The sequence below is a fragment of the Rhinolophus sinicus genome, linkage group LG03, assembly GCF_036562045.2.
Source record: "Rhinolophus sinicus isolate RSC01 linkage group LG03, ASM3656204v1, whole genome shotgun sequence".
Classification (NCBI taxonomy): Eukaryota; Metazoa; Chordata; class Mammalia; order Chiroptera; family Rhinolophidae; genus Rhinolophus; species Rhinolophus sinicus.
In genome coordinates this window covers 192887247-193008513 of record NC_133753.1, presented here as the reverse complement: position 1 = coordinate 193008513, position 121267 = coordinate 192887247, and the positions used below count along the sequence as shown (strand labels likewise).

General features: G+C 46.4%; 1 protein-coding gene and 1 long non-coding RNA gene across 5 annotated transcripts; one reads left to right on the top strand and one right to left on the bottom strand.

Annotated features, from left to right (window-relative positions):
* Positions 1-48981: 48981 nt before the first annotated feature.
* On the top strand, positions 48982-116961 carry ANKRD33B (ankyrin repeat domain 33B). Of its 3 annotated transcripts, none has more exons than XM_074329075.1 (5): positions 48982-49534; positions 49638-50720; positions 89144-89273; positions 102432-102572; positions 110328-116961. In XM_074329075.1, exons 2-5 carry the CDS (start codon positions 50355-50357, stop codon positions 111164-111166), a joined length of 1476 nt encoding a protein of 491 aa, XP_074185176.1. In that variant the 5' UTR covers positions 48982-49534; positions 49638-50354; the 3' UTR covers positions 111167-116961. The 3 variants fall into 3 exon arrangements, with proteins under 3 accessions (XP_074185176.1, XP_074185175.1, XP_019601587.2); XM_074329074.1 differs by having other exon boundaries at positions 48982-49538; XM_019746028.2 differs by having other exon boundaries at positions 48982-49542.
* LOC141570733 (uncharacterized) lies at positions 102524-110331 on the bottom strand. Of its 2 annotated transcripts, none has more exons than XR_012495180.1 (3): positions 109732-110331; positions 107596-107844; positions 102524-105024 (listed from the first exon to the last, which is right to left on the bottom strand). It is a non-coding gene; the product is annotated as an uncharacterized LOC141570733 (long non-coding RNA). The 2 variants fall into 2 exon arrangements; XR_012495181.1 differs by lacking the exon at positions 102524-105024 and adding an exon at positions 105758-105861.
* Positions 116962-121267: the final 4306 nt, after the last annotated feature.

Genomic DNA, 121267 nt, shown 5'->3' with positions numbered 1-121267 from the left:
ACATGACTAATTCGGGTCCAATCACTGTGGCCAGGGGCACAGAGTACTTTACATAGATGACCACCATGTGACCTGGGTCATGTAGTGGGTGGAGGGAGGGAGGTGAGCATGCTGTGATTGGCAGCCCCCTCCCACTGGGAGAACACCTTTGCCAGAGAAAAGGAAAGAGATGCTGGTAGATAAACAACAGATGTTCAGGGTAAGTAGAGCCCAAATCAGATTTGTTTTAGAGATTACTGGGCAGGCTGCCACGGAGAGGCTGGGCCTGCTGCTCTGAGAGCCTGAATGTGGGTACTCAGTCAGGACAAATGTCACTCAATTTTGTTAAACACATGCTTACCTGTCCCTGCCCCCCTCCCCCCCCCCATAAGAATAACAACCCAAGCCAAGTTTTAGAATGTTATTTGAAATTCAAAAAAGATTAGGTGTCAGGAAGAGAAATAGAGCAAATGAGTGAGCACTGCTTTGCTTCTAAACCACACACCCCTTCCCAGGGGGCCATTCGGCCTACCCTCTCCAACTAGGAGAGAAAAGACCGGAACTTGAATGGAGCAAGCAGTTGTACTGGTGAGAAAGGAACAATCCTAGACCAGTGCTTCTCTTACTGTAACGTGCCCAGGAGTCCGCTGGGGATCCTGTTACAATGCAGGTTCTGATTCAGGCGTTCTGGAGCAGGGCCTGAGATTCTGCTTTCCCATCAAGCTCCCAGGTGGTGGTCCCCACACCCCGCTTTGAACCACGAGGACTTAGAGTATAGAGTCATGGGGACTGGATGAGAGTTGGATGAAGCTGAGAGCTGGCTGTCATGGAAGCCAAGATGGTCAGCTCGTGGTTCAGCTCCGACAGGTGGAGCTGGCAGTGCTGGAGCCAGGCAGATGGAAGGACTTCCTCTGGGCCCGCACTGGTCTGAGTTCTCTGGGCCACTTGGACCCCCTCCGGGACACACGGAGAACTTGTGGTGAGCCAGCAGGGAAGGGTGATCGCTCTCTCTTGGATTAGAGCCTCAGTGAGTCGTCCCCGGGGCTGCCTTTGGGGGATGAGAAGGGGAGGAGCTAAGCAGCTCCAGCTGCTGCCTATGGGCTCTTCCTGGCAACAAGGATGGGTGGCCCAGTCCTGCTGCAGGAGGGTGAGTAATGACCCCCAGAGGTATCAGGTTTTAATCCCTGACACCTGCAAATGTGACTATAGACGGCAAACTCTTTGCAGATGCAAGTAAGGATCTGAAATGGGGAGATTAGCTGGGATTATCCAGGTGGGCCCGAAATGCAATCACGTGTGTCCTTATAAGAGGGAAGCAGGGAAATTTGACTCAGAGGAGAAGGTGATGTGATTGTGAAGGCAGAGATCAGTGTGGGTGCCATAAGCCAAGGAGGGCAGGCGGCCACCCAAAGCTGGAGGAGGCAAAGAACATGTCCTCCCCCAGAGCCTCTGAAGGGACTGCGGCCCTCTGACACCTCATTTCCGATTTCTGGCCTCCAGAAAGGTGAGACTATATTTCTGTCGTTTGAAGCCCCCAGTCTGTGGTGCTTTGTTATTGTGGCCCCAGGAAATGAATGCAGGTAGTGTTGGCCCTTTCCTTGGCTGGCCCTCCGCCACCTGCCATAGCCAGCACCCAGGTGGGGGAGGTGACCCTCTCTTCCTCCTTGGCACCCACAACAGCCACCTGTCCTGTGTTTGAAAATGGGTGAGCACCGTTAGTGAGCCAGTGAGGGTGGGAGTTAGAGGACCTGCCTTTCGACACAACCCCCTTGCCCTTCAAAGGAGGTACCTGAGACGCTCCAGGCTTTTCCCAGTGCTGCTGTCCCTGCTCAAAGCCAAGTTGGGACTTTGCAGGGAACTGCGAGTGGAACCAGGTGACAAGCTATATGAAGAAACCAGGAATGTCACCCCATGGCCACATTTTGCATTTGTCTCCTGAAATGGAACTGAAATTGGTCATCCACCTCAATCATCTGACTTAATTCGGAGTAACTTGACCACTTCCAAAAATCAGCACCAAACTGCCCTTTAAAAGGTCTGCCTTTAAAAGTGAAGGGCTGCCCTTTAAAAGGCATTGACTAAGTCATCACATTCCTCTGGCGGCTCCTCCCGTCTGGGCCACCCCCTCTGACTAGTCGTCTCATCCTGCACCTCTTTGTGGTCCAAGAATGAGAGGAAATGGCCCTTCCCTTTGGTTAACGCCTTTCTCACTACTAGGCTGAAACGTGCCCGTCCTGAGGGAGGGAAGGGAAGCATACACTGTTTTCCTGGGCTGAACTAACTTCCTGATGATTTTTCCAACAGGAATGATCCCAAACTTCCCACTGTGTTTCTGGAGTCACCACACCAGCAGGCTTCCAGCTGATGGAGCTTTGTGACCAAAGAACAGGTGAAAAAGGCACCTTACTTGTGTCTTGTTTTTGTATCTTCCTCATCCTTGTTTCTGCTCTTCTTCCATTTTTGGCTTTTTGTTTGGTTTTGTGCCTGAAGTCAGTGCAATAGGAGAGGGAAATGTCATCCATTGCCTGAAAATCATCATTGTCAGAGAAATAAATGCTCCTTACTGAGACCATCAAAGGATGTGAAGAGATTTGAACGGCAGTCAGGGACGAGTCTCTAGAACTTGTGCTGTGGGCTGCTGGGCCCTGCAGCTGGGCCCTGCCCTTGTCTTCTGTTCCTCGTTTCCTTATTGACAAATAAAGGCTTTGGGTTGGAGCAGAGCCTCTCAGCCTTGAACGTGCACTTGACTCGCCTGGGCCTCGTTGAAATGCAGTTTCTGATTTGTATGTAGGTCCTGGGCAGGTCTAACCAGCTCCCAGGTGATGGCATCCAAGCTGGGCTCGGAATCTTGCCCGATACACAGTCTCAGGACCATCCCAACCTCCCGTTTCAGGTCTGCGTTTTCACTAGACCCCGGGCCGCCGGAATGCACATTAGAATGTGGGACAGGGCACTAGGTCGCAGAGGGAGGGGCCTGCTGCACGTCGCCTCACTGGGGAGTTTTAAAGTGGTCATGCCTGCCCCCCGCCCCCAGGGGCCTAATGTAATCGGTGGGGTGTGGCTTGGGCATCAGGAATTGTCCCAGCTCCCAAGTGATTGTAAAGGGCAGCGCAGTTTGGGCCACTGGAAGGTCCACTTGGAAGGTCCTTAGACTGCAACCCATGATGCCATCGATTTTTGGGGGGTGATTCTGCCTCGCTGAAACAAGCCGTGAAAAGCACTGACTGATGCAGAAACATCTATGGAGTGGTACTTCTGAATTGTCCCAGCTCTCTCAAAATGGGACCTGGTTTACACCAAATAAAGGGCCAGTTTTCACAGCGTCATGAAATACACATGCACTGTCCCCAGATGCTCTGTCTATAGTTCCCTTAAGCCTCCAGGGGTCCAGTGGTCTCTGCTCTAGTGGGAGAGGGTCTCATGTCATCCATTTACACGAGAGTGAAAATTTAAGCCGGTGGGTTACCCTTCTCAGGGTGGGGGGGTTGCCACATTTTATTGTCCCTAATTGTAGAATTAAACAGGGCAGAGTAGGAAGCAAGTAGGCTCTGAATCCCGCCAAACTGGATTTACAGCTTGGATAATGACAACTTACATGGCCCGCAGAATGTCACATGGACCCGAGGGGACACTCAGTGTCCTCACGGCTTATGCCAACCTCTGGCTTTGGGGAAGATCGACCCAGTGGACAGTAGGCCCTTTAACAGAGAGCCCCAGGACAGTCAGGTGCCCATGTGGGAAGGCCCTGAAATGGCCTGGTTGAGCACCTGTGCTTATGCGGTACATACAGGCAGTGGTCCTCCAGGGAGCCCGGCAACACTCAGTTAGGGTGCAGAAGGAAGGTATTAGAACTTCCCCTCATCAGGGTTTAAACAAGCTCCAGGCTTTCCCACCACTCCCTGCCCGACACTTCCTCCCACAGTGTTCAAAAGAGGGAGGCTGCTCCATATGGACCAACTCAGAGGAACGCAAGGCATGTCGGTGGGGAATGGAGGTTCAGAGCAGTGTGTGTGGGGGTGGCCCCTGAGTAAGAGGCAGAGCGAGTCCTTTCCAGGCTGCCCATGAAGCTGGGGGCGGCAGGGGCTTGGAAACAAGGCATGGGGTGGGCAAGACACAGAGGTAGGCAGGTGGGTATAGGTTATTCTTGACTGACTGCCCAGTCTGGGAGACACCCCCACCGGAGGGTTGCCAGACGAAATGCAGGATGTCAAGTTAAATTTGAATTCCAGATCATCAATTATGTTCCAGATGAACCATGAATTTTTGGTATAAGTACATCCAAAATACTGTATGGGACATACGCAAAAAATTTTCGTTGTTGATCTGAAATTCACACTTAACGGGTGTGTTTCTGGCTGCTAAATCTGATACCTCTACCCACTGGGCATTCCCCCTGCACACAGGCCTCCTCAGCCAGGCTGCCCAGGCCCAGGGCATGCACACATGGAAAGAGGGAAGAATCTGTGTCTGGAGGAGCAGCTAGTGTCCGGGTGAGTCTCTGGGGCTCTGGCTTCCTGGCTGTGTCGGGTCTGCTCACAAAGGTCGCTGGGGCTGGGAACCAGAGAGACTGTTTAGTTGAATCCTGGGAGGTACTCCTGTTTCCTTTCCAATTTTCCCAATTTCTGTACAGTGGGAAACATCACATAATACTGAAAAAAATGTGCCAGGATCTTGTGCAAACGATCTGCTTTCTAACCTCAGAACACGTTATGTCATCCATGTCATGGTGACAATACAGGGGTCCAATCCCTTATCCACAATTCTGAAATCCCAAACACTCTAAAGTGACTTTTTTTTTTTTTTTTTTTTTTTTGGTGAGATTGGAGACAAAACTCATAATTAGAGGTAAAAGTGATCTAAACTGGCATGGCGCTATTTCCACACTTTTATTCCCAGTGGTGTAAGTAGTAACACTGTTTACTGCGGGGCACTGTCTGACTCTGTGGCTGGTAAGTGATATTCAGGATATGCCCCTAAGGCCCCCCCAAACTCAAATGTCGAAACAACCAAAGCACATTGGATAAGGAATTGCACAATTGTAACAGCAGAGTCACCGAGCTCTTAAAGTGTGAGAACCATTGTGCTAAAAGCTTTCTAAGTCTTATCTTGTTTAATCCTCACAGTCTATGAAATGGACACTTTTATTTTCATTTTTGGTAATTTTTTAAAATTGATGTATAACATCCCCACAGAAAAGCACGGGCCTCTGGTGCACAGCTAGAATTGTTACAGAGTGAGCGCATGCCTGTAGCCACCACTCAGCCCCACGCAGCACCTGCACCCAGAGCCCTCCTGACGCCCCACCCCAAAGGTGACTGCTCTCCTTCCATCACCAAAGACTCATTTGGCCTAGTTTAAAGAAATGCTGTTATCTATTGATCAGTTATTATGTACCTGGAGCTCTATTTACACTATTTCTTGCATCGACTCTCAGAGTGAGAACTGCAGGGTCGAGAACACTTTTGACCTCTTCCCTTGTCGGTTCTTTGGCTGGTCTAATAATTTAATTGACATTAAGACAGATTAACAGGAGAAAAACACATCTAATTTTGTACATATGGGAGCGCCCAAGGTAGGTTCCAAGAAGTAAGCAAGGCAGACCGCTTTTATACTTTTTAGAAAAAGAAACAATTATTTGTGAAGATTTGACAAAACAAAGGGGTTTGGGTTTAGGGAAATAACAAAGAAGTAACAAAGTTTGCTCATGCAACCTGCAGCCTTGACTCGCCTGTCTCTGGCAACAAGGATGCCTTCTACCCTTATTTTTCCAGGGGGACAAAGGACAGTAAGAGTCCTTGCACCAGCTGTTTCTCAAATAACTTTAATTCAAAATAATCAATATGCCAAAATGGCATATTTTGGGGCGGCGTATTCTGCTCCCCCTCAGTATTCTTACAATTTCATTTTACAAGTGGAAAGAAACCAGACTTTAATGATGTTATAGAACTGACCCTAAATCTTGGTGCTAGTAATTAATAGAGATGAGGTATGCTTATTGAACGTTCCATTGAGCATAATATACATACAAAAAAGCACATGTATAGTAAATTCAGCTAAATGAATGTTCGCAAATTGACCACATGCTCACAACCAGCGGCCACGCGGAGAATCAGAACATCATCAGCAACAGATAAACCATTCCCCCAATCCCATGTGTCCCCCAGCACCCCACCCCCAAGGGTAACCACTGTCCTGACACCTGACACCTGATACCTTTGCTGGGTTTCCAACTGTATGTAAATGGAATGAAACAGTAGATTCTCTCTGGTGTCTGACTTTTGCACTCTACACTGGGTCCACCTGTATTGTTAGCGAGGCTGGAGTTCACCCCATTTTACTGCTGAGAAGAGTTCCACTGCTTGGGAACCCACAGTGTGTTCTCCCATTCTCCTGTTGGCGGGCATGGGGGGTGTTTTCAGGTTCTGACGATCACCATGAATGCTGCGATCTAGGCTCGGGTACCGGTGTTTGGGTGAGCGTGCCCCCTCTCTCCGCTCACTGTCTGTCTTGGAGTGGATTCAGGATCACAGACTGCATCTCTTTAGCTCTTTAGAAACTTTCAGTTTTCTGAAGTGGTTGTACCAATGGATAGTTTTATACCCAATTTTACTGTTACGTATATTACACCTACTTCCAACAGACCCAATGTATTAAGGTGCAGGTTTTATGGAGGTGAATTGTGTTCCCCTCTACCCCAGGTCACATGTTGGAATCCTAACCGCCCCCCCATCCTATACTTCAAAATGTGACCTTATTAATATCATTGCAGATGTCATTAGTTAAGATGAGGTCATACAGGAATAGAGTGGCCCAACTACAATGTGACTGGGGTCCTTATAAAAAGGGGAAAGTTGTCATAGACACACATGCAGGCAGAATGCCATGTAAAGATGGGAGCAATGCGTCTATAAACCAAGAAATGCCAACGATGGCTAGTGGGCCACCAGAAGCCAGAAGAGAGGCCAGGAACAGAGTCTCCCTCATGACCCGTAGGCAGGAGGAATCAATCCTGCCGTGCGGACACCTTGACCTTGAACTTCTAGCCTGAAGGGCTGGGAGACAGTTACTTTCTGTTCTTTAAGCCACTCTGTTTATGGTGCTTTGTTATGGCAGCCCTAGCAAACTAGCATATGGAGTGATTATTCTCTTTGCAAGAGCTGCCTGTTTGGTAAAGGACGCTCATCATAGCATTTCTTGAGGTTGTCTGATTAGCCATTGTGCTGACAATATGTTTTGCCGTTTAGACTTTGATTCAGGGAGCCATCGAATGCGTGATGTGTGGTACTTCTGAATGCTTGGAATGAAGGTAAAAACTGGCTAGGATGAGAATGAAAAGCCAGCTGGTTCTGATTCTGGTTAACAAGCCTCGATACATGCATGGCCCGGGCGGATGAGTGGGTTCTAGAAGCAGCCCCAGCGAGGAAGAGCAGGGAGTGTGTCCGCACTTCCCTGGAGTTCATCCACCAGTCCAGTCCGCATTGCCCGTCACCACACGGCACAGACCACTGCAGAGGACAGCCACGTCATCTCCGAGGGCAGTAAGGCCTTGGCTGGTAGCCTGAAGACCCATAATTTTCCATGGCGCAGAGCTTGCCTGCTCTGGAGGTCTCCAGGCAACACAACCCCAAGGGGATTTCTCTGGAAGGTTGAGAGGAGGAGGAGTCTGTGCACACATCCTCCAGCTGGAAATATAAACTATAAGAATGGCGCAGAACTGGGCTAAAAATAGTACAATTTCTTAAAATTGCGCCAGGCTTTGATTACAGAGTATCTTAGTTTCCTGTGGCTGCTGTAACAAAGTACTACAAACTGGGGGGAAGAGGGGGGCCTAAAACAACAGGTACTTCTTCTGGCACAGTTCTGGAGGCGACATGTCCCAAACCAAGGTGTCGGCAAAGCCACACTCCCTCTGAAGGCTCCCAGAAACATCCTCCCTTCCCGTCTTATTTCTGGTGGCCGCCCACAATCCTTGATGTACTCTGATTTAACCAGCATCTCGCCTGTGCTTTCATGTGGCCTGTGCTCTGTGTGTCTGTGTCTCCGTGTCCAAATTTCTCTCTTTTCATAAGGGCACCAGTCACATGTCTTGCCAAGGTGTGCAATCAAAACCATCTTAAAGCCACCAGTCTGTATAGAAGGATGTGAAAGTAACGATGTAAACACACCATGGACGTGATCACGACGATGGTCTAGGTTTCAGAAAGGCTTCATGGGTCACGGCTGGAGAGATGGTGTGATGATGAGGACGCTGGCCTGGGTTTGAATCGTGGCCCAACCACATACGCCCTGGGACGTGCTTGAGAAGCTCATTTCCCTGAGCTTCCATGTTCTCATCTGTAAAATGTGCTAAAGAACTGCCTTGAGGAGAAGGAGGAAGATGAGACAGCTACTCACATTCATTGAGCGCTTCCCATCCCAGGCCTTGCTCTGAGCATCTGTGCGTGTATTTCCTCAGTGCTTCTCTACAAGATCTCTCTGATTCAGGACTAGTGTCACTGGGTTTATTTCTACAGACAAGGAAACTGAGGCACAGAGAGGCCAAGTATCCCGCCCAAGTGACTTACATCTATGTAAATGCCGATACAGTGCTTGGCACACAGTACTGAACTTTAATTTCCTTGCCATTAATTTTCTCTCAAATGCTTCAAAGGATCCTTAAATATGGGCAGATAGACAAGCTGCTGGAAGAAGGTGTGAGATGCTGGTTAGCAAACTGCCAGAGAGCCGCAATAAGAGGGTACCTGAAGGTGTGAGTTAGATCCCCCCCAGGGAGCAACCTTGAGACAAAGGCTGAGGGTCTCTGCTGCTTGTTGGAGAAGCCTGATTTTTAAACAACAGAGGAACAGATAGGAGAATTGGGATAGTAGCCGCTGCTGAGTCCTGTGGCCCTTTGTGGAGGACTCGGCAGCAGCTACTAGAAGAAAATATATGACAGCTATGGCTGTTAATAAACCGGTTTATAAAGCTTAGAGACTAAGCCATTTCCCAGGCCCCAAGCCCCTGGAATCAACACTGCCTCTAAAAAAGCTCGTGTTCCAACGCACCTTCGGAGGGTCCCCACCTCCCCCCGCCCCAGCTCCTCCAGGACAGACTGCAGCCCCCACAGGGGACAGCAGAGTTGGGCTGTCTCCGAGGGCATGAGATGAATAATTAGACCAAACTGCAAGAAGCAATTACGTCTTTGTTTCTCAAAATTATAAACAGAGAGCAAAGAGAGTTGCATCACAGTGTCCCAGGGGCACCCGGACATTTGCTCTGAAAGCAACAGCTGGGCTGTATTTTGAATTCAAGTGGGACCTTGGAAATGTTTCATCAGCAATTACTGGGGGCGGTCAGGAAGAAATCTCTCGGAGGGAGATGCTTCTGCTCAAAGAGGTCCCTCCTTGCCCGTTCCAACACTGGCTTCTTCGTCCAAACAGTTTTTCTGTATCATTTAATTATGTAAGGGACTTTATGCCATAGCTTCGTACAGTGGTTTTTTTTTAATAGAACCCATGACTTTGTTTGGCTTTATCAGCAAAACTCAGTAATTCACCTTGTCCAGTGCCTGGCACATACTGGGCATGAAGTGAATGTGGGAAAAAAGTGATAACTATAATAATGCACATAATTATATAAAAATAATACTAAAGTCAAAGCTACCTTGTTGGAGCACATTCCCCTGCCTCCCGTCTGCCCTGGGAGCAAGTGGGTTTGCCTATATTGAGATGGCTGCCACCCCAGTAACCAGGAAACAGCATCACTGCAAAGAGTACACTCTGGACATCAGGGCAGGTGGAGGCGGAGAGAGAACAGGGAGCCCCCCCACCCCCACCCCCCCAGCCTGCAACCTAGGGAAGAAGAGCAGAGGTGCTGGATCCTAACCCAGGTCCCTCCCACTTCCCCAACAGAGCAGAGATTTGTTCCCCAGCCCTGGGGAGCCCAGGTGCCCTCCAGCTACAGCAGGACTGCAGGCTCCAGAGATGGGGGCGCAGGGTCCCCAGAATGTGGACACTAGTGGATACACTCCTCTCTGGGGTGCAGGTCAGAGGGACTCATGCTGGGCTGAGGTCATAGGAAAATAAGCTCTCTCTGTGTGCTGGCTGGGGGACACCCCTGTCCTGGCTGTGACTGTCTCCTCAGCCTCATCTACCCTCCGATGGGAGTTTGTATATCCTTCGCCACTTCCTGTACTGTTGTCAATTTACATATTATAGTACAATGCTCAAACACAGTAAATCAACCCTGGTACAAGACTAAGCTACAGACTTATTCGAGTTTCATCCGTTTTGTTCCCCCCTGTGCAGTAGAGTGTTAACTCAGGAGGCTTGGAGGTGTTCAAGTCCTGCATATTCCAGATAGTCCAGAGAAAGAACTGGCCCTTGACCAGGATAGAAGGGTGTTTATTCCCCCCGACCCACCCCTTGCACACACACCAAATCTCCCTATGAGCTAGAATCCCCACTTCGCTAGGCCCCTCTTGGAAGTCCAGCCCCAATCTCTATCCTCACTGCTCAGGTGGGCCGTCAAATCCTGGATGAAACCTTCCTGGTAGCCACGTGGTAAAGAAGTCCTCATTCTTCCGGTTCACAGGCGGCCTTGTGCCTGTGACTGTTACTCTTCCCATTGCTTGTCTGACTCTCCCCAGGCAGGCGGGGAGATTGCTGGAGCAGGGCTGTGGTGGGAAATGGCTGTTTGTCCACTGAGGACAATATCCACCTTCTGAAAAATGCATCTTCTTTCCATCAAAACAACACGGTGCCAATGGGAGTTGCCATGGTTTCCACCCACATGACTACCACTAATTGGTCTGAGTTGGGCACATGACCCCAATTGGGCCAATCAGAACTCCTCCCTTAGATTTCTGAGGTTGGGAGAGAGCAGCAAATATCAGTTACCCTCTGGTGATGAGTCCCCGAGGGTCATTGCTGGTGGAAGATCCTGGCCTGGGGTAGGAGAGAGTGAACGCAGGCAGAGGCTGAGGAAAACCCTAGAGAGAGTCTCAGCTTGGTCCCAAGTGCCTTGGAGGCCAAGTTATGACCCTATGGTCTTCCTGGGTGACATAAGCCTTCCCTCAGGGTTCTTTTACATTTAGCCAAAAACACTTACAAATGTAAAGACCGTATTTCATCTTCTCTGCATGTCCAACTGGTGGCAAAAGGCCAGGCACACATTACATCTCACATGATTATTGAGTGAATGAAATAGAAAACTTCCAAGTGATAAATCAGCAACATCACAGTTTTTCTGAGGGCCATTCTTGCCTTTATATTCCCATACATGGAACTTGGTAGACCAAAGCCCAATCATCATTTCTTCCTTGTGGGCCATTTCAAACAGGTTGAATGACATTCATTTTAACAGGCACCTTCAAGAGACTGTCTAGGTGATTTGCAGAAATGGTCTGCGGGCCTAATGAAATCAGACAGCCAGTGTTTTCCACCCTGAACTCGGGGATTAAAGAGGAAAAGCCGGTGTAAGCAGGGCATGGGGTTCGCACAGCTGTGGAGACGGGCGGTAAGCAGATTGCACGGCTCAGCACAGCCCGAGTCCAGGAAAGTCAGCAAGGACACAACCCCAGAAGGCAAAAAAGGGGAAAAAAATGAAGTCCAGATTTTATTTCCCAAACTCATCTCAATTTTATTTCCCAGCTCGTCTTAAAAACGAGAAATAATTTAAGACAGAATAAATTGCTTGCACAAAGGTATTCCTACTCCATGGCTGTGACCACACGAGGGGTAGAAACAAGCAACTGGTGTACATTTTGGCAAAATGAGAAGCTCTTGTTTGTTCATTTAAAACAAAAGTTGTTTTCCTTCTGATTATAAAACATATAAGTCCATTTATGGAAAATTTGGAAAATATGGAAAAATAAAAAGTACCCAGGACTAGGGTGTGTGAGGAGGGTTAAGGCGGGAAGTGGGTGGGTGGTGAGACATGGCTCACTCTCCGCCCTGTGAGGGCTGTGTCCACGGGCCTGGCAGGGCCTGGCACGGCTCACTCTCAGCCCTGTGAGGGCTGTGTCCATGGGCCTGGCAGGGCCTGGCATGGCTCACTCTCAGCCCTGTGAGGGCTGTGTCCATGGGCCTGGCAGGATGGTCAGGGGGCTCCTGGGGAAGAGACACTCACACAAAAGCCCAGTCCTTAAAACTTCTGTTGTTGGAGCATTGGGGAAACCTCCATAAGTCTGTAGAGCAAGGCTCAGCAAGGCACTCGTCGTGGGAGGGGTTCCGCTTCAGGGGGTGGAGAGTGGCCCAGTGGGACCGCACCATGTATTCGTGGGAGTCAAGGCTACACTCATGGTGGCAGTGGCCTCAGAGGAGAGACGTGGAGGGGTTGTTGTTCTAGGTTACCACTCAGCTTTGGCACATTGAGGTTCTGGCCTCTGCTCCAGCAGCAACAGGCCTTGGGGTCCCAGAAGGCAGTGTCTGCCCCAAGCGTTGTTCTAAGGGGGCCCCAGGGGCAGTGGCTTGGGTGATGCCCTCCTGTTAGGCACACAGCCCTTTGTTAGAAGCCCCACAGCACCCTGTACTTCTCCCTCACGGCAATGACAATTCAAATGCGCAATTAATTGTGACATTCGCTGTTCAGTACCTGTCTCAGCAGTAGGGTGACCAGTTGTCTAAGTAGGGTGACCGACCTGTCTAATCTGTCTAGGATTTCTTCAGTTTTAGTACTGAAAATACTGCATCCCAGAAACCTCTCTGTGCCGGGCAAACGAAGACAGGTGGTCACCCCACTTAGCGGACAGATGGAAATCTCCATGAGCAGGACCCCAGCATCTGTAATCAGCTATCTCGCCTGTCCCTACTCACACAGGGTGCCTTGCACAGATATGCGTCCAATAAATACTTGCTGAACAATAATTATTATTATTGTTACTGGAAATGCTCTGTAAACATTTGCTGAAGAAATGACTCCCTGCCAGGAAATGAATTGTTTTCAATTTTATAATGTATCATAATACCAATAAATGGGACACACTGGATTTGCAGACTACTCCAAAAAGGAATAGATTTTCGTGCAAGCAGAAAGTGCTGAGTAGGGTAAGTTTAGCAGAGAAAAAAAATCATCAAATGGCATCGAGAGGTTTGCGGCTCATTTCTTGGATCAGTCTTAAGTGGGGATTATGGATTTCCAGATCCTCTCAGCTATGAGGGGCGAGCAGAAAAGACAGATGTTGGACAAACGTGACAATTCGTAGGAGTAAGAACTTACATGGCATGTCACTTAGCACAGCAATCTCACAAACATTCCCTTGGATGGGACACATAAAACTAGGCTTGGAGAAGTGACATGATTTTCTTAAAGACACACACAAAGTAGAGATTTGAAACCAGGCCACCTGTGTGCTTTTCTTGCATTATTCTTCCATTTTACACTGACCAGGTCACAGCAATGAAGCCCAATGGTTAGTAAATGGTTTCCTGAGGCTGTCTAAGCTCCAAGCCCTCTAGGTGCATCTACAACTGTGGGGGGATTACCACTTAAACAACGTTAAAATATGTGGAAAGTCTAGTTGCTTGCTCCTTGCATGTCGGTCATGGAGTCATGACCGACCCTTGGGAAGGTGGCTCTCGGAAGCTTTGTCATGTCAGCGATTGATGATTTGGTGTGTACACCTGGTCCATTAATGGCTCATGCCCTACTAGCTTGTCAGGATGGCTTTGCACAAATGGCAAGACTGCTGGTGTGCACCCGGTTTTATTGTTGGGGTCCTGCGTTTTGGTTGCCGTGGCTGACTGATAGCAGGATGTGTCTATACGACCAACTTCCCATCAACACCTTGGACCCTGAGACTTGCATGGGTTTCCCTGGGCAGTGGCCTTCCACACATCACCCAGTACTCTGCCCGAGGAAAAGCACGTATGCATGGGCTCAGTAAGGCCTGGCAGGGGAGCCTATGCTGGGCTTCTCTGGATCCCGCCCACATGGATCTTTTCCTGCTGCCTTTGCTCTGTATCCTTTTCTGTAATAAGTCTTATCCCTGAGTACAACTCACTATGGCATCTTGTCACTCTAGCAAATCACCCTCTAATGCTTAAGAGGAAACATCAAAGCTCAGTTCTTTAGGCTGCTGGCTGCAGCCCAGCCCCGAGATCCAGGCCATCCACACTGGCCCAGCCTAACCCCTTCCAGGTTGGAATGAGGACTGTGAGAAACAAGGGTTAGAATAGTTACAGGCAAGCCAGGAGCTCCAGTTATAGACCCTTTTGGAGAGGGTTTCCTCTTCAGCTCTCAGCCCCAGGGTCCACCCACCTGGAAAATGTGGCAGGGAAGCAGAAGGGGTAAGGAGAGTGAGGGTCCCTGGGGGGCAAAGTTCAGGGCTGACTGCCTTTTGGAATTTCTGGAATTTGTAAACACAGGTTAATTTACATAACTGAAGTCAAAGCCACAGGGTTTCCCTGGACCCCTGTTACTTCTTACTGACTCAGCTGGGCAAGCACTTTGGGTCAAAGCATCCTTCAGCCCTGTAACCCCCTCTATGTGTGCATAGCTGTGTTTCACAGTCCAGAGGCACATTGTATATCCATTCTCTCGTTCTATCTGTCTATCTGTCTATCTATCTATCTATCTATCTATCTATCTATCTATCTATCTATCCATCCTCTAACTGTCTTTAAAACTTTTACATGTATAAACTGAAGAGGCAAATTGAAAATACATTCTCTTTTCATCTATCGTTAAGATTTTGTACGTATAAACAATGAGCGATTTTTATGTGTAAACTGAGGAGCACAAGCATACACACAAATACAAATTAAAGAATTAAAAAGTAAGATAACTGAACAATTACACATATACTTGCTATTCAGAGCAAGTTTCAGCATTTGTTTTGCATAAAAAATGAATGTCTTATCCAGAATAGCCAAAACAATCTTGAAAAAGAAGATCAAAGTAGCAGGACTCACACTTTCTTATTTCAAAATGTACCATAAAAAATAGTAATCAAGACAGTGTGGTACTTGCATAGGATAAAAAAATAGATCAATAGAATAGAATTGAGGGTCCAGAAATAAACCCACGTGTCTGTGATCAACTGATTTTCAACAAGAGTGCCAAGAACATTCAATGGGAGAAAGCATGTCTTTTTAACAAATGGTGTTGGAACAAATGGATAGTCATATGTAAAGGAATAAATTTTGACCCTTACCTAACAGCTACACAAAAAATAAATTAGAACAGATCGAAGATTTATGTGTAAGAGCTAAAACTAAAGCTGCAATGAACATTGGAGCACACGTGTCTTTATGGACAAATGTTTTCAGATTTTTTGGGTAGATACCCAGGAGAGGGATTGCTGGGTCATATGGGAATTCTATTCATAATTTTTTGAGGAACCTCCATACTATTTTCCATAGTGGCTGTATCAGTTTACATTCCCACCAACAGTGTATGAGGGTTCCTTTTTCTCCACAGCCTCTCCAACACTTGTTACTTACTATTTGTCTTGTTGATGATAGCCATTCTGACTGGTGTGAGGTAATATCTCATTGTGGTTTTTATTTGCATTTCTCTGATGATTAGTGATGTTGAGTATTTTTCATATGTCTATTGGCCATTTGTATGTCCTCTTTGGAGAAATGTCTCTTCAGGTCCTCTGCCCATTTTTAAATTGAATTGTTTGTTTTTTGTTGTTGAGTTGTATGTGTTCCTTGTATATTTTGGATATTAGCCCCTTATTGGAGGCGTTGTTTGCAGAAATCTTCTCCCTTTCGGTTGGTTGCCTCTTTATTTTGTTGATGGTTTCTTTTGCTGTGCAGAAGTTTTTTAGTTTGATATAATCCCATTCATTTATTTTAGCTTTTACTTCCCTTGCTTTTGAGATCAAATTCATAAAATTCTCTTTGAACCCAAGGTCTGTAAGTTTAGTACCTATGTTTTCTTCTATGCAGTTAGTTTATTGTTTCAGGTCTTATGTTTAGGTCTTTGATCTATTTAGAGTTAATTTTGGTACATGGTAACAGACAGCAGTCTAGTTTCATTCTTTTGCATATGGCTTTCCAATTCTCCCAGCAATCATTGAAGAGGATTTCTTTTCTCCATTGTATGTTTTTGGCTCCTTTATCAAAAATTATCTGTCCGTGTTTATGTGGGTTTATTTCTGGGTTTTCAATTCTATTCCTTTAATCTGTGTGTCTGTTTTTCTGCCAATACCATGCTGTTTTGATTATTGTAGCCCTGTAGTACAAGCTGAAGTCAGGGAGTGTGATACCTCCAGCATTGTTTTTTTTTTCTTAGGATTGCTTTGGCTATTGGGGGTCTTTTGTGGTTCTGTATAAATCTGATGATTTTTGTTCTATTTTTTTAAACTGGTTACCAGAGGGTAAGGGGGGAGGGGGAGTGGTAGATGAGGGTAAACGGGGTCAAATATATGGTGATGGAAGGAGAACTGACTCTGGGTAGTGAACACACAATGTGATGTATAGATAATGTATTGTAGAATTATGCACTTGAAACCTATGTAAGTTTGCTAACCATTGTAACCCCAATACATTTTAATTAAAAAAATAAAGAGGTAAAACTGTAAAACGATTAGAAGAAAACATATGGGAAACCTTCATGATATCGAATTTGGCAGTGGTTTCTTGGATATGACACCAGAAGCACAAACAACCAAGGGAAAGAAAATAGATCAATGGCACTTCATCACAATGACGAAGGACATCATTAGGAAAGTGAAATAAAACAACCCACAGAATTGGGGGAAATATTTGCAAACCACATAACTGAGAGGAGTCGTCTATCCAGAATATACAAAAAACTCTTACAACTTAACAAGACAAGCAACCCAAGCTAAAAATGGGCAAAGGACTTGCATAGACATTGTCCCAAAGGTGATAGACAAGTGGCCAATAAGCACATGAAAAGATGTGACTTAAACTTAAGTCAACATTATCAACAAATGGGATAAAACTGACATCAAGTTTGCCATTATTTAAAAATAAAACTTAAATTAGCGTATTTTAATATAAAAGTAAGTTAAAATCTTTTAATACAAATGAAATGTTTACATCACAAAGGTAGAAAAACAAAAGCATTTTAGGGGAAGAGGGTGGAAGGAAGGTGATACAGGTAAAAAGGGTCAATTGCATGGTGATGGATGGAAGGTAGGCTTTGGATGGTGAGGGTATTGTATTGTATGCAGATATTGAATTTTAATGTGGCACACTTGAAACTTATATCATGTTATAAACCAGTGTTGCCTCAGTTAAAAAATAAAACCAAAATAGTCTAGGGAACAAATCAGCTGCAGCCCCTAAGAGGCAGTACTGCCTCTGGTTGCCAGTCAGCCCTGCCAGGTGGCTGCGAATGGAGCCGACACCCCTTTGGCAGGGACACCCACTGACAGTCCCTGAGGCCCGGAGCCTGCCCTGGAGGGTAGAGCATCATTTCCGGGAAGAGGAGGAGGAAGAGGAGAAAATCACTTCTGGGACTAAGTGAGCTTCTAGAAGAACCTGAGATGCCAGAAGCTCCGTCCTTATGGCCACAGTATCAGAAGGCAGCTGTGACCCTTCCCGTTGCCAGGCCAGCCAGGGCACCAAGAGTACTCCTTCCTGCCCCAGTGACCAGGGCACATTATCTCAAGCCACCGTGCATAAATTGAGCACCCACTGTGTGTAGGAGACTGTGGGGGCGAGGAGGCCACCAGGGGAGGGGTCTGTGTGTGTGTGTGTGTGTGTGCGCGCGTGTGCGTGTGTGTGTGTGTGTGTGTGTGTGTGAGGTGGGGTGTGGGAACTGTCAGAGCTTTGCAGCAATGCTATGGGTTATTACTAAAATGTGGGCGGCATGCAACCTTACTCCCCTGAGGAGGCCATGTAATGGTAATTTCCATTTGAAAACATGGGATGATGGTTACCACTTCATACATGCTTACTCTGTGCCAAAGGACAGCTGAAATATTTCACCCACATTAACTCCTAACCCTCACAACAATCCCAGGGACAAGTATCTCTTTTGTCCTCTCCTGTTTTACAGATTAGATGTTAAATGACTTGCCCAAAGCCACGTGGCCAGTGAGAGCTGCAACCAAGACCCGAGGCTCTTGGTCAATGCTGAGGTGGCCTCCCAGCATTTGAACACACACCTCACTCTTGGATCTTTGCCTGGAACTTAAGTCGAGTCACCTGTAGGCACAACTCTAAGGAAGCACTGAGGGTGTTCTTATCGCACTGGGAGATGAGCCAACAGTTTTGTGACAACATGGCGTGTTCGTACACAGGAGTTATGTCCCATCCCTGCCTGTGCCGTGGGCTTCTCTTGTCACAGTTTATTGCTCAGTTAGGAATAAATTCCTTAAACTTGGCATTTGTGAGTTTCACACCAAATTGGAAAAAAAGACTTGTTTAGCCAGTTAGCGTTTTAGGAATATCTGAAATATTTAAACGTACTAGCTCAAGCTTTTGTGGCTTCCCATTTGAAAAAGGGTGTCGCCAAACGTATTTGAGCATCACTTGGGAGGACATATTGTTCTGCCCAGGACGAGGGAAAGGAAGTTAGAGGGGGTTCTCCTTCTGGAGGGTCATTTAAAGGCAAGTGGTCCTTTCGGAAATGCTCCAACCCTTTTTCCTGAGTTATCATAAACAGTTATAGCCACACGATGAGCCTGCGTCTTGGCGCTTCTGCTGCCAGCCACCACGAAGGCGCACAGTAGCTAAACAAGTTGCATGTGCACGTCTTTCCCAGCACAAACAGCTCCTTTTCCTTGGTCACTCGGCACGTTACAACCTGGATGCCCACACTCTTTAGAAAGAGGATGTTGTGTCCAGGAGCCGGTGAAAGCATCACTCGCCTACTTGACTTCTGGAGACGGAAGGTAGGCTAGCCCCCTGGTGAGAAAGGTCTTCATCTAAGTTGAATATGCGTTGGTGAAAAACGCCAATGCTGCCCGGCCCCAAACCAATTCAAGCAGACTCCACGCGTGCAGACCCGGAAACCATGTTCTCAACAAGCTTCCCAAGCAATGGGCGGAGAATGGGTTTGAGTCAGAAATGCACAAAGCTGACGAAAGACAGTGGCATTTGTGTCTCCTGTCATCCAACGACCAGGAAAGGCTCCAAGACAACACCAAAAAGAGGCCACTGTCAGGAGCAGCTGGGTCTTCTCCGATGAGGACCCACTTTTGACCCGAGTAGTCCACCAGAAAATGCTCATATGCAACCCAGCACTGATCGTTTCTCATTCACAGGGACAATGAGATTATAGAAGTGGGAAGTTCATACCTTGGGACCTGACGGTGAACTCTGATGGGGACAAAGAAGTTTCTGAAGGAGGAAGGCCTGGGCTAGGCAGGTGTGTGGTAGGTTGTGTTTTCCAAAGATGGCCACAGGGCCCCCTCTCACCCCTCATGCTTTTCTGCAATGTGACCTTGTCACTCCCCTGTCAAGAAGCGGCATCCTTTTCTCCATCCCCTGGAAACTGGGCTGCCTGTGGTTCCCTTGTGACTAATAGGATGTGGCAGAAATGGTGCCACATGACTTCAGAGGCTAGATCACAACACATCTGAAGCATCTGCCTGGTTCCTTTGGCATATTTCCTCTCAAGATGCTGCTGCTTGGATCCCAGCGAGAAGCACAAGCTACATGCAGGTGCTCCCTACACAGTCTAGCTAAACCGGCTTTCAAGCCACCGCAGCCCAGGTGCTGAGACCAGAGAAGCCTCCAGATGACCCCAGCCCCAAGCCATTCATGTCTTCCCAGCTGAGGCTGCAAACCTTCCTCAGTCTGCGTTGCCCAAACCTCTGAGCAACAGAATGCCTGGGCGTGATAAATGGTTCTTGTCTGATGCCATCATGGCAGGGATGGTTGTTACGCAGCATGGATGACTGGAACAGCAAAGCATATCCAGTGTCATGGTGTTTGTTAGGTGATGGAGGAGGCCTGGCAATGAGGACCCTTGGCAAGGTAAGGCCCTCCAGGCTCTGGTGAAGAGACCAGGCTCTAGAGCTATGTGGGTTCGAATCCAGTCTCTACCACTTATCACCTCTGTGAGCTCAGGAAAGTTGCTTAACCTCTCTGTGCCTCTCAGTTCTTCATCTGTATCATGGAGACAATGTTAGTACCCACATAAGTGGGTTGTTATGAGGATTAAATGTGCTAATATACGAACAGCACTTGGCTTCCTGAAGCACTCCGTAGTGTTTGCAATCATTTCCAATCTGCACAGTCCTCCACCTAGATCTGATCACGGAGGGTTTAGTTCTGCTCTAGAGGACACTTATCCTTAGAAAGCAGTCCTGTTTCTTTGTCTCAGAGCCTCCAGGGGGAAGACAGATAGGTTAACTGTCTCTCGTTGTTTATATGTTAGGAACGTGGGGCATAAAGAAAGACGCTGTATTCAAATACGAGGAGTTGGAGGGCTCCTAAGAAGAAGCAGGCTGGACTTGAGAATACAGCGAGCAGGACAGAGGCAGGTGAGACAGTTGGAGAGGAAGAGAGCCTGGCCTGGACCAGTGGTTGGTGGTGTTTTTGTGGTGTGTGTATGTGGGGGTAGGAGGGTGGGGGTAACCCCAGGACAAGGTGGGAGGTTCCTGTGGGGAAGTAAGCAGGTTTAGACAATGAAGGGCTGTGTAGAAGCCACTACACAGGTGTTAGGGACGCACCCTGACGTTTATGTGTAAAGGATTTGGAGCAAGGCTGTGGCAGGGATCGTGTTTAAAAGTCTGTCTAGAACGGGTCTCTGGCAGCGGGGTGGAGGGGACACAGAAAGGGCACAGAATGAAGCGGAGGCAGGACAAGTGAGGTGGTTCCCAAGACCTAGCGTGGTGACTTCCAGGTCTTCTGGCCACGCTAGGAGAACCCTTTCCATGTCTTCTTAGACAGAGGGATGGAACCCAGTTCTCTATACATGAATAGACACGGACACGTGACTCAGTTCCCAGGTTAATTTTTCTCTTGGCCTCTCTCTGCCAGGGTGAGGGAGCCGGCTTCACATTTCCTGGTTACACAATAATACCTGTCCCCTGTCACCAGAGTCCCTTTAACACCTGCTCATGGCTGACTGCACTGGACGTCAAGCAAGTGTTATTCAGGCATGTGAACTGCCGGCCCAGGGGGCTGTTATAATAGTTTTAAAGACCTTGAAATTCCTTTGGTGAAAGTGCCACTTATGATAAATTCCTATCCAGCTGCAAATCTGTGTGTACTATCTGTCTTTGTTCAAGGCAATAGTTTGATGGTCTTCCCACAAAGGGTCCCGGCTGTACTCTCAGGCTCAGCCAAAAAAAAAAGATGTATGTTAGAATCACTTTGGTTCCCAAATGGTTAAGTGTCATTTTGCCAGGAGCTGGTAGATAGTGGGTACTTCGTAGATGTTTGTGGGATGAGAGTTAATGAATAATTGAGTAAGAGGCACTGGCAGTTATGAGGACCAATTAAGATCTCTCTAATTTGACTCCCAGCCTAGAGCAGCTGTGACTTCCATGCGAGGCGTATGCTTGTCCAGTACCCAGATTTCACAAAAAGGAGGAAACAGACCACAACAAGGGACAGAGGCATGCTACCTGCCCCCTTAGCAACTGGACCTGCTGCCCTCACCATCATTATGGCAGGCCCCCACGTGTGGGCCAGGGGCTTCAAAAATCTCAGAATGTGTGGAGTAACAAGAAACTTGTGCTCCTGGGAAAAATCAGCAAGAGTGTGGCAGACGTGGCGTCTTGGGGGACACTACCATGGTTGACCTGATCTGGTCATTGGCCCCATGTGCTGGCAGCTCCTGACACCAAGTGGGCCATCGTGCTCAGCCCCAGTGCTTGCACAGTGAAGCCTCTTGGCTCATCATTTTCCACCTCTGCATCTGGACCCAGCCTGCTGACCAGGCATGCACTTCTTTCAGGTTTCATTTGGGAATTCTTTTGAGCCTCAAGTCATCGATTCACCCTCTGAATGCCTCACCTGTGGGCACGTGGGCCTCCCCTGCAGGGCCAGCTGCGGGCAGAACTCCAGTCTCCTCCAGTCAGGACAAGCATTCTGGTTATGCAACAATTCTTCACAGCCTGCAGGACACCTAGGTCCCCGAAAGGAGTCACCTTGTAAAGCGAGTTGCATATTTCAGCGTCCCTAGCACTTTGAAATGCTTTCAAACCTTGTGGCAAATTGTTTTGAATATATTCCCATTAAAAAAAAAATCATAAAAAAACTTTTCAACTCTGGGGGTTGATTTGAATTCTAGAAAAAGCTGAGTCATTCAGAGCTGAGTCTGGGGAGCAAGATGAATGATCAAATTTGGATAAGTAAGGCATTTCTAGGTGAAAAATGAGGGCTTCCTTTAAAGCAATCAAACTGGTTTTCATATATGATTCTTGGCCTGAATTTTGTAAGTACCACATCGATGTGTCAGGCAAAGACAGCTGTATTGTTTAAAGTCTTCTTGCCAAGACAGCCATTATAACCTTCATTTACATGGGCAAAGCTAGGCATGTTCTCTTTTTCGTATTTTTTTAAAGCAAGTACTGGTTTAAAAAAAATATGAATATGCCAGAATGACCACGGTACTGTCCCCCAAAAGACATCAGACTATTTTGTAAAGATGTCCTGGATTTATAAGGTGATAGATATTGTGTGTGTGTGGGCTGACCATTTCCCACTTTCACGAAGACACCAATTTAGGCTCTTTACCAGCCTCTCTCCTAAATGGCTATACTCGGGTCACTCTGAGTTTCTATGGCAGACCCACCTAACATCCATCCCTTCCCTCTGCCTTATTAGCAGAAAACCACCATTTGACCCAGTTAAATATGTTCTCCTTGCTGCTGGAGGCCACTGAATGAATGCAGAAATCACCAGAGTTCTGCAAAATCTGTAGCTTTCCTGATAAAAAGCACAGATGTGGACACAGCCTCCTTTTCTCCCTCTTCTTGCTGTCTTGAAGGTATATATGATGTCTGGAGCTTCAGCAGCCCTTCTGAAACCAAGAAGAAACAAGACTGAGGATGAAGAGCCAGCCTGACAAGGACGAGATGAGCCTGCACCCCTGATAGAATCATCCAGCAGTGGAAGCAAGGCCAGAGATCTCAGCCTTCTGGGCTTTGCAGCACACAGGAACCACAAGACTGTTTGCTGTGGCAGCCAGGTTCTCTGCTCCTAGCAGCTACACAGCGCAGCCTATGAGGTCAGATAATTACGTTTACGAACTCATCCTAGAAAAAGTGCTACATCCCTCATTGCTGAATATCACTATGGTCACCTTCGAAGTACTCCCCTTGGGAAGCTATGCACTGATGTTAGTGCCTAGTCCACACTTCAAAGCAATTTTGGAACTCTTTTTCTGGAATGGCCATCAGAGCTGTCGTCGTATTACCCTTGATGTCCTGGATGTCATCCAAATGTCTTCCTTTATTTTTGGGTAAAAATTCCTTTATCTTTGGGTAAAAAAAAGAAGTCATTGGGGGCCAGATCAGGTGAGTAGGGAGGGTGTTCCAATACAGTTATTTGTTCACTGGCTAAAAACTCCCTCACAGACAGTGCTGTGTGAGCTGGTGCATTGTCGTGATGCAAGAGCCATGAATTGTTGGTGAAAAGTTTCAGGTCGCCTAAGTTTTTCATGCACCCTTTGCAGCACTTCCAAATAGTAAACTGGGTTAACTGTTTGTTCAGTTGGTATAAATTCATAATGAACAATCCCTCTGATACCAAAAAAAGTTAGCAACATCATTGCAACAAGTTCACGAACTTAATTGTCAGACCTCATAACACACAGGCCATTCCTTTGCTCAGTAAACACATGGCAAGCACAGCCATGCAGCAGGAAGGTAGGCAGGAAGGGTAGAGAGAACCATGGATGGAACTTTGAGGCTAGTATTTCTTGTCTTGAGAGAATTCTGGACTCAATAGTTGTACAATGTAATTTTTAGTTTCTTATGTAAAATGCACTAAAACAATTGCATATTAATAGCTTAAATTTGCTTGGGAGGCCATAATCTTCTCATGGGTAGTAGGGAGGGGGGGGCTCAGATGCTTGTTAAGACCCCCACTCCGCAGAAAGGTGAAAAGAATCTGGTGTTTAGCCGGTGCCTGCTCTGTGCCCACGCTGTACAAGAGACTCCACCTACACTTCATTTAACTCCACACCCACCTTGATCAGGATTCTATCTTCTCTCTTTTATACATTTTGAACACGAATCTCAGAGAGGTTGAGTAATTTTCTCAGAGACGCACAGCTGGTAGAGCAGCTCTCTCACACAGCCCCAATCCCATACCTCCTGCATGACTAGACTTGAGTCACAATTTTTTTTTTTTTTTTTTTTGCGTCACAATTTCTTGATGGAAATTTATCAAAGAAGAGCCCAGTCCCACTGTTGGAAGCATATGATTTCCTTTTGGGGGAGCAAGGGGCAACATTCATAACTTTAGAGGCTCCTGGATTTCTCCTTTGATGTATTAGCTTAAGGAAATTGCTGTGTTGCTCTCTGGAATATTTCAGGAGACTATGAATTAGGAATGGTTGAAAGAGGCATTAATAGATGTGAAATTTTCATCATGATAAAACTAATGCTGTGTTGATAAGAAACAGACTGAAGGGCCCATCTGTTTAATTCTCTCTCCTTGAGAAACTACAGCAGAAATACGATTAAGTCACATTAGGACAGTTCCACCACAGTCTTTCTTATGGTAAATGTGTGGAAAGATCCCTGAAGGTCAGAGTCTCGGATGCTGCATATAAATATCCATGACTCTACATCTTTCCAGTTAGCTTTATTTCTATATATATATAAAAAAAGATACTGAAAGCTGTCCTGTGGCTAAGTGAATGGATCTAGGTTGTCTGCAGGACAGTTGGTGAACAGATGAGAGTGGAGCAAGTTTCAACTGGCATCTTCTTACATTGTTATCTCAAATGGCACACCCCAGAAGCAGCAGCAGAAGCAACAAGACGAGATCACGCCATGATAAGGGGTGAATTGTATATCCCAAATTCATATGTTGAAGTCCTAACCCCCAGTACCTAACCCCCAGAAAATGACCTTATTTGGAACTAGGGTTATTGTAAATGTCATCCATTCAGAAGAGGTCCTATGGGAGTAGGGTGGGGCCCTCACCCAATAAGACAGGTGTCCTTACAAAAGGGAAATTTGCACCGAGGCGCAGACTGGGAGAATGTAATGTGAAGATGAAGACAGAGTTTGGGGTGGAGTGTCCACATGCCGAGGAACATCAGACACAGCCAGGAAAGCCCCAGAAGCTAGGGGAGAATGTGAAGAGATTCTCCCTCACCTCCCTCATGAGGAAACAGCCCTTTGGGGAGTGTTTTTTGTTTCTTCACAAACCTTCCAATTTGTATGGAAAATGAATCCTTTCTAACCAACGTGGCAGGGCACCCTGATCCGAGGTGATCCTCTCAACTCACTGCACAAAAGAGGAAGAAAAGAAGCCCGAACCGGAGAAGTGAGAGGCTGACTCAGCACGTCTTAACCTGGGACAGGGGCAGGGGCCCAGGCGGGTGGTGCCCACGGCCCCAGGGCCATCCTTCCAGGCCTCGCCTTTCTCCCTCCCACTGGCCTCTCTGAGGCTCAGTCGCAGAATCGCTGAGCTCTCTCCGACACCCCAAACTCTTTCCTTCCACTCTCTGCTTGTCAGCGATGATTGGAGCGTTGACATGAAGTCGTAACCCAGCAGCTTAACCGTCACTTCAGAATGAGACTGGTGGAAGATTAAGGGTTGCTAATTTGGAAGCAGGGACTGGCGTTCTATAAAAAGCGGAGGCTTTGGGATCTGTTTAGTTTTTCAAGAGTAAGCCATTTTAGAAACTCTTCCTACACAAAATGATGAAGTCAGTGGAATTTGTCTGTTTTGCTCACTCATTTCTTCTCTTGTGCATCCTCTTTTCCCGCTTTCTCTCCCACCCCTTCCTCCAGATGCCCCTGCCCTGAGCTCGGGTACAGAGGAGACAGCCAAGTCACTACCAGGCCCTTTGAAATGGGGTCAACGCCTTTAAGGAGATTGCCCATCCTTGCAGGAGTCTAGAGACCGAGAGAAGGAGGTGGGAGGAAAGGACCCACCAGCTGTCGGGGGTGAGGTGCCCAGGGCTCCTGCCGTGAGGGGTAGATGGTGACAAGAGGGGCATGTGACTGTCCCAAGAGCCCATGTGAGTCCCAACGTCCCTGCCAGGAGTGTCTGCATTTCAGAAAAGCGCTCCAGGGAGAAGGTCCTGGGGGATGAACTACTCTTGCTGGAATCTGAGCCCAGGTGGAAAACCTGTGAGTCGGGAGGCCTTCCTGGGACCCCTCAGATTACGCTACGGAGGCCTGTGGAAATCAGGACGTGTACGGAATCTGTGCCCTTCTCCATGCTGGGGTAAGGGAGGCCGGCAGGCATGACAGCCCGGCCTTAACTTTGCCTGCAACCAAAATCTGAAGAAGAGGCAGCTGCATATTGCAAACACTGTGGAAGCTGGTTAGGAAAAGGAACTTTACTGACTTGCGTATGTTTATTCACTAGAGAGCAAGTTAGCAAGCGAGGCAACTTGGAAAAGCAGCTGTGTGAACACACAAGCGTGTCTGCACACACACCACCCCGAAGAGAAAATATCTGTCCTTCTCAGCCCCAAAGTGAGCAAGTGACGTAGAATCCAGAGCCTGGAGTGAACCAATTTCAGCTCCTCTCTGGTGGCAGAAAATATGTAAACTCATTTTTCTTTGCTTCTTATTTTTGAGATTCACCCGGAACTTGTTTTTCTGCCCCATCATAAGCCAATTAACGCATAAACCAAACCATGCCCCCGTGAAACTCGGCCACTGCAGAGGCCTCTGCTTTCTCGGTGCTAAATTCCAGGATGTTCTGCCTGTAGCTATGGAGAGAAAACTTGAAATTATGAAAAGCCGTCAGGGCAGGAGGAAACGAAGACCGAGGAGGAGGGAAACCGAGGCACAGAATTGCCAACAGATCTTGGAGGGTTAGTGGTCAGCATTGGAACTAGAAGCAGGGACTCCTGGCCTGGGGGGGGGGCTCTTTGCTCACAGACCTCAGTGCAGGCCCCGCCCAGTGACTTGAGGCCACTCCCTCCTCTCTGACACAGGCCTGGAAATGTCCTCATCACAGGATGGGGACAGGAGGCCACAGAAACAGATCAGGGACCAAGCACAGTGTTGGACTCTGGGAAAAGGCACCACCCTGGGACAATCCACCCTTTGCCTCTGATGTCTTGTTTTTCTAAGTCAGTTCATTGAAGTACAATTTAGGCATTCTTTATATAGTATAATAGAATTTATAGAATTATATGATAGTATAATATAGTACTGTACGTAGTATAATAATTATATAGTGTAATTGATAAATATGTAATATATATATAGCATAATAATTATATCGTGTAATGTAATTCGTAGCATTATATAATTCATGTCATGCAGTGGTCCATGATTTTTGACAAACGTGTACAATGATGGAATCACCATCATAATCAAGATACAGAGCAGCTCCATCACTTCTCAACCTCCCTGCTAGTCACGCCCACCCCAGTCCCTCCAACCTCGGCCCTGTTTGCTGCCCCATCCCCAAGGCCTTGGGAATCTGGAAGCAAAGTTCCCCCTGCTGGTGCAGGCACTGAGTGGCTGAGTTGTTGGGCCGCTGGCCTGGGCCTTTCTCAATGAGCCTGTGCTCCCTTACTGTTTTTTTTTCAAGTTTGAATATATTATTTATACACAAACCAGATTTTATTTTAATTTTACTTTCCAGGCTTTAAGGGAAGCAAAATTAGACATAATATTTGAAAATGTACCTCTTAGCTTTTCTCATTTTCAATTGGGGGAGTTGCCATGTTTGACAATTTGCCATAACCTGGTGATGGCCTTATATAGTTGTTCAATTATTCTGGCTTACTAAAATGTGTTTTGCAGGACCTCCTTGTGACTGGTATTGTTAAAACAAAACCAAAACCAAAACAACTGAAGTCCACTTCCAAATTTAGACCAGGTCACACCAAGCAAAATTCCTGAACTTTCTATTGTGTTTCCACCCCGGACCTGACGACCACGACCACATGAATACATCTATCACGGTAAAGGTCACTGTTACTGAACTGGTCCCGCTTCCCGGAGAAAACCCCCTCAGCCACGCGGCAGATGCCGGATGTCGGGAAGGGAGGAGGGCTGCATTACTGCTAATTAAAGAGTCCACATGTCACATCAGCAAGGCACACTCATCCCCGCTGATGCTTCTCTCCGTGTCCTTTTTAAGCAAACCCTTATGTAACGCAGCTTGCTCTGCGTCCCGCCCTGCTCCCAGCTTTTCTCAGTTCACTCAAGAGTCCCCATCAGAGGAGCGTGGGGACAGTTCACCCGGGGCTCCAAGAGTGACAGAGGGAAGCAAACAGCCCCTGGGATTCTGAGTTTGCTGGGTCTCACACAGCGGTCCCAGAGGGCAAGCTTTTAGTCCAGTGAAAGTCTCATCCTGGACCCCCAACCCCCACTCCTGCTGCCCCCAGGCCTGGGAGGGGGCTGCGGCTGTGGGATGAAGCCAAGTCCATGCCCTCACGGGGGGCTCACTTCGAGCCATCCTGGGGGCACAGCGTGGGCGGCGGGGGTGTTGGGGGGCCGGTCTCTGGCTCCGTGCTGCTGCTCCGGGTGAGGACACCCACATCCGGGGATCCTGGCCCGCGCCCCTCCCATTGCTCCCCACCCGCGACTGCCTGCGGGACGTGCTTCCTGGAGGGCCTCCTGTCACTTGCAAAGCTGCGCAGCCTCCTCCTGTCCGGTCCATGCCAGTCCTGGGGCCTTGGGGCTGGGCTGAGAGGCGGGTTGAATTTGGGGTGTTGAAGCCTAGAGGGAGAAAATTCCAGGTGGAGGGAATGTCAAACAGAGGGAGGAGGAGAAAAGACTGGAAGTGTTCAGATGCTTGTGAGTCAGGAAGTTTGGCTGGAGCAGCATCGTGAGGGGAGGAGGAGGGCAGGAGAAGTGAGGGGAGTGGGAGAGAAAAGGAAGGGGAGAGAATGGAGGGAAAGGGTGGTGAGGACGGGGCAGGGGAGAGGAGGCCGGTGCTGTGAGCTGGGCCCAGGTGGGGGGAGCTCCGCGGGGGCTGAAGAGAGAGTGCGGACCACGTCTGACCCTATGGCTGTGCGTCCTTTTATTCTCATTGTCTAATGAACTAAGTGATAATTTCAAGAGGGGGAAGGGTTACAGGAGAAAGACCCTAGGAGCCCAGTCCAGAAGGGCCCAGACCTGGTGCTGGTCATGAGAATGTTCTGTAAGGAGTAGTGAAGAAGGAAGCATTGATTGACCTGGTGACTGTCCTGCATAGACGTGTGTCAGCCATGCGTGTGTGTGTGTGTGTGTGTGTGTGTGTGTGTGTGTGTGTGTGTGAGAGAGAGAGAGAGAGAGAGAGAGAACACAGTGGACGGACTGTGAGCAGGGTTTTGGCACCTGGGGCAGGGTCAGGAGTGCTGCTGTCCCCACCTCCACCTGGGCGAGCCAGCTCCTCTCCAGGCACTTTCCACGGGGAGGGAGCAGAACGTGGGCACACTGACACCATCACCACACCCACAATGGTCTCGGTTCTAAGATGGGAATAAATTGCTTGATGGAAGAACAAGCTGTGCAAGGTGGAAAGGAACAAATAGCCACTCCCCCGCCTCCCACACTGCAGCAGGGCTTGTGTCGAGCAGGGGGTGATGGAAGGCGCAGGCAGAGGCACAGACGCCCTGCTGAGCAGCCGCTCCACAACTGCACTGCCTGCTATTTAATTAATGTTATTACTTTCTGTGTTGTGTTGCCTCCAACAAGTCACTGTAAACATTAACTTCAGGACTGCTTTGTGTTCCTGTGTTCCCCCCGCCCCCAACACGCACACACATGCAAAACAACTCATTTAAAAATAGTCTGATAAAATCCAGTCTGGAAAGGACACAGTTGACAACTAACTTCGGTTGATTTTATAAAAGCTTATTCTGGTGAAACAGGTTGACCCAAGTGTAAACTTTTGCTGGGAAAACTGAGTGGGGACAGTGGGGGTGTGACTGGAGGTGAGGCTTTGAAGGTAGGATCTCGACAAAGTCCACCATGCTGGTTAGAGATTTGGAAACCTTCCTGGCCATACTTCAGCTGCAAATTAGGCAAGCCTGTTTCCAAGTCTTCGGGTTGTCAGGTAAACCCTGCTGCTGGGCATGCCACCACCCCATCTCGGGAGCTTGCCTCACTCCCAGGCCCTGCTGGCTTTTTGGGCCTCAGCTCAGTTGGCCAAGGGTGGCTGGACGCCCAACCCAAGAGGAATCCATATGATAGTCTGTCTGCAAAAGGGACTGGCATGGTGAGTCCTGACCAATATGGAGAGGACTGTGCCAATTTGCCTCCTGGTTTCTAGAATTCATCAGGTAGGAGCAAAAGGTGAAGCCAAAGTCGTAGTCAGCAGGCAGAGCAGAGCCACGGCTGTCAGTCACAGGCTCGTCAGAGTCCTGTGAGTGGAAGATGTGGTGAGTTAGATTAAGGACGGGGTGGAAGTCAAGGTAGCCAGCGTGGGGGTCGGCAACAGAGAGACCGGACAGCAATGGGCTGACCTTCAGCAGAGACCCTGCTGTCTAGATCACGATGCCTTGCAGCCGTGGGACATCCAGTTCCAGGTTTGCCAACGCCTGGCCCAATCACATGTGGTTTTGGACTTTTAGGCGACTGTCACCCTAATACCCCAGTGACAATAAACTCCACCCCCTTACTTGAAGGCCGTGGGAGAACCCCTGCCATTTTAAGGGATATAAAAAGAAAAACCCACGTAACTCAGTCAACCTCTGTCAAGTAGGTTTTAAAAACGCGGAATAGGGCAAGGTCAAGATCAAGGGCCCGGCCACTCCTCTGGTGGGTGTTCACCAGCCAAGCCCCTCTGTTCCTGCAGCCCTTGCCCTCACTCTCCTACCAGCATCCCAGGGGGGGTTTTATTAACTACCAGGTGAAGTCCCATTCTATTCAAAGTCCTTGAAGATTTATCAAGTGCCTACTGTGTGCAGGGCGCTGTGTGGGGGCCCGTGGATGATGCCTACCTTCCATTAGAAGACGCACACACTGGAAGGAGGAAGTGGGGACGAAGAGGAGTCCCTGGGGCTGTGTTAGGGTCACAGCACATTATTTCTCAACAGTTCTCTGATCAGCCACTCTGGAAGCAGACTAAATACAAACCCGGTAGTGCACAGTGGGAAGGCAGATGGGGAAGACTAACATTCCAGTGGAAAAACCTGACAAACGCAACCTTGACCAGACAATCAAGGTCAACATCAGCAGGGATAAACCATGTTGAAAATGTGGATCCTTGACAGGATGTGGTGAAAAGAGAATTTACCTCTATGGTCCTCCCCAAACCTGTCGCCCTCATCTAATCATGAGAAAAACATCAGGCAAATTCTGACAGAAGAGCATTCTCCCATACACCTGACATATCCCTCACCGCTGTCAAGGTCATCAAAAACAAGGAGAGTCTGAAAAACTGTCATAGCCAAGAGGAGCCTAAGGGGACAAGACAATTAAATGCGATATGAAAGCCTGGAGGGGATCCTTCAACAGAAAATAAAATGAGTATTAGGTAAAAAGTGAAGAAATCTGAGAAATCTGTGGGCTTCAGTTAGTAACAATGTATCAATTTGGAGGTCATTATTTGTAACAAATGTACCATCCTAATGTTAGATATTAATAATAGGGAAAACTGGGTGCTAGACACATAGAAGCTATGTGCTATCTCTGTGCTATCTGCTCAACATTTCTATAAGTCTAAAACTGTTCTAAAAATAAAGCCTATTTAGAAAAACCCTGCAGCAAGGAGGTTTGGGGTGGCCAGCCCGTAAACCAGAATCTTTGGCTTTCCAGGCATTTTAGTGAGCTGTTCTCTATCTTTTAATAAACCCTTTTCCTGCTTAAACTAGCTGCAGGGGCAGTTCTGTTGTTTGCAAGCAAGAAACTAGACTAACGCACCGTATACATATTTACATACAATATTTAAAAACAGCTGCAGGAGATTTGGTGTCATTTTCCATTTTGAGTTCCAATCATTTTACAAACGCAGGATAATGTGTGTAAAATATGTGGGGATAGACTCCAGACTAATGAGACAATCTCTGGAAAGTGCTTTGAGTTCCTGGGGCCACTGAAAGGCAAGGTACGGGTATTATCATTATTAGAAAAAACACGCTTTGAAAAGTTTGGCAGGAAAGAGGATGAAAGTGGAAATCAGTTCAATTACTCTTGTCTTTCAACATAGACAAGTTCTATAAAAGTTAAAGTGATTTTTTTTTTCTGTAAATCAAATGCCTCCTTACATCCTCTGTCAAATGATACTGTTCTGTGATCTTTCCATTATTTTCGGTTGGGCTCCCTTTGACAATACACCCCACCAGCTTCCAGATTCTCCAGCAGAATATTTTCAAACTTCAAAATCAATCCCCGTTTTGAGGGAAAAAAATGATATACTTTCTTTAATGTTATTGGAAATTCAAATCAAATAACTTGATAAAAAAAACAAACAAACAAACCAACACAGTGGTAATACTAGATGAAAATGATATTTTTATCTTTGAAGATACATTTAAAAAAATTGCCAGCTCACAGAAACATTGAGTGAACTTGGAGTTTATGTCCATTTCCTCCTGAAGAAGAGGCAGCATGGAGCTCACCATTGCCCTTTCAACATCTGGTCTGTTGCTCTGTTTCGTTTTCAAAATCCACAGTAAGGAGATAATCAAATATATGTGGGTAAACACGGGCTAACAAAAATAATGCTTTCCCCTTTGTGTTTTAAGGTGAGATATTTTACTTAGAAATTCTCCAAAGTGATTGTATCAAGTAAGACTGTCCTGTTCACAGAGGTTATTGGCTCTAGCCCCTCTTGGGCCACCTTAAACCCCAGTTGTTTTTCTGTTTTTGTTTTTTTCCTTTTGAACCCTTACAAAAGACTATAGAAATTGGCCAACACATTCCAGAACATTTCCTACCACTTTTCCTAATACTGTCTTGGTAGACACATGGCCTGTCCCCTAAGATGTAATTGAAGACAGCTTAACCGTTTTGCAAGCAATGTTACAAGAATTTGCAGTTTCAAAACTGAGCAAAAGATGTCCTCGCTGTTATTCAGGCAGTTCAGCATTTTAGGGGTTTTTGATTTGCCACACCCATTCCTGGCACCAAGTTCAGTCAGCAAAGATTCCTGTGTGGCAAATAATTAGAAATCCAACTTCAGTGACAGAAGGGATTCAGTGGCTCCCACAGTGGAAGTCTGGAGGTAGGCATATTTCCCAGAAGGGAACTAACTCAGTTATGTGATGTAGGAAACTTGGCAGTCTTTTTTGTATGGAGAGTTTTATCCTGAGGTCTGTTCCCCTGTGGACTGGCAGAAGTCTAAACCATCTACTCCCTCCTTCACTTCTAGTGGGAGACGAGAGTGGGTCTGTGTGCCAATCTCCAAGAAGTCTGAGGGTCATTTGACTGGACAGTTTCCATCATGTCACAGTGATGTGACCAGGATTTTGTGCTGTGCCGATGGGCAGAAGTCAACCATGGCCCAGCCCCTGACCCCTGGAACTAGAGGTGGTATCACCTCCCTCCCCCCCCCAACACTGGGTTTCCCCAGGGCAGGGGGTATGCACCTCAAAGAAAATCTGCTTACCCTTAGGAAAGGGGAAAGGTCAAAGTCTGCCTCTAGCAGCCTCCCTACAGGGACCTCTGCAGTGATTTTCCGGAAGTTCTTTGGAAAAAGCCTGAACTGTAAAATTTCTTCTTGGAGATGTTTTCCGGCACAGATGGAATATTAGGGGAAAGGGAGTTTCTTGATAAGTTTTGAAATGAGGTTTTTCAGCCATGACATCTAGAAAACAGTTCCTAAATTCAGCCTATCTACACACTGGCTGCACATTTATTTTTTTCCTTGAAATTGTTGTCAAAAACTTTGTCTTTGAAAATTTTAAGTTAAAAAAAAAAAAAAGATACCAAAAGGCAATTTTAGCAATGATTTCCCATATCCATGGCTTGATTTGGACTCTGAATGTTTTGCTAAGAGGAAGTTTACAGTCCAATGTTCAAATATAGTTGTTGAACATCATAAGTTTTGCTCTTTTTAAAAAGAGCATTTTAAGAAGTTTACAGTTGTATGTCTTTTCTCTAGTTTCCAAAACTAGGACACCTGCCTCTTGCCACAGGTAAAAACTGTTTATTTTCCTTTGCCAATTAGCAAATCTCAGAGCAGCAAAACTTTCTGATGGGCGCTCAGATCTTCATACGGAGTTGAACAGGTCATCTGAAGGTTGACGTATAGCTTTGCCTTTTCCTATAATTGATTGCCATTAGTTGAGGTTTTTCTTATCAATGCCTGGACAGAGTTTTGAAAGGTACTGCTAATGAGGCACGAGTATTTTCCTTTGATTTTTCTTCCACTCAGTATCTGCAAAGTCCAGCATTTTTGGAGTGTCACTCAGGGCACAATCCCACTGATGCTTTTCTCCTATTTGGCTAATTTATTTTGGAGAATTTTCATCTGGCTTCTAAAATATCATGAGCTTTTGTGATGATCTCTAAGACCGAGAAAACCACATTTCTTTTCTTGGGCCATTGTGCCTAGTAAATTTTTAGGCTCAATCTCTTCAATTGGTTTACTTATCACAAGTAATAGGAAAAGAGGGGCGTTAAATCAAACTTTTTTTTTTTTTTCAAAATTTAAAGTTTGATGCCCTAAGCTAATTCAGCTAATCACTACTTGCTTGAAAACTCAGACTGGCTTAAGAAAAATCTGATTTTTTTTTTTTTTTTTTTTTTTTTTTTTTTGATTCTTCTTCAAAAGAAACTTTGGCAGCTGGCAGAACGTAAATTTTCACATGAGTTTCTCCACCACAAAAGGTTGTCTTTTGTTGATGGTGTTTTACTCTTGGTGATAGAAAAAGCTGAATCTTACAAAACCTTCAGCACTTTGTAGATTCCTGATATTCTTTGATTTTTCTTCCACTTAGTATCTGCAAAGCCCAGCATTTTTGGTGTGCCACCCAGGGCACAATCCCACTGATGCTTTTCTCCTATTTGGCTAATTTATTTTGGAGAATTTGCACCTGGCTTCTAAAATATCATGAGCTTTTGTGATGATCTCTAGGACCGAGAAAACCACATTTCTTTTCTTGGGCCATGTCTTGGGCCTATATGCCCCAGAAAATTCTCCTGTGCAGGAAAAACAAATAAACATACAAAAAGTCCTCTTAAAATATTTTCACTAAAGTATCATTTAAATCAAGAATTTCTGTCCTAGTTACATAAGATTTTTTGGAACTCCAACATACTGGTAAAAATACTCCTTTTTATTTGTTTTGCATGAATCCATATATGACATTGTCAAAATTTTTTGATGTCATCTTTAACTGCCCTCCCTAAAAGAAAAAAAATAAGTAAAAATGAAAGATTTTGACATAAACACCTGGTCCCACACTTGTAGAGTGATGAAGGCTGTGGTGGCTGGTGTAGATACCCAGGCAGGTCTGAAACTCGGAAGGCTGAGATCACCTTCGATTTCTAAGGACTGTGTCCTTGGCTTAATTCCATCACATCTAGTGGTACTGTGGGAAGATTGAAATCATCCATCTCTCTCGACAATAGTCTAATGTCATCCATCCAGGGTCGAGGGCAAATGCTAACCTCCTATACAGACAGAAGATGGTCCCAACTTCTATTTTTATCCTTTATTACAGTATACGTAAAATTCAATGTTATTTTAAAAATGTATACATATTTATATTTAAACAGAAAGTTCATATACTGTGCAGTAAGACACAGCAGAACAAAATTCAGTTTTACACTCCAGGTGAACAAAACATGTTTCCTTAACATATGAGTTTCGGCTGCAGGCTTTCTTGCTTTATTTTCTGCCTACCCCTACCATTCAGGAGACTTGTTATTGATCCTCTGTAGTTTGTGTTATGAAATAAATACATGTTTTTAATTTTCCAAATATAAAATTAAATCAAGATGACTAATATGTTTCACCAAATGTCACACACCTGCCATCCAGATTCTGACATCCTCCCCCACCAAATACTTCCATAAGAAGAAGTGCTCAACATGAAGTGACCTAGCAATGAATCTCAGGGAAGCAAGAGTTAGTTTTGAATCTCAACTATGCTGATTTTCTTAAATGAATGTAAAACCAAAATATTGAAATAGGCCGTCCTCAGGTTATAAATGAAGATGTGTATTAAAATTTGTTAGTCATTTATTTGGAATACAGAATCATGTCTCCATTAAACAAAATGTAATAAATAAATAGATAAAGGCTCACCAAGGCCCCATATCTATGTCAACTGAATTATAGTGAAGAAGTGACTTACAACTCGTGTGGACTCATGTAGATAAAAACCAGCCCATCCTCAAGTCTGGATGCTGGGGGCAGGAAACTCTAAATAGGAAAATTTGTGCTTCAGTGGAAAACTATGCATAGTTTACCTACAGGACAACCTTCCAGGTGTCTGATTCTAGTCTTCATTGTCTTTGAGCTGTTTCCATCTCAGTAAGTTGTAGGTAACTTTCCCAGGGCTGCAGTAACAAAGTGCCACAAACTAAGAGGCTGAGAACAGCAGAGAACACTCATTCGCTACCAGTTCTGGAGGCCGGAAGTCTGAAATCCAGGTGTCAGCAGGAACATGCCCTTTCTAAAGACCCCAAGAGACAATCCTTCCCCACCTCTCCCAGCTTCTGGTGGTGGCCAAAAAAGTTGGTGTTCCTGGCGGATAGACGCATCCGCCTTATCGTTGCCTCCGTCTTCACAGGGGGTTGTCTCTGTGTGTCTGTGTCTTTGCGTCCAAATTTCCCTCTTCTTATAGGGACAGCAGTCCTATTGGGTTTAGGACCCACCCTCATCCAGGATGAGCACATCTTACCTTGATTACATCTGCAAAGATCCTATTTCCCTATGAAGTCCCATTCACAGGTTCTGGGCGGACATGGATTTTTGGTGGACATTCTCCAACCCAGTGTAGTAACTGACAGCAATGCAAACCAATTCTTTTTTGTCGACATGCACATTCTGTCCTGTTCGAAGAGGTTCCATTGACTTCTCTCCCTCCCACCTGGAAAAACCAGTGTTGCCTTCATTTAGCACATTCATTTCAATATTCTTGATTTATAAATGTGTCTGCTCTTAAGATTCTCTTTTAAATGAGTTGGAACATCTGCCTAGTTCCTTCATTTGTTGAATAAAATCTTTAATAAGAGTTCAGTTTTAAATCTGTGTGAGTCATGATTTTACTTTTCTTTTTAAACAAATATCATCTTTTAACAGTGAAAAGAGGAGGGGGAAAAAATGCACAAGGGAATTCCCTTTCCCTTCCATGGGCCCTGGGCCAGCCCTGAGCAAACCACTGAAGTAGGTCCAAGCTGTCTTGAGCAGTCTCTGACTTCCACTCCTCAACACCTACATCAGACTTCCAGGAGGCGTCTTCTCAGGTTCCCAGTCCTGCAACCTGAGCGGTTGGCCCTCACCTGGGACCTGAGCACCTGATTCAAACGCTGCCTCCTGAATCCATCTCATGGTTCCCGGGGGAGCTAGTTGGGAGTAACTGACCCCTTCCTTACTAAAGGTCTCCATTATCTCCCACCTTTTAAAGAGACAATGCTTAAAAATAATAAAGATAAAAATAGAAAGACGATGCTTGCTAACCCACTTTAACCACTATTTAGTATGATTTCAAGTAATGTAATGAGATTCTGTTCCTACTTTTCCCAGTTTCTTCCTCTTTTATTGCTGAATTCACAGTGTCTAAGTCTTCTTTAAAAAAAATTTCTTCCTATGGCAAAGCAACATGCAGATGGTTAGAAAGTCAGCTCTTATACATTGGGAAAATTTTCAGATGAAACATGCATTTGTATTCTTAAACTGCTTATTTTTTTGGAAATGGGCAATTTATTTGTTTTACATTTTTCTTATTTATAAATTTTTCTATTTCAATTTTTGGAAGATGATTTGGTCTAAATTTTCAAGAGCCTTGGAAGGTATATAAATAATTCCACATATAGTAATAATTAAAAGGCTATAAAGAGAGAGTTGGGTCAAGATACACACACACACACACACACACACACACACGGATGCACTGTGGTCTAAAGTAGTGACCACTGGAAATAAATTACAGGCTCATCAACACCGGGTTGTTTGAATAAACGATGGTGTGATTACACAGTTGGGTGCAACCACTAAGAAGCATGTAGATTTGTATTTGTTAGCATGTATGGTGGTTTGTGGGGGCTGTGGTAACAAAGTACCACAAACCAAGTAGCTTCAAACAGAAATGTGTTGTCTCAGTTCTGGAGGCTGAAAGGCTGAAATCGGGTGTCAGCAGGGCCAGGCTCCTTTGAAACCTGGAGGGGAGGGGACTTCCATGCCTCTTCCAGCTTCTGGCGATGGCCAAGGATTCTGGGTGTCCCTTGGCTTGCAATGTCATGATGCCACTCTGCCTCTGTCCTCACATAGCCTTCTTGTACATGTCCCTTCTCTTTTTAAAAGGACACCAGTCATATTTGGGTCATACTCCAGTATGACCCCATTTTAACGATTTACATCTGCAATGACACTGTTTCTAAATAAGATCCCATTCTGAGGCCCTGAGGGTTAGGACTGCAATACGTGCATTTTAAGGGAACACAGTTCAACCCATCAGCATGGAATTGTATCTACAACATATTTTTCAGTAGAAAGAGCGGGTAAGGAGATAGTATGCACAGTACTACTGCACTGAACTATGGGAGAAATCCTGGTGGAATCACACAGATTGGTGGGGCGTTATGTGTCAACTTCCAAGGATGACCAGAAGGCCCTCTGTACTTGTTAAGAACTGGTTCTGATTGGGGAGGCCTTTTAAGTCAGAGTTTGCATATTTCATGGCATTCACCCAAACAGGGCTTGATGTCAGGTAAATGGACTTTGGCTCTGGAAGGTTTCGAAGATATAAATATTCACCTGAGACCAGGGAATGTCCATGGTTGTGCTGTGGGTGGCTCTTCCACCTTCGGGGTTGGAAAGCAGCACCTCTGGCAGGAAAGATTAGGTCTGCCCCAGGAAGGGGTTGGAGGAAGGTCCTAGAGGACCAACTTGCCCCACTAATTGCCAAGGGTAGGAACACAATAGGGCTTTCACATGTCATGATGGAAGGGAGCTGGCAACTCCAGATCAGGCCTGTGGTTGCAGAAGTCTGTAAGGTTCTGGAAGCTTTTCCATGTTTGTTATTCCTGTGCTCCTCTGCCAGGCCACAAGGAAAGAAGGCAGCAGATGGAAGGGGTCCCATTTCCCAGCTGGTGAAGGGCCCCAGGTGTGGCAGGGCTAACAGTGGTTGTGTTAAAGAGGAAGGTGACGTTGCCGCCACAGCTGATGGGAAGCCGGGCAGTGGCCCTGGACATCCTGGAGGTGGCCCCATGTAGGTCCACCAAGGCCTCAACTTTGTGGCCCCTTGGTGGCACTGGGGGCTTGGAGAGTATGAGGATGACATTGCTACCTAATCTCTTTACCATCTTTCTCTGCTTCAATTTTTAAACTTCCAGAATTGCACCTGGGTCTCAGGGACCGGTACTTCCTGATGGAATGTGGCGTGATTGGAGGCTACGCAGAACAGAGGGGAACCGGAGCTCATCCTTCAGGATGGTTGAGCAGGAGAAACAATGTGCCTGTGTTCTAAAGAGCAGCAGCAGTCATGCCAGTTCTAACACTTATGTAATGCTTATTATGTGCCAGCCGCTGTGTTAAGCATTATACACAAATTAGCTCATTTCACCCTCATTAACCAAACTCCATAGAAGGCGCTATTATTTTCTCTGTTTCAGAGAAACTGAAACATAAAGAGGCTAAACAGTAGCTGAAGGCTATTCTATTTGACAAGGGAAGCTCGTGTGTTTCCTATGAAACAGGGTGGAGGGGGTTGGGGGGGTGAGGGTTAATAATACGCCCAAAGAGGGCTCACTGGCGATTGAGATCTCCTGGGCACGCGCTTCATCATCAATAGCGTTCTTTGGGTTAAAATGTGCAGTAATAAGTCTGAGGGACACACAGGGTGGGCATTCCCTATCGGTGACCTGGCTGAGGGGAATTTGGGATAAACAGTGATATCAGTAGTGGTTAAGCTCCGAGCCCACACGAAATGCCTGAACCATGAGCACTACTAGAAACAGTCCTGAATCCCAGATCACCAAGGGATTTGGAACCAGAGGGGCCGCCCTCCTCCCACCCCTGGGTGGGTGGAGTCAGGAATTCATTGGCAGTGAGAGGATGGAGAGGGGGCTGGGCTCTAGCACAGAGGGTTCCCAGGATGCCTTTGGTATAGGAGGGGCCTCCAGATACAGGGGTTAGAAGGACTTGTGGGGTAGGGAGAGAGCTGGGCCTCTGCGATTGTCTTTCCTTCCACAAACGTTCCTGAGTGCTAATGAGTAATAATAGCTGATATCAACCATGAGCTTGTTCAATTACAGGCTGCCTGTTAAACCTTTTCCATGTATGGTTTTTCCTCAATCTTCTCTTACAACCTTGTAAGGCAGGTGTTGCTGTCCCTGGAGGGGGATCTTGAGCCGTAGAGAGGTTAAATTTCTTAACCAAGCTGAGACGCTGAGCTTTTTGAACAACGGGTCTCCAGGTGGCGCGCTCCAGGGCACTGGCTGTGCTCTTACGTGGAGCTTCAACGAACTCCGGAGCCCTTGGTGTGGGGAAGGCCAGGGATGAAATGACACGGCCTGGAGAGGAAGGACACACAAGAGCCCTGTGGACCGCTGACATTGGAGTCGGGCTGCCTGCTGAGACCGAGTGGGGCGGGAGCGGGTAAAAGAATGGTGAGCACCAAGAACAGATACCAGAATTTCTGAGTGGGTCTAAGAACCCCCAGTGTGGAGACCACAGCCACATTTTTAGGGCCATTCTTTTTTAGCAGGCAAACTTTCCAGGGCAGTTGAGTAGCCTGGGCGATGATGCCAGAAGCAGCGTGTTAGGCGTGACCCCAGGGGAGGGGTTAACTGCCTGTGGCTGGTGGGTGGTCAGGGGTAAGGCCTGGAAGCAGAGAGTCTGATAAGAGAGGAATTTATGTGAGAGCTTGTAGAATTAACCTGCGTAAGGGAAAGGAAAACGCAGAAATGAGGGTGTGGTGCTGGGTGGTAAAAGAAGGGGTTGGAGGGTTGGGGGCTTTGGCAAGGCCTAGGAGCAAGGACAGGTGAGGCACAGATCCGCTAAGCGTCCATATCTCGGTGGGAAATACGTGGTCCATGAAGCTGCCTGAAATGTTTTCAGGTAGACCGAAAACAAAGGCAGTCTTTCCTAAATTCACAGAAAAGTGCCGGATGTGTAGAATTCTACCATCTCTATTTCAAGGGTCATTTTACACCACCATTTTTACTTTGTACCCTGTAGTGCCTGCTACTGTTGAGTGGCACACATTCACAGGTGACCATAAGGGTGAACCAGTGGCAAGTAAACATTGCTGAGTCCTTACAGAGAGACAATCATGCTTCGTGCAAGAGCTCTATGCATTAAATAAATTTTAAATTGCGAATAAATGAGTAAATACAAAAAAAAAAAGAGCTCTCTGCACTTGCATATTGGATGTGAGTGGGGGGACACGTGATTTTATGTAGGGATGTCGTCACATTTTCTGCTGGTGAGAGTGATCCTGGTTCATATGGTGGGATTTAATGGATGCTTATCAGCAGTGTCCCTTTGAGGGCTCCCTGAAGTCTGGGAAGCCTGAGAAATAGAGACAGGAAGTAGGTAAGGGGATGCTGCGAGGATGCCCAAAGCATAGAGCCCTAAGAGGCCTGGTTTGGGGAAAAGAGAAACTAAGTTCACTTTGAGATATTTTGGGGATTTAGAGAAAATGTCTTAAAAATACAGACTGATAAAGTTTTCAAATCTTCAAAGGGTAGATTTTCTGAGCCATATGGAAAAGTGATTTGGTTTCATTCCTCTGACAATCTAGGGAAGGGAGATTTGGGCCCAAGAACATGGTGTTCAGAGTGGAGAGTGACATGACGAGCAGTGATAAACTGTACGTCACAGAGAGCTAGAGAATATTATAAGTCAAATCCACTGTGATACTCTGAACTCTGCGGCATGTGACATACTCCTGCTGGTTTGGCACTAAAGCTCTTCTGGTTGGTACTGGTGGGATTCAGGCTGGGAGAGCGGGGACAAGCAGAACCTGTCAGCCACACGTGTGTAAACCGAAATTAATTTTAGACTGTAACAAAGGTTAATAAGCATTCACTTGAGTGAAAGTAGCTACAGCCTGAGAGACACAGATCCAAGTAGTAAATTAAACTGTGTTCCTCCAAAGGGGAGGCTGCCTTTTATAGCAAAAGTTCCTACCCAGGTTCCCAATTAGGTCTGTTTATGTAAACAAGGTGTCCAAATTATGCAGTTCTGATTGGATGGGCAGGTCCCAGTCCATTGGTGGAGTCACGAAACTAGGGTTTCCATGTAGTGGTTGACTCAGACGGTGTAAACAAGTGGGCGGAGGGAAGCTGGGAGTTCAGTCTGAGGTTCTTCCCCTTTAAAGAGGCCCTGAGGTGCCCCTGTCTGCAAATGGCTGCCAGGCTCTTATTTATAAAATGTGGGCCCTCGGTTGACCAGGGGGTGTCCATCTCAGCAGATAAACTCCTTTTTGGGATTCATGTCAAATGAATCTTTCTTCTTGGGATCCACAGTGACAAGACGATAACAGTGACCTGGGCAACCTTTTCTGCACCCCAGCGCCCCAATGCACATGCACTGTTAGGCTTGAACGAGGCTTGAAATGAGTTGAAGTATTGACTTTTATATGTTCCTCCAGTTCTACTGCCAACACATTCAGTCTGACACAAAAGCAGCCACTGTCCATTTACGATGCCTCCTGTGTTAGGTCATTAAGACCCCGGTTTGGTTGCCTCACATTTTGGGTCATAACGACTCTGGTCTGGCTGCTCCACTGTCTACATTTGAGACCTTTTTTGAGGTCAGTGACATCGTTCAACCTTTCCAATTTGAGTGATTCATAGTCCCAGTGGTTGGTAGCTCTCAGGGGACACTGACTGCAAATCTTGTGCCACAGAGGCAGGCACAGGCGTCTCATCAGGAGGAGGAATTATAAGCTTTTCAGAGCAGGACTGTGTTGACTGCTTTTCTATCCATGAAATCAATACTTAATTCAAAAGTACTGTCGAAGAGACTTTCTGTGAGGGATGGGAGAGGAACAGGTCTGTGCTAAGAAAGAAGAAACCAGAAGGCAGGTCTCAAAGGGGAGATGATGCCTGCAGTCTGGTGAGGGGGACTCAGGAGTCAGCTGCCATCGCAGCGAGTGTGGGCATGAGTCACTGGAGGGGAGGATTCCATGGAGGAAATCTGTGAGGAAATGTGCATATTGAGACATTGATTGTGCATCTGGGGATATTTTGGGTCCAAGAATAAAATGTCAAAATGTTCTGGTGAGTCGTTGAGAGATCTATACTCTTACAGACATGGAACCAGAGGCAGTCACATTCAAGTACAAAAAACATGCCGATGAAAAGTAATAGCTGTTGGCTCAACCACAGTCTAGGTCCTAAAGGGGTGGATATAGTTCCCGAAACTCTGGTCCTCAGAACTGATGAGCTAATCGCTTCCAGTTTGGGTGGGATGGGGAGGTTGCTTTAGATGTAGGATCACAGGAAAGCTGGTGTTGCTCAGCCGTCTCCTTCATTGATTCATTCTGGAATGCTTCCTGAGCATAGTCGGGCATGTGCTGCGGTAGGTATTGTATAACTCAGAATGGTGTCTGTCCTTGAACTCCACAGTCTAGTTCACAGGCCTTCAGCCTTGCCCCTCTGCCGTCTATGTGGACAGAACTCCCACCATCTACCCCTTTCTGGAGCCTCAGGGCCCTGGGGGTATGGAATATGGGGTGGGGGAATCCCCACGCCCAGCTGTGCACTGGAGAGCTGGGGTGACTACAGTGTGGGCGTCCAGAGTCAGTCCTAGTGACGGTGTCTGTGTGTTATGCAGATGGTCACTGTTCAGGCAGAGAAGCTGGCTCAGTCAGGGCTGGAGCTGTCCAGCGAATGTAATAGAAAAGAAGCCCCTGCAGACCCCTGGGGTGGCAGTGGGGTGTGTGCAGAAGTAGATGACAGTGATTCAAAGAGTAACAGGGAAAACTGAGAGGAGAGACATGGCCTTCTCACTTTACAGACTCAGGGTGTTTGGGGGTTTGTCCAAGAAATATGTGTTACTTTGGTAACTTAAAAAAAAGCCCCTATATTTCTTAGATGAGTAAATGAAAGATGAAAAATGGAGCTTGTTGAAGGAGATCTTTCTTGCAGGATTCAGCTGTAAAGGCAAGGTGGGCTGGGGGAAGGAAGAGGAGGGTGTGGAGGAAAGCAGAGTCTATTTTAAGGTGGGGATCTGAGTGGGTGTGCCTGTAGGGGCGGGGCGCCTCTAACACTGGAGATTGAGACATAACAACGGTCAGGATGCTGTGAATCTCAGGTGGGGGCCAGGTGGTGGAATCCGGGGTGCACATTCTGGAGGAGATTGGTCCCATTTTCTCTGCAGAGCAGGAGGCGAGGGCCTTTGAGTAGGCTGGAGGGTTGGGCTAGAGAGGAGTGGGGGAAGATTTGAGAAGGGCACTCTGGGGACTGGAAGGAGGCGGTGGCAGGTGTCGCACCCCAAAGCCCACACTGCTGGAGCTGGGGTTGAGGCAGAGAGGAGACTAGAGGCACACAGCTCCTAGGGCTGGTAGAAGGACACAGCATATGTAGGTCCATGCATGACGCCTATCCTTGCTGTTTCACAAGCTATGCCTCTTGAAGCAGCACCCCCAGGACTGGGTGAGCCCCAGAGTCTCTGTGGTTTGTGCCCCCAGCAGTCTGAATATGGTGGTTACACACCACCACATCTTGTACTGGGGTGGGAGACCAGGGTCATGGAGAAGCCTTTGGTTGAGTAGGTCTTTTAATAGCTTTTCACATCATATATAATTCCCTAAATTCCCATCTCTCTCTCTCTCTGCCCCTCAGAGACCTAGCCTTTTCCCTGAGTAATCAGCAACCCACAAGTCAGCAGAAGACCTGACTAATGGTCACGCATCAGGACCTCTGGCCGGCTAAAGGTAACATCTTGACCTAAGTTAGGATTCAGTTCTTGAGTCCCAAGGTGGAACGACGCCTGGCTACTTTACCATGAGACCAGACAGAGGGACTCCAGAAAAGACCTCAGAACTGTCCTCAAGACCTGAAGAAAATATTCATTACCCTTACCTCACCTCTGACCAATCAGCTCCTGACACGAACCCGAACCCCTAACCATGGTGTCCTGTGATTTTTGCTCTATGTAACCTGTAACCTACACGCCATCGGGGAGCCAGGTCTTTGAGCACTACCTCTCCTGTGTCTGGGTTTGGTGTCAATCCCTAAATAAACTTTTCTTTGCTGCAAACTCCTGTTTGTATCTTATTTGGCTTTGATGCGTACAGGCAAAGGAATTCCTGTGGTTTGGTAGCAGCGTCTTTCTACCTTTGGTGGTGTGTCTTTTTAAAAAAATTCCTGAAGATCTAAATACTTGGAAGTGTAAGTGGCTAAAGAAAGTTCAGGTTCCTGCTCTGTGCTTGAACTTGTATAAATTGACAGATGGGGCCTGGTCCAGCAGGCCATGCCTTCTCTTTTCTTTAACAGGGATTTGTCGGGATTTGTCCAGCATTAACCAAGATGGTGACACACCCTCTTAGATGCTGGGGATTAAAAGACCCTAATAAGGCATGGTCCTGGTAGTTGGTGAACTCTCAGGTTATAAGAAGGAAGATAGTTTTGCAAAAAATTATTGGAAAACGGTAATAAGAGCTATTATAGGGGAATGAACAAAGGGGCAGTGATGAAGGGACAGCGGTGCCTTGTACTGGTGTAGGAGACCAGGGTCATGTAGAAGCCTTTGGTTGAGTAGGTCTTTTAATAGCTTTTCACATCACATATAATTCCCTAAATTTGCCTTAAAATTCCAACCACTTTTTTTTTTTCCCCCAAGTCAAGTTGTTGTCCTTTCAAACTAAGTTGTGGAGGGTGCTGCTCAGCTTCAAGTTGTTGTTCTTTCAGTCTTAGTTGTGGAGGGCACAGCTCAGCTCCAGGTCCAGTTGCCGTTGCTAGTTGTAGGGGGCGCTGCCCACCATCCCTTGCGAGAGTCGAGGAATTGATCCGGCAATCTTGTGGTTGAGAGCCCACTGGCCCATGTGGGAATCGAACCTGCAGCCTTCGGAGTTAGGAGCATGGAGCTCTAACCGCCTGAGCCACCGGGCGGGCCCCCAACCACTTTTATTAAGATGAGGACCCAAGGGTTTTGTCCTTGAAGTAAACATGGCTTCTCTCGACCCCATTACTGTGAATTCCTGTCAAGAGCTGGACAAAGGCAGAAGAATTGGCAGTTAGGTGCACACATGCATATACTTTTTCCAAATATTTAACCACAAAGGCAGAAATCCTGCCTAAAAGAAAATGAAGTTCTTAAATGGTTACACCAGCTGCTGTCAACTGAATTGAGTTAGGGCCAAACAACAGCTAATCTCTTTAATAGGGAGATCCAAAAATACACACAGAGACTTTTCTTTGTATTTCTAAGCGGATCAGAAAGGTAACCTAACTACTAGCAGTTCTGTAGATTGATCTCAGGGTACTCTAGAATGCTTCCACTTTTTGCAGTCAACTCAGGGAAATTTGCAGAAACTCCAAGCCAAATAAGTTTGGTTTATTTAAAATGTTTTTAAAAAACCTGTGACTAAGAGACGTCCCATCCCCCACTCGCTTCTAATTTTTCACATAGGGATCAGAGTTGCTGGAGGGGCCTGCTGCAAATCTGAGGGGACTGAGCTTCTCCAAACTCCATCCAAGAAAATAATTCTCTGAGAGGAAGTGGAAGTGAGAAAGTAGAGCATCTCAGCCTTCATGACGCCAAGCCTAGGGTCTCCTTCCTGGGCCCCAGACCCACTCACTGTCCAGGCCCCGCCCCCAGGTTTTTTTCTTTTCTTTTTTTTTTTTTGGACACCAACCTAGGCACTGGCCTGTTTTCTTTTATCTGTGGCCGTCACTCAGTCCAGACCTGAAGAAAGCAAGATTCAAGCCTGCCTGGGGTGGTCTTCCGAAGCCACCAAAGGCAAGCACACAGATTTTATTCTCCTGTTAACGAACTTTATTGCCACTATTCACGGGACAACAGGGTTAACAAAATGGATAAAAGTGCTCAGTTTTTTCTTCTCCATTTGCAAACACTCTCTCTATATTCTGGCCGTGCAGCACTCAACACAGGCAGCATAACTAATGTGTTTTCTTCATTTGGTCTTTTAGTACCGTCAAGGTGAATGGATACTTTACTTTTAATAATAATGAAAGTTAACACTTATTGGGTGCTAAATTCCAGACAACAAACAAAGGTTTAAAATCACTCTCCCATTCAATGCTCATCCAGCCTGGAGGTGGGACCCCAGTTATTTTGTAAACAGTGGGTGGGTTTGTCCCACCCTTAGGTAACCCCCTCCCACTTTGCATTCCAAACAAAGTTTGGGGATGGTGGCCACTACAGGGACCTTCCCTTTGCAGTCTTTAAACACTGTAATTTTGAAAGATCTTCCTATTGTAGGTATTACAGTTAGGCAGCCTGTTTGAGAAATATAACTGAAGTAGTAGATTTTTTTTAATGGCCCAAAGACAATTTTTTCAACTAAATCAACAAATTGTGTAATTGATGTATATGAGACTTTAAGAAGTCATAAATTAAAATAGTTCACTGGAGCTAAAAATTCTTGGATAAAATACAATTTTCCAAAATGTTATTGATTTTAAAAGTCATCCTGAGTGCATTGGCAATTTCGATAAGCTACTTTCTCCTTCCTATGTAGATTTTGTACACATAATAAATAAAAGTGGACTTCACTAAAAAATACATATGCTTAATTGTGTGTTATTTGAGCAATGTTAAAAATTGCTTGTCTTTGTGGTTAATACGGAGGGTGGGTCAGGGGGTGGCCAGATCCAGGTGTGAACTGCCTGGCCTCTACAGCTGAGGTGGTGTCACCAGGTGCATTTCTAAAGGAGGAAAATGATCAGCTTGGGTCTGGAGTCTGACACTCACACACCACTACCTCTTATTTGGTGTGGAATGTTCCAAAAGCTTATCTTTAAAGGGAAAAGCACTGGAGTGCCATTGGGACTCACATTTCTAACAAGGAAAGGAGGAAGTGGTGTGCTCTGAAGACAAAGCCTGAATTCCGTTGCTTGGTGACCGGGCAGACGAGGACCGAGGGAGAGGGCCGGGCTCCACGCTAGCGCTGCAGCAGCCTTCGGAAGGACCCGGGGCCCCATCCACCCGGACCGGTCACAGCCCGCTGAGCTTCTTACTTTAATACCACAGAGCCACTAGCAAGCCCGACCTTGCCACAGGAGTGAGGAGGCTTCAACTGGTAAATCCCCTGCTTCATTTAACAAGCCTCTGGAAATGCTAAAACAGCTGTCAGCGTGAAAAGGGGAAATTCCCGGTGGGAATTTATGTAAATGTGGCCAGTTACAGAAAAAAGTATAAAATGCAACCCATGATTTGGGGTATTTTTGGCTGCGGAAAGAAAGCCCCCAGTGCAGAAGGAAGCCAGTGAGCTCAAGTTCACGTTTAGCTCTGGGTGCGCTCAGGCATGGACGTGTCCTCCAGGTGCTGCGGCCGCGTTTCTGGGCCAGCACGAAGGACACTGAAGGCCCTGGTGACCACCAGGGCGGGCTGGCCCAGCGCCTCCTATCACAGGGGCTCAAGAGGCCTCACAGCTCACACCTCTCTCTCCTCACCTCCCATCCATCTCGAGTATTTTTGACCGTGTTCCCCTCCTGCCCAGACCTGGGGTCCTCAAGCTCGTGGCTGCGTCTGCCCGTTTTGTTCACCTTTGGGCTCCGACGGCTGGCGGCTGGTGGGCACGTTGTCAGGAGCGGTGGAAAAAAGGGAAGGAAAAGAAAGAAAGAGGACAAAGAGGGAGGTGCTTCCCCTGTAGTCTCCGCATCACCCCTGAACCCACGATGCTACCTGTCAAAGATGCAGCACCCCCAATCCAGGCTCGGGGTGCGTCCTCACCACTGCGTCCCCATGCACAGCCTTCCCACAAGGATTTAGCCCACGGTTCACCTTCTTCCCGGAGGTTAGGTGCTCCCCGCGGCAAATCCTCATCCCCAGCCCCGGGATAGACCGGTAGAGGCCAAGCTCCAGCTCGGAGGGCGCTGAGAGTGGACCGCGGCGGTCGCCTGCGGCCTTGCTCTCTGCATTTGGCAGCCAGCCGCGGAGTCAGCGCCCTGTGGAAGCCTCACCGGGTTAATCTGCCTCAACTGTGTTTCCCGCACGGTGACTTTGGCTAGGGGTCGGGGAGGGGAAACCCTTCAACGCTCTGGCCTGGAGCAGCCTTTTCCCACCCAAACATCCCCTCTTGAGCCTCCGGGACGCCTTCCCCGCGTCGGTCTTTCAGGAGCACTATGCAAGCCACAGGTGGCCTGGCTTCTGCTTAGTCTGGGGAGTGCGGATTCTCCCCTCGGAGTTGGAACTTGGCATCCCGGAGTTCCCAGCTCCCAACCAAACGTCCGCAGCGCCGCCTGGGTCCCGGACCCCCACGGTGGACCACACCTCCCTCCGTGCCCAGTGCACCCCGGGATTCTCCAGTATGTATGTATGTATATATGTATGTATTATTTTGCTTCCCCTCCTTTTTTTGCTTTCTCTCTTTTCCCCACCCTTTTCTCTCTGTCTCTTTTTTTGGTTTAGAGATTTTCTGGTCTTAAGCCTGGAGTGGAGCTAGCCCTGGAGCCCAGACTTCTGGGGAGGTGACAAATGGGTTCGGTGCCACCGACGCCGAGAAACTCCCCCGCCCCCGCTCGCAGGCCACACGCCCTGTGCAGCCAGCGCCGGGCCTCCAGGGTTTGGATGTTCCGGACGCGCTACGCGGGCTCAGCCTGCGGCGTCCCTCGACCTCCACCTTCGTCCTAATCTTGGTGGCCGCCAGAGGGGAGGGCGGGGCCACCTGCCGCCCGCGACACTGACGTTCGGCTTCTTACAGCTTCTAGCTCTCCCGCGCGAGCACTTCTCGGCTTCCGGGCAAAGCAGCCGGGCGCATTGTCCGCGCGGTGCCTAGAAGCCCCGGCTACGTTTTTAACTTTTGCCAGGAACGGGACGCGGGGCAGGGGACGTGGCGCTGGCACCTCCCCCTGCGCAGCCGCCCCGCCCGCTTCTCCGCCGGGTCTCCGCCCGCGCCCGCCGGCGCCCGCCCGCCTCCCGCCCGCCGCGCTCGGAAAGCCCCCGCGGCTCCTCCCACCCACGAGGGGCTCTCTCAATCCTCCAGTGACTTTAGTTCTCTAGCTCAGCCGCCTGGCGCTCGTTTCCGCGGGCCTGGAGCGCGCAGAGCACGGCCTTTCTGGGGCCGCAGGGGACAAGGGACGGTGACCCTTGTGCGCTCCCCACGTCCGAGTCTCCCGGCCCGCCAGCATGGTGCTGCTGGCGGGGCCCGGGCCGGAGAGCGGCGGGGCGCTCTGCGTGTCTCCGCAGCCTACATCCTCACCTCGGGACGCGCAGGCCGGGGAAGACCCCGCTGAGTATGAAGAGTACGAGGACTTCTCGCGTCTGCCCGACACCAGCAGTTACGCCTCGGATGACTCCTTCTACCCTCCTGTAAGCGAAGAGGAGTACGGCGCCGTAACCGCCTTGAGCGTCCGGGAGGGAGTCCCGGAGGACGTCCCCGAGGCGGCGACCCTCCTGCGCGCCGCCTGCTCGAACGACGTGGGCCTGCTGAAGGCGCTGGTGCGGAGGGGACCGCGCGTCGAGGAGGTGCGGGAGACGGATCCCAACGGCCGGGTAAGCCTGCAACCCCATGGGGTTCGGGTCCTCTCTGCCTGTCCTCCCATTCCCCGCGCCACGCCAGGCCACGCGGATCCCGACACTCTCCAGGTCCCGCGGTGACTTTGCTACTGCAAAGAGAGGCTTTTCCTCGCTCTTGGGCGTGAGGCGCGCGTGGAGCCTTGAGTGGCTTCCCCGTCCCAGGCTGGGGGAGGGGTTTGATTTGTCGGAGGTCACAGTCCCCGGGAGAAGCCCATCGTTCCGCGTCCTCACAGCGTCCTCTTCTCGTCCTTCCGCTCCCCACCCCGGTCCTCTGGTCCCTGAATCTCCTCTGGGGCCGGCTGGAAGCCTCTGGGTTGGAAACCTCTCGTTGGGTGTCTTCAACCTGGGCCCCCTCTGACTGTTATCTTCCTCGCCTGCAGGGGACAACCCCTTTCTCCCAGAGCCCCAATTGCCCCCCTCAGACCCTCGCGCTATCCTTTCCGTTACACCTCCCGGCGTGGGTTGGCTCTTGGCCTGACCAGGGTTCGGGGTACCTCCCAGATGGTCTGCTTACCACCCCCTACCCCACGCCCGGCTGTGCCTGGTGACCCGTGCGGTGACCAGCCAGCGTGATCTCCCACTGATGTCCCCACAGTCACCGCCGCGACCCAGTGCCACTGCCCTCCCTCGCTCTGGCCTGGGGAACCCAGCGGAGGGGTGGACACCCTCCCGGTAGGGCAGGTGGGGTGAGGAAAGGCACAGCAAAGAACATTTAGAAAAGGAAAGAAAAAGTTGGCTTGTAAAGACTTGAGATGGGCTGGCTCACCAAAAACAACCCACCAAGCACTTGGAGGGAAAAACCACAAGTGACCACTGTGATCAAGTGCTGGGTAGTCTGTGCTGTGTGGACAAGTAGCGGTCTCACCTGATTGTGACATTCCCCAGGTCCCTAGGGATCTGCGGCCTCAGCCCAGCACAAATCAGGAGTGCAAACGCTTTTACTTGGAAACTTGTGTGACCCTGTGCTTTTGGTTTATCAGGGCCCAGTAGTTTGTCTCTGACTGGTCTGCGCTGGACTTAAACGTGCAGGAGCTGGGAGTGTCACGCCTGTGTCTAACTTGACATCGCATTTGAATTTGGGGAAGGGCCAGTGCTTGTTGTAATGTGTCAGGCAATGCTGGCCCTGAGTCCCTTAGGACTAAGAGAGCCAACGTGGGACCCTCATGGGCGGCATCACCTTAGTCTTGTTGGGTGGTAGTGACTGCTCACACCCCTGCCCTCCTCTGGCCTTGCTGGGGTAATGGGTTTTGAGCTTCCTGAGGCACTAGGGGCTGTTTCTCCAGGTGTACTTTCACTTTTTCTAGGTGAGTTTTCTCGCACAGATATTTATATCAGAGACCTCTTTTTCCTGAATTCCACAGGGATCTGGAAGAACACGGGTGGCATAGGTGTCTCCTGAGTCCTGGGCAGCCCTAGGTATCCAATGGGCTGGGATGGGCACAGGCAGGGCCTCGCTTGCTGAGCCCCCATACTGAGGCTCCACTGGGCTCAGATTTGTTATTTCCATTGGGGATAAAAATTCAAAAGTTTGAGAACAGTTGCATCGGAGCCAACTGAGAACAATGGGACCCATCCCCAGGGGGCTTGGGCCTGACACACTGGGTGCTGGGTGCTTTTGAAAGCCCCTCCCTTAGCATAGTTAGGGGAGGGCAATGGAAAGGGGATGCTGGCCCCAGCCTCTTAGTGGCTCTCTGCCTCAGTTTTCTCATTGTAAAGTGAGGGCTAAGGACAGCTCATACCTCTGGGGACTGTGAGCATGAGATGCCCTGTCACACAGCACTCTGACATGGCCCTTGTTTCCTTTGCCATCTTGTCCTGTTTCTCACTCTCCTGCCTTCTCCTTGCTTGGAAAAGTGCATCCTCCAGCTTTTTTTTTCCCTTCTGCCAGGCAAAGCTATTTTTCTATCTGCTTTTCCTTTTGATTGAGAGCCTCCCTTTGTTTCTCTGCTTTAAGTCTCCTCCTCTCTGCTTCCCACCAAATGGTGATGGAGAAATGGCACATGGGCTGCAAACCGGAAGACCCCTGGGCTCTTTCATCTTCTGATCAGAAGGAGCAAGTCCTGTGTTCTGTGCTCTGAGGAGGGAAGGCGAGAGCTTCTGTTCTTCCCATGACTTCTAGATGCTATTGATCAAACGGTCTCTGTGTTCCTGGAAAACAGAAAGAATATAATGTCCCAATGTGCAAATGCACAACCCCGTGGCAAGTGTAGTGTAGTGAGTCACTGTATAGTGTTCTTTGCAGACCTACTGTGTGCAAGGAACTGGTTAGGGACTCTAGGAGATCAAAGATGAACCGAACAGTCTCTTCCTTGGAGAGTCTTAACCTTTAAGTAGGTTGGTACAAAAGGAATTGTGGTTTAAGAGGTTAATAATTGCAAAAACCGCAGTTACTTTTGCATCAGCCTAATAAGGTAGTTGAGACGAGAACTCAGCGATAATGCCTGGTGCTGATGGCCAGAAGTGGGCTGTCAGGAGCTATGTGGGGTAAGTGTCTTGGATGTAGGGAGCTGAGGACAGTCCTGGATGCCCCAGGAGGGGAGACTTTTGGAGGTGGTGGCAGGAGAACATTCTAGTCAGGCAGACGGAGCCAAGAGAGCAATGGCAGGTACAGTGTGGTTGGTCGTGGCATGGCACAGGGGCGAATGTGGGAGCTAAAGCCAGGGAGGCTGACCTGGGCCTTCAGGAGTAGCTGGCTAAAAAATAGGAAATTGGGAATCAAACTGGTTTCAGCTTGTCCACTTTGGGGCCACACGACTCGCTCACTGCCTTACCTTAGGGGCACCTTCTCTGGGAGGCCTTTCTTCCTACTTTGCCTATGCCAGCAGCACCCGGAGCTGAGTAAGGGCCATCCAGGGGTTCAGGGATTGAGGATGGTTATTTGAGAGAGTAGGTAACGTTTGAATAAAGATGTAGAGAAGGTATGGGGTGGGGGGGAGCACTCCCGGCAGAGGGAACAGCAAGTACAGAGGCCCTGAGGCAAGAGCCCTTTGGGCCTGGTCTACATGCTCATTAAAATTACCGTGTTTCCCCAAATATAAGACCTGGCCGGACCATCAGCTCTAATGTGTCTTTTGTAGCAAAAATTAATATAAGACTCGGTCTTATTTTACTACAAAATAAGTATTTTACTACAAGTAAAATAAGATCGGGTCTTATATACTGTACTATACTATACTATAATATAATACTGGGTATAATATAATATAATATAATATAATATTATGTAATATAATACCAGGTATGATACAATATAATATAATATAATATAATACCGGGTATAATATAATATAATATAATATTGGGTCTTATATTAATTTTTGCTCCAGAAGACGCATTAGTGCTGATGGTCTGGCTAGGTCTGGTTTTCAGGGAAACATGGTAGAGGCAGTTAAAAACCTCCCAGAAAACCCTAGAGCTTTGGTTGGAGTAGAGGGGTAATTGCATTAACTGCGGAATGAACAGCTCACAGTTGCAGCCCCCAGTCAGCTTCTTACAGTGTAGAAGAGAAATGTGAAGGCTTTGAAAAGTTTTCTGGGCTGTGTTTGTTGAGCTTCTGGTCTCTGGTCAGTTAAGAAGGGAGTTCTGTCCGAGCTGACAGATGCTTGATTGGGTTGGAGTAACGAAGGATCAACGTGGTTTGTTTAAGAAAATTTGTTCTTTCCTGGTTCCTGAGATTGGTAGAATACTGGCTGCAGCTCAACGCACAATTTTCCTTCTAAAATATTTATTGTTCTAAAAGGATTACATAATTTAATATGCATCATGTAAATATTTGTCAAATAATTCTCCAGTAACATTCAAAGTGTGCTCTTGCTGTCTTTCAGATTTATGTTCCCTTTGACCCAGGGACAGTGAAAGCTGCCGTATTCTTGTTCTAATTCTTCTGCTTAAGGTGGCTCTGGAGACAGACCTCAATGAAAGGAAGTGTTTGTGCTGTCTTCATTGTTACAGGGCAGTCTGAGTGTCAGACAGCTCTTGAACCCAATAGGCCCAATTATGCTAAATTTAAAGTGCTGCATTTTTTTCTTGATGTAATTCTTCTGATGCCTGTTAAATTCCAGAGCCTCTGATGAAATTTTTCAGAGGCCACTCCACCCATTTTTTTCTATTGGCTCAGCAAAGCCCATCGCATACCCAGTATGGGGTGTCTGTGTCGGGTTGGTCTTCCTTGATTCTTGAGGGACTTAAGTGTTTTTTATTTTTTTTATTATGTAAATATATATGTATAATATGTGCATTTCTTTTTATGTGGGAGATATTAACTTATTCTGTACATGTGATTTGTGTACTTTAAAAAAACAACATTATATTATTATTATTATTATTTTTTAAGTCAAGTTGTTGTCCTTTCAATCTTAGTTGTGGAGGGTGCTGTTCAGCTTCAAGTTGTTGTTCTTTCAGTCTTAGTTGTGGAGGGCACAGCTCAACTCCAGGTCCAGTTGCCAGTTGCTAGTTGCTAGTTGCTAGTTGCAGGGGGCACAGCGCACCATCCCTTGCGGGACTCGAGGAATTGAACTGGCAACCTTGTGGTTGAGAGCCCACTGGCCCATGTGGGAATCGAACCGGCAGCCTTCGGAGTTAGGAGCACGGCGCTCTAACCACCTGAGCCACCGGGCCTGCCCCACTTAAGTGATTTTTAGACTTGTAGTGGTGATCAGGACCTTCATCTTGACATGTACATGAGAAATTTTGTGGTTGGTTTTTTGAAGGCCACACAAGATGCATCAACTTTGGAATCACCTTCCCCTAAAATGAGAACCAAGTTGTGTGCAGTTCACAGCTCGCCTTTCCGAATTGACCAGGCCTCGGTATTCGTGGCCGGTATGTGTGTAGCATGGTCTAGTTAGTGAGCACAGAAAGTGAATTCTGGCCTCACTCCTTCCCACATGTAAGTTGAGGGCCATCAAGCCCAGGGAAAATGGGGGAGAAGGGAGAACGAGCCGATTAGACTGGGGGCCCACAGGGCTGGAGCAGAGAAGGTGTCAGCTAAAGTGAGCCTCGGCAGGCCTGGGCTTGTGGTGGACAGCCGCTGCCTCTTCCACCTTCACTGAGCATGGCGGGGGCGCTCTCTGCCCAGTAGCAGTTGAAAGGCTGATGTGGTGGTTTTTTTTTTTTTAAAGGACTTAATTGTTTTTAGAGCAGTTTTAGACTCACAGCAAAATTGAGGAGAAGGTACAGAGATTTCCCGTATACCCTGGCCCCCACACATACAGAGCTGCCCCATTATCAATGGCCCCCTCCAGAGTGGGACATCTGTTACAAATGATGAACCTACATTGACACATAGTCACCCAAAATCCATAGTTCACGTGGTGGTTTATTCTCGGTGGTGTGCATTCCATGGTTTGGGCAAATGCATAATGACATGTATCCAGCATTATATCCTAAAAAGTACCCCATGTGTTTACACACAAGTAAATCAGTTACCTGTGGCCACAGCAATGCCGCATAACAAATAACTATGAAACCTCACGCATGTATACAACAGTACACGTTTTGCTAAGGGTGGCCCACCTCAGCTGATCTTGCTGGTTTTGCCTTCACCTGGGGTCGGCCACAGATGGCAGGGAGGGCCAGGAAAGTCTTGGCTGGGTGACTGCTTCGTGTGGTCTCATCCTCCAGGAAGCTGGCCTGGGCTTATTCTCCATGGCAGGCGCAGGGTTCCAAGACAGCAAGCAGAGCCACTAAGGTTTAATGTCACTTGCTGAAGCCAAGTGACAAGGCCAAGCCCAGATTTAGCCTCTTACGTATGAATTTGCTTTTGTTTGTGTAGCATGTTATTCACTAACCTGAGGTGTTTCTTAGTTTATTTTAAATTTATTTGTATTAAGGAAGATTTCAGATTAGTACCCAACTAGAGGATACCAAGATCCTTCATGTCCTACCCATCCGGCATCAACAAGCATCACCTCCTGAGGGCCTGTTTTAATTATGATGGGAAGGGTTACCTTTCACGCTGTTTTTGTGTGTTTGTGTGGACGAAGGTTTCAGAAGTTTAGAAGGACCACCGTCACGAGATTTTGGAGCTGGAAGGGATTATTGGCCCCCATCATTTTGTAGTTGAAGAAAGGAAAGTGGGGCTCAGAGAAGAGGGTACCTACAGGCGACAGGAGCGCTGGGTTCTAGAAGGACCCCAGAGCTGCTCGTGATGCCCGTTTAAACCCCCATGGGTCTCTCCAAGGGGCTTCTGAGCTTTCCACCTTTGCCTCCTGGCTGCTCCTGAGAAACGGGCCAGCTAGAAATTTGGTGGGTGGTTGGGTGATTTTGAACATGCGATTTCCATCCTGTACTTGTGAAGAAAGACTAAGGGAGAGGTGTTATACAAATCTAAAATAATAGGGTATATGAACTCTTTTGGGATCTCATTGATTCATCTACAACTCTTATCAATATAATAAGCAAGCTATTACTCAGAACCATTTTGAATGACAAGTTCTGGTAGATACGGTTACAATATAGGAAAAGCTGTATTATTTAGCTAATTATAAGTTACTAAAATTCAAGCTCTCCTATCAGACCCTTAGGTCAGTAATTTTTGAATGGTTGTAGGAGTATTCAGATTTTCTCTTTCTTCCTGAGTCTGTTATGGTAACTTTCATTTTTCTAGGAAATTGCCATGTTTCCTAATTTTTAAAGGTTCATAGTATGACTTTTTTTAGAGTTCTCTTTTTAATCTCTCCTATAACTGTATTATATCCTGTTTTTCTATATCTTTCAACTTGTGCAGTTTCTCTTTTGTGACAAATATTGTCAAAAATATCTATTTTATTAGCCTTTTCACAGAATCAACCATTGCGCTAGATCTTTCTTCACTATGTCATCAATTTCTCCTTTTCTTTTTATTATTCCTTCAGGTTAAATTCTACCTATAACTTTCTCTCAAAGAATCACTTTGGCTTTTCCCGCAAATTTTGGTAGATAGTATTTTATTATTGTTCTGTTCTCATTTACATTATGATTTCCTCTGTTTTTTGACTTAGAAGTTATTTAGAATTGTGTTTAAATTTTTTAATATATATTTTAAAGCTTTATTAAAAGGTTTAAAATATTATAAAGCTTTCGATTTTATTTTAATATTATAAATTATAAAGCTTTTATAATTATTTAACCTAATTCAGAGAATACGGTCTGTATGATACTTCTTTGAAATGTCCTGATGAGACTGGCTTTACAGCCTGTTGGACCAGTGATTCTAAATCATAACCACGTGACATTCTATGGTTTCTCCAAATTAAGTCAAAACAGTTACATATGTAAAACAATATGTGCTTCCCTTTAATTAAAAGAAATAAGGATGTAAAGAAGTTGTTAAAATATGTGAACAAAGAAAACGTTTCATTGAAGACAATTGGGAAGTATTATACTCCATTTAGACAGTCTGGTAGACTGATGGTGTGTGTGTGTGTGTGTGTGTGTGTGAGAGAGAGAGAGAGAGAGAGAGAGAGAGAGAGAGATCAGCTTTTAGGATGAAGCAGGATGTTAAGAACCCTTGATGTCATTCAGTGAGTATATACATAAAAGAATTTGGAAGAGACTGTTTTTAAATGGTGTTCCTGAATTTGAAAGACATTGAAGGTGGATTTCACTTATTTCTGCTAAGTCAGAAATAAGGAAATTAGGGTAGACGTGAAATCCCAAGTGATTTGGTGGCAAAATTGGATTGGAGTGGTGGGATTTGGGAGCAATTTCAAAGTAACGTAAAAACAAACGTGTGCTTCTGGAGGCATATAGACGTCAGCTCTGAATGAGTTCAGATCCCAGGTAGGCATGTGATGGGGTGGGGCGTCTCCTCTGGCTTCTGTTTCTGAGGTTTAACTGGCTTGAACGAGACCACACCTAGCGAGGGAGGCACAGGTAGGAGGTGTGGAGGTGAGGCCCAGGAAGAGGCAGGAACTGTGCTCATGCGAGGTGCCCAGTAAAGGGTGTTAAATAATCTTATAGTAGCACATTTTCTGAGACAAGGCAGGGCGCATGAAGTTGGTTTAAAAATAAAGGAAGATGGAAATTAGGCTGAGTGGGAAAAGTCCATCTCAGCGGATTATATGCTGTATGATTCCTTTTATGTAACATTCTTGAAATGATGCAGTTGTAGAGACGGAGAACAGATTAGAGGTGGCCTGGGTTAGGGGTTTGGGGTGAGGACATGTGGTGCTACTGTGACAGGGTAGCAGGAAGGAGGGGGCCCTTCGATGGCACAGTCCTGCATCTAGAATGTGGTGGTGGTTACAGGGAGCTACACGTGGGCTAAAATGGCATAGAACCACACACACGTGTACACACACGTGCTTGTGTGACTGGTGACATCTGAACAAGCTCTGTGGGTTGCAGCCAAGTCCATTTCATGGCGGTGCTCTCGTACTGTAATTAATTAGGCAAGATTGACGTTGGGGAGGATGGCAGAAGAGGGCAACTTCCTGTGGGCCTATCCCTAGTTCAAAATCAAAAGTTTAATAAAAATGAAGGAAAGCAACCCTTAAAAATGGTTAAGATGATAAATTGTATGTTGTGTGTATTTTACCACACACACACACACACACACACACACAAATGAAAAATAATGGAGGAAGACATGCGTTACCTTTTTATCTGTAGCCTTTCCACTTTTGGAAACTAAAGCAGGGTCAGACCTGGTGAATCGGTAGGACTGGGACCCACCGGGAATATTGGCTGTTTGAACCATTGCTACTGAAGTCGTAACAAAGGGACCCCGTGGTGCAATGCTGGCATCACCTGGGGGCTTTTCCCAAATGCGGGGACCCAGCCTCCTCCCTAGATCCATCGACTGGACCAGAATCAGCACTTTACTCAGGTCTTGAGGTGATTGGCATGTACACTTGTTTGAAGAGCTCCAGAACCTTTCTTAGAATAGAAAACAGGTTTGGTGGCCAAAGATAGAAGGCTCAGGTTGGTTGCATGAGCCTAGACGAGTGCCCTGGTCTTTTGATTCGTAGCTTCTCCTGGCTCTCCCACTCACATCAGGGAGAGTCACTGCGTATCTCTTTGTTCTACACCTTCCAGCTTTTGTATTTGAAAAGAGGATGGACCAGAGTCATGTGCTAAAAATAGTGACATAGCTCCCGGGCTCTGAGTTAGGTTTTTCCTTTGGTGTTAGGTAATGGGTGAGTTTCCAGGAAATTAAATCCATTTACAGTAGCAACAGGCGACGGCTGGACGCTGGCTGAGGAGACTCTGAGGCCAGTTGCTGCACGTGGGTTCTGTTTGTTACTGGGAAACGCATCTCCCTCCTCTGAGCTACATGCCTCCGAGGATCCAGATGGCTGGGGGAACTGTTTCATCCACCATGAAAAGGGACATGAGAGGCTCCGTGGAGCAGGGGGCGGGGCTGCTCTGGTGCGTCTTGTCTCTTGCACATCGTCCTCTGTTGAAGGGTCGGTTGGAACAGGCCACCTCCGCGGTCCCCAGGCTCAACTCCATGGGCTATGATGGGAGACGAGGCCTTTTCCGCAGGCATGTATTGGCCCTATCGGGGGAACTGCTCAGTCTGCCCTGCTCAGGACTTTCCCATTTTGGCACTGAGACTCCCACATCCTGGGAAATCCCTGTGGCCCCCAACAAACTGGATGGTTGGTTGCCCTTCCTGTGAAGGCGACCTTTGTGTTGGGAACCACATACCAAATGTCACCTAACTGAGGCTGAAAGACCCACAGACCACGGAATTCCTCCTTTAGCAGAACCTGGAACCCCTACTTTTGAGGAAAGCTGTTAAGTTGTTCTATTGGGGAGCATATCCACCCGGACAGAGCATTTGCCTAAACTTGGATGCTTAGACTAGACTAGGCTCTTTTATCACATGAGAGAGTCGCCACCCAGGCAGACTCAGGACAGATGCATCTTGGGGGGTGGCTTTTGGGAGACAGAGGAGCCCCTGATCAGGGAGGCCCCATGGGGGTAGGGCCCATGAGGGGAGGGCCGGCAGTGCGGGCTTAAGTTTCCACTGTCATATGTGAAAAGAAGGATAAATACATTTCTCTAAAAAAATTCAGTTACTCAAAATGCACCAGAGAAGCTGTGGATTTGTTTTTAATAGAAATCATTAACATTTTTCCTTTGGTGTAAACAAATCTAAATCCATTGGGTTGCTTTAGAATAAGACACAAGTGTACTGAGTTAAGTTAAAAAACAATAACACCTTATCTCATTTGTTACAGGCAGTGACTTACAATGACTCTATTGGATCCAAAAATACTTGATACTGTCAACTTAAAAATATTTCCTAATGCGTATTCAATGGAAGGGACTTTGAAAATAACTAAAAACATATCAACATTTTGTTTGCGTCTGGCAAGTTCTATCTATCAATTTGCAAATGGCTTGATTTCAACATAAGAGAGTTTAGCAAGTACATGGAGGCCATGTTTCCTTATCAATAACATGGTACTTTAGAAAAATGTCTCTGTAAAAAGAAAAAAGGCTCCCCTTCCCCCTCAAAGGAATGGATATTCCTGAGTGTCTGCTGTTAAAACATGTCTTCGTCCCTTCAGGCGGTTATGACAGGCAGCTATAAGCGGGTGGCTTATAAACAACAGACGTGTATTACTTATAGTGCTGGAAGTCTAAACTCAGGCGCTGGCAGATATGTTATCTGCTGAGGGCAGGCTTCCTGGTGCATAGATGGCTGGCTTCGCTCAGTGTCCTCACGTGGCACAGGGCTAAGGGAGTGCTCTGGGGTCTCTTATAAGAACAACGTGAATCCCATTGTGGGGGCTCTACCTTGATGACCAATCACGCCCCTCCCACCTCTAGACACCATCACACTGAAGGTTAGGATTTCAACATAAGACTTTTGGGGGAGACACAAGCATTCAGTCTATAGCAAAACAGTATCAAATGCTGAAGGAATACTAAAAAAAAATTAAAAACTTAACGTATTTTAAATATTTTTCCAGTTGCAGAAGAGGCATGTAATTTTTGAGTATCTGAATAGAACTACGTGTGCATGACTTGAACTCAAAAAATCCCAGGGTCTCTACCTGGAAAATTGGATGGACTCACAGATAAAGAGACAATCTCCATCTCTAAAATATGGAATTCTCCTGTTCTGTGATTTTTAAAAACATGTTTAAATGAATAAAGTTAAATAATTAAAGTTAAGTAGTCATAGGATGCCTAGAAATAGAAAAAAAAATTTTTTTTAAAGAAAGCTAATTTAAGCCTTTAGAATTCTGAGTGATGGGAAATGCCCCAAAATGCAAAATAAAAGGAATTTGAAAGGGAAAGTGAAGAAAAAAATGAATGTTTTAAGAACAGCTGTATTGATATATCATTTACATCCCATACAATCCACCCATTGAAAGTGTAAATTGAATGGCTTTTAACATATGCACAGATGTGCTCAAGCGTCACCAGTCAATTTTAGAACATTTTCGTCACCTCAGAAAGAAACCTTGTGCCCTTCAGCTGTCGCCCCCTGTCGCCCAGCTTCTCCAGCCCTAAGCAACCACTCATTTACTTTCTGTACATTATTTATAACACGATTTTTATGAAAGAAGAACCTAGATCCTTGTAACTTCATGTCAACTTGTCTTGACATTTACTCAATAAATGAATATAACATTCACTTTACCACGACCAAGTGCATGACGTGACTTGCTGGTTCTACCTCCAAGTGTCTTACCATAAATTTCCTATAAATTACATAATGTGATAAACAATTATGTTTTCTAAAAATATGCGAAGCCCCAAGTCTGACCCATTGCACGTTGAGTGCTGGGCCGAGTGGGCTCGTATTCATCTCTACTTGGCACCTGGGAACCCACTCCAGACCTTGAATCTGAAACCCCAGGGTGAGGCCAGCACTCTGTTCCATACACCCTGCAGGGGTTCCGGCCCTGCCCTCCTTTGAGAACCTCTGGTGGACTGCATTTACATCTTCTGGTCACTTTCAGCTCAACCTGGGAGGTTTTCTCTTCTGCCTAGGGTGCCCTGACTTTTTATTTTGAAGAGAAGTTGGAGCCCTCCAGCTTGAAGGTGACCCCTCAGCTACCTACCTGGGTGGGGGGTGGGGAGGGGGGAGGTAGCTGTGTTGAGAGCAGGGCCAAGCTGGTTTTACCCTTGACTGGGTCTCGGGGGTTGGGGGTTTGGGAAGTGCCCAGTAAGAGCTCTTCATGTCTGTATCTCCTGTTGGTTCTGTCTCTCTGGAGAACCCCGAGTCACACATTTCCTTGGGAATATTACCTGCTGGCAAAGCACCCCAGGCCTGTACAGCTGATGTCAGCCCTTGGCCCTGTAGCACTTCCCTGAAGTCAGACTTCCATTCGAGGTCACGTGCAGGATTTTCCCCACTAGCCTCCCAGCATCTGGTACTTCACATGTTTGAAGCACAGCTCATCACCTACCCCAGCCCCCACTACGCATTCCTTCTGTTGTCTCCAGGGCCAGCTCGGTGGTGTACACTCTGTGCAGTCCCAGGTCCCTGTGTTTAAAAGGGCCCAGGCTTTGGCGTGATGCTCTGCTCTTGCTGCCTTGAAATGCATGCTTTTGAACTGGGCACCCTGCGTTTTCATTTTGCATAGGGGCTGCAAATTACACAGCTGGCCCTGGTTGGCCGCAGGCCACTGGTTGCCCATATTTGCAACCCTGGAGTTGGCCCAGCCTTTCTTATCTCCCACATCCGGTTACTTTGCACTTTTCAAGCACTAGATAGTGTCCCGTTGAGGGGCCCTCACTTGTGATTGGGATCTCACTGCCTCTAACTTGGGGTTTAAACAAATGCTGTATTTCCTCTTTGGTTTCCCCCCTGCATCTGGCTACTTTCCAGTCTGTTCTGCTACCACTTTTGCTTTAATTTTTCTATGTGTGGCTTGTGTTACAACAGCTGCATCTTTGCTAACTCTTCCTTGAAGGCCCCCCAAAATAGTGCTCAAAGTACCTGTTTTCCACTGCTTCTCTCTGTGTCACAGTAGCTGGGTGACTTGCTGTCCCCATAGCCTTGGCAGATCCTTATTCTCCCTGGAACACATGCCATCCCCTCTCTCTACTGCAAGACAGTCTCAGATGTCACCTTCCCCATGAACTTCTGCCGTGCCCATCTCTGGATGGCTTCTCCCTGACTCTGGAGTCCCATCCCAGTTTGCAACTTGTTTATGAAATTCCTTTCCTTCTGCTTGGTTTTATAGTGACTGGTCGACATTTTCTCTCTCTCAGAATGATAAGCTCCATGAAAGAAGATGCTCAGATCATTCAGTTTATGTCCTCTTTAGTCTAGCAGAGTTCGTTGCACATAGTAGGTGATTTTATTGTTGAATAAAATTGGGTTGTGTCTTGCTGCCAGTTATGTACTCTTGATTTTAAAAATACTTAAAAATAGTTTTAGGTCTTACATTTAAGTCTTTAATTATTTCGAGTTGATTTTTGTGATTGGTATAAGATGGGGTCCAATTTCATCCTTTTGTGTATGGAGGTACAGCTTTCCCAGCACCATTTTACTGAAGGTGCTATCCTTTCTCTATTGTGTATTCTTGGTGCCTTTGTCTCAAATTAGTTGATGGTATATGCTCGGGTTTATTTCCAGGCTCTCTATTCTGTTCCATTGATCTATGTGGCTGTTTTTGTGTCTATACTGTACTGTTTTGATTACTATAGCTTTGAAATATAATTTGAAACCAGCAAGTATGATGCCATCAACTCGGTTCTTCTTTCTCAAGATTGTTTTGAGTATTTGGTATCTTTTGTGGTTTCATACATGTGTTAGGATTGTTTTTGTCTATTATGAAAAAAGCCATTGGTATTTTGATAGAGGTTGTTCTGAATCTGTGTATCGTTTTGGGTAACAGACATTTTAACAATATTAGGTCTTCTAATTCGTGATTGGAATGAATCTAGCATATCTTCCCATTTATTTGTGTCTTCTTCAATTTCTTTCATCAGAGTTTTATAGTTTTCAGTGTACACATCTTGACTGCCTTGGTTAAATTTATCCCTAGGTATTTAATTTATTTTTTGATGCTATTGTAAATGGGATTGTTTTCTTGGTTTTGTTTTTTGGATAGATCTTGGTTGGTGCAAAGAAATTCAACTGACTTTTGCATGTTGATTTTGTATCCTGCAACTTGACTGAACTTGTTTGTTAGTTCTATTAATAAGTGATTTTTTGTGGAGTCTTTAGGATTTTTTGTATATAGGATAATGTCATCTGTGAGCAGAGATAATCTTACTTTTTCCTTCCGATTTGGATACCTTTTATTTCTTTTTCTCTTCTGATTTCTCTCGCTAGTACTTCTAGTGCTGTGTTGGATAGCAATGGTGATAGAGGACATCCTTGCCTTGTACCAGATATTAGAGAAAAAGGCTTTCAATTTGCCTTCATTGATTATGATGTTAAGCTGTGGGCGTCTCATAAATGGCCTCCTCGCCCTTGGTGCTCCTCACACCTGTGGCCGTACGATTCTGTGTTGTGGGGATCTGTGCTGTCCTTTGTCAGATGCAGCATCCCAGGCCTCTACCTTCCAGATGTCAGTAGCATTTCCCCCGTCTCCCAAGATGTGACAACCAGCAATGTCTTCAGACGTTGCCAAATGTCCCCTCGTGGCAAAAATCACTTTCTGATTGAAAAATCAGTGAAATAGAGAATAAAAGCAGCAAAATTGTTTGAGTTATGGATATGCGTGCCTTTTTACATGGAGAAATTCCCGAAGTAGTAGAAGAATCTAGAATATTCAGCATGCCTATTGCTGTCTTCTGCCTCGTCTCACTCAGTGTGGTCAGGTGTTTTTTAAAGTTAAAGAATTTATGTGGCTTTGTAGGAAATTTAATCTACCATCTCCTCTGAGATGCTCCCATTCCATAAAATGAGAAAAGGCTATAATTAGGGTTCCCAGCACTGTACACACTTCTCATTTTCTCATTTGGAGTATTTGTTAGAATCTTAACATTTGACTGTACTTTTCTTATAAAGAGCACAAATTGTGCTTTTAAAAAATGTAATATGAGATTAGCCCCAAGAGGCATGACACATCCACTCCGAATTTCACAGAATTTGACTCTCCTGGTTTTCATTCCACCTTCATCCGGTGCCAGGAGGATGCATGGAGGGGCCACCACATGATCACGGAAGTTTAATTGGTAATGAAGTTGGTGAGGAGTGAGGGATGACCCCTTCATTCTGAGCAAGACTGAGCAATGCACAGTCTACCAAGAAAAGTGCATCTGGCTTTGATTTTACAGGGATTTTTGTTAACTAATCACACGCAAGCAGTGTGCTGCTGTTCTTCCTTTAGAAAGAAAAAACACAGAAAAGAATTTGCATTGAATACGCTTCTTGATTCTGCATGAAGTTGCCTCCTTTTCAGTTTAATGGATTCATTTATTTAGTAAACATTTGTTGGATGTGTGTGCCCCACACCCAGTAGAGCGCCAAGCAGACCAAGGACAGAAACTGCTACTCACATGGAGCTCCCAGTGCTTTTGGAGGAGGGAAACAATGCACAAGATGATTAAGTAAAATGTATGAAATTCTTAGCAGATGAGGGAGTGCTCCGCTGGCAAGGCAGGGGTTCTCAGTGCTGGGCTGGTGCTGAAATTTCCCCTCCTCACTGAGGAAGTGGTTGTCCAGGGGAAGAGCAGTCCCGATGGAGTAGCAAAGACCAAAGAGCCATGAGGTGGGAGTGCCTGGAATATTCTGGAATAGCCAGGAGGCCAGAGGGGCTAGAGCAGAATGAAGGGGGAGAGCTGGCAGAAGAGCTCAGAAGTGTTTCGTGATAGCACTTCAAGAGGGAAGGACAGACTTAGGTAATAGGAGTTGGAGGGAAAGAAAAAAGACCCAATTTCCACTCAGAAGTGAAAGTTTTAGTATGTCTTGCTGCAATTGAGTGCTTTTTCAAGTGACACTATTCAAGGCCAGAGGTTCTTAAGGACTGGTTACATTAAATTTAGTTGGGTTCATGCCTTTTCAGTATTCATGTAACTGAATCATCAAGTATTTCATGGATGCATATAGCATTGGAAACTGAGGTCTCCAGACCGTGCCCTTGACTGACAAATCCATATCTGGGCTGCTGCTCATCTAGTGTCCTTAAGCTTCACTTTTTTAGATCTGACTTTGAGCATGGATGGTCATGTCCATTTGACACAGGAAATTGAAGAATGTGATCTTGTGAGTCTGTGGAGCTTGAGGCTTTGTTCTTGTGAAGGGAAACCCTGAGAGAAACCCCTAGAAATAGAAAGTGCTTCCTGGGGTGCTTGTGGCTTCCTCTGGCTGCCCAGAGGCCTGCCTGCCTAGTAGGTGTGCTGGGTGTCCCCCAGTGCAAGAGAGGCGCTGGGCTGTGGTGTTTGATGGTCATCCATGTGGCGCTGAGGGCACCATGTAGCACAATCATGAAGCAGAGTGGTAGTTCTGGGGTCAGGTACAGGGCAGCACCTTGGAGCTTCACTGCGATGGCCGGCCCCTCCTCTCCTGCCTCACCTGGAACAGGTGCACACATCAATCCACCATCCTCCAGATCTTCAAGGAAGGCTCCTCCATGCCAGGCCTTCTGTGGGAGAAGCCCTGGGGGACGAGCCCTGAGGCTCTGTTCGCATGGAACCCACAGATGGTCACGTAGTCTGGTAATGACCCTGAATTCTGGGTTAATGTGGGTCTTGAGAATTTCTCCATCACCTATGCTCCGGACCAGGTTGAGTGGGAGCTCTTTGTTCCATCATCTGACAGTAATATAGTCATGCCACCATCTATGAAGGAGAAAGAAAGGGCTGGTGTTGGTGCCACAGCCAGCGGCTCTTTTTACCTGGTTGGAAATCATTGTTCGAATCTGATACACCACAGTGTATCAATGTGTGTGGGGACCTTGTAACTTAGAGTGTGTGTGTGTGTGTGTATGTGTGTGTGTATACACTACTTTCTTTATTTTAAGATTTTTATTAAAAATATAGCTAACATAAAATATTATATTAGTTTTAGGGGTACACCATAATTATTCAACATTTATATGCCTAAAGAAGTGATCACCATGATAAGTCCAGCAACCATGTGACACCGTACCACACTATCGCAATATTATTGACTATATTCCCCATGCTGTACATTACATCCCCATGACTTATTTGTTTTATACCTGGAAATTTGGACCTAATACTCCCCTTCACCTTTGCCCCCCTTTTTAAAATTTTTAATTACAGTTGATATTCAGTATTATTTTGTATTAATTTCAGGTGTACAACATATGGTTAGACATTTATATAATTTACGAAGTGATCCCCTGACTGGTCTGGTACCCACCTACCGCTATACATAGTTATTACCATATCATTAACTATATTCCCTGTTTACTTTACATCCTCATGACTATTTTCTAGCTACAAATTTGTACTTCTTAACACCTTCACCTTTTTCATGCCACCCCCAACTCCCTCCCATCTATCGCCCCAACAAATATAGTACCCACCTGACATCATACATACGTAGTTATTACGATATTATTGACTATATTCCATATGCTATACTCTACATTGCAATGACTACTATGTAACAACAAATTTGTACTTCTTAGTTACTTCTCCTTTTGTCACCCATACCCCCAGCCCCCACCCATCTGCCAAATATCAAAATCTTTTCTATATCTATAAGTGTATTTCTATTTTTTTTATTATGTTCTTTAAATTGCACATATGTAAACAAAATCACATTGCATCTGTCTTTCTCTGACACTTCTCTCAGCACAGCACCCTCCAGATCCATTCATGCCACTGCAGATGGCAGGAACCCATTCCCTTCCCTGGCTGAGCAGTAGTCCACTGTATATAGTATGTACCACCTCCTCTTTATCCATTCATCCATCGAGGGACACCCAGGCTGCCTCCACATCTTGGCCATTGTAAACAATGCTGCAATGAACATATGTATGCACATGTCCCCTTGAAATAGTGTTTTGGGTTTCTTTGAATAAATTCTCAGAAGTGGGATTATTGGGTCCTTTTTTGTCTCTCATTATAGCCTTTGTTTTAAACTTACTTTGGTATAAGTATTGCTACACCAGATTTTGTTTGTTTATTTGTTTGTTTTGTTTCCATTTGCATGAAATATCTTTTTCCATCCCTTTTTTTTCTGTCTGGTGTGTCTTTCAATTTAAGTGAGTGTCTTGTAGTCAGGATATGTAAGAGTTTTGTTTTTTTATCTGTTCGGCCCTTCTATGTCTTTTGACTGGAGTATGTGATCTATTTACATTGAAAGTAATTGTTGATAGATATGTCGTTATTGCCATTTCATTATTCATAATTTTTTTTTTTTTTTCTGTCTTAAAGAAGTCCCTCTAATATTCCTTGTAACACTGGTTTGGTGGTGATGAATTCCTTTAGCTTTTTCTTGTCTGGGAAGCCCTTTATCTGTCCGTCGATTTTAAATGATAGCCACTCTGGGTAGAGTACCCTTGGTAGCAGGTTCTTGCTTTTCATCACATTGAATATTTTGTGCCAGATCCCTTCTGGCCTGCAAAGCTTCTGTTGAGAAATCAGCTAACAATCTTATGGGGGCTCCCTTATAACTTACCAGTTGCCTTTCCTTGCTGCTTTTAGGATTCTCTTTGTCTTTAACCTTTGCTATTTTAATTATAATGTGTCTTGGTGTGGGCCTGTTTGGGTTCATCTTGTTTGGGACTCTCTGCACTTCTGGGGCTTGTATATTTATTTCCTTCTCCATGTTAGGAAAGTTTTCAGTCATTATTTCTTCAGATAGGTTCTCAATCCCTTCCTTTATCTCTTCTCCTTCTGGTAGACCTTTGATGTGAATGTTGTTATGCTTGATGTTGTCCCAGAGGTCTTTTAAACTAGCCTTGTTATTTTGGATTCTTTTTTCTTTTTGCTGTTCTGATTGGGTGTTTTTTGCTACTTTGTCTCCCAAATTGCTGATTTGCTCCTCTGCTTCATTTAGTCTGCTGGTGACTCCTTTTAGTGCTTTCTTCATTTCAGTTATTGTATTCTTCGGTTCTTTACTATGGTTTCTATGTCCTTCTTTTCGCTTGCTATCTCTTTGTTGATGTTCTCACTGAGATCCTTGAGCATCCTTATAACTATTGTTTTAAACTCTGTATTTGGTAGGTTGCTTGTCTCCATTTCATTTAGTTCTTTTTCTGGAGTTTTCTCCTGTTTTTTTATTTAGGATACATTTCTTTGTTTCCTCATTTTGGCTGCCTCTCTGTGTTTGTTTCTATGTGTTAAATAGATCTTCTATGTCACCCAGTATTGACTAGGTGGCCTTATGTAGTAGGTGCCCTCTGAGTTCCTGGCACAGTTTCCCTGGTCACCTGCTCTGGGTACTCCAGGAGTGTCCCTGGTGTGGGTTGTGTGTGCCCTCCTGTTATAGTTGAGCCTGATTGCCTCAGGTTGATTGGCTGTGGGGTTTGGCTACACCCACAACTTATGGGCTGCTGTGTATGGGGGGCTTACTCCACTGACTAGCAATTGCCTCAGCTCGCCCTGGTGCCTGTTGAGACTTCCCTTTGTGTGTTGCTTGTGGGGCTAATTGGGTGGTGCTTTGCTGTGGTCTGAAGCCAACCTCCAAGTATATTGGTTCTGTGGCTTCTTGGGAAGAGCTCTAGGTCACCCACTGCCTGTGAGCAGCCAGGGACTTACCTGGTAGGAGCTACATAATGATCCACAGTTGTTTGCTGACTGTGCTAAATCTGTAGGTGCGTGGGAGAGGCCACCCTGTGAACCGAGGACATCTGCTACCAGTACCAGGCCTGGGGTAGCTCCTCAAAAAGCCAGGACACCACGAGGCCTGCTGCCACCTGCCAGCTCCCTAAAGGTTCAGCCTCTGATAAAACCTCCTACAGTTTGCTAGTTGGGTGAGACAGGGTTTCAGGGAGTCACTACATGGGAAGAGTTGTGATCACCAGGTTGATGTAAATTTTTTTTTGGTACTACTGCTGAGCCTAGACGGACTCAGCAAAAGTCTCAGAGCACACCTAGGCCAGTTGCAGTCTGCCCAGTTGCCACCTGCCTGGGGTGTAATGTGGATGGGGCTGGCTGCTAGCGGAGAAAGTGCCTCTGGCTTTGGGGGAAGTTGGGTTGGGCAGGATCCAAGTGGAGCTCACCAGACCAGTCAGATTCAGATTTGATCTGTGGGGGAGGGCTCAACACGGGAAAGATGGAGCCCACCTGTGGGCTGCATGGGACAAGGACCCCTTACAGGGAAAATGGCAACTGTCCTCCATCTCTCACTATGAAAGCACATACCTCAGTCTGCCTCCGTATGCCTCTGACACCCCCCAAGTCACCCTCCGTCCACCAGAGCCCAGGGTGAGTGCCTGCAAGCGAGTGAGTCTGTATGTGGGTCATTTAAGAGGATGTCTGGGTTTCCCTTCTGTCCCACCTGGACTGTTGGAATCCCCACTACTTTTCACAGCCAGATGTTGTGGGAGCTCCTGTTCCCAGCACGAGTACTCTGCAGATTCTTATGTGGGGCTGGGATCCCTCACTCCTCTAGGGGGAACCTCCGTGACCGAGATATCCCTCTGGTTCTCACCCACCACTGAGGTTTGGGCCTGTTCCATAGCTCCACCTCACTTACCAGTCTCGACGTGGCTTCTTCTTTATATTGTTAGTTATAGGACTTCCGTTTGGCTAGACTTCAGATGGTTCTCCAGGTTGCTTGTTCTGTAATTTAGCTGTAATTTGAATGTGTTCATGGAAGGATGCAGGCACAGTGTTTACCTGCTCTGCCGTCTTGGATCTCTTGTATACTACTTTCTTCTCTCTCTTTTCCATACAGTTCATAGCAACATTTTGACCAACTGAATGGTTCTCATCTTCAGTCTTTTCATGTGTAATTTTTCTTACGCATTATCTTAATGCATAATTTATGAAATTGTCATTAGTCTCCTGTAGTCAGAGCAGATTCAAACAGGGAAAGATCTTTCCAGTGCAAATGTGGCCCTTTTCCAATACATTTTCGTGTCCCAGGTCATTACTCATTGGTTTCCCAGCTTTTAACTTAACAGCAGTGCAAATGTGAGCCTTTTGCAATATGTTTCCATTACCAGGACATTATTCATGTGTTTCTGGCTCTTGGCAGTAGTGTGTGCTTGGCTAAGAGTTTGGGAGAATCTCTTGCTGAATTTCATAAGGCAATGATGTTGGGGTACATGAAGTGATTGCTGTGGCAGAATGTTTCTGATGTTAGTGATTTGTGAAAACCCTTCTGCATAGAGCTGGATTTTTCCCTGTGAATGATCACACCATCCTCTGATCCTTACTCCTTTATTCTGACATTGAACAGTAATATGTAGTAGGTATTTTTGTTTTTTCCAATGGAAATATTTAGATGTTGAAAAAGAAAGAAAAAAGACCAAGTATAAAGAAGAAAATAAAAACAAGACACCTATACTATTGGTAACCAGAAATAACCAAGTTAACATTTGATATCGTCTGTCAGACTGTTTATCTGTCTCTGACGTTTACCCTGTGAATAGTTTTGGATCCTGCTTTTTTCATTTACAAGCATAGTTTGAGCTCATAGAAATGTGAAACGTACTTTAGAATCTTGATTTTCGAAACCCGTTTCTGTATACGTCATTTATTTAATTATTTATTGGGCATTTTGGTTGTTTCTGAAATTTTGCTATAGACATAATGCCCTGATGAATGGGTGTCTTAGTATATTGGAGGTTTCCTTTTTAAATCACTTTTTAGAAAGTCTATTATTGGGCTTAAGAGAGGAGACTTGTAAAGGCCATCTTGCTTTCTAGGAAGATTGTACTAATTTCTCTCTCCACCAGCAGGCTATGAAATTGCCTGTTTTGCTGTATCCTCATCAGGTTGCATACTAATTATTAAAAATATTGAAATGGCTTTGTTGGTCTTTGAAACATTAAAAGTCACATATGCTTACTGTAAAATACTAAGGTACCATAGAAAGGTAAAATGTCAAAGATGAAAATCACTGATCTTAGAGATAATTAAATTTTTAAGTATAACTTCAGAATCATTGAATATAACACGATACATGTAACCTGCTTTTTTCCTTAGCATCTTATTGAGGACATCTTTCTGTGTCAGCAAGTACACAATCACTATTTTTAATTACTGCAATGTATTCTATTTTCTAGGGTTTTAAAATTTTATTTATTTAACTAAAGAGTTTCTGGTAGTTACTGAGGTTATTTCTAGTTTAAGTAATCCAGCAATTCACATATATTTTTGCACATTGATCTAATGATTAGGAAATTGTTGGGTCTTGAGTTTGGATCTGCGTCCTGCTACTGTCACATATAATTCTGCCTCTTCCTGGAGCAGGAGGAGTAGGTTTTCTCTCCATAACATCACACTTGGCCATGCCACTCAATCCATTGAATTCAGTGTGAGAAGTGACTTGTGGAACTCTGGCCATAAGTTTTAAGACGCAGCATACAAGTTGCCATACCCTTTTCCCTCTGTGATGAGACTCACAATGTTCCAGGTATTGGTTCCTCTGTCAGCCTGATTCCTAGCCCCCATGGAAAAGAGCGGCAGCCCACCTGCAGTGGACATACCATGTGAGCAAGGAGACATTTGTCAGAAGCCATGGAACTTTGGGGATTGCTTGTTATTGCTGCACAACTTAACTTATCTTGACATAGTACATAACAAATAACCCTCTAAAGAGCGAACCTACTTATACTCACTAGCAAGATACTAGAGTGCTTTTCCTTCCGTACTTTGCCAACATGAGTTATTTTCACTCTTTTTAATCTTTTCTAACTCATGGTCAAAAACTGATACCTCACTTTAATATGCGTGTCTTTGATGATTAGTGATGGTAAAGCTTTAGCTATTAGCCCTTTATACTCTTTAAAATGAAACACTGTTGAAAATTGAATATAGCATAAGTCTTTCTTTGCTCTGAACATTGTTTCAAGCATTAAAACTTTGCAGACGGGGAAATATCTGTACCTTACATTCCATTTTTCTGTGAATGTAAACTGCTCAAAAAGTAAAGTCTTATTAAAACAACAACAATAATAAAATTTTGCAGGTGAATGTTTGGAGCCTTTGATCAACTTATGTGCAGCTGATTTTGGAAAGACCAAGATGCATAGTAACTCTAAATAACAGACCAGAAACCAGAATGAATTGGAGGCAGCAGAGAGTTGTTCATAAGTCTGTTATTACAGGTACACTGCGTGCCGTGGCACCTCTTCCTGTGGGTAAATGAATCTTGTGGATGTAAAATTCTCTTTAATAGGGAATTAGGGACTTGGAGTAATGAGTGGATGGAACGCTGACAGGCCCTGCTCAGAAGTGGTGTTTCAGAGGACAGTAGGCTTAGGGGCGTGGTGGGTGGGTTTTCCCCCCGGTTACTGATGTGGGTGCCCGTTGAAGGCGTCTACCCACACGATTTGTTTCTTTTGCATTTGCATTTAGCTACTTTAAGAAACATTTATAACGCAGGGTTCTGTCTGTGGAGTATTCATTGTGTTCATTTCCCCAATCAGCTATCTTTTAACATTTATTAAAAGTTGAGGTTACGGGTGCCTGGAAGAATAAAAGCTAAGCAAATTAGCAGGCATTTTGAATATTTTAGTGCATGACTCAGTTGGATCTTATTTTTGCAAATGTATCAAACAATAGCTGCTACTAGCACCACAGGTGTCACTGACATGCTGCTCATCGAGGCTGGGGATGGGAGCAGGGGTATCCCAGGGCTTTTCTTCCTGAGGGTAACTAGGGAGTTGCAGGAACAGACATTTCTAAGCAGAGAGAACACATGCATATGGAGGATGGAGGGGAATCAGGCCAGGAGGCAGGCGATCCGATGGGGGCTTTTGCTGCCATTGCCGGTGAGTGAGGGCCAGACCCAAGGGTGGCTTCCTGAGCAGGAGAGGTGGGAGAAGGTCAAGTGGAAGAGATGCTGTGGGGACACAGAGCGAGTGTGGTGCCGGAATGTCGATGTGTTAGTTTCCCAGGCTGTTGTAACAAATTAGCATAAGTTTGGTGGCTTATACAATAGAAATTTATCCTCTCATAGTTCTAGAGGCTGAAAATCCCAAGTCAAGGTGAGAGCAGGTTGGTGCTCCCTCTGAAGATTGTACAGAAGGACCCTTCCTTGGCTCATCCAGCCTTTGGTGGCTCCAGGCATTCTTGGTTTGTGATTGCATCACTCCAATCTCTGCCTCTGTCTTCACATGGCCTTCTTCTTCTCTGTGTCTGTTTTATCTCAAATCTCCAGGATGACCTCATCTCAAGATCCTTCACTTAGTTATATCTGCAGATACTTTTTCCGATATCACATTCACAGATACAAAGGATTAAGACTTGGACATACCATTTTTGGGGGGCACAATTCTACCCGCAACAGGCGGTAGGTGAGGAAGAGAGGGTCGTAGGTGAGATGCCTGAATGGAGGGAGCCTTCTCAGCGGAGGGCTCTGGGGGGCAGGGTGTACAGAGGGGAGGCCCTGAGCGTCCCTCCAGAGATGAAATCATTCAGAAGTTCATCATTATCTGCAGTGCCATCTTTCTGGACTCATTCCTGTATCCCAATTGGACATTTCGCCCCATCTTCTGATTGCCTCCATCTGGGTGATTGTGACTGGATTTTTGTCCATTGTCCATTTCTTGCCTTCTTAATAAATGTGCAGGTGTGACAGCATGAACTGAAGACAGAGGGAGGCGGTGTAGCCTGTCAGGGCAGGAGAGGCCCTTCCCCTAATTCTGTTACTTTCCTCAAAACACACGGTATTCTCTGGCTCCCGAAAGAATTCGTCTTGCATGTCCCTGGGGGATGTAATGTTTTTGGCTGAGGCCAGGCAAGCTGTTCCCAGCCAGAAAAAAAAACAAAAAAACACACACACCAAAACAACCCAACAACTTAAATATGCACCAGTACCCTTAAAAATGAACTGCACTTTCCACTGTGAGCCTCTGGTTCAAGTCGAATCTGTCGTGTGTACAGGTGACTCTTTTAATTGGTTTTAGATTTCCAGGCCTTTGTTTGTTTACCAAGAATATACTGGATTTTCTTGCTGTGTTTCTTTTCTTGGCAGATGAGTTGGCTATATTCTTAGGGTCCCAAGTCAAGCCCGTCCTGTCTTCTGACCTCACCCTGCACACCCCCGGTCTGTTCTGCCTGATCACTTCTGGGAACCACCGTGTTCAGTGGCGTTATCTCTACCCAGTGACTGGTCGGATCCCAACCTGCTAATTGGTTTCCCGCCTGCCACCCTGCGCTTTCCACGCCCTTCGTAGCACTAGCAGCACATAGTTGGTTTTTAACCTTTTTTTTTTTCCTTCCTCTGACTGCATGTTGTTTATTTGCTGCACACTGATATTGGGTGACAGGAAGCCTTGCGTGTGGCTTGGGTAGTTAAGAGCGAGGCTCTCTCAAGTTCCTTTTTGGTGTTTTGCTGTTTTGATAAAGAAGAACCCAACTGCTTCTGCTTGAGGCCGCCTGCCTAGTCTGTGGGGTAGAGTGTGGTAGGGGGATGGAGGGAGGGGCTCCAAAGAGCCTAGCGCCTCTGGAAGTCTGGTGGCTGGTGGTGGCCACTCAGGTTGGGGGCCTGGCTTTGGCATTGCTGGCTGGCCACCACACTGCATCCTGGTGGCTTCCAGAGCCAGGTCACAGGTGGTCACGCTGCTGGAGGCCTCGGGAGATTGCCAGTGCTCTGGGGACTCCAGCACTGTGGCCATGAACGGGAGAGTGGACGTGCTGAAAAAGAAGCTCGCCCACAGTGGCCGGTCAGCCTTGGGGAGACCGGGGTGGTGGAGGGTGGCCTCCCCAGGGTACTTGGCACTTGCACAGGAGCCGTTACTGGAAGTGGAGCCAGGTGGCACTGGTAGTAGTCCTGGGATGGCTGCCATGCTCTTGCTTATTGGCCGGTGGAAGCCTTGGCAGTGACCCCTCACGGGCCTTGGCACATGATCACAGGTGGTGGTGGGGACCGGGACACTAGGCCGCGGAGCCCATTGGCAGAGGGAGGCCGCTCCACCACGGAGACGTGCGGGGTGGCTTTTTACCCATATTTTATGGTAATAGTTTCTTGTGGGATAATATAATATAGTAAAGTGCACAGATTCTAAATGAGCAGCTGGATAACTTTTAACAAATTCATGCACCTGTGCCATCATCCCCTTGCTCAAGATGCACACCATTTCCATCACCACAGTGCTTTTTTTCTTAACTCCTTTCTACTTAGTCCCCACCCATCAGAGGCCACCGTTGCTCAGCTTTCTATCCCTAGGGGTTAGTTTAGTAATTTTTCCATTTAAGGTATAGAGCTAAATGATCTGGGGCATATTCCATTATGATTTTTTTTAATGTGGTAAAATATATATAACAGAATTTCCCATTTTAACCAGCGTACATTCAGTGGCATGAATTACATTCACGATGTTGTACAGATGTCACTGCTGTCTACGTATAAAACTTTTTCATCACCTCAGTACAGAAACTCAAACCATTAAGCAGTGACTTCCCATTGTCTCCTCCCCTTAGTCCCTCTAACCTACTTTCTCTCTCTATGCTTCTGCCTATTGTAAATATTTTACATAAGTGGAATCATACAGTATTTGTCCATTTGTGTCTGGCTTCTTCACTCAGCATAACATCTTCAAGGTTCATTCGTGTTGTAGCAAGTATCAGAATTTCATTCCCTAATTTAAAGGATTGATATTCCATTGTATGCATACACCCCACTTTGTTTAACCATTCATCTGGTGATGGACACGTGGGTTGTTTGTTCTTTTTGGCTATTATGAATAATGCTGCTAGGAACATGGGTATGCAAATGTCTGTTCAAGTTCCTGCTTTAAATGCCTTTGGGTATATACTTTTTTGTGGAGTTGCTGGATTGTATGGTAATTTTATATTTAGGTTTTTGAGGAACCGCCAAACTGTTTTCCATAATGGCTGCACCATTTCTCATTCTCACCACAGTACCCAAGGGTTCCGATTTCTCCACATCCTGGCCAGCATTTTATTATGTTTTGTCGTGTGTGTGTGTGTGTGTGTGTGTGTGTGTGTTCAAGTAACCATTCATAGTCGGTGTGAAGAGGTTTCTCGCTGTGGTTTCGATTTGGGTTTGACCTCATGAGCATCTTTTCATGTGCTTATTGGTCATTTGTATGTCTTTGGCTAAGTTGTTTTTTATGCTGTCATTACTTCATTGAAATATAATTTACACTTGGATGAAAGGCATAACTCTTAAGAATCAGGCTCAATGAATTTTGACAAATGAATTTGCACATATAAATATCACCCAGATCATTACCCTAGAAATTGCTCTTATACCCCTTTCCAATAATCCCCTTCACTGTTTTTTTTTTTTTATCACCATAGATTAATTTTGCCTTTCCTTGAATTTCATTAAATGGAATCAAACAGCACGTTCTTTTTTGTATCTGGCTTATTGTGCTCGATAGAATGTCATTGAGATCTGTTGGTATTGTTGCGTGTTATTAGGATTTTGTTCTTTTTGGTTGCTGAGTAGTTAGTGTTCCTAAGTTTGGGTCTAGCAGACTTATCCAGTGTTTTGATGAGTATTTGGGTTGTTTGTAATTTTTGGCTGCCCTAAACATTCTTGTGCACGTATCGATGTAGACATTGACTTTATTTCTCTTGGGAATATACCTGTGAGTGGAATTGCTGGGTAGACAGGGGCAGAACTTTATTAGAAACTGTCAGTTTTCCAGTGTGGTTGTTCCATTTCACACGCCCACCGGCGGGGGACATGCAACTCCCACACCCGCATCATTATTAGGGATTGTCAGTCTTTTTAATTTTTGTCATTCTGGTGGGTGTCGGTGGTATCTTAGTGTGGGTTTAATTTGCATTTCCCTGATGACTAATGATATCAAGAAACTTCACATTTGGAAAAGGTTGTAATTTAAAGTTTCACATTAAAAAAAAATCAAGTTAGAAGACATTAATGAACACCTGGAGGATGGACACCCTGGAGCCCAAAATATTATGTTGAAGCCGTCCGCCCTGACGGCTATGAGTCAGGCAGACAGATGTCAGTTTCAGTTACATCTTAAATCACAAAGGGGTTGCCAAATCAGTTTTAAAAGTGGGGGGAGGGAGTGAGGGGCACATAGTTAACGAATATTTTGAAAACAGAAAGAAGAAAATGGCAAGGCGCTCTCTCCTTTCACCTGAACTCCCACCTGAGAGGCGGGTGGGAGTGGTTTAGATTTGGGTTCTGATCATGACTTTTTCTGCTTAAGACCTTCAGTGGTTCTTCACTGCCTTCCTTAGCTCTCCATGTCTCCCCTTTGTGACTTCATGACCCATCGCCTTATTCTGTGGGCAGCTGGGTGACTCTCCTTTCTCACAAGTCGTCAGCTCTCAGCCTTTGCACATGCTTGTCTGACTTGGGACTGTCCCACCTTCCCTGGCAACACTGGGATTCCTGCTTTTGTTTGGCTGAGTGAGGCTCAGCTGGGTCAGTGCCAGCCCCTCCACAGCCTGGACCAGTTTCCAGTCCTCTGTCCTCTGGAGTCCTCTGGGACAGGGCTGGTTGCATAGTTTACTTTCCTGTCTCCTTCTCCAGACTGAAGGGAAGGGCTGTCTGGTTTCAAAGTGTCTTCTCAATGCCCAGCCTAGGTGCCTGCAGACCATCAGCACCAGCTTTTGGATGGTGACCAAATGCTCATGGGTTGATGAAGAGAGCATTCTGAAAGCAGTGTGACCCTCCCTCTTTGGAAGTCTACTTTCCACTGCATTTGTTTTGTCACACACATTGTAGGGCTAATATTCTTACATCTGTAAGGCAGATACAAACCACAAAGTCTTGCCCTCTCACCTATTCTTTGTGACCCCTCCATCCCAACTTGTGATCGCCAAAGGCTGGTGTTTGCACAGGGGGACCAGGGAAGACTCGGGGTGAAGGATCAGGGAGCTGGGTGGCAAACGAGACCCATTAGTTGTCATTTGAGGGGGTGCTGGGCCAGGACTAGGTAAGAACTTCATACCTGCATGACAGAGATTGGGCCTGCCAAGAAAGAACACGCCTCCCCATTCAAAGAAAAACCAATCGAAGTAAAAATTAATGGGAAAAGCAAGCTGAGCTCTGTTTCTGTCATCCCTGAGGGGTAACCGAGAAGTTTGTACCCTGGGCTCCCAGATGCAATGTCGGCCACTGATAGTCACTGTCCACCCCTCACACTTGACGTCTTATAGACCATATTTCCTGGGGCTTGGGACGGAGCAGCTCTGATTCACCAGGTCTGGGCAGGGTTCTGCCGTCCTGACATGCCCCGTGGTGGTGCAACTGCTGCTGGTCCCCGGTCCCCACTTTGGGTGGCCAGGGTGAAACCTGAACCAATCAGAACACAGGAAATAGGTTGTTTGGAGGAGTAATGTTTATTTTCCATCCACTGGATTGGATTGTACTGAATTATGCCGTACTACATGACACAAACCAGTACTTGTGCATTGCAGACCCAATGCTTGCGAAAAAGATTGCCCTGAAAAAAATTGCAGAGTTTGATTTATCGTGAGAGGAACACGCTGTTGTCAGAGAGAATGCAGCAGACCAGCTGCGTGGGTGCTCTGGTCTGAGAAACACTTGGCAGAGTGGTGGACTGGACATCCAACAAGGGTTTCAACCCTGGAGGCCGACATAATGGGCAACTTGGATGCCTTTCTCAAAACTTTACAGAGCATTTTTGTAAGAAATTCAGAAAGCTGATCATAATCTACAGATCCTGAAAGGTCCAATTTGTTTTTTCATTTATTAATAGCATAGTTTCTTGGAAATTTATAACCCCCCCAGCTGTTTCCAGAAAAGGACAAACATAGCTGTATCTTTTTTCATACTGTTTCCACCCCCTAAACTCTGAACGTGTAGTCTATTGCTTCTGCAGTTGAACAAGCAAGAGATTGAGAAGCTTTATCTGAATTTTTCTCCCTTACACATTTTAACATTTCTGATTATTAAATAGAAGTAAGTGCTCACAGTAGGGAATAAAATGGACTTTTAATTTATTACAGAAAAGTATAAAGAAAAAGAAGTCACCAATAACACCATCATCTAGATTCAATCAGTACTGAAATCTTGGTGCATTTCTTTCTAGCTTTTTTTAATGCATTTTTGTTAGATTATTTTACTAACTTGTTTTTTAAAGTGTATATGTGTTTTCATTTTATATTATAATTTAAGCCTTCCCTCATGACTAAATTCTTCATATACCTTTTTTTCTAATACTTTTGATAACATATAAGATTATATAGTAGAAAATGTTCTTAAACTTTTCTTTCTAATTTCAAAAGAACATTTTGGAAAAAAGGAAAAAAAATAGTATTGTTCTCATGTCTTCTGAGAATGTAGTGAGTCTGATTTAAGCCCAAAGGGGAAATTTTCTTCGCTGTTTGTGGCATTAATTATATATATCTCACTATACCTAGCATATTATCTACTAGATCACAGTGGTGCATTATTAATGAAATGCTATTATAGTACATTTTACTTAATTGTGTATTTCTTTGTTTACACATATGTTCAAATTAAATCCAAGGATCCAGATTTTAAGACAAAAACGTAAATTGTTAATATTTATAGGCTTCAGAAGATTGTGATTGGGTGTTGTCAGTAGTCTAGCGTTATGACTTATTGTTCATATTGGTTAATGCTGCATGACATCGTCCCAAAGAATACTAGCTTAAATGAACAATCAGCATTTGTTTTCTCTCACAGTTTCTGTGGCTCAGGGATTCATTCAGGAGCAGCGTGGCTGGGCAGTTCTGACCCAGGGTCTCTCGTTAGGTGGCTGCCAGCTGTCTGTGTGGTCTGAGGGCTTGACTGGGGCCAGAGGACCTGCGTCTGGGTGTGAGGACAGCCTCCGTGCCCCTGCTGTGTGGCAGGGCCCTGCACGTGGGTGGGGGGTTCTGTTCTGTTTGCCTTTTCTGAATTTTGCTCTGCCAGCTGTTCTCTTTCAAGTTCTCTGCTGACCTTTGTATATCCATCTAAAAATCCCAAGCACTGCTTCAGAAAGATTAAGTGGTGAGAGGAATAAGTCATTATTGTGGGCAATCACTGCCTGCACGTCACTTGTTAGTTAACAGGCGTGGTTTTCTATCACTGAGTGCTGGTAAGATGACTATGTGAAAACCATTGCCGGTATCGGGAAAATTAGACAAGCCTCTGGTACATACACACACACAGCCCCCCACCCCCCACTGGATTGGAAGAGAGACTGTAGTTGAACAAAGTAGTTTCTTAAAATGACAATCTAAAATCATAAATCCAAACAACAGGTTTGCAGTGATAATAAAATTTACATTTTATGCAAAATTTAATCTAAACGGAAATTGTTCTGAATTATGACAACCTTGAATTTATCGACTCCTTATCCAAAGGTTGCTAGGTGGGCCCTGTCTCTGAAAGATTTCTCTTGACATATTTTATACATTTTATCTTTTGTAATTCTTGTTTTTTAAATTTAAAACAATTTATTACACATCTCTTTATTTGATGCATAAAAGCATGAATCAAAATACAAATATCACCCATAACCCCGTTGCCAAAATAACTTTATTTGTATAATTAAAAAAGTGTGTGTGCCTTGAAAAGACACTGAGACAGATCCAAACTACATAATAAAATCTTAAAGTCTCCTGTTATGTGCCTTGAAGGTATAGCCTGTTAAAATGTTTATATCTCCTTTTAGAAAAGTAAAAGATCTTTTATGAACAATAGCCATTGCAGGAGCCATGCACACATTTTAGTAGTTCACACAAAAAGAGGTGATATCATACTTGTATAGACTGTTGTGACCTGTGGCTATTATTGTTGTTGTTGTTGTTGTTGTTATTATTACTTAATATAACCCCGCAAAGATCTTTTCACATCAACACCTGCATTCTAGCCTCCTTGCTGTTGGGGGCGACATAGAGTCTCATAGTGTGTTTAGCCAGTCAATTCTTGATGTATATTTCGGTGGTTCTCAGGCTTTTCCAACTACAGATCTTTATATAGATCTCTTGACATACTTTTGATGTCCCTAAAGTGAATTCCTCGGGGTGGAATTCTTGGGGCTGCTTCTGTTTTCTTTGCATTTGGCTGTTGCTTTCACATCTGTATTATACAGCCCCAGATTTGGCCGCACCAGCCTATGGGGACACCGCACAAAAGGCAACTGACTTCTTTGAGGTTTCCGTGGGACCTTAAGTCATTTCCTTACTTGAATGTGGAAGTCAGATAAAAAGCTCAGCACTCACATTACACATGTCAGCTCCTCAGTTTAGAGTAAGCTGAGTACTGTGCTGGGTGGGTGGTACTGAAACATGTCAGGGGCGGTTCATTCCTTCAACAAATGCTATCGAGTGTCTTGTAGATGTCAGGCACCAGGGAAACAAAATTAAAAAGATGTGCTCCTTCTTCACTTGGAGCCTGCCTTCTGGCGGGGAGTGGTGTGTGCAAGGCAGCCGGTGAGCGCATCAGAAAATGGGTGTAAAGGGGTTTGAACCAAGAGTGGGCAGGAGGATCAGACATGTGCCAGGCAGACAAGGCCAGGGGGCTGTGGGTGGGAGGAAGAGTGCTCCAGGAGGAAGGCATTGCACAAGCAAAGCCATGGAACCGAGCCTGGGTAGCACTGAGGGTGGGCGCTGGGGAGAACCCAAACCACAGGGACTTGGAGCAGCCATGTCGGAGGGATCAAATTCCAGTCCTGGGTTTTGCTTTCTCGTCATGGTGCTTCATCATAAATGAGATTATTGAAACTATACCGAACACAACACACTTTACCCAACAAATTATGCTCATACTAGTGGTACACATGGCTGTCTCTTACAAATATATCTTTAGAGGACCAGAATTTCTAAATTCTGTCATAAAGCTGCACAAACATTTTCCCCTTCCTGTTGTTGGTAGTATTTTTATGGAGAAAGATGTTTTATAGAAATGGATTTTCAAGTAACTGAAGTTTACTCTCTTGGTCTTGAACTTTAAAAAACTATTGCAAATGATGGACTTTGCCTCACATTCAAGCATGGCTAGTACCCTTCTCTGTCTGGATGGTCAGGAATAGCTCCTCTATCGTACCATCTGGCTGTGGGTTTGTGTGCTTCTTGGTGTCTCAGTCTCTTCCCTTGGCGGTTTGTCAGCTCCCGTTTCTTCTGCCCACTGCCCCACCTCCCCTCTCCGCAGATGGAGCTTTTTTCAGTTGTTTACAGTGGTTGTTATAAAGCTGTATTTCCTAATGAGAATGTTATTAATGTAAACATCGTGTTTCCTTTCTCCTTCCCTTTCTTCTGCCTTCCCCCCCTTCCCCGCCCACTCCGGTTCAAGCCGCTGTTTCTCAGTCTGGTTGTGTAGGACACAACTCCCTGGCCCATGCTGGGATTATGAGCATTGGGGTGGGGGGGCTGGAGGGGTCGGAGGGTGGGGGTTGGGGGGAGGGGCGGCGGCATTGGCAGTGTCCCCCTGCTGGTCCTAGGTTGGCCGCTCACAGCAGGTGTTTCCTTTCTTGTTCTTCATTGTAAATTAAAATCATGTAAGTTCCTTATAAAAAGCTTTGTTTTAAAGAATTCTAACGGTACAGAAACATATAGAGTCAAAAGTGAAAATAGTTCTTCCAGAGTGTTCCTTCCACACCTACCCTGTATTAATCAGGGGTCTCCAGAGAAATACAACCAATACAATATGTGTGTGTGTATATATCTAACTATATATAAGTGTGTGTGTATATATATACATATATTATATATATTTCCATATATATTATATATATATCTCCATATATATAGGGAGAGAGAGCGAAAGAGATACACACAGATTTATTATATTGTAAATAATTGGTTCACACAATTGTGGATGCTTGGTTAAGTCCAAATTCTTCCTGGTAGGCTGGCATGCTGGAGTCGCAGGGAGGAGCTGTAGTTTAAGGCAGAAAACAGAATTAGTTCTTGCTCAGGGGAGGTCAGTCTTTGATCGATTCAGGTCTTTAACTGGTTGGATAAGGCTCACCCCATCATGGAGAACAATCTGCTACACTCAGCGTGTACTGGTTTACATGTTAATCTTATCTTAAAAATACCTTCACAGTACCATTTAGAATAATGTTTGACCAAATATCTGGGTACATGTAAAATTAAAACACATAAAATTAACCATCACACACCTCCTGTTGCCACGCCTCTGCAGAGGTTATTATTCTTAATATTTTGGTGTAATCATTTTAGGTGTTTTCTATGCATTATCTCTCTCTCTCCCCGTCTGTGTGTGTGTTGAGAGCTCTAACCCACTTAGATGATGATCACCTTTCTTCCTTTCCCCCCGTCCCTTTAATCTGTTAATATAATAAGTGATCTTATTAGAATCTTGGTGTTAGCTCATCCTTCCTGCAAGGAATGGGGTTTTGGTTTGTTTATTTTTTGATGTACAAGGCCTTACAATTTTTTCTTTTGCATTTTAAAATTTAATAAATGACATAAAATACAGTATAAGTAAATTCACATTGGAAATTTAATAACATTTGGTTAGAACTGTAGGCTGGTAATTCTCAAAGAAAAAGAACTATGATGATCTTGTTATTCACACAGAAAAAAAATGCAGGTGGGAGAAAAACCTCTGCCGGTGGAATCAATGGGTTAATATAAGCATTTTGTTTCAGGAAGGCAAACCCTTACAATTTTTTAAGCAGAAATATCTCAGCTCATTTTATTGTTGTTGCTCTGTCTTTTCTATGGTGTAGAACTTGAAAACTAGGCTTGTGTTTCGAGGGCCTAGAATTTCTAGCTAACCTCTAAATGGGAGCTTCCATTTGCAGGTAGATTACTTATTTTTTCTTAATAATATTATTTTATTTTCATGAACATTTTGCTGGTAGTTTAAAAAGCAAACTATTTGCGGCTTCTGCAAGGGAGCCATCTGCAAGTGGGCTACTGTTGATGCAGCAAGTGGATGATATTTGGCTTTGTGATTTATTTATTTATTTGTTTCTTTTTGACGGCTTAGGTGCATTTTATTGGTTTTCTTTCAGAAGACAAGTCTTTCGTTACAGTCTTTTTTGAGACCATGGTCAGGGGTTGCCAAAGTTACCTCCTCTTCCACCTTCCTGTAGGGGAGCACCAACACACTCCAGCTAAAGCAGAGTTTAAGCTATGGCTAAACACTAGTTTTAACGATGGGAAGGAAAGTCCAACTTTTGGAGCAGACCCTGGGAGGCAGGGCATATAAAGGGATGATTTTTAATAGTAAGTCTCTGTGGGAAGACTAGATGTTTCCAGTTCTGGGTCTGATACCATTTTATCTTGCGCCCTCAAATTTAGTATCTTTTTTGTTTGTTTGTTTTTGTTGATAATCTTCATTTCTGACTTAAGTTTATGCTAAGATTTCCAAGGCACTATCAGTACAGGCCTCATGCGCATTTGGGGGTCTTACCATAGGTCGTCGGGAGGGGCTGTGGTTCCACAACAGACCCCCTCAGTGGGTTGGGGTAGCAGGGAGCGGAGGTGAGGGGGATCCCCAAAGAGAGAGCGGAGGCTGAGCCAAGAGCCGGGTCCTTCAGAAGGTGGAAATTCTACCTTTTAAAAACCTGCCGTCTGTAAGTAAAGGTTGGATGCCCTTTGAGATGTTTTTCAAGGACAGGTTTGCAGTATGTGTTCAAAGCTTTCTAACTATCTCTTTTAACCCAGAAATACTACTTCTGAGAATGTGTTCTGAGAAAATAAGGAGTGATATGCACAAAGCATTAGATCTAGGGGATTTTTATTGCAGGTTTTACTCATAATAGAGAAAAAGGGAAACAATCCCAGTGTCCAAGGGATTCATTAAATAACTATAATTCTGCATGCATAGATTACAACCCTCCACCCATGCTGGAACTATTACTGTAGAAGTATTTTTATTGACGTTGAAAGATGATGCTGATACATTCCTCACTGAAACTTATAGCCAATAATCCTATTCTGTGGTTTAAAGAAAGTGTGTGTGTGTGTGTGTGTGTGTGTGTGTGTGTGTGTCGGTGTTTTTCTTCTCTGTTTTCAGATTGTTTTCTGTAATAAATTATGAGCTTGTGTAATTATGTAAAAAGGAAGAGTTTACATTATGTTCAACATGCCTTATTTATGTCAGGAAATTATAGAATACTTAAGAAATACTTCATCTAGAGAAGCTCAAAATGAGATTTTCGTGCGTGCCGGGTGCAATCTCAAGTGTCCAGACCATTTGTGCAGCAGGTTAGCTGGGAGAACGAAGTGATACTAGAGGCAGTGAGCTCTGGTTATCCGAGAGACTGAAAGCCTAAGCAGCTCGTAAGTAGAATTGGCCTGGGCTCACTTTATGCCCTTTTCTCTTTAAAATTAAATTATTGTGAGACATTTCCCTCTATGGATGGAATGACCTATTTCAAAGAATGCATAAATTGGAGCATATTAAAGAGCCTTGACTATAGTCACAAAATTAGAGTTCCTTACACTGCACTGTGGCTGTCAGTGTTTAAAAAAAATTGGTATTCTCTAAAACTTTTAAAACTCTAATATTTATGATTTAATACTCTTTTGGGAAAGCAACTAGGAGCCTTATTGAGATAAGCAGGTGGGGTTGTCCATGCCATCTCCTTGTTCCATGAAAAATTACATTCTTATTAAAAATATGGTAAAAATAGGGTTGGGCCGCGTGGAATTGCTCTGAACTGAAGCATGGGCGTGGCCGGCAGTGCTCAGAGTCACATGATAATTAACCGCTGGATCTGAGAGTCTTCCCCTGGTTGAATTTTAGCATCTCACTGAATCCATGTGTGGGAGGATGTGAACCTGAGCTGTGGATTATTGTCGTTTGTTACGAGGTGTCTTAGATGAGGCAGCTGTAACAAAATGCAGTGAAATGCTAGCTTATCAACAACAGAAATTTATTTCTCCCAGTTCTGGAGGCTGGAAGTCTGAGATAGGAGTGCCAGCATGGAAGGTGGGAGGGGGTTCCAGTGAGGGCCTGCTACCTGCTTTGTAGATGACTTGTCATCACCCCCTGCGTGGCATCGGCAGGAGTCCCCTGTGGTGTCTCTTTTTTTCTGACACCAAATCCATGTCATTTCCCACATCAACTCCCGGGAATCAGCACAGACCTCGCAAGTTAAGGGCTCAGTCCCACAAGACTGTCCCCACTGCAGACGCCAGTCTCAGCCCAGGGACCACCTTCTGACCAGCTGGCTGTAAAGTTGGGGGCTTCCCACAGCCCCACCTCAGGGTGGGTAATTTGCTCGAGTGACTCACAGAACTCAGGAAAGCACTTTGCTTACTATTACTGGTTTATTACAAAGGCTGCAGCTCAGGAAGAGCCAAATGGAAGAGATGCACAGGACAAGCTATGGGAAGGGGTTCAGGGCTCCCACTTTTCTGGGTACACCACCCTCCCAGCATCCTGATACGGTCACCAACCCAGAAGCTCCCTAGACCCCGTTGTTTAGGGGTTTTTTGTGGAGTTTTCACTAGGTAGGCATGATTTGCTCTAGCTACTGTGTTTCCCCGAAAATAAGACTTAGCCAGACCATTAGTTCTAATGCGTCTTTTGGAGCAAAAATTAATATTAGACCTGCTATTATATTATATTATATTATATTATATTATATTATATTACATTATATTATATTGTGCCTGGTCTTATATTAAAATAAGACTGGGTCTTATATTAATTTTTGCTCCAAGAGACACATTAGAGCCGATGGTCCAGCTAGATCTTATTTTTGGGGACACACGGTATTAAATCATTGGCCATTGCTGACTGAACTCAATCTCGAGCCCCTTTCTCCTGGAAGATCTAACCCTTTAATCACAGGGTAGTTTTTTCTAGATACTAGTCCCCCTGCCTTGAGTTATCTCATTAGCATATAAAAGTGCATTCCAAGGGTTTGAGGAGCTCTGTGCCTGGAACTGGGGACAAAGACCAAATACTTACTTTTCATGATATCGCACCCCCAGCTGGTCTGTCTGCTAGCACCCTGGTCTCCTGGAATCTATTTCCCACCCAACAGCCAGTCACGTAGACAATTGGCAACTGACTGCCCAGACCATCCTGGCCCCCAAGGGTCTATTGCTTCCTTGACTTCCTTCTGGTCCCCGGGTGGCCAGCCATGTCCTCTGCCTGGGCATCCCCTCCTTGTCTCCTTGGCTTCTTCCCTCACCTCCTTCCCATCTTCCCACTGTCTCCTCGGTGAGCCCACCAGCACCCTATTTGAGACTGAGCCACACTGCCTTGCCCTCCACCACCTCCCTTACCCGGCTATTTTGTTAGCGTCACTTCCTTACATGTCGGGCCTGCAGTCCACGCTCCAGCGCCTGAGGGCAGGGGTCTTGCTTCCCTGGTCTCTCCTGGGCACAGCGCCTCACTGGCAGTCAGCGCCCCAGGAACATCTGAGCACGAACAGACAGCTGGCTCAGGGTCCTCTGTGCACACCCCCGGGGCAGTGGGTGCCCCTGGCTGTGCAGTGACCATGCTTGGGCTCTGCCCTCTGACCCGCTTCCCTCTCTCTTTCTAGACTGCCCTTATTGTCGCCTGCTACCACGGCTTTGTGGATACTGTGGTGGTCTTAGCAGAGTGTCCCCACGTGGACGTCAACTGGCAAGACAGCGAGGGGAACACGGCCCTAATCACAGCCGCGCAGGCAGGTAAGAGCCAGTTTATCCTCCCCTCCCAGAGCTGGGGCCAGAGAGCAGCTGCCAGGCAGTGTGTGCATGTGGGAGGGGCTGGGGGTCACACCATCTCTGCTCGTGACATTAATGCAAGGGCGGAAATTGACCAGAAATCTTGTTCTGCTGCTAAGAGGTTCAAGAAAAGGCTGGTGGGTGTGCTTGCACATTCTCTGCATTTGGGACAGTTTACCCACTCGTGCAAAAGTCAGTATTGGGCAGGTCTAACTCTAGAACTGCTCCAGAAATCCAGCCTCGTCATCATTTCACATAGAGCATCGCACCCCCCGTTCCAGAGATGGGGACAGAAAGGTACTGGGAAACTCACTGGCAGAAGAGACATGACTGTGTATTAGTGAGAGATAAAGTATTAAAGTAGACCCATTTGCAAGGCCACCTTGCACTTTGCCTGTAGATGTGAAGAAGAGCCAGGAGCTCCGTGCTGGGAGTGTCTGTGGAACGAGGTGGGACTGTTTGTGAGAGAGCCTGAATGTGTGTCCCACTCAGTGTCCTTCTGCCCAGGTGCGCATTGCAAGAGGTGCTACTTCCACCAACAATGCCAAGTGCACTGTGGCTGTCCTCTTCCAGAGTTGCCTTTGGACATTGAGACAAACGTGACACCCACGCTTGTCCCTTTGGGACCACCCTTGATTTGTAACCGTGGTATTAACCGGTTTTTTAACTGACCGCTTTCAAAATTCTTGGCTTTCAAAAGGACACCCATTGCATAACTCAGGTTCTCAGTTGCAAAGAAGCTGCATCTGGCTGAGTTGGGAAGGACAGGCGTTGGTTTGTTGAAGGAATGCAGCACCTCACGTTGTCGGGAGTGGTTGAGCATCTGACTTGGTCAGAGCAGGGAGGCTGGAGAAGATGCCCCCAATCACCCTGCACGTTGATTCTGGAAAGCCGACGTCCACCACTGCCCCCCCGAGAAATACCTGCCTGTTCTGTCTTGCATGACAAGCCCCTGTGCCAAAGCCAGCGTGACTGACTCTGAGCTGGGGAAGGCTGGAGAAGCCAGCGTCCGGCGATTTCATTCCCTGTAATGGGAAGCAGGCTTGCACACTGCTTTTCCATCAAGATGCACAAGTGAGGAAGCCCCCTACCCTAGAGAGGGGTTGGGGCTGTGTTAACACATGTTCACTTTATCACGTTTCAGGGCGTGAAGTTTTTCCTCCAGGAGGTTTGCCAGGCTTTGAAAGCAGGGTGTTGCATAGCTTCCTGAGCTGCAACACTGTAAAAGGAAGGCTATCATGAGGCGGGCATTGCGTGAGCATGGGCTCACCATACGTCACCTCCCACTGCCAGGAATGGGGTCAACGGTGTGAAAGTAAAGGGCAGTCCTGCCCTTGCATAATGCTAAGGAGCTCTCTGATGGATCTGATGGAGGGTGCCCTGGGTGCCGTGGAATGACAACACCCCACCTAGCCTGGTGGTGTAAGACAGGGGTTGTGGAAGAGGGGGTTTGAACAGGGTGGTGAAGAAGTCAGAGGCAGGCTGGTTCAACTGATGTGTCGCAAAGCCACGGGGCTAAGAGGGGGTCTGGTGCATCTTAGCAACAGTGTAGCTCAGTGTGGCTGTAGGTCTGGTGTGCCTAGGAGAGGTGAGAGGTGGCCCCATGCGGAGGCAGGGACTAGATTATTAAGGGTCTAGGTACAACGTGAGAGAACGCGTTGGAGTGGCATGAGGCTGGGTGTGTGCTGGCAAGGTCAAATGATCCTGGTGGGCCCAGAGGCAGTTTCAGAGGCAGAGAAGGAGCCAAGTGCAGCCTGGCAGAAAGCTCAGGTCTCGTGGTTGTGATGTGGACGATGGAGGACAGGTGGAGTCTGGCATGGCTTTCTGCCTCCCGGATAGGGGGTGATGCTAAGCGGAAAAGTTTCCATTTGTGCTCAGGTCTTTGAAATACTGAGACAGCTCAGAGGGCTCGATGGCGGGTGGTGAGTGTGGAGCTCCAAACTCGAGTCTGTGCTAGAGTACAGACGGGGGTCCGTGCTAGAGTACAGATGGGGGGACCAGGAGTCCTGAGAGCGGGGTCCGTGGACATGGCCCTGAGTGTGAACAGGATACTGCATGGGAAGGAGACGGCTTTCGTATTGATTGATCAGTGCTCTTCATGTGGTAGGGACAGTCGTTGTGGTTTAATACCCACAGGTACTTTCTGAAGTGTTTGTTTCTTTGAAAACGTTTTCATTTTGTATTCACACAGGAATTACAATTTGTCTGTTTTTTTCATTTACTGTTGCAGAGGAATAATCTGTGTCCTGCCTGCTCTTTGTGTCTTTGTTGATACTCTGGCCTTCCTTAGACTTGGAAATCTCCTGTCTCCATCCTTGACATTGAAAACCAACAAATGCACAAAGAGGACCCAAGAAACCTCACTGTCATGTACGTCAGGTCCCTCTCTCTGTGTTTGTTAGACTTTATATTCTCACCTTAGGAACACTTTTCTGTTACCTCTTTGAATGCTGTCTGCCTTGTTTGTTCTCTTTTGCCAGGGTTCCTCATAGGTGTAGATTAGATCAACTGCTCCCCATTTTATAACTTCCTTTCATCATTTTTTTTTTCTTTTCTATCCCTTTATCCCAAGATCTGGGGACTTTTTCTTTTTTTTTTAATTCATCAATTTGTTTTTATGCCACTTGCTGATTCTCACTAGATCTGTTACGATATTATTGGGTGCGATTTACTGACGACCCAACAAAACAGGACTTCAACAATGAGGATATGGCCTTTTGCAACATGACATGTCTGAGGGCCATACGTGGAGGGTTGCTTCATTGGGCGGCTTCCTGATGTCAGGACCTGTGGCCAGCTTCTCAGAAATGCTCTGGACCTTTCCCTTCTATCCAAGCTCATGGCAGCTCCACTCATGGCTTCACGGTGCCACATGCAGGCCTCAGGAAGGAGGAGCAAACCCCTGTCTTGTTTTATTCTCTAAGATGGATCCACATTTCCAGACGCCTCCAGCAGGGTTTCGTTTACATCTCATGGCCAGGTCACGTGCCCCATGCCAAAACAAGTGGTTGGCAGGCCAGGTGGAACAACCTCATCTGACATTAGCCCCCAGAATCTGTGTGGTTAAGGAGAATGTTAAAGCACCCACATGTTAATATAATTGGCGACAGCAACTGCGTTGGATGTTTGAGAGTTGCAAGTTCTGGCTTTCTGCAGGACTCACTCAGCATTTGTGAGAATAAACTAGGATGCAAAGGCCTTGATCTGACTGTCACGTGTTCTCTACAAAGTTTAACTTCCTTGGCTACTTAATGCATAATAAAAATATGGCCAAATCTGTATTAGGCCTTGCCACGGAGAGAATATATGACAATAAATCCTCAAATAATCCCTAAATCTCATTCAGCTAGGAATTTCAATTTCTATCATCCCTCTCCTAACAAAAATAAAATAGAAAATAAGATAGCCAAAGCAATGAAGACTAAGTCCCAGGGATGGAGTTATGCGTTTACTTTCTCTGGTCCTTGTTCCTCTTTAACAGAGCGGCCAGAGTGTGGTGCAGTGAGGAAACCGAAGGGCTCTTTTTTCTAACTAGTGAGAATACTAAGTCACTTGGGTATAAGTAACCTCTAGTGCATCGTTAAAACTTGTTATTCCTCGAACTTACTTTAAAAATTCTGAAGGTGGGCTGGCCTGGTGGCTCAGGCGGTTGGAGCTCCATGCTCCTAACTCCGAAGGCTGCCGGTTCGATTCCCACATGGGCCAGTGGGCTCTCAACCACAAGGTTGCCAGTTCAATTCCTCGAGTCCCACAAAGGATGGTGGGCTCTGCCCCCTGCAACTAAGATTGAACACGGCACCTTGAGCTGAGCTGCCGCTGAGCTCCTGGATGGCTCAGTTGGTTGGAGCGCATCCTCTCAACCACAAGGTTGCCAGTTCAACTCCCGCAAGGGATGGTGGGCTGTGCCCCCTGAAACTAGCAACGGCAACTGGACCTGAAGCTGAGCTGCGCCCTCCACAACTAAGACTGAAAGGACAACAACTAGAAGCTGAATAGCACCCTCCACAGCTAAGATTGAAAGGACAACTTGACTTGGAAACAAAGTCCTGGAAATACTGTTCTCCAATAAAGTCCTGTTCCCCTTCTTCAATAAAATCTTAAAAAAAAAAAAAAATTCTGAAGGAAGTGCATTGAGAGCCAGCCAGCCTGGAGCTATTCACGGCCCGCTGCTGGGGACGCAGTGGCAGTGAGGCTCCCAGGGGTGGCCATGGTGGGCTCTGTCTGCCTGTGCAAGACCCCGCTCTGACCTGGATTTGCGGACGGTCTCACTTCAGAAGAGAATTTACCACCTGGCCAGGAGCCAGGGATACATGTTTCTTCATGTTATTTATCTTATCTTCTTTTTTTGTTTTGTTAATCTATTATTCAGCCACTCTATGTCTTTTTTTTTTTTTTTAATTAGTTTCAGGTGCACAAGACAAAGCAAAACTTAGACGTTTATCATTTATATCCCTCACACTGTGTGAACCCCCCTCCCCCCATCTTATCTTCTTATCACCAGCCATAATCATGATTTCCGTCTGACTTCATTGTGATTTTTATGGTTTTTTTGAAGTGATTTCCTTTTCCTTGGTTTCTACGCTTTCACTTCAGAAATTAGAACTTGGTAAATCCCTGAGGTTTCCTCACATTCCCTCGCCTTTTCCCGTAAACCCATTTTCAGAGCCTTTCTGGCTCACCACAGCATTAGTCTCCTTGCAGTGCTGTTGGGATGTGATATTTCCCAAAGCAACACTTCCCTCTACTGGCCTGGTTTGGAAAACTCCGTTTTGAGTACCTGGCGTGAAACCAGTCAAATCTTCAGACAACCCAAATTCTGTTACCATTTTTCCATTTTCAGAGCAGTACGGGTTTATTGTGTTTCCTTTCTTTGAATAAAGGAGGAAACAATAAAGAATCTTAGCCCAGAATTGCTACTCAATAAAATGTTAAATGAATCAACAGTTAACAATTGCGTTGGCCATTTAGTCTTAGATAATGTGGGTTATAGCTTGATAATGAGCAACCTTTTTGATCCTTTTTGATAAGTGTACTTTTTCCAAGAGAGAAGCAGGAATCCTTTCGCCTTTTCATTGACTAAATATTTATTGAACTTGCAGTGAATTGGACTCATGAGCAGGGCCACGAGGGTGGTGGCTGTCACCTGGGAGGGTGGACCATGGGACATCATGGCTGTGGTGCCTAATCCACTCTTAGGGACCAGGGAAGAGCTTGCATCAGAAGGATGGCTCATCAGGTAACTGTGAAAGGGAAAGGAGAGTGTCCCGATAGGAACTAGCGTGTGCAAAGGCCACTAGGTTAGAAAAAGCATGGCACACAGGTGAGTTGAAAGGAGAGGTGAGTGATTGCAAAGGAGAGTGGAAGGGCTTTGGGGTAAGAGCTGACGGTGAAGAGGGGATTTAGGGGAGGAAAAATAATCTTCCCCCATCCTTCTGAGTTCTTGACTGAGACCCCTGTAATAAAAGACAGATTAGCAAGAGAAAACCAGACCTTTGTAAACACGTATACCTGTCCTGAGGGAAAAATTAGTAACTCAGGGAGGGGGCTTAGAACTCCAGCTTACATGGCATCTTCCACAAAGAACAATACATTTGTGGAGAAATGACAGGACAAATGGAAACAGTTTTAAGCTTCCATGGGTGGTCAACTAGGATAAGGGCTAGTTAGTGAAGTTTGTTATGTAGATTGCTCTGGTGCCATCTCCAGGCTGATAATGTCTAAAGTTGTCTCCAGTGATTAACTCTTGTCCTTGGTAGAGCGGGAAGGAGAGAGAGCTTTGAAAATTTAATGTTTTGAGAGAGTAGATCCTAAGAGTTCTCACCACGGGGGGGAAAACAACCCTTACATTTCTTTCCTCTTCTTTTTTTGGTACCTATATGAGATCATGGATGTTACCTAAACTTATTGTGGTGATCATTTCACAATATATGTGAGTCAAATCATTGTGCTGTACACCTTAAACATATACAGTGCTATACGTTAATTATATCTCAATAAAACTGGGGGGAAATTTTTTAAAAATTAAGTAAAATAAGTTATGGGGGAGGGCAGGGAGCTTTTCTTGTATCTGCTTTTCCTCATTTGGCTTCCGCTTAACTTACTCCTTAGGCCAAAGCTGCACATTTTGGGGTAGCAAAGTCTGTTGCCCTACAGAGAGCAGGCCCAGATAAAAAGGAGCTAGCTCATTGAAGAGTTTATCTAAAGAGTTGACACCATGAAGGGTTTTAAGTGGTATTTGTGTTGGTCAGAAGAGTTTCTTTAAGTTATTGTGGTGGTCGTGTGGAGAATGGATGGAGGGGCAGAAATGGGACAGGGGACAGATAGGAGAGGTGCTGTTACCCAGTTGGGATGTGGTGGCCCGGATTCGGGAGTAGAGGTTGGGAAGGAGAAACAGGACAGGTTTGGCAGATATTTAAGAGGTGGGGTTGGCAAAACTCCATGATAGCTTGGATGGGGAAAGCGGGTGGAGGGGGAGCTGGAGACAAAGCCCAGACTTCTGGTTTGGGCCCCGAGGTAATTGTTGGTGTTCACCACTGTATCAGGAACATGGGAGAGAGGAGCAGGTTTGGGAGAAACGTGTGTTGAGTTTGTTTGTGGGATGCCTAAGATGAAACATCTAGTAGACAGATATTTAGTTACGAAACTCAGGAAGAGAGACCGAGTTAGAGATAAGTGATGTGGGAGTTTTAAGGTCATACTGGATCCATGAGAGTGGATGGGATCACCAAGGGACAGTGTACAGGGTGACCAGCAGGCTTAGCCATGCACACGGGGAATAGCAGCGTTTCAGGAAGGAGAGAACCGAGGAGCTCATAACGAAAACTGAGAAGGAGTGGCCAGGTGGACAGGAGGGGAATCAGAAGGGTCAGCTTTCAGGATATCTGCGGAAAGAGTGTGTTTTAAAAAGGATGGAAGAGACAAGTGGTAAATGCTGTGAAGATGTCAAGTAAGATGAAAACTGACTAGTAACCACTGGGTGTTGCTACAAGATGGTCACTGGGGACTGTTGGAGGGAGTTTCAGGAGAGTTAGGGGAATGTAAGCAGCAAGAATGAGAGTAGATGACGCTGGGAGTTAGACTGAAAAGGAGTCACATGCTTGATGGTGGGTGGCTGGAGGGCAATGACAGGTCAACAGGAGTTATTATTGGTCACTGCAGTGGACTGGATGTATATACCCCCCTTCAAACTCATATGTTGAATACGAATCCCCAAGTGATGGTATTAGGAGGTGGGGCTTTTCCAAGGTGATTAGGTCACGAGGGTGGAGCCCTCATGAATGGAATTAGTGCCCTTATAAGAGATCCCAGAGTGCTCCCTCACCCTTTACCATGTGAGGACCCAGCCAGCAGACGGCTATTTATGAACCAAAAAACAGACCTTCACTGAATCTGCTGGCATGGATTTCCCAGCCTCCAGAAAGAACTGTGAGCAATGTTTGTTGTTTGAGACACCCAGTCTGCGGTAGGTCGTTATGGCAACATGAATGGATAGTCATATATATATATATTAAGATGGGAGACCCTTGAGCGTGCATATCATCATGGTGATGCATAGCAAACAAACCCCAGACTCTAAAATATGTTTATCGTTCATGCGTCTGTATACGGGCTGGGGATTGACTCATCTGGACAGCCTTTGCTCATGTTTGGTGGTGAGATGGACCCTGTTCTGAGGTGTGCTTGGGTTCTGCAGCTGGGGCAGCTCTTCCCCATGCACTTCTCACCCTCTCCCTGGGACCATTGAGTTAGCCTGGGCATGTTCCTAGGCAGATAGCTGAGACATACGCATGAGCGGGAGTCCAGTCCAGTTAGTGCATTTCAAACTTCTGCTTGCAGCCCACCGGCAAATGTCCCAGTTCTTGATGGAAGAACTTTGAAATCACATGGTAAAGAACAAGGTGAAGACGTTGGGCCATTAATGCAATCTGAGGGAAGTGCAAGGAGGGAGAGGTTGAAGAGAAAGAGGAGGTAATTGGAAGCACAAGCACTAGAGGGTAGAGATTGGCATCTTGACCCTTGCTTTTCAATAGGAGGGAAGGAGGAGGGACTGCTTGTGGATGGGAAGTTTATGGGGTGATGGGGGAAAGTTGAGGGGGTTCCTTTCTTGTGGTTTCTGTTCCCTCTGTGAAGTAGGATGTGCGTCATCTCCTGGGAGAAGGGTTTGCTGTGAGGCAGGTGACTTAAGAGTGGGAAAGTTTAAAATTTCCCATGTGGGGTTTGTGGGAGAGTCAAGGGGAAACACAGAAGTGTTGTTGGGCTGGGTTGAGAATCCAGTCAAGCTTGGGTGCCATGGATTTCTACCCCATACACTTAACGAAGTTGCCATCAGCCATCCAAAGCGGAACCAGACACCAGCCAAGCAAAGCGGAACCAGACACCGGGGCTGTGGAGGTAGCAGGGGTCATCTTTGGCTTTTCTCTTTTGGTTACTTGGCTCAGCCAATCACCAAGGCATGTCCATTCACTTCTTCTGGAGTGCCTGAGTCAGCCACTCCCATCCACCGGTGCTCCTGGGGACCTGGCCGCCATCTTCTGTCCATTGCATGAGCTCCCCCAACCACTGGTAAGGCTTGGGGACAGCGTGGAGAGGACCTACACCCGGTAGCCAGCCAAGAGTCATCGTCCTTACCTTGCACTCTTGTCGTGTGGCCCTAAGTTAGATCCCCCTTTCGTAAAATATACTTTGATTTTAGAATCGTTTAGACTTATAGAAACTGCAAAGATTCTCCAGAGAATCCCTGTACATTCCGCACCCAGTTTTCCCTGTTGGTAGGATCTTACATTAGGGTGATACATTCGGCACAATGAATGAATCAATATTGATGCATTTTTATTACTAAATCAAGTCCATTCTTTATTCTGACCTCCTCGGTTTTTTCTTAATCTGTTCCAGGATCCCACATTCCAGTTAGTTGTCATGTCCCCTTAGGCTCCTTGGCTGTGACAGTTGCTCAGACTTTATGACTTTAACAGTTTGGGGGATGTCAGGTAGTTTATAGAACGTCCCTCAGTTGGGGTTTATCTGATGTTTTTCTTATGATTAGACTGGAATTACAGGGTTTTGGGAGGAGGACCACTGAGGAAAGTGCCATTCTCATCACGTCATATCAAGGGTACAGTTAAAGAAAAAAATACACGATGACCTTTGTTACAGATATGAAGGTAGACATTATTCAGGAGCGTCTCGATAGGTTGTAGGGACCACTGCAGTGGGGTGTTGCAGTGGGAGAGCGAGATTGGATTCAGCTCCAAATGCACCAAGGAAAAGTGGGGACCTGTGGCCCAGGAGCAGGGTGGGGTCTGTATATGACAATGAAGAGGAAACATCAGGGGGAGGGGCTCTGGCTAACGTGACCCACATGATTGTTGCTGGAGACAAGTCAGGGTGGTGAGTCGTCACCTGGGGGCGATGGGGGAGGAGGAGCTTGATCAGATACCAGGGGTGGAGGCTCTGGTGAAACTGACTCCGCAGGGGTTTTGCTAAAGCTGGATTTTACAAGGTGGTGCACACATGGGCCTAGGGGTAGGTCGAGGGGCCTGACGGAAGTGCAGTCAAGCAAAGTGCTTTGTCAGTGCAGGCTGTCTGTGTGGCTTGTCACTGCTGATGTTGACCTTGAGCGCCTGGCTGAGGCTGTGCCTGCCAGCCAGGTTTCTCTGTTGTGAAGTTACTCTCCCCTCCCTCCTTCTACTCTGTGCCTGTTACTCTCTGGGCACAATCCACACAGTATCTCCTATAATTTTCACACTTGTAAGGTTGACAGTATCTCCCACTTTCCAAATGCAACAGAGACTCAGTGAAGGTGACTCATCTTCCCAGGGTCTCCCAGATTTTAAGTGGCAAGTCGGGAACTTGAACTTGGGTGTTCCAGAGCTCCCTCTCTTAAGTACTAAGCTCTCTTTCTACACTGTTGTTTAATCTCCCCACTGAAGCTATTTCATCCGGAATTCTTATTCCTTGGGTCCCTTATGTCTCTCTTAGGCAGGTAAAGCTCATTGGAGGGGACGGTGTTCTTGGCGTCTGTGTGATGAGCTCACCCTTTAAAAGGGCTTCCTCTGAGGACTTTAGGAAATCCTATTCAGTAAGGTCTAATCTAAGTTGGACTGGGCTTAAACTAGATTTCAATATGGTGCATGCTTGGGTTCTGTGATGCGTGGAAGACTGTTTTATCCACCTGTATCTGTCTGTCTGTGTATCATCTATCTATCTATCTATCTATCTATCTATCTATCTATCTATCTATCTATCATCTATCTATCATCTATCTATCTTACTAAAGAAAAGGAAAGCTCCTTTTGGTTAATTGTCATGGTTTCTAAGAAGAAAGGTTAATAATATCTACACATTCTTGGAAGCATCGGATCCACCCTGATTTCCTTGAATGAGGTCCCCTGTGTGGTAAGAGGTATTATTCTGCCATCCTGGGAAAGTCGGTGGGGAGCCAGGAGTGATTTCATGTCATTGGAAGCTCATGCCTGTAGTCAGAATGAGTTGACCACGTGTTGGTTTTCTGAGCTCAACATAATATGCAGAACAGATCTGTATGTATAATGGGCCATTTGCTTTGTGGGTTTTCCATTTTTCCTCTCCTCGCCTGTTCAAAGTGTTCAGAATATATCAGTGCTAAGGACATCGTGCTGAAAATTGAGACAGATACGCTCTTTCACGTTTTTAAAGAAATGGCTCTAAATGAATTGCAATTTGTTTCACTAACTCTAACTGACGGGTGCCACAGAGCGTTTAGCTGGACAACAAACCTAACTAAGACCAAAGGACCCTGTCCCCGCACCATTTAGAGCAATTAAGCTGTTTTGGGCACTGACTGCTAGCATTCTGCCCTCCCCCGGCACTGTAAGTGACATCAGAGGGCCAAGTGGTGTACATGAGGCAAAAGCATCCGCTGCTGGTTGGAAGCTGTGAGTCAGGGCTGGAGGCTCACACCCGTTTGTTTCTGGCTTGTTAATCTCACAACACAGTCATATTAGTCCGTGTTTCTCTCCCAGAAAAGCTACGGTTCACCTTTTAATTTTTGCAGTAAGTTCAAGAGATGGGCTGAAATCAATGGTAAGCAAACAATGCTTCTAGAAGAGTCTGCACTCTCATGTTTGTTTTTAACCTGGAAGTTGATGAGAAAGATTTGATATTGCTTGGGCAGCAGCCCACAGTGTCTGTGCACCCCTCAAGGAAGGAAACTGGGTCCCAGCCTCTGTCTGGGTGGGGGTATGAAGGGAGGACAGCGTCTGCGGGCTGCCATGGGAGGAGTTAATGTTGGGTGGCACTGGCTGGGCTGGGTGAGCTGAGGTGCAGGAGAGTTCGCCGCCATTGCAGGGACGCGGGGATTCTCCGTGTGCCGCTGTGCTGTGGGCCTCAGCTCACTCCGCCTTCTCAGTAGACAAGAGAGCCTTGGGAAGCACCTGTGTCTCCAGGCTGTCACCCAAGGAGGAGGCCTCGCGTCCTGACACTTCCCAAATCTCACCCAGTGCCCTTCCTGAAAGCAACCAGGAAGGAGCCTCGTGGTTGGGGCTTCTCCGCGGTGCACAGGCCTCCCTGGGGGGAGGGAGTGGTACCCAGTTAAGGACAGAGAGGGCACTGCAATGCCCAGGAGGCCCCTACCTGCAACTCTGACAGTGGGGTTCCAAAGGCACATGTTTGTGGGGGGATGACTGGGGGCATTTCAGAGAGCTGGCTCTTCAGTGTGCAAGGATGGAGACCAGGGGACACCCAGAACGGCCACCTGGGCCGAGCAGGGCTTCCGCAGCCTGCTGCCACTCCTCAGGGTAGGTTAGCCGCCACCAGCAGGGCCACGATGGAGATGGCAGCTGAGAGGGGGCCTGCCGGGTGGGCGGTTGGGGGCAGGGTGAAGGTGAGGAAGAGAGGAAGCTGTCTTGGTGTGGTTGGTCCTGAAATGAAGTCTAGCCTCCAGGGCAGTGCTTCTCAATGGGGCAATTTGGACACTGGAGGGACACATTTTTGGTTGTCACACTTGGGCAGGAGGAGTGTGGTTGCTACTGGCATCTAGTGGTTGGAGACCAGGGGTGCTGCTAACACCCTACAGTGCACAGGACACCCCACCACGGAGAACAGTCGCGCCCCAACGTCACTAGATCCAAGGCTGGGACCCTGCTCTAGGGGACGGGAGTGGGGGAGGGCGGCGTGGCATTTCACACAAGGACTTAGGCAGTACGGCCAGTGGGCAGCAGGCAGCACAGACATTTGATCCAATAGCGTGTCTTTGTGGCCCAGCTCTGTTTGAGCAACTCTCCCTCTGCACTTTGGCTTCCTGGAGGTGAGCCCGGAGAACCCTGGGAATGCTGCTTTTTACATGTTCTCCTTTCTCACCCTACCTGCGAGGGTCAGAATGAGTGGAAAACCAGTGCACTTTTGGAAGTGCAATGCGACAAAGGGGGGACATCTATATTCTCAAATGAATATTCTCACCTGCTTAGGTTTCTGGCTGATGGTGCTGGTAGCAACACTGTGTGTGAGAGAGGGAGGGAGGGAGGGAGGGAGGGAGGGAAGTAGGGAGGGAGGGAGGAAGGGAAGGAGGGAGGGAGGGAGAGAGAGAGAGAGAGAGAGAGAGAGAGAGGCACTTCTGAGCCATGGCAGAGGGTGGCAGTGTGCACTGGCCTATCCCATTGCTGCAATGATGACTTTTCTCCCTGAAGCCTGGGAGCCCTGGGAAACGGCCCTGAGACTCATTTTCAGTGTTGCATCTGTTTGCACCAGCATCTCCTCTTGGGGGCTGACAGCATCTAGGACCTTCCCCTGACCAGCAGTATCTGCTGAGACTGGCCCAGGAGTTCCACATGCCACCATGCAGCATCCCGGCTACTCATGTTCCCTCCTTTGCAGTGTGACAGGGCAGCTGAGCTCCCAGGTGAGTCGGCTGAAGGGAATAAGAATGAACCAGAAACAGCAATGCAATGACCAGGCAGGGCCTGGTATCTTCCCATTTCCTGGAGTCTGAGAATTTTTTCTTGTGGTCTGAGAGGCAAACTCACACACCCCGCAGATGGGCTGGTCCTGGAGGTCGGCCATGCCACGTTTCTCTCTCTAGGGAGGCCTCACTGGAATGAGCACTCTCTGTGGAGTGCGGTCAGTTCACATGTGCAATTCTCTTTGCAGGGCACGCCACCATCACCAACTACTTGTTGAACTATTTCCCTGGTCTTGACCTTGAAAGGAGGAACGTGTTCGGGTTCACGGCTCTCATGAAAGCTGCCATGCAGGGCCGCACGGAGTGCATCCGAGCCCTGATGCTAGCAGGTATGTCTCCACTTGTCCTGTGAGGTCCCAGGGATCTGGGAAATGCGGATTTTGCTCCCTTAAAGAATATGTGTTGAAGGGATGAATCAGTGCTGTAGAAAAAAAACGTAGTGGATGCCACGAAGAATAGCTTCTTTGAGGTGCATGGCTGTCCCCATTCACGGTGAAACAAGCACAACAAAGGCAGCCACCTTCAGGCTGGGGTTGTCACCCCCCCTGCTCCCCGATGAGCTCATCCCTCACTCTTTAGCCTCCTCCTGCCATACCTGTTCTTCAGAAATGTGTGTTCTGGTCTTGGCTCTGAGAGGCGAGCCCGTCCTGCCGACGGTGGGCACGGGCATGGCGGAGCTGGCCCAGTCACCACCGCACTCCGCTGCTTGCTGTGGTTGGGGTCACATGGTGACCTGGTATACAGCAGCTTCCTTTTTAATGATGAGTCACCATGCGGAAAGCTCTCAGGCTGTAGCTTCAGAGCAACAGGAAACCCCCTGGCCCTTTATGACCTTGGCATCTTGGAGGAAGCACTTCCTTCTCTGAGCCTCCCTGTCCAGTCTCTGAAACAGGATGATGACTTATTTCTCACCCCCCTGAGGATGGGCTGTGACAATACTTTGTAAGCTCTCAATGGCTGTGCAGAGTTAATGAAGTACTAAGCTAAATTCCATGTGACTGAGCTCGAGTTCTTTCCTCGCTATATACTGGAATCCTGATTGTCTGTGGCACCCCCTCATTGGGTTATTTTGAGAATTAAATGAGCAAATGTGTGTAAAACACACACACATCCAGGGTCTGGCTCAGGGCCAGCCCCTAACGTCTCAATCAGTGTGAGATGCTCCTGCCGCCATTATTTAATTTCATTATTTTAATTTTTTAAATTTTTTTATTTTTTCTGTTCCTGGCACTGGGTTCAGCCAATCCCGCTTGGCACTGCGAGTTCCAGAGAGGTGGCATCTCCCCTCCCGTCTTAGTGTCCTGAGGACAGCAGTAGAATTCTAAGCATCCGCCAAGGCTAGGAGTTCTGTTTAGACAACTTTTTTTTTTTTAAATAAAGTTTTATTTTGGAATAATTTCAGATGTATGGAAAAGTGACAAAGACAGGGCAGAGAGTTCCCACACAGTACTCACTTGTCTCCCTGTGTTAAGATCTTCCTGAGAAGCTGATGTTGGTACATTACTATTCACTGAACTTCACATTTTATTCGGATTTTACCAGTCTTCCATTAATACCCCCTTTCTGTTCCAGGGTCCCATCCAGGCGCTCACATGTAGCTGTCACGTGTCCCCAGCCTCCCCTGGTCTGTGACAGTTTTGCAGCCTTTTGTCCTTGTCTGTGACGTGGCTGTCTCCATACTGGCCAGTATACAAGGTCCTGCAGCCTGAGCCTGTTGTCATTTTCCTTGTGGTTATACTGGGGTTACCAGTATGTGCAGCTTGCTTTGGGTTTTTTCCCCTGCTGCTTTTCCCTCCTGAGGGTTTAGGGGATGCTATAAAAACAATAAATAAATTCAGTAAATGAAGACAGAGGCTTCAATAGAGGACAGCTTTCTTGGAAATAAAAAAGATCATAATTAAAATTAATCCCATTTGTTGTGGTTTTGACTCAGCGACAGTTTCAAAAGTGAGACGTCCGTTTGAACAGAGTTTAGGGTCTGCCTGACCTGTACTGGTGAGAGATGGCACGTCCTGTTGAAACGTTTGGTGGTGATGACGCTTTTGTGTTTGGAGGAAGCCTCATCGGCTTTTACTCTGGATCTGGTTACAGTTGAGTACAGCACTTCAGGAATTTACTTTTCAACCGAAAATGTATGGTGTCAGTCACATCTGTGCATGCTTCCCATGAATTAATTTCAGTTACAAGGCTTTTTGTTTGTAGGTCAGTTGCCTTCCAGCCACTCTGGCAAAGGCACAGGGTCTGCCTGGGTCTGGTGGAGGCTTCAGGTACTGGCTGCGTTCCTTCACAGGATGACAGAAACACCTTTCGCGTCTCTTGAGAGGTGGGCCTCCCGAGGCGCAGTGTGTTGAATGCTAGTGCTGTTTTTCCGCCACTCAGTTATTTGGGTAACACATGTGTACCCCTCCCTCCTCCATGAGCCCCGCCCCCTCGAAGCCTAAAGTAATCCTCATGCAGACCTCAAGTGTGTCCATCCGTGATAGGTGGCCAGAGCAGAGTAGAGTGCTCAACAGATGCAGCTCGGGAGCCGGGACCCCTGGTTTCAACCTTTAGCTCCTCCGCTTACCGGTTGTACCGAGGCCCAGCCACTTGACACTCTGTCTGGGCCTCAGTTTCCTCTTCTGTAAAACGAGGGAATGACAGCAGCTACTGCAGGAAGTTGTGATGCGGATCGAATGAGCTCACATGTGGAAAGCCATTGAACGCACGCCTGGCGTGGGGAACGCCCTCGGTCAGTGTTGGTTGTTTTCTTATTGGTGAATCTATGTGTTCAATAATTATCTGTTACATGAATGAAAAAAATATGGTATATTTTTCCCTTTGAAAAGTAACCTTGTGATGAGATTCCTAAACTTTCTTGTTGAGGTTAGTTAAAAAGCATGTGACTTGGGGTTTCTTAATCTTGACACTACTGACATTTGGAGCCAGGTAATTCTTTGCGGTTGGGGGCCATCTTGGGAATTGTGGGATGTTTAGCAGCCTCCCTGGCCTTTGCCAAAAGGTGACATAGCAGCCCCGACCCCAGGCTTGACAACCAAAATTGACTCCAGATATTGCCGAAGGTCCCCTAGGGGTACAGTCGCTTCCCAATGAGAACCACTGATGTAACTAATGTAGATACAAAAATGGAAAATGTGAAAAGAATCTTTTCCCTCTTATATACATTCTTCTTTCCAGCTTGTTTTATATTCCTTTTTAAATTAAAAATCCGACACCTTTTCAGGGAATTTTTGATCTGCCCTGTTAGGCTTTTGTTGTCATGTCTAACTTCTAGAATATTTCCATTTTCTTTTGTTAATACTAAGTTAGTTTATAGTTCTTTTTCTCAGGAAAGTGAGTTTCATTTTTCTTTTAACAGTAGATGTGTGTATATGATTTTTAAAAAAAAATGTCATCGAATGTCCTCACTGGGGTTGGTGGACAGCAATAAGGATACTTATTGAGGTATTTAAAAATATTGCACAAATATTTCTGTCTTATTTCCATTTAAATATATCAATATTAAGAAAATGCCTTTAAAGGTATGATTGCTTGAATGTTTCCTTTGGACTGGCGTTTATGTGTAGTAGTGGAAGGTATTTTGAGAGCTCAGCACAGGATGGTTATCCTGAGGCCATTCTAAAAGCAAAATGCACCAGTATTAACACATATTAATTAACACATACACAAGTGTGTATCTCATTCTCATTTTTCAAGTACAGTATTCTGTACCTGAGTGTATTTTTGCACCCGAGTCAAATTTCCAAGTGGCAATTTCATTATATTCAATAGGAACCATTTCCTTTTAGAAATGATGAATCATTGAACTGGGTGCCCCCTCCTAAGCTCTTTACATTTTCCAGTAGTTCATAACATACAGACACATATCCGCTCTTATCTTACCTTTCAGGCAGAACAAAATAATGTTAGAATTATCATAACTTTGGATTTTAATAAATATAACTAGGTTTTGAGAAGCTGATCTGCTGGCCCTTTGGTTTTTGGCTTCCCGAGGAATGTCAGCTCTGCTGCTGAGAATCACAGGAAGGCTGTGGAACCTGTTCATTCAGTGGAATATTAATGCCCCAAAGTGACAGGTCTATTTAAATAAGTGGCTCTGGGAAGCCGTTCCGAGGACGTGATTTTCTCTGAAGAGAGACAGAACTTGGAAGCTGGCAGGTTCCAGACCTGCTTAAGCGAGCTGGCTGTATACCCGCAGAGTGCTATAACAACCGCAGCATTTGGGGAGCAAAGCCAAGCAAACGAAAACCTTGAAACCTCCTGGGATTCCAGAGAGCAAAGCGCAAGGTGTGGGGGGCTGTTTGGGGAGGAGCAGAGAGCACAGGCCCTGGCGTTGTGTTACTGACCGACGGTCTTTCTGTCCTAGGCAGACCCTGACCATGTGCTTCTGGAAAGCCAAAGAGCATACTAGCACGACAGAGGTTCTTTCTGTTTATAAGGAAAACGTGAATGCCCCGTGAACTGAGAATTTGCCATGTTGAAATAGTTTCAAGTTACTAAGCAGAAAATGGGCTAAAAACCAGGCATTGCATACCCTCGAGAGCAGCGTCTTAGCTTGGGTAGCATGAAAGCAAACCCCGAGGCAAGGACTTGGGGACAAGTAGTTTTTCTGGAAGGTGACCCCAGGAAGTGCTGTGAGGGATGCGGAAGTGAGACCCAGACGGCAGGAAAGCGAATCAATGTGTGCTGATGACCTGGTCACCCTTGTGGGCCACCGGAAGCCCTGCCCAGAACCTCAGAAAGACCCAGCCCAAGACATGTCAGAAATGCCTTGTGCAGGTGAGGCAGGGGAGCCAGGGTGTTTGTCCTCCAAGGCGGGCCCCTCGGGGCCGGGGGGCTGTGGGGCGCACTCACTCTTTGGCATGTTTGGCAGTCCGCTGTCTCCTCCCTCCCCACCCCACGCAGTGGGCTGGAGTGCCGATGGTCTGATGCCCCCTGAGGGGCTCTTTCCTGTGACCTGTACCCTGATTTGTCTACTCATTATACCCCAAGTGCCCAAGATACAGCCCAGAGGTAGAGGAGGAGGAAGCCTGCAAGGGCTCATCCACAGTGGCCCCGTGTGACCGGAAAGGCCTCTGGGCAGGAGGGAGACAGAGCTGGGCTTCGGAGGGTGCGTAACATGAGCATGGGATGCTGGCGAAGAACGAGGAAAGGGAGTGACGCGTCCTGGGCTCTGCCTGCCTCCTGCTGGCGCATGGACCTGGCCACGACTCCGGGAGGAAAGCGCCCTGAGAGTGAGTCATGGAGGGAGCTTGTTTTTCTTCAGCACCTGTTTCGAATGCTTTCTGCCGCAAGTAACAGAAATCCTGACTTGACAGTGGCCTAAAGAAGACAAGTGTCTATTTTTCTTACCTCATGAGAAGTCTTGAAGTAGGCAGGCACCGTGCAGAGCTGGCCCTGGACTCCCTGGGACATCCAGGCCCAGGTGGCTGCCTCCTGTCCACTTAGCACGCCACCCCCAGACTGTTGACTGGTCACCTCATGACTGCATGATGGTCATTAGAGCTCTGGGCTGCAGATCCGTGCTGCCGACGGAAGCACCCTGGTCCCTTTCAGCAGGATGCCTTCTCTGTGGGGCCCGTCGATCAGCCGACAGGGAAGCTGGGAAAATGGGGAACAGGGTTGCAGTCACGAGGTTAGACATAATTCTCATTGTGAGAGGGTGGTGGGGTTTGGGCCTCAGGGGACATTTGGCAACATCTGGGGACATTTTTGGTCTCTACAACTGGTGGAATGCTACTGGAATCTAGTGGGTAGAGACTAGAGATGCTGTTAAAAGTCCTACAAGGCACCGGACAGACCCTTCCACAAGTTATCTGGCCCCAAATGCAAAGAGTGCCGAGGTTGTGAGGCCCTGGGCTAGACCAGTCAGAGTGCGTTGCTTAGATGTGTTGCTCCCTTGACTAAAATAGAGGATTTTGTGTAGACAACTCACAGCGCTCAGCATGACAGCAAACGGACCCTGTGGCAGGCGCCCAACCATTGTCTGCATGACTGGAGCCCTGGGCGGAACAACATGGGGTAGGAGGTGGGGCTGGGAGGTGAGGGGGCAATAATCTCGTGGGGAGAAGGTGGATACAGTGGCCTTTGGGAAGTTTTCCGTATTCTTTGAAAGGTGTATGTGTGAAGTGTTCATCATCGGTAGTTGTCTTTTATGTTTTAATTACTCACCCAGGCCGTTATATTACCAAGTTCTTCTTGAAAAGGTGTAAGAAGAACCAGAAGAGGCACGCTAAACTTTGGACAGCTGTTCCTTTAGTTTTCCATTAGCATTTGAAAAATGTCTCTTTTCAAGCGGCGTTCATTAAGATTTTAATTTTGCAGTTTGTTCCTTTTTAAGTGACATGCAATTAATTAAGGTTTAGTGTGTCATCTATTTTTTGCAGTGACACTTTTACTGCCCCCTTTTCATTTCAGTCCGTTTATAAATTGTACTCTAGCTAATGAGTTCCATCCAGATTTCCAGTTCCAAATAATTACCACTCTTCTAATATGGCTATTCTTTAATGTGTCACAGAATTAAGAGCCTTACCAGCCGAAATCAGGTGAGCTGGATACTCCTGGGCCGTGGGGCCCCTGGGGGCTGCTGGGGCTCCCCTGCTCTTCTCAGTTCGGCACTTATTGACCAGATAATCACATTTCAGACACCTGAGGCTGTGTGGCATATAAATGCAGGAGCCTGCCAGGCCTGCTCCCTGGGGAGCTCACAGACCAGATAATTGCCCCACTTCTACACATTGCTTTGCCAGGAGATATATGACTAATGAGACTTGAAATCCTGAATGATTTTTAACTGTATATGGAGCTGCGATTGGACCAAGATGAACTGAACAGCAATTTCTTATTAATTCTCATTTTACTACCAAGTTGAGATTTATGAAATATTAGGAGGGGGTAGAAGGTGGGATGGGGGAGATTTATGAAGGAAGAGACTAGTGTAAGGGCGGCCTGGAGGATGTAGGAGTCGGGGTTCTCCAGAGAAACAGAACCAATGGGTGATATATACTAAAAGTTTCCTTCTATGAAGGCATTTACTGTAAGGAATTGTTTCGCGTGCTTTTGGGAGTTGGCAAGCCCGAGATCTGCAGGGCAGGCCAGTGGGCTGGACACTTGGGTAGAAGCTGATGATGCAGTCTTGAAGCTGAATTCCTTCTCCAGAAAATTCAGCTTTTGCTTTTAAGGCCGGCAGCTAATTGGAGGAGGCCCACCCACATTACATATTTCAGGTAATCCCCTTGACTTAAAGTCAGCTGACTGTGGATGTGACCCACGTCTACAAAATACCTTCACAGCACACCTAGATTCGTGCTTGATTAAATCCCTGAATACTAGAGCCTGGCCATGTTGTCCCAGAAAACTGTCACGAGGAAGGGTGGGCAGTGCATGGGGCTGAGAGGCAGGAGACCTTCTCCTGTCAGCAACCAGGCCTCGGGCAGGCCCTTTGGCCTCCGCGACGCCCATGTGACTACCATCCATTCGGTAACAAACCTGTATTAAATGCGTGCGTCCTTCCAGGCAGGGCAGTAGGTGTTGAGGAAGCAGGCAAGATGCTGCCTGTCCTGGAGAAGCCCACAGTCTGGTAAAGACGACAGACCCATGAGCAACTCACCACCCAGCAGAGAAGCTTTTCCGAGAAATAAGAACCGTAGCCGTCCTCACGAGAGCTCTGTGAGGAAACAGTAAGATGATCAATAAATGGGACACACAGTGCTTTGCAAGTGACTGTTACTGTTGGTATTTTTAAACATTCTAGTAGCATCACAGAGTGTTCACAAAGCACCTTTGTTGTCACGTCATCTCTCCATTGCTGGCGAGCCAGGAAATCTTATTTCTTTAAAAATTCTGTGATTTAGGTGCTGAGTTCATGCAGTTTTATTTAGGAAAGACGAGCCATTAAATGGTGGGTTGTGTCCTAATAGGAATCACGGTAGGTGACTGATGCAGGCTCTCCAGCGGGCTGGGGGTTGGGTCTGTTACTAGGTTGTGGAAGTTTGACGGTTGCTTCATTCCGCTGTACTGTGTTTTCTGCCCACGGGAGGAAAAAGCTCTTGTGGCCTCTACTCATTCCTGTTTGTGTTTTTCAGGGGCAGATGTCCACGCCAGGGATCCCCGCCGCGGGATGTCTCCCCAGGAATGGGCTACGTACACGGGGCGCGTGGAGGCGGTGCGCCTCATCCAGAGGTTGCTGGAGCGCCCCTGCCCGGAGCAGTTTGGGGTCAAGTACAAGCCAGAGCTGCCGCTGTCCCCCGAGGGGGTTCTGAAGCCGGCGAACTCCAAAAACTGCTTGCAGAGGCTCAGTGAGTTTGTGCGGTCCACAATGACCTCCCGCGCCCGCTCACGCCAGGGCCTGGAAGATGGGGGGGTCTTGGACCACATGGTCAAGATGACCACTAGCCTCTACAGCCCCGTGGTGGCCATTGCGTGCCAGACCGTGTGCCCTGAGAACTCCCCCCGTGTGGGGAAAAGGCGGCTGGCCGTGCAGGAAATCCTGAAAGCTCCTGGGAACCTGGACACACACGCCCAGCAGAGACACAAGGTGGAGGGCACTGAGCAGCAGCCCGGGGCCTCCCAGGTCGTGGGGGTCTCCAAAGAGGGGGCCCCGAGAGCCAGCCTCCCGTCTCTCCAGCAGCCAGGTGCCCCGCGGAAGGCCAGCCTCCTGCCCCTGCCGCTGCTGAGGCCGAGCAGCGTGCGGCCAGGCGCGGTCATCCCCAGGGTGCGCGTCAGCAAGGCGCCCGCGCCCACCTTCCAGCCCGAGCGCGCGCCCCCGAAGGGCAGCACCAAGGACAGCGCCCACCTGCAGCTCCCCAAGTGGCGGTACAAGGAGGCCAAGGAGGAAAAGCGGAAGGCGGAAGAGGCGGAGCGGCAGCGGGTGGCAGCGGCGCAGAAGGAAAGGCGGGCAGTGCGCTGGCGGAAAAGGACGTGAGGGGAGCGCAGCCTGCGGATGGGGACCGGGAGGCCGCGCCCTCCGCTCGGGGAAGGACGCGCCCGCCTCCCGTCCTCGCCCCTCCCGCGCCGCGCATCCCGCTCGCTCTGGGACAACATCCTTTGGGGACTCTCAAAACAGACCATGTTCAGGCTGCTGAACTGGGCATAGCACACATCGATTTGCCTACAACCGGTTCCCCTAGCAACTAATACATCTAGTGGGCAATATGCCTAAAAGGCTACCTTTAGAACCTCACTTAAGAAATTTTTAAGATCGATTTATCAAAGGGCAATTTCGGTATAATTTTGTATTTTAATTATGGTCAAATTTGCAGCATTTTACCGGTTATGGGGCTCTTTGTATTTGAGACAGTTTTAATGCATTTGTCTGGAGACCCTTTGTTTAAAATACTGTTTCTAGCAATAATTATTTGCTATCTCTATGATTTCATACAGGATTTGTGGAACTCTTTTCACAGTCTGTTTTGGTCTTGCCTTCTCATTGTAGATGTGCAGACCCCTGTGTTGCTTATTAGATTAAGTGAGGCCAAATATATGTTCCTATTTGATGGAGACATTTTTACAGCAAAATGATCAAGTGAGATACAGGAATCGGATTTCCTTGTATCTTATTTTTTAAGCTCTCCTATCTGTTCAGTAATAATGAAGAAAAACCTTTTTTCAGAGTATGCTAGACCAAACTCATTTTAAGTGAGGGATTTTAGGTAAGTTGGATACAAAAGCTTTAACATATTCAAAAACAGATACAAGAGGAAACACTATTTTTAATAAAATGGAGGCAAACCTAATAAATTATTACTAGAAATACAAAATTAACTCCTATGTGCTTTTCGATAAATTGGATTCAGATATCCTTCAAAATGTAAAGAAGATGCAAAAATAAGGAACCCAGAGTGAAAACCACTGAAATAGACGGAGGTAATTTTTAGAGGAACGGGTATTGGAATGGACTATTTATTAAGCAAACTTGTTTTGGGCAAACTCTCCTGGAGTGGTTTGGGCGGTTCCCTCCTCCAGACTCAGTTCCAAAGATTCCTCGGTGTGGAATTACTTTTATTTCTCCTTTGACAACTGCCCAATGTTCAGTTCATCCTTACTCTGACTTTGTAGAATTTCCACAATGTGGGGCTTTGGCAGAGCATGGATGTGACTTGCCCTGGGCCACGAGCTCTCAGTGGCCGTTTTCTAGCTATACTTTTTATCTGTAAAACACTGAGAAATTCTAAGGACTCTGTGGCCATCTGGGTTGCAGAGTATCTGTCATAAATGCACTACTGACAGCACTTTATTTAAATAGTGTCCTACTTGGAAGCTATAGATTAAACATGTTACAAATTTGGAAGCTCTTGATTGTAACCATGGATTTGCAGGTCAAACCCTGCTCCCTGGTTTTTGTGACAAGCACCCCGCTGACTCATGGTGCATGTGTGTGGGCAGGGTGGCACTGGTCACTCCCTATTGCCTCCCACTCACACCATCTGGGATTGTGAGAATCTGGGATCTCATACTCACCTCTCCAAACACTCAGTGTCATATATTGAGATAGGTGTGATAGTAATTCAGCTTCTAAAGTAGAATTATACTGAGTTTTTCCCTCATTCCAGAAAGTCCTAAGAAGACGAGAACAGAGGTCTGGACCCACTTTTTACAGAGGACCACTGGTATTTGTGCCTAAGAGATGGGATTGGCCAGATCCCCTTGGATGAGATGAGGGCTGGTTCCCGAGGGGGAAACACCCCTAGTCTCCTGATGGTCTGATTTGGCCTCTTTTAAGATCATTTTTCATGTTTATGTATTTTCGTTGCTTTGAACGGCTGGCTGCATTTTCTCACTCAGGGAGGGGTCACTCCTTGCCCTCTCCTCCAGTCTCAGTCAGGGGCATTGGTGGGCTCCTGCGCTCCACGTAGCCCCTCGGCTTTGTCACCACATTTGTTCCCTGCCATCCCCTTCTCCTCCTCTCTTCTTCCTCCGTTGCCTTTTCTTCCTCTGCTCGGTTTCTTCTCCACAGTAGGCTACACGCTGGCCCACGACTCTGAGGTCTGAAAAGGGCAGCAAAGCAAGGCCATCAGGACGGCAACGTGGGGTCCTAGCTGAGTGATCTTGTCATGCCTTCTAAGAGTGAGTGTTGCTGGGTTTCTCCAGCATCTGTGCAGGTGGTTTCGAATTTTGGCTCAAAGCCCTCCTCCTGCCCCCCTGTTTTTTTTAGGGAGGGAGCCCTAGTGTGTTCTCCTGACAGATGACAGCACCCCCATGCTGAGTGGGGTGGGGGGTGGGGAAACTGGTGTCTGCTTGCACCCCTGATGTTTATTAACTGTAAATAGTGAATTTCAAGTTGACAGGTACCTTCTCAGGGATTTATATATAAACATAGTTAGAGGGAAAGTTGAAGTATATTTTAATACTTTTTAGTGTTTGCGTGAATTATGGTTAAACTAGACAGAAGACGCGTTGCTAAGATGAGGTCAGTGCTGCTGTTTTAGAGGGCGATGTCTGGGAATCGCCTCTCAGTTGAATTTCCTGGTTATGGAAACCCCAGACCCTGGTACCTGAACTGGCTCTGGGGTGGATGTGAAGTCACTTCCATGCCTCTCAGTTGCCTCCTGTGCAGGTGAACTCTTGTATTTCATAAAGAAATAAATTCACCCTGTATGTGAGTCGTGGTGGCTGTGATAACACAGATGGGCCATTCGTCGCATTTACCTCTAGAACTGGCTCCTTCCCGTCTGATATTGGGGTGTGTGGTGTGAAATGACAGCTTTTCTGCTTATGTCAATCGAGTGTGCTTCCGCTAGCCCAGCACCGCTGGGTAGAAGGAGGGAAAAGCTGAGAGAGAGAGTTCATCTGGACTGGCTTCGGTGTTTAGAGGCCACACTTGCCACGTCTTTGGCTACGTTAGAGAAATGCAGCACATAACATCAGGGTCCTATACTTTTCCAAAGCCACTCCCAACAGGCTCCCGGCAGCACGAGGTACCTCCAGAATATGAAGATGGGACATTGCAATACCTTTGTCACCTCAACTGCTGGCACTCCTAAGACTCGAGGCTCATTCTGTGGAAAAGGATAGATTTCATGATGTCAGTTGGAAAATGGGACTTGTGGGTGCAGAGGGACCATTCCAGGCCACCACTGCTCACTTCCTCCTGTGGTCAGGGAGTGACCAGGCTCCGGAAGTCCAGCGTGAGTGGAGATGAAGCTGTGGTCTGTGAAACTGAATCCCACGAGGTGGGGCCAGACCCCAGTCCTGCAATGGATGCAAAGCCTGCTGTCCCCACGGAAGATTCATGGGCACCAAGCTATGAAGAGAAGCATCCCTGAGAGGTAACTAAATGAGCCAAGACTAAGCAGTGGGTATGATTTGTCTCTTGTAGCCTCTGACGCGAGCACTCGATTTTCCCTCTTGTGCACACTACGTTCAGAGAGGAGAACTTCTGTTCATCAGTTCACTAAGTTTGCTCTGCGAAACGAGTTACGGCACTACTGTGAGTCAGGTGGTGGTCTTTCCCCGGGGTTCGTCTGGAGATTCACGCTCGCTCTTTTTCCATTCTAATAGAATGCAGTTGTTCCCTGTAGTGTTAGGATTTATCATAAACTCTTGTAAGCTCCCAGTCAGTCAGTCCTTTATATGATAAAGTGCCAGCACTTTTTCTTGTTTACAGTATTTGGGGAAATCCTAACATGCTACCCAAGTGTTCCCTCAGTCCCTTTCCACCCATGGTGGGAACTGCTTGGATTCTGCACTCGGCTGTGGGGACGTGGCACGCAGATGCCCTGCAGGGCCTGTTCCTGTGGGCCTGGGCCTTGGTTTCCCCTGCAGCAGACTCCCGTCAGCCCCCTCTCATCCAGGCAGCTGCCGGAGGGCCAGGGTCTTCTGGAAAAGGAAGGGTGGAAGGTTGGTCACAGTTACTCCTTATACAACAACAAAGTCATGTTTGTGACAACAAGCGGAATTGGGGAAAAATCATCACAGCAGGTCTGTTAGCCACAAAGCACTTGCAACAGACACGGTTCTTCTTAGAACGCCGAGTACTGGCTTCTCCATCTTGTATCTCGAGGCATCGAGAACTTGATTTATCCATCTGTGTAGTTCTGTAGTCTGGTACTCATGTGTTTCTTCACTAAGATTTAAAATAAGGGGCTGAAAAATTCCTCTGGAAGTTATTTTTGGAAAGAAATAGAAAACCCCACCCCTACCTGGAATGCAGCTTCCTCGCTCTGACCCCACCTGATGAAGATGTAGGGGACAGGCCGGGCCCCTGCCATGCAAGCACAGCCCTGAGCAGCAAGCTGTGCCAAAGTGGACAGTGTGTGCGAAGGTGTGTGCGCCCGTGCACAAACACACATGACCTGAAAGGAGACCAGGCTTTGTGCTCTCAGAGGTGACTGCTGCCATGCCTTCGCCGTGGCTCCCAGGGCTGTCAGGTGTGATCTGCGTGGACGGGGTGTATTCGGGAGGACTGGACAGCCCAAGGCCCACTGCGAGCACTTTGGCCAACGTGACCTGGGACATAGCCGGCATGTCCTAAGCCAGGTGTTTTTGTTGAGAGGTGGTGTTGGCCCAGGTGACTGATATAGGAGCCCCTCGGTGAGGTCCTAGAGCCAGGTCTGGGTCATTGCTAGTCACAGAGATGTGAGCGCTGCTAGGCATTCAGCCTGTGGCCACGGGGAGGGGCTGAATCCCCTGAAATTTGGCACCAAATTAACCGTAGAATCCTGAGGAAGTCCGGGGGTTTCCTGAGCCTAAGTGTTAGGTACTCTAATCAAAAGGAACAACTTGGGTTTTGAGAGACATTGTTTCATCATCCTGTGGCACCTTTATGTTGTTTTTAAGGGAAATGTAGGAGAGACAAGAACGAACCCAGCTGTTCCAGGTAGAGCTGTGGCGTGTGATGGCCTGATGCTTTCTCAAGTTTTGGGAGGTTATGTTGAAGCACTTTAGCACCAGTTTTGGAGCAGAAGTTCTAGAAGCTGGTTGGGAATTGCACAGCTGTGTAGAATTTGATGAAAACCGTAAAAGGATGCTCTACACCCAGAAATGTTGTCAGCAACCCGTGGAGCCCTTGGAACATTGTGAGGGATTTGAATAATGCACCCCATTTAAGTAAACTGCTACTCTCATTTCAGTTCTCTTCATTCGAATCATTGTTCTGCATGGCAGTTAGCGGGGGTCTGAGGGTGTGAACGGGCCTGCACTGGGTGCCAGGTTCCAAGGTACGTTTCAGCGTGGTATAAGCTCTGTTTTCTGAATGTAAAGCTATTTTCCTTGTCATTTCCAAAAATCTGGTAGGTTTCTGGATATTGTAAAAACATTGACTACAGATATAATTCTGTACATTCCATAGTGTTTTATTTTGAAGTGAGAGTTTTGTTAGTTTATAAGAGATATTTTCCTATTTAGACCTCAGGGCTATTTTGGGACCTACAAATAAATGTGACCCCAGCAGCTTCAGTTCTTGGTAGCCAAAAGGTTAGTAAATCTTTAAGTTAAATATGATCTATTGTTCAGCAGAAAGAATGTATCTTTCCCTTTTCAATGTTTAACAAATTCTGTACTTAATGTTTTAAAGTATAGAAAAAATGCGATAATGTAAAAATGTGGGGAATTTGTGGCTACAGAATTAAAAACCACTCATGAAATAAACATTCTTATGGTACAATAGTGTGATATTTGAGTAAACCTAAGTGTGTATAAATTAGAAAATGAAACCATGTGTACCAGTATTTTTAATGTCACTTACTTTGATTGAAATAAATACACACTTTCTTCTTCTGATACACTTTTACTTGATTTTTCAATGGTAACATTTTAAAAATCATGAGTTACCCATGAATACTTTCTCCTACATTTAAGTAATGTCTTTATAGTCCACCTCTTCTCAGAAGTACACACTGACAGGCAGGCATCCTTCAGCCATGTTGCCATGTATTTACATATGTAAGAGGAAACAAAGATAGTTTTGTTTATGTGTCTATTACCTAAATGACCCAATGTAAATGATCTTTGGTTTCATGTCTTTACTTAAAACGTGTCCCTGGAGAGCTTTTTAAAGAATTTAAAAATTAATTTTCTTTTCTTTTAACAGCTATGTTAGTAATGCTCAAACACGAGAAATCAACCCAACACTGTCAAAGGGTCTCAGGTGACAAGGGACTCAGCCTCCCACTGGGAGTCCCTCAGACCGATTATGTATGCATCCTTCTTGAAATACATCTTTAATGTTTTCTTACCTTGATGTGTTATACAAATGAGATCCCACTGTCCATACGTTTTCTTTCACTCGTGTTGGGGAGAGTATGTGTCCATCCCTTCTTTCCTGTTGATTGCTGTGTTTGACCATTTCTTTATGTTGAACTATTAACTGTTCTTGGGTCTTACCTCTTAGAAGTGATGAAGAGCCTCGAACTACGTATTTGTATACACAAGTGAATGTTTCTCCGAGACAAGTGTAGAAGTGGAATTTGCCAGGTAGGAGGGAAGACATCTGTTCATTTCAATCATTGTTGCCAAGCTGCCCTTTCCACAGGCGGCTGAGTGCTGGCCCAATGGCTATGGGCAAAACAGGTTATTTCTCACCCACAGCAACATTGGCTGTTCATCCGACTCTCAACGTTTTGTTCTTCTATATGTTCTTCTGATTTATATAGTACTTCGTTTTTTCTTTTTAGCTCCCCAAAATGACATTCACACACAATTCCTCATCGAGGTTTTATGTAGTGGGGCTGAAAACAAGCAGCTCCTGTTTATTCGGAAAGTTCTAGTCGCATTTAGGAAACCTGAAGTCTGATGCACTAAAAATCATAATTCTACTCATCAAGAATCATCATTATTAAGGGAGGACCTATATAGGAAGTCAGGTTTTAAATAAAACGTTGTTCTAGGTCAAGATTGTTATTAGAAATTATTTGTATTGGTGAAAGAGCAAATGACATGTGTGTGTGATGGGTGGAAATATTAGTAAATAGGAAGGTGACATACACGGGATACGAGACCTCTTTACAAAGTCTGAGAACTGGGGCATGGAAAGTGAAGGGGTGGAGGGGAGGTGGTCTCCTCTGTATTTCTCCGACTGAAACTGCATGAGCTCAGTGAGACTGGAAGTGCCCCCTGTGGGAGCTGGGAGGAGGGTGGGGTGGGGCTGAAGCGTTCCCTGGGGGCGCCCCCGTCTGAGGGCTTCTGGAGCGGCCTGTCCTCACCGGACAGTTGTGTGGGCTTCTGCATGCAGCCCTGGCCCTTCACGTGGTCACGGGCTCCCTGAGGGTCACTCCTGCTGCCTCTGTTGGCAGTGACCGGGCTGGTTTCCATCAGGGACATGAAAGGTGGCCTGGAAACCTCCAGCCTGCTGACAGCACCAACTTGGATGAGCAGGTGGTCCAGGTGCAGTGTTAGCTGCCTGCAGCCTCCCACCCCAGGTCACGCGCTGTCCCTGCAGGAGTCGCCAGAGACAGGTCTCAGATCACTCTTCCTCACATTTTCCTGGCTGAAAAAATTTAAATTATGTAAGTCAGACTCAAATCCACCTTAGTACTTCAAAAGCATTATTCAAAAAGCAAGACAATCAAAAAGTCGGCTGCAAAGATATGATTTCAACTTTTCATTAGCTCTTCTTGCAAAAACTTTATTTAGTGCCAGGAGCCTAGTTTGGAAGCTGGACGGAGGGTCCCTCTCTGGACCTCCAGGCAGGAGGGTTCAGTGACCTGGACTGTGGTGGGGAGACTGTCACCTGGTAGTGGAAAAGGTTATAAAATGTCCTCACTCCTGGGCAAAGGATCCCTGAGCCATCCCATTGCCCCTCACCCCTGTCCCTAGGCCGCCCCCTTCGGGAGGCGGGCCCAGCTTTTACCTGCTAACTCTCCTCAGTGGACATTGAAAGGTGCAGACTACGTCCTTCCTGGCCAAACCCCATCAGAGTGGGCTTCCCAGACCCACATCTCATCAGAAATACACCTGCTTGGGCCCCACCTGTGTTAGTTTCCTGTGATGGCAGTAACAACCGTGTTTCCCCGAAAATAAGACCTAGCCGGACCATCAGCTCCAGTGAGTCTTTTGGAGCAAAAATTAACATAAGACCCAATATATTATATTATGTTGTGTTGTGTTGTGTTATGTTATGTTATGTTATGTTATGTTATGTTATGTTATGTTATGTTATGTTATGTTATGTTATGTTATGTTATGTTATGTTATACCTGGTCTTATATAAGGGTCTTATATTAATTTTTGTTTCAAAAGACGCATTAGAGCTGATGGTCCGGCTAGGTCTTATTTTCGGGGAAACGTGGAGTTTATCACAAACGTAGATGGCTTCACAACACGAATGTGTTCCCTCACACTTCTGGAAGCCAGAAGTTTGAAATCAGTGTCTGCTGGGCCACACTCCCTCTGATGGCTCCAGGGGAGGAGCCTTCCTGCCTCTTCCAGCTTCTGGTGGTCACCACAATCCTGGTATTGGTCGGCTTGTGGGAGCCTGCCTTCCTCTGTCACCACATGGCCACCTTCCCTCTGTATGTGTGTGTGTGTCCACATTTTCCTCTTTTTATAAGGACACCAGTCATTGGATTAGCACCCACCTGAATCCAGTATGACCTTGTCTTAATTACATGTGCAAAGATCCTATTTCTAAATGAGGTCACATTCACAGGTACCTGGGGTTAGGACTCCAACGTATCTTTTTGGGGGGACACAATTCAACCTGCAACCCACGCCAGACAGCTGAGACGCAGGGGGCCTGGGTGTGCTTGTCTCCCCAAACTGCACCCCTCGGGGCCCCCTTCTCAAGGCTCACTCTCCAGCACTCTCCCACCTCTCCCCGACCCGATGGCTGGAAGCCAGTTTCTTCCTTTTCTCTGGGCCACCTCTTCGCCTGGGCCACCTCAACAGCCAGGTGTCTTGAAACGCCAACTAGGAGCTGTTGACCAGTTTAGGTCTTTATCTGTGACCTTGCCGACGAGTTATAGGTCAGGAGCGTACAGTCCATGAGTTCAACTCCAGCTATTGCTTGTTTCTGTGAATCTAGTCGTACTGGAGTACGGCCAGCCCACTCACTGCCATGTTGTCCATGATGATTTTTCTCTCCGCGGGCACAGGTGAGTAGTTGTGACACAGGCTGTTGGCCCACAATGCTTAAAATATTTGCTCTCTGAGCCTTTACAGAAAAAGCTCGCTGACCGCTGCCTAGGTCCCCATCACACAAGGGATGAAGGTGTCCATCTGGGTGTGGAGTAGGCGCCCAGTCCTAACATGTGCCAAGGACAGCTCTTTTTTCAAATTAAGATATAATTGACATAAAACATTATATTGGTTTCAGGTGGACAGCAGAGTGACTCAATATTTGTACATATTGTGAAAGAATTACCACAGTAAGTCCAGTTAACATCTGTTACTCTACATAGTTACAAAATTCTTTTTCTTGAGATGACACCTTTTAAGATTTACTCTCTTAGAAACATTCAAATGTACAATACAGTGTTATTGACTGTAGTTGCCATGCTGTACATTCCCTACCCAGGACTTATTTATTTATTTATTATTATTTTTCATAATGGAGTTCCACATGCCTAGCTTGGGTCATATGCCGTCCGTCTCACATATTTATTTTATAACTGGAAGTGTGGACCTTGTGACCTGCTTCACTGATGTCACTCATCCCTAACCCCACCTCTGTGAACCACCAGTCTGTTCTCTATATCTATGAGCTTGGTTTTTGGTTTTCATTGGTTTGTTTTTGTTTTTGGATTCCATATATTAGTGAGATCATATGGTATTTGTCTTTCTCTGTCTGACTTAGTTTACTTAGAATAACGCTGTCAAGGTCCATTCATGCTGTTGTACATGGCAGGATGTCTTTTTGTGGCTGAATAATATTCCAGTGTATCTATACCACGTCCTCGCGCTCCATTCATCCGTCGATAGACACTTAGGTTGTTTCCGTATCTTGGTTATTGTAAAAAGTGCTGCAATGAACATAGCAGTTCAGATACCTTTTTGAGTTAGTGTTTTCACTTTCTTCAGATAAATACCCAGAAGTGGGATTCCTGGATCATATGGTAGCTCTATTTTTGATTTTTTGAGGACCTGCCAT

Excerpts from the sequence above, each read along its gene's own strand:
- ANKRD33B (XM_074329075.1), top strand. The coding sequence starts at position 50,355 with ATGGTGCTGCTGGCGGGGCCCGGGCCGGAGAGCGGCGGGGCGCTCTGC. Across the intron at positions 89,274-102,431 it reads AATCACAGCCGCGCAGGCAG|GGCACGCCACCATCACCAAC; the intron begins GTAAGAGCCAGT and ends TTCTCTTTGCAG. Across the intron at positions 102,573-110,327 it reads CCGAGCCCTGATGCTAGCAG|GGGCAGATGTCCACGCCAGG; the intron begins GTATGTCTCCAC and ends TGTGTTTTTCAG.